The 144,179-nt window shown below is 36.4% G+C and overlaps 3 protein-coding genes across 8 annotated transcripts; 1 reads left to right on the forward strand and 2 right to left on the reverse strand.

Annotated features, from left to right (window-relative positions):
• Positions 1-1,188: 1,188 nt before the first annotated feature.
• Positions 1,189-45,199, reverse strand: LOC145672125 (eukaryotic translation initiation factor 3 subunit I-like). 3 transcript variants are annotated; one of them, XM_081741417.1, is made up of 10 exons: positions 44,881-45,199; positions 44,361-44,566; positions 35,724-35,805; positions 33,234-33,485; positions 28,073-28,278; positions 24,784-24,959; positions 16,899-17,118; positions 9,401-9,523; positions 7,632-7,797; positions 1,189-1,595 (listed from the first exon to the last, which is right to left on the reverse strand). In XM_081741417.1, the coding sequence occupies exons 3-10, from the start codon at positions 35,774-35,776 to the stop codon at positions 1,412-1,414; spliced, it is 1,380 nt and encodes a 459-aa protein (XP_081597543.1). In that variant the 5' UTR covers positions 35,777-35,805; positions 44,361-44,566; positions 44,881-45,199; the 3' UTR covers positions 1,189-1,411. The 3 variants fall into 3 exon arrangements, with proteins under 3 accessions (XP_081597543.1, XP_081597542.1, XP_081597541.1); XM_081741416.1 differs by having other exon boundaries at positions 44,361-44,600; XM_081741415.1 differs by lacking the exon at positions 44,361-44,566.
• Positions 45,200-45,343: 144 nt separating this feature from the next.
• Positions 45,344-79,552, forward strand: LOC145672124 (ATP-binding cassette sub-family F member 3). 2 transcript variants are annotated; one of them, XM_081741413.1, is made up of 13 exons: positions 45,344-45,626; positions 48,978-49,086; positions 49,695-49,866; positions 51,077-51,297; positions 54,568-54,672; positions 55,302-55,460; positions 56,199-56,399; positions 63,116-63,298; positions 65,327-65,500; positions 68,463-68,637; positions 69,563-69,743; positions 75,625-75,845; positions 79,164-79,552. In XM_081741413.1, the coding sequence occupies exons 1-13, from the start codon at positions 45,554-45,556 to the stop codon at positions 79,317-79,319; spliced, it is 2,130 nt and encodes a 709-aa protein (XP_081597539.1). In that variant the 5' UTR covers positions 45,344-45,553; the 3' UTR covers positions 79,320-79,552. The 2 variants fall into 2 exon arrangements, with proteins under 2 accessions (XP_081597539.1, XP_081597540.1); XM_081741414.1 differs by lacking the exon at positions 45,344-45,626 and adding an exon at positions 46,775-46,794.
• A 10,136-nt stretch (positions 79,553-89,688) lies between these two features.
• On the reverse strand, positions 89,689-113,541 carry LOC145672126 (lathosterol oxidase-like). 3 transcript variants are annotated; one of them, XM_081741418.1, is made up of 4 exons: positions 113,248-113,541; positions 106,299-106,512; positions 97,261-97,381; positions 89,689-91,436 (listed from the first exon to the last, which is right to left on the reverse strand). In XM_081741418.1, exons 2-4 carry the CDS (start codon positions 106,506-106,508, stop codon positions 90,955-90,957), a joined length of 813 nt encoding a protein of 270 aa, XP_081597544.1. In that variant the 5' UTR covers positions 106,509-106,512; positions 113,248-113,541; the 3' UTR covers positions 89,689-90,954. The 3 variants fall into 3 exon arrangements, with proteins under 3 accessions (XP_081597544.1, XP_081597545.1, XP_081597546.1); XM_081741419.1 differs by lacking the exon at positions 113,248-113,541 and adding an exon at positions 112,357-112,509; XM_081741420.1 differs by lacking the exon at positions 113,248-113,541 and adding an exon at positions 112,128-112,150.
• Positions 113,542-144,179: the final 30,638 nt, after the last annotated feature.

Here is a 144,179-nt window from a genome sequence, read left to right on the forward strand (position 1 = left end):
CTGTTACACAACGAAGAATATATAACAATGTTATTGCAGAGATGGACCCTAGTGATAGGCAGAATTGCCACACATATTGGTTGTGACATGTCAGTGGTCCATTGGTGGTGTATATAATGCGGAAAAGAGGGGTTTCCAGTAGACGGACGCACGAGGTAACGTTCGGGCAAAAGGATCATTCAAGCTCCACTAACTGATATGACGGACCGCGGTAGTCAGAATCAGCATGTGAACCAACGAACATTTAACAATTGAGTGTCAAAGCCAGGTGTACATTCTCATGTCTCACGACTTCCTGCTGAACGTCAAGATTGTCTTCGGTAGGTAGGAAGAAACTGACTGCGGTTGCAAGGTGATGGAGGGTGGCATTCACCACTTGCGCGTCTTCGTACTCCGAAAACAACCCAACCTGCTCCATTCTATATACTGGCCTATTAGGTCTCCGGAACTACTACTATTTAGCACATATGAGACATGATCCCTCTGCTAGCCAGGTAAAAGCAACAGCAATCGTCCTCCTACGCCAATATCTATAGCGATCGTGAAATAATCATATTCTAGACACACCTCATATCAGTACGAGCAGCTACCTGTTTGAATATAATGTATTCGGGATGTCTCATGCGCCTCATGTAAGGGAACACTACCAGACCCGCAAATTTTTACAGTGTTCTAAAATGCGTGTACACCAGTGCATTTGGAAAATACTACTTTGCAAAATAGGCCATAGATACCTTTGTCATAGTCAAAGAATATACTTATTTTTGTAACATTCCACACTTATGCTACGATGATCATAATTACCGAAATTGTGAAATACAGTAACTAGGAGTACTCGAACAAAACATGCACATTGTGTTTGTCCACCACAAAGCCCACTTGGCGCGGGTTGGAATTGAACGAAGGATCCCAAGCAGCAGAGGTGAGCGCCCTGGGGCTACCGCTGACTCATATATATTTTTATGCAAATTATATCTTGAAATAGCAAGAATGAAGAATATATATAAAAAAATATTGATTACATTCAATAGTATTTTGTGTTTAGAAAATTATGCAGAGAAATTTTAATACTTTTTGACTTTTGTAGCATCTGGAGTAGTATGGGACTGGTGAGTTTGTATCTTACTGGATTTTGCATCAAATATTAAAAATAGAATAAATTAGAAAATAATAAAAAGAAATGATCCGTAAATTTTAATTATGAAATCTTTAATCATTTAAGAAGAAAATTTACATCTAATGTCATACTTTATAAGTACATGTTACCACAAGTAACATAACAATATATGTACACAAATGCATTTTATACAAAAATACATAAAGGAATAGGTTATACCTAATTCACAAAAACAACACCTTTAACTAATATTAGTAACCCGTATATTGTTTTATAATTAAAAATATATATATATCAGCACAGAGAACACCATGTTTTGTCATTTGTGTCATTTTGACCATTGTCATGCTTGTAATACGCGTAGTTGTCATCATCAGAATCTGTATCACTATCACTGCCGCTTGCTGTATCACATGCATCCTCTGTGTAACATGTATTATACTCAGCATGAACAATGTTGGATCCTTTCTTCTGGAATCTGAAAGAAATAAGGCATTACATTGAACAGCTAATAAATTTGCAAGATGAATTGGTTTCCTACGGAAGAAATTTATTTTGCATTGACAACTCATGAGCAGGATGATAGCAGAATCCAGCTTTGTCCATATTATCACTTTTTGACACTGACAACTAGAATCCGGTTCTATCACTAGGTGAGCTTCGCAAGAGGCTGGTACGCTTCGTTTCTATACTATTAGGGAAGTGACACTATTAAAGAAACTTTTCCCGTACCACAGAAATTGAGCAGAATCAAGAAATTGCCACAGACCCTTATATCGTAGACATTTAGCTTGCCTTCACACTAGACCCTGTGAGCTGCAGCTGATAGCTTTATACTGTCTTAAATGTAAGTCTTCGCACACACGCTTCGGTGCAAGTGAACCGTGGCTCTGAGCTGCTGTAAAGATTACCTCGCCAGTAGCTGGCTCGAGTGGGCTGCTGGGGAGGGGGGGGGGAGAAAGAAAGTAACACGCAATCTTATGAGAAATCTTCACAAGTGAGCGTGAACTCAGTTGCAATGAAGAAAAGAGTACATATGTTTGACATTGAAAATTTTCTCATTTTGGTGTTACTCTGATGAAATGCATACTTTATACTATTATACAGTTCGTTAAACGAAGATATAGACACCCTGAAGTAATTGAAAAATTTTCTTTCGTCTTTTCTCAGTTTAGGAAACAGTCTGTTACAACGATAACCTGTATTTACGTTATTTCATTTAATATGTTGAGCAAAAGTGCTTTAACGTATGCATTTGCTACACAATAGAGAAAGAAGAAAAAAATGTCATGAATAATCTTATTTTGTAGGTGTTAGTTATATTTTCAGTCGACGGATGTCAATGTTTATTGATTTTGCTTCCTTCTCTCTTTAGTATAATTTAGGGGCGAGAAAACTAGTTATTTCCACTACTAATGAGAGTAAGCGATTTCCACACACTACATCTATAGTTGTTACGGACAATAGTACGATTACTATGATAACAGTTCCGTTGCCAGACTTGTTTATCTATGCTTATATAATGCAAGAGGACGCCATGTTGTTAAGCAGAAGTGTACTGAATCGCTGTGAAACAAATAAGTATTCTGAAATATAGTGTATTTAAATGATTGCAAATAGTGTGTAAATGTATACTTTTCGTAGTACATAAGTAGCAGTCATATATTTATATATGATTTATACTACAAAATAAAACCGAACTCAAGCCAAATAAAACATTCGTTATACTGTAAAATTAACATTCTTCCAGTCTTGATGGATTTATAGGATGAATCCACATTGTTCTATAATTTATGGCTAACATTAAGCTGCAGTTTCTTCTGACTAACATGGCTGCCATTTTAGTATCACGATCTTTTGAGCACTTCAGAAGTATTCAATGTCTTCACACTACAGGTTCAAATAAACGGCTCTCAAGATCTAGTGTGAAGGCGACCTTTAAGCTAGTTTTTTATTCAGGAGTGTTGACACTAGGGTTCGTCATTAATTTCATCATTAATTTCCCCAGGGAAGTTAAATGACCTGTGTAGTACGTCAGGTGGAGTAAAACAGCGTGTACTAAAGGTAGACGGTGGTGATCCAGTTTTTGATTACAGAAGATATTTACATTACTTCAAAGGACACGCTCTAACTTGGGAGTTGAACTGTCAATTGAAAATTATTTTACAAATTCATATCTGATGGCAACAAAAATGTAGAACTTGTTTCCAGAAGAAAACTCATCAACAAACTACATGAGCCAAAGTAAGTGTTCAAATGATTAGTCCTAAAATTCAATAAATTTGCGAAATGTTAAATCTGCCAGTGGAATTAATGCTTACAACACCCAAAAATAAATTGACGGACAACCACATAGAGCATAAATTGTAGACATCTTGTGGAATTCCCAAGAAATTATTATTATTTTGTAAAAACAGTGCACTGACGAGAAATACACGGACACTTACTAAGGGCAATCAGAAATCGAAATTAAGTCATTGAATACATTGCACTAATTGTTCTTTAAAGATAACAAAACTTACAATTGGAGATGTGGAAGTAAGGATCCGGTGATACAATAGTAAGAATGGTGCTGATGACGTTCCCAGAGAAAGAGGACATATGCAGTTACAGGAATAAACGCAGAAGCACTGAGCCACTTTTCTTATGAATATGTGCCCTATAGCTTCTGTAAGCAGATATCTACAAGGATTTTTTTTTTTTTTTTTTTACTACTACTACTACTACTCTTCATATACAATTCATCCATTTTTGAAGATATCGCATAAAAATATTTCATTAATGATGGTGTAATTTCAAATGAAAAAGTCCAAAAGGATTGTTTCCTTTTTGGGCTGTTTACTTTGAACGAAGTTTTCGGAGAACAATTTTATTTGTATTTGTTGAATAAATATTTCAGTAATAATTGCAGCATAACATGATTAAGAAAATGGAGCGAGAAAGTTTAATGCAGTGGTTCGTTCGTATCTTTATTTCTTTTCTTTCTTTTTTCTACTTTATTAAACCAATTACCAGCTCTACTGTTTGAAAATACCAGAACTGGAAACGTAATTTTTAACACCAGGCACAATTCTAACTATATACAGAACTACACGAACTCAGTTACTGACATAAAGTAACGGGTACTTCCGGTTGACGTGGAAAGTTGAAATTTCACATGATTGTAGCTTTTTGGGACTAACCCACAGGGGAAAATGCCAAAAGTGATTTTTTTTTTTTTTTTAGTTTTTAGGGAGTCTAAAGGGGGAACGAAGAAATTCCCTTTATTTAAATGAACCCTTTTTTTAGGGGGGTCTGTAATCTCATATTTCAGGTGCTTAGAATTGGAATAGAAACTTGAAATTAAGATATGCTTGTACGTTTTCGTTAGCGTTACCTAAGTCAATCACCAAAAGTAAAAATTTCCAACTTTAGAGTGTTTTTACGGGGAACTGAAAAATCTTTCCATTTATTTATATGGGACATATTTTACACCCCAAAAATGTTCAGGCACTTCCTGTAAGGCTACAATGATGAAATTTGGTATGATTGTATCCTTCCAGGAGTAACTCTCAGGAAAATTGCCAAAACTGAATATTTTTAGTTTTTAAGGGGTCTACAGGGGAAATGAAAAATCTCTGGGTGTTTTCTTGGAATACAAAATCTTATCTTATAGGTAGTTGAAATAGGAAAGGAAACTTGAAATTCGGTAGAATTGTGGATTTGAAACGCGGGGGCTCCGGGCAAAGCCACCAGCTGTCCAAATTCAGGAAATATTAAGAGGAAATGCACGAAATTCACTCTTGATGGAAAGACTGATACACAAGATATACGAGGACGTAGGCCGAGCAAACGCCGGGCTCTGGGGGCCGAGCCCCCAGGTAGTCAAAGGCTAGTTCAAATATAAAATGCAATAGCGTATTGTTAGTCTAGGGTATCTGGGTATATCTCCCTTTATTTCCAGACACTAGCGATATCTTCAAAATAAGACAAAAGGTTTATCTGCTAGTGAGAGGACTCAGTGGTAGAGCACCCATGTCTGATGGGAGGAATCCCTGGTTCGATTACAAGCTATGTGAGTTCGTAGTGAACAACATGTCTATATTTTTTTCTCTCCTGTTTTCTCTAACATTCTTACATATCCATCGCCTTTAGTCTATATGGCATAACTGCGGGACTTAAAACTAGAAATTTCATTTCATTCATTTTCAGGTCCACTGTTAGAACACTATATATTTGATACGAAGGTTGCACTGGAAGTTTCGGGAATCACGTACTGATAATGTAATCTATTAAATTTTGTTGTAGTTATAAACTGTCATCTTTGTTCACTCTAAATGCAAAACCATATGCAACTCGGAATCTTTGTCGTTGCAGAGCACCAGTTTTAAGTGAGAAGTCGTGATCAAAAATGGATTTGACAAAAGAGCCCTTCTGTGCCATGATTTATTTCCATTTTTGCCAAGGCTTAATTCACAACAAGCGTGTGTTCGTCGGATGGTTGCTACTTTTCCTGATAAGGCTCATCCCAGACGACAATTTACAGGTGGTTTTACGAATTCAGATGTGGTCGAGTCAGCCTGAGTGATGACGATTGTGCAGGTCGTGCATCGACAGCTATTGTGCCCAAAAACATTGAAATTGTTCGTGCATTAATTAACACTCTGCGACATGTGACTTATCGCGAAATTCAGGGGACCTTAGGCAATGGCGTGAGCCAAATACAAACGATATTGCATGATCATTTAGATGTGAAAAATCTTTGCGCTCGTTGGATCCTACACAATTTAACTCAAGCACAAAAAGACGCCCGTGTGAAGTGGTGTAAAGCTATGACGTAACGGTTCAAGTCTGGATCATCTAATTTGGTGTCTAACATTGTAACAGATGATGAAACGTGGATCTATGCATACAAACTGGAAACAAAGCGACAATCTACTGTGTGAGTGTTCCGTGATCAACCTAAACCAACCAAAGTTGTTCATGCACGCAGTGTCTTCAAACAAATGATTGCATCATATTTTGGTAAGTCTGGTCATATTGAAAGTGTCTCACTGGAGAATCGTAGAACAATCAATGTAGAATGGTACACAACTATATGTCTACCAGAAGTACTGATTGTGAGCAGACAGTCTAACTGCAACCGTCAAATCATTGTGCATCACGACAATGCCAGCACACAGCAACTGTCACAAGTGATTTTCTGGACCAGGAAAACGCTGGTCATGACACATCCGGCTTATTCCCCTGATTTAGCCTTCAATGATACCTTTTTGTTCCCAACAATCAAGAAAATGTTGCATGGGAAGCGCTTTTGTACTTCAGAGTGACGTAACTTTCAAGACGTGGTTCTATCGCATGAAACAATAAAACTTTGAAAAGCAATAAAAAATTGAAAATTGCTGTATCTTGATGTTCTTGCCTCCTATCATTTTCCCGAAGATTTCAGTGCAACCCTCGCATCGTTAAATCCAGATAATGTTTTAGGCTGAGAAAGTCAGTCGCATACCAACTTTTGACTCGTAAAATTTGGAGAAACTATTCAACTTATTATTGACCTAGTACAATAATATAGCATCAGTTACACAAATACATCACTGAATACAATTTTAAACAAGAAGGCATGATAAAAAGCTTTCTAAAACGGTATCAAAAATTATGAAAATGATATAATATTGCTGCTAGTTCAGTGACAAAAAATGAAGATGATTTTTCAGTAGTTAAAGATTTCTTCGATGCGACACAACCGGTTCGATTCTCAGTGAAAATACATGGATTTGGATCCGGCGTTACGACTGTCGGTCCAGGTTTCTAGAAAGCCCACGTTTTTAAAAGAAACCTTCCAACCAAGCATGATAATAATATATACAGTATAATATACATAGTAATATCTCGCACATAGTTCTGTTTACAAACAACCAAAACATGTTTACATTTATAAACAACACTATGTTTGTCCACTACTACGGTGGCAAACAGTAGGAACAGCAGCAATACCACTAAGCATGTGACGAAAAAGGACCGCTATCAAACCAAGACAATCAATCACAGCTGGTATCAGTTTTTAGCTGGTCAAATCCACTCTCTCAGCTTGCCTGAAGCCTTGAGAGAAACCTAACCCAAACCTTTCAGCTTGTAGCTCTAGGACTTCTATCCTGCCCAATTATTTTGCTCGAAACTCTGTGAGGCTTCTAAGCTCAGTCACCCAGCTTGCTTAGAGCTTTGTGGCTTTCTAACCCCTCTCTCTGCTTGCTCAAAGCATTAAAAATCCTAAATCCACTCCACTTAGTTTACTCACAACTCTGTAAAATTCTTCTCTAAGCTGCTCAAGCCTTAAAATACCATATTTTACCCAAATATTTAACATACATATACGAAAATTATGTTATATATATAACATATTTTTTGTAACATTATTTATTTAAAAATGTAATAAAACCTAATAACAGAAAAAATTCAAAATATAATTTGCTGTACCTTTGCTCTACCTAAGCAAAAATTTACAATATAATAAATTCCCAGTATCGATACTTACTCTTTCCTATTAAATGGACATCGCAAAACCATCCATATTTTTAGGTCCTCTCCGCCAGTAACAATTTTTATTGAGTTTTGAGCATTTGTTATACCCATGCACATAATTCGGCCAGTGTCTTCATCAGAAGCTGTACACAAATACTTCTCAGAAAGGAAATGACGAACTGAAAATACGTAGAAATATACAGTCAATTTATTTTAAATAAATCCAACAAAACTCATAAAATTCCCACTGATTCTTATACATTTTCCCATAGTATTTATCCGTTATTCTAGAACTGCAAATACCGAACACAAATGTCTAATTCTGGAAAAGTTAAAGTATATGCATCAAAATATCGTAAACACATTTTTAATATTGAACAGATGATAATACACGTTGTAGATGTGAAAGCTGCACGGCACAAAGCAGTAATCAAAACAGATAAACTCCACTCTCTGAGGGCATGCAGATAATTTTCAACAGTGACACCATTTTCTATCTCTCTGAGGGCATGCAGATAATTTTCAGCAGTGACACCATTTTCTATCTAAGTAAAATCTTTAAGAAAAACTCTCTAATGAAATCTACTAATAAAATAAATTACAACGTTCATATGCCCTTGAAGCTTCCAATCGATACAACTGTATTAACATATGTTTTGTTTACATTTAACTATTGTACAATTTTTCCAAAAAATCGTAGTCCCGAGATTCTTATAATTAAAAGAGTTAATGACCCATGTTAAACTGAAGCTCTTAATCTATTCCTGTGCTCCCTCTTACGGAAACAACTCTGTTCTCTTCTAATATTGCACTGTAATATTTGGTGCTGTCTCGCACAGGGAAGTAACAAGAATGCTCCATATGGTGCGAAGAATCGCTCGCTGGTTGGATCTAAAGTCACATGAGTTTGTGGTTAACTGAGTCCATGGATTCTATTCGAGGTTCTCCCATATCTTCATTCTACCAACTCGTCCATAATCAGGATTAGGAATTAGGTTTCTGCGCTTTCGGCATCTATGGCCATGTTAGTCCGTAACACATATAAGGGATGACACTACCTGGGGCATTGGAGAGGAAGAAATAAATGGAGAAGGGAGCAAGTAGCCTGAGACCATTATATTAGGTACCATGCCAGCATTTACCTGCTATGAATGAAAAAAAAAAAAAACAGGAAAAAACTAACTTTGGATGGCTGGCTTGAAAAGCTGTTATATCTTTCTGACCAAGTGTCCCCACCGGGAATCAAATCCGGGACAGCTCGCACCAAAGACTAGATTGTCAGCGACTACGCTACGTGGGTCCATTCCTCCATAGTGAACCGCGTGAAGCTCAACTAGAGATTTTCATTTCATTTTATGTCTTTTGGTGCGTCGGATGAGCGTTCTATTGATGGTATTTGACAATTTAAGACTTGCTTTTCTACATATTGCGTAGAACATTCAAATATTTTACAAAGTTTAGGTCACATTTACGTACAAATAATGGAGAAATTTGGGTCCATCATTTTGAATCATCCTGTATACATAAAAAAGTAACTATCTAATTCAATTATCAGAGCTAATAATTCTGTAGAAACTGGGTGTTTAAGCAACAGGTCTCCGCTGTAGTAAGTTTCAAGTAATCTAAATCATACGCACCATATACAAGAATCAAATGTTTAACTAGTATAAGGAAGGACTGGGTAGTGTAATGGCTAATTCACCACCACAGTAAGCCAGATACCTTAGTTCGACCACCAATCCATTCACTCTCTCAATATCAATGAGCATAAAACATACTTACTATTAATTGAGCCTAACCCTGTACGAACATCATAGCTTGATGTAAATAAGAGATCATTTAGTACACATATAGCGTCCGTCACTCCAACTTCTGTCAAGTGGTTTGGCAGCTTATGAAGAGCACCTTCAGACAGAGAATAAGAAATCAAAAAGTTGTTCATTCATATTACTTCAATTTATACATTGAAAGAACACATATTTCAGTATCTTTCAACACATTCATAGATTCATAGCCTTAACACATGAAACTAAAATTCACCGATATATTACAAGATGACACAGGTGACAAAATAGCAAGTAGCAGTGTCATAGTATACGCCACAAAACTTAAGTAGGAATTTTTGCATTTCCCTTCACCTTCCATTCTCCATTCAAAGATTTGTCAAGTTATTTAGTTTCATTTTAGCGTCGTATTCCTAATTCGTATTTTTGCATCCTGATCATTATACTAACCCGTTAATCTCAAAAGCACTGCAGGTAGTATATCAAGCAAGGATGATACCCATACTTACTCCCAAAGGAAAACATGGGAAACCGATTTTTGATTATCCATATCTTGTTATCAACTGTATGGATCGCCTTCATTCACGAACTCGTTTGCTACCTTTTAACTTTCTACCTCCTGGCCAAAACTGCTAGTATTCCCAGGGCCGGATTTAGCATTTTGGCGCCCCTAGGCCCAATAGTTTTTTCCGCCCCCTAGTCTGGTTAAAGTTACTTTCCTAAAAACCTTTATTAAAAAATTATATCAGGTCTACATGTTAATTTCTTAAACACCACTCCACAATGCAATTTTATCACTGCAAGTTTTTTTTTTTTTTTTTTTTTTTTAAAGGAATTTACTTGGTTCTGGGCTTAATAAAATACCGTTAATGTATTAACAAAAGATTGGTGAACTTTACCAACAATTATTTGTTCCAATGAACTTCAAAATCAGAATGCTTTATTAGCCAGATTTCTTTAATCAATTCAAAAAAATATGTTAAGTTATGGCTAATTATTTTTATTTCTAGATATTTTTTAAATTTTTTTTTTCGCTCGGCCGTGCGCCCCCTGGGAGCTTGCGCCCATAGGCCCGGGCCTACCGGGTCTATTGGGAAATCCGGCCGTAGGTATTCCCTCAAATAGTTCTTGAGATCTCGAATGGACATATGGTCAGAGTAAATATATAAAAAAGTTCTCGGTAAACCAAACTCTTTAAACTCCTTTGCAATTTTAGTGCCCATTTAAAAATTGGTATGTAACAGCGTAATAATGTAATATTGTCATCTGTCTCGTGTGAGTTCTAAACAACTATAAACAAAACCAGTATAACTAAAGCATGCTGATGTTATTAACGCAAAATAGTTCATCACTAGAAGTGTAGTTTTACTATAAAGCAATCAGGTAAAACTAATACACCTATGATGAAAGACAACACAGAAATTACATAATGCTTCAACCAAATACATTTAATGAAATACTAGAAGTAATGTACGTAAGCATGCGTGATGGTAGACTTTTTTGTGGCACAAGCCTAACTGACTAGGTGTTCGTTTTGCTATTTGTAAGTTGGGAAAATAGCTGACTGCTAGTTCTGCGATTACTGTGGTGAATTAAAAACAAGAAAGTCTTAATGTAATACTGAAAAGCACATGTGATAAGTGTTCATATACCTATAATTATGGTCAATCAAGGAAAGAATCAACGATATCATCCCGCTAGTAAAAAGTGCCCACGCCTGGATAAATTTTAAATTGCGCTTTTTATACTAATTTGTAATTGCGTTTTTTATATTAATTTCTAATTGCACTTTTTATATTAATTTCTAATTTCACTTTTTATACTAATTTCTAATTAAACTTTTTATACTAATTTCTAATTATACTTTTTATACTAATTTTTAATTGCGCTTTTCACACTAATTTCTAATTTCACTTTTTATACTAATTTCTAATTACTTTATTACTTATTTTTAATTTTTTTACAAAATATTTATATAATATTTATTCAAATTGCGTTTGCCCCTTATAAATCATGTTTAAATTTCATTGTTGTTATTGTTCTAAAATATTAATATAGATACTTAAATATATAAATTAATGAATGAGACTAATATAAACATATTGCCAAAATAGATATCTGACAACGACAATAATGAGTTTGTAAGAATATAAAATCATTAATTAACCGTTTTTACTTCTGTGCGTCTTTTAGTAGTAACACATGCAAATTTTAACAGCGAAAAACAGCAAAACAGTAAGCAAAACAGCAAAAAATAAGGAACCAGACATTAACAATTTTACGCACAGAATCCACTTTGCATTAAGTCCGTTGGCAAAACTACAAAAGATTACATTCCTTGAACAGTGCACAATTTACATTTTACAGAATATCAAAATATAATTATCCACTAATACACGTTATTGTGATAAGCCTCGCAACAGCATCCTCAAACCTTCGCCGAGATTACAGACAAAAGATCTCCTCCAGTTCCTTACCAGAGGGTAGCGTTCCCAAAACTGATGCAACGTTCCCTATTTGTACTGCCATACTGATGCGTTGCAGTAGAAAAGAGGTTGCTCTAGCGTCTCCTGACGATAAATAAATACGGTGACCAACTTCTTTTATAAAGTTAAGGCCTTCGGGACCCCATGAACCACCCGATTCGACAGCTATAGCGACAAAATGATATTTGTCGAGTAAATTGCTATACTTCCTGCGCTTTTCTGTTTCCCGGCGAGCAGCCACGTTGCCAGCTTGTGCTGAGGAAGAATGCAGATTTGAAGGGGCGAAGGAGTCGGAACAAGTAAAATCCCATAGAAGTGCTTTTCCTTTCTTCCACGGTATTAGGGTCATACCATCTGGCCTCTTGCCGTCTGCACGACTGCATCCCAACGGTTCACATATAGAAGGAACGCCTGCTGAAATTAGTGCCCTCATGATAATGTCGTTGACGCTGGAGTGACGTGAATGTCTGCCCGCACTACTGGCACAGGAGAGTCCATGAAGGCCCTTCTTGTCTACGACACTTCTACATGCAGGACATCTGTGTTGCTCGCAAACATCTGCTCCCAAACGCAGTGCACTGGCAATTCGAAAACTGTCATTGGAAAGATGTAATCCTAAAGAAGGTGACGGGATAGCATGGAGCCAAGCTACTGCTTCTGGAGATGATGTAGCTAGAAGTCTGGCCTTATCTTCTGGGTTATCGGATGACTGAAGTAGAGCTGAAAAGTGATGATTTATAAGAGGATCGTCCCAAGAGGATTGTAGTCCTCTCTTATCAAGGTCAGGGGGATCTGATCCCACTATAGATGACCACTTAGCAATGCTATCGTTGACATCCGAATCCGATACTAGGCTAAGATCTTGTTGGAGAATGGTCTCGATCAATGGCTTAGCACCATAGAATGAAGACAGAAAGGATGAAATAGCCAGATCCACGGCGCGACGAATGCCGAGACCTCCGTGGTTAACAGGAAGGGACGCCTGCAACCAAGAGTTATTATTGAGTGAACAATTCAGGATAGATTCTAGACCGGTTTTCAAGGAGTTGTCATAGCATTCCAGTAGATCAGCATCCCGCCAAGAAGGAGCACAGCGAAGAAAGTATAGCAGCCTTGGCATGGACAATGAGGCACGTAGTAGGTAAAAGGCAGAGTGAGCTGAAATCAAGGAAAAACGTGTAAAGAAGAATTCTAATTTAGAAATTTTGTCTTTTAATATTGTTCGTCTTGCCTCATTAGATAATGCTGCTCCTAATAAGCTGGCGTCATCTGTCGAAATTCTTTGAATCCCAGGCGCGGCTTCGTCAAACAGCTTGAAGAGGTTATTAGACTGCTCATTGGAGACTCCGAGAAAGCTGACCTCACATTTGGAGAAATTCATTTGCAATCCGATCTCCTTAGCCCGTCTACGGATCATTTCTAATGTCTCTAGTACTGTATCCTTGTTTCCAGCTATAGTCCCGTCATCCAAATACCATATGTTCAGCTCTGTGTTTATATTATTAACGATGGATTGTAAAGTTAGTGCGAACAAACCAGGGCCAAGAGGGTCGCCTTGCTGTACGCCACGCTGAGAGAGGATTATTTCGTCTCCTAAGTATAAGTTGCTCGGTTGCGAGTAACATTGATGGACGTATCGATAAATTGACGGAAAACTGTTTTTTACCTGTATGAGCATAGAGTCACGATTCAACTCGTTAAATGCGTTTCTGAAGTCTATTTTCAGAAAAACTTTCTCCTGCTGGTGTGGAAAAGAGTAGTACATACGAGCAGCGTGGACTGCTGCTTCTGCTCCATGTGAGACGCAAACTCCCAGTTGGTGTGGGGATAGAAAATGTGTTAGAGGTTCTCTAATTCTATGGCAAATTATTTTTGCTGATAATCTCATCCACATATTGCCTATTGCGATAGGACGAATGCCGCCACTTTTCTTCCTCAAAGCTATTAGTGATGCTCCAAAGAAAATAGGTCTAATTTCCGTGGGCACATCACCGGAAATAATCAGGTGGAGAAAATCACAGATGGCGTTAATCAGGTAGTCTTTTGTTTTGCAGTCTTGGGAGAGTAGGAGGTCCTTTAATATTGAAGGACGGAGACTGTCCATACCTCCAGATGACCCGGAAGGAAATGATTTAAGTGCCTTCGTAAACTCGTCAGCTGATACTCTAGGCACTACAATACTGTGCTCAATGAGATCGGGAGGTTCAAAAGGGTGGCTGTGAGCCGGATGTTTCTCTTTTAATGCTTCTAATACAGATCCATTCGGAGAAGCTATAGTATCTTCTGAAATGAGAAGCCGTACTGCGTTGCGGACATCACCATCTACTAATTTGTTCTCGACATTCTTAATGTTAAAAGTGGAATTTACTGGTCGTCGAGCTTTGAAGGATTTTTTACTGTGATTAGGAAGGGCTTCGCAACGAGAATCAGACTAACATCGCACTCTTTGTTTAACCCATGATGTTAAATTATTCACTTTGTCAGCTTTTGATGGCACGCACAGTGTAACGTAAGGAAGAAAGAAGAGATCCATCCAAGCTTCTGAGTCGTTTGTACGTACAATCTGTTGCAATACCTCGCACAGAGAGTCTGCCACTGTAGCTCTAACCCCTCGAGGTACCCTGCGCAACATTGGAATAGAAGACTTCAATCTTGCTAGATGCTTATTGCATTTGGAGATCAAATTTTTTCTTGGGTGATCGACATTATCAGTGGATGATTGCGACTTCCGTGAAAGCGAGCATGATTTGATTTTATTGATATCATAATGGCACCTACTATTGTGAATTGCTAGGTCTTTTAAACTAACACACAATTTGTTGCAAAGCTTACAGGTAGTCTCGTTAGGCCTGTTTGAAAAATCAATGCTCATGATTAATGCGGTATCATTTTGGGTTTGATTTCTTTGGTTAAATTTTGATTCTGATGCGTTGCTTACATGCGAGAAATCTGCATTAATGGCCCTGCAGTCTTTATTGATATCATCACTAATAGCAGTGAAAGGATTACTTTTAATTGTGCTTTCTATACTAATTTCTAATTTCACTTTTTATACTAATTTATAATTGAACATTTTATACTAATTTCCAATTGCGCTTTTTATACTAATTTCTAATTACGCTTTTTACACTAATTCGTAATTGCACTTTTTATACCGATTTCTAATTGCACTTTTTATACTAATTTGTAATTGGGAGCTTTTTACACTAATTTGTAATTGCGTTCTTTACATGTAATTGTGCTTTTTATACTAATTTGTAATTGCGCTTTTTATACTAATTTCTAATTGTGCTTTTTATACTAATTTGTAATTGCGCTTTTTATACTAATTTCTAATTGTGCTTTTTATACTAATTTGTAATTGCGCTTTTTATACTAATTTCTAATTGTGCTTTTTATACTAATTTCAGGATCCTGAATCCAACTGTTGTTTTCAGATATATTCGTCTATGGAGTCACGAGAAAAATTATCTCAAGGTTGGAATGTTTGTATCTGTGTATATTCCAAGTTTGAAAAAATGAAATGAAATGAAATATTTGGGTTTTACGTCCCACGTTTATGACGGTTAGGCTAAAGGAGACAGTGATAATGAGAAATGAATGAAATGGTGGAATTGCACAATTTATTCGTTCCATTGATTGAGAGGTTGCTGACAAAAGAACATGGACGAAGATTGTAGAAGCTATGGAAATTCACAGTTTCTGAAAATTAAATTGATTTCATTATCTATATTTATCCTGGGTAAATTTTCATGAACCCTTCTGTTCCCTTCAGTAGTAACGAAGCACGGAGAAATTTCTAACGCCAAAACAAAACTTATTAATGCACGGATGTTATAACTTCGTCATACAAACAGTCACTGTTTCGAAAACACTTATATAATTTATCAAAAACTGAAACACAGGAAATTATAAAATATAACTGAAAAAAGTGAATAATGATGAACATTTGCTGACAAGCAAGCAATTACAGAATATAAGTTAAATGCAATATATGTTATGCTTTGTATTTCTCAAAGTCAAGTTGCTCCTTGAGAGAGAATACCTTTGAGCATTTGCTTTCAGAATAGCAAGATATGATAACTTCACAGCAGGGTTGGCAAAAACCATGGTTTTTATTGAACAGTTTTTTTGGTTTAATTTTTTTTTTTTTTTTTTGGTTTAAACCAGGTTTTTTGGTTTAAATAATTTACTCTATGTATTTATATTAGATATGGACAGAAATTAGTTTGTTTCGCCTTGGTGTTATTATGCAACAACAAGGTTATGCTGAAAGGGGTCACATAAGCTTAAAGCGGAATCCAAACCGCTTCTCGGCATATGTGGAGACGTCACCATGAAGTTCACACGATTTAAAGCATTTTTCGTTCTTTTTTTGTTTGGTTTAAACCAGTTGGTGTTTTGTTTTGAAAAAACCAGCTGGTTTAAACCACCTTGGTTTAAACCAGCCAACCCTGCTTCAAAATAACTTAAATTTTGAGTAAAATTATTGATATTATTGAAGTCTTATCCAGTTTCCTTTCAGTTACATTTAGTTCAGGTTTTTCGTCCTAATGCAATAAGATACACGTTCTTCCTTTCTATTGAAGAAATTACTTGGTGGACAATCTTAACACCAACACTGTAGTTGCACATCCCTACATGCTCTGATAACCTAAATCATGTTCCTTAGAGTCTCTTGTATTTTTTTTTTAAATACTGGTACTATTTAGAATTAACTTTTTCATCTAACTGCCAAAGGGACCAGACAAGTCCTTGAAAATTTTCTCAGGATAAATCTACAGCGAAAATAAGGTCAGTTTTATTATTAACTTAACAATAATTTATCGAACCTTCTCCTTATAACAATTTGTAATATAACGTTCAGTGTTCTGTTCGGGCCCGACTTACCACAACCATTTGAAAATTTGTGATCACTCTGTACAGAGAAACAGAATATGTATATTTTCTGGCACCTTCCAAATACTCTATGATATAAAAATATATATGTAAAAGAAATAATTCTAGTACCTGAGTTCCAGCTGACTACTTTTAAATTGCTTCTCTGATCCCCTATTAGTATCTTCCCTCCATGAATTTCAACACATTTTACTTTGGATACTTTCACAGGCAAATGTCTCTCATTGATGAAACGAGTAAAACTTTTTAAACCTTGTAGTTTTCGATTTCGAATACACCAGATCTTCACTTGTCCTCGGCTACATGACGTCACTATGATGCCACCTGAAACCTACGTAACTACTTACAGCACTGAAACTATATAGAGTATTCACAAAAGAATTATGATGTTTCGTAAGTAAATAAATTAGCATAAGTGTAACATACGCTATTAAGGATAGCGATTGTTTAGTTGTAAAATACTTTCATTTACTTATTTTTGACTCTTATCTCCCAAAATTCAGATCTTTAGGTTAAAGGAGACACGTATGTATCTACAATGAAGAATGAGTGGTTAAAAAACGATGCGTAACATGCATGACCCAGGGTTTGCTCACGTGGGCCCAGCCCGAAAAAAAAAACACTGGGTTTTTTTTCGGGTTGGACCCACCTGAAAAAACCCATCTGGGTTTTTGAGATTTTTGTTAGTATATTATTGGTACAACTAAGGTGACCACATTGTAAGTGACTTTTATCAGATTTTGGACTTTCCTTGGGCGAATTAGATATTTTCACGTTAAAGTACACAACAACATTCAACATAAGATCTTTCTAAAGTTCTGACTGCACTGAATAAATAAATAAATAAATAAATAAATAAAGAGAGAAAAAAGAAAAAGAAAACTTATCTTAGCTTGAGATAATTATAGGACAAATTAATGTATGGATTATACTTATAGCCTATTTGAAGTAAAATATGCAATTTTATATTTTAGTAAATACATTCTGTGAAAAGTGTGCTCGCCAACTCGGCGACGTCGAGGGACGTTATCTTTCATACGTATGACGAGTTTAAGGATAAAGGTGTCGGTACTACCAGTAAATATGTGAATACATTAGTAAAACTATTAGTAGTACTTCTTATCTTTGATGGTAACACAAGTATTCTTCAGTAAAATTTGATTTCCGACAACAGTTTATTCAGTCATTTGTTGCTACCCTTCAAATAAGCATTCTGTGGAATCAACACGAGGAATAGTGTAAAAATTCTTATCAAGTTTAAGAAGCTTAATGCTGAGAGTTCCGAAGACTACGTAACACATACTATTGCAAGTGCTGAATTCAAACTTCCGTACTAGTGGAAGTTTCTATGTACAGTAAAGGAGGGAAAAACTCGTCGTGGAAGAAGTGCTAGGAAAATGCCAGCGATTGAATGTATAAACCATCGGAAGTTAATACTTCAGCAATCAAACTATTTATTTGCACTGGAATATAGTTAATTTCATTTAAGACATTTTGAAAGATTTACTTCATAAAATATGAATTATATCTTTGTTTCAAATTAATATATTTGGTATTTATATTTGGTATAGATCACTGAAGCTCGTGGGATGACTCGATCTACATTTGTTTTAGTATTCTGTTTTATTTTCTGATTATTATCCAGTCGCCATATGATTAGCACGTGTCGTCCTGGAATAAATTCTCAGTTGGAAGAATATAATTTTCAGCGTTTATCCAGTATTGTGAAGCAATTAGAAACTATTTCACTTGCAAAAAACGCGGAAAGCGGCCTGGGACCTATAAGTTAGGTACCACCCCTGCATTTGCCTGGTGTAAATGAGGAAAACTTCATTCAGGATGCCTTGCCTGAAAAAAAGCTTTTTACACTTTTTCGACCGAGTGCCCCCACCGAAAATCAAACCTAGGATCACTCGCCAGAAATAATAGCATTGGAAATGGATTCCGATGACGCCTGACCCTCCTATTAAGGCTTTCTAAGGATGTAGAGACAAGGTCATTGTTATTAAAATTGTAGATATTACAATTATCATATAAAAAGTCATGTAAACATCAAGCAAGGTTATGTTACTTTCATTCATGCATAGTAATCCAAGGAATCATATAAAATAGAATACAATCATACTTCAAATCTGGTATAATACAAAGTAGTTACTAAGGATCAAACATGTAATTTCGCCACTTATTTTAACATCAATTCGTCGAAAATGTCAGGCTTCTCTTCACTGCCTTTCAAATACTCTTCGTTTTATTTCACACCACAGTTGACGTGTCTGCGATACATTGAAAGGGAAGGATAAAGTCTTCCATAAAAATATATATACGGGCAGTTTCAAGTAAAGTTTGACACCGAAGAAGTGCAGCTAATTTTTTTGCTATTTCAATGCTTGCAAAAATAAAAACCTGGTTTCTAACTGAGAAGGGAAATACATAGGATTTTAGCTCGTATGATGAAGCGACAATATAAAACCGGAGAAAAGGCATGCCTGGTATGCCAAATGAATGTGTATATATGCACTTGGTATTAGTGACTTCTATGCACAATAAGAATGTCATACCATATCATAGTCCAGGGGCATATATAATCCCGTGGAATTTTGAATGAAGAAATATTAAGACTTATCGCGATGTATTTGAAATGAAGCATATAATCATGTGCTACCACGTGTTTTGCCTGATTACATTGCAGACAGGTTGTATGAGATCATAATTTCAAGATGGCCGCCAGAATAGATACGAAGATCTTTTTTCGTCTGTAACTCGTTTATGGTTAATTCTATACAAATTTGGTAAATAACATTTTTTGTTCGGAATGAAAAAAGGAAGAGAAAGGGTTATTATATTTTTTATATATTTTACCGTTTCAGAGATATAGTCATAGTTTTAAATTTTCTCAGTTGTTTTTTTATTCAAATTAAATTTCTGTTCTTTTGTTTTTTGGGAAGGAAATGCTGTTGAGTACAAAATTAGAGACTCTACCAATATCCAAAGACTGCCAATAAGATCTCTCTTGTCATTCACAAACTAAGGATGCTCTAACATCATTTCTCGCAAACAAAGACATATTCCATGCACGAAGGATTAAACGAAAACTGATAGTTAGTTGGATGAATGAGGCAAAGTCATCAGATGGAAATAATGTTAAGAGAACTTCAAAACACTCAAGAGGAAGCTGATACCAAAATTATTCTACATTCATTGCATCTCAAGTCATTATACTACCCTGCACATATACTGTATTCACCAGATACAAGCGTTTTCATCCTTTCACTGTGGTGGTCGCAACATTTTTCCGAAAGACTGTTTGTCACCGAATTTGGTGCAAATAAACGATTTATTGATAGTAATCTTGTTTATCCCAGTATAGGCCAACAAAAGTTCAGGCATTTTTAGCTCTTCATGCATTTTCGGGAAGTGATATTATCGAGTCCTTTAAGAATAAAGGCAAACAATCTTGTTGGAAAGCTTTCTAAACAGCAGACAAAGAAGTTCTTCAGGCTTTGGCATTACTTGGATCTCTAGAAGAATATAAACTAGAACATGAGTTTGCCAAGTTTACTTGCCAGGAATATATATATATGACATAGGTGAATTGCGCTTATGGATGTTCTCAAGGAAAGATGTGCAAAGTGAAAGTTTACCTTTAAAAATCCTCCTTGATACTAAATATTTTAAGAGCACATATCAAGTGTTGGAGTGGCGCATGCTGATAAGCAACACCAAACTTCCCAGAATCATTACAGTATGGATGGTAGAAATCTGGAAACAAGTATTTTCCTATGATGAGTTCGATGCTATGTGCACTAGAATGCATCTAGTACGTTGTGGTTGTAAGAAAGGGCGTTATATTGTAAATTGTAAGTGTAAAATACGGACTTTACCGTGCAGACAAATGTGAAAGTGAAGTGGCGATGAAGATATCTGCGATAACAGTGATTTTGCAGACAATAATGAAGAACCCTTGGGCTTGGAGAATGACCTATCAAGTTTCCTCTACATAATATTTTTACGTGTTAATTATAAAATAAAACAGAATATATGTTCATATGTTAAAAAAATATAGTTGAAACATGAAACAAGCAGAAATTTGCAACCTTCTTAGAATATTACATGTAAAGACAACCACCGGTACGTAATAAATAACCCAGCAAGTAATTTTCAGTGTTGTCATTGGTAAAGGGCTCTCCATCCGATGCATTGTTGACTTCCTACTTTCTTGACTAGTGAGTACCAGGGTTGATATGGATATGTAGAGAACCAATAGGCTTTGTAGGTCACAAATACGTTGGTTTCGATGTCGCAAAATGAAGTGTGTTCGAAGAGAAGTCAAAAAGCCGATTGGCGGTCCCGACAGTGTTGTAGTCACTTCTAGGATCACCATGCGTCACTGGAGAGGTTTCCGGTGGAGATCTTTGGGCCTATCCTCATCCCTTGACTCCGTTGCGTCATTCTACGGCCGCACACTACCCATGAAACCACAGAGATCCAAGCAGGATCTTCACAAGAAGTGACGGGAACCAGCCCAAAAGCACAGATTTTTTTATTTGTGAGGGGCGGTGACCGATGAGTCCCTCGAGCATTGTTGGTATGAGGACAACGGGAAGACACGCTAGTTTCCAAATATGCAAATCCCAGTGTCACATTTAAAGTCGTCTTAATGCCAGAGCTCGAAATGGCCAAACACTGCTAATCACTCTTGGTTATTTCAATCCATGCACCAGTTGGAACCTATTCTTGGGCTTAGTTGTGATATCCAGCAGGCCTGTAGCTAGGAGTGTGTTATGGAAGAGGCACAGTTCAGTTTCTTCCCTGACACACATACACACACACAAAACAAGCTCAGCTGACACATAGGTCGAAATAGCACAGAGCGATCAGCAGTGTCTGACTATGTAGAGCCCTGGCACTGGAACAACTTCTAATGCGACATTTGGGTTAGCATATTCGAAAACTAGCGTGTCTTCCCGTTGTCCCTATACCCACAATGCCTGAGGGGCTCGTCGGTCTCTGGAGATACGCACCCCCACAAGTAAACAATCTGTGATTTTGGGACGGTTCTCGTCACTTCTTGTGAGGATTTTGCTCATTCTCTATGGTTTCATGGGTAGTATGCGGCATAGAATAACGCAACAGAGTTAGGAGATGAGGATAGACCCAAAGATCCCCACCGGAAGTCTCTTCAGTGGCGCATGGTGAGAAGTAATTACAACATTACCGGGAACGTCGATCGATTTTTCGATTTCTGTTCGAACACACCTCACTTTGTGACATTGAGATCAACGTATTCGTGCCCTACAGAGCCAATCGGCAATCTACATACCCATATCAACCCTGGTACTCACCGGTCAAAAAAGTAGGGTGTTACTGAAGATGCATTTTGCATTGGTACTAGAATATTCACCGTCCAAAATATAGGTTAATGCACAGAACAATGATCCGGACGGGTTTTACGAGAGAAAGTGGACGGGGTATGTGACATGTCAAAATAATCGAAACCACCGTGTTGAATCCATAGATGTTGCTGTCACTGAGATGTATAATGACACTCCTGAAACTGTTAACTCCAAGCTTAGTTGGTAATTTTTTACCTAATATACTTTGAAATATTATAGAAATCGTGAATTTGCCATGTGAAGACCGGCTTGTTTATATATGTATATAACGCGTTACGGGGGGGGGGGGGGGGGGAGTTCCAAAGGGTCTTTCCTAATAAGATAGTGAAATCGGCCCTTGATTCAAATTGGGTCGCTATTGACCCAAAAGGTTACTCTTGACCTAAAACTACTTCAAAAAAATTTTTTACCCCCACCCCCTCCCCTTACGGAATTATCGTATCATACATGCTCAAAATTGAATATTTTTAAATTTTGGTGGGGGTGATCGAAAAATGTTGAAAGTTTCACAGATTGTAGATACTATTTAGATGTAAATGTGCATTTTTTTTCAAAACCATCGATGCGTATTTTCTTTATTTTTTTGCGTGTTGAAAATTTCAAAAAAAATGTATGAAAAAATTTGGGGGGGACACGTCGCTGATTTTTTGGTTAAAAATTTGTTATACCCTTAGGTACAACATATATTTTTTTCGGGACCTGAAAGTGATGGCAACATTGTCAAAAATAAATAAAACTGAAAACAAACGTGTTTTTTGCACAGTTTTTCCACCATTTTATTGCCCTGAAGGTGAGGGCCCCTTCAAACAATCCTTTGCCAAAGTTGACAATTTTCCTTTCTTTTGCGTCCCTTCTGCTTCTGTCGTTCTTCGGCTGCTTCGATTGGGTCCGTTTCAGAATAGAAACACCAAATATATCTCCGTAACAGTGCTTCCACTTCAACGACTCTTGCGCAACAAAGTTACACTCAGCTCGCGGTAGAGAGCGCCACTGTATGCGGTTGAGCCCGAAAAAACCACGTTTGTTTTCAGTTTTATTTATTTTTGACAATGTTGCCATCACTTTCAGGCCCCGAAAAAATATATGTTGTACCTAAGGGTATAATAAGTTTTTAACCAAAAAATCAGCGACGTGTCCCCCCTAAAAAAATTTCCTGCAATTTTTTGAAATTTTCAACACGCAAAAAATTAAAGAAAATACTGATCGATGATTTTGAAAAAAAAAAAAAAAAAAATTGCACATTTACACCTAAATAGTATCTACAATCTGTGAAACTTTCAACATTTTTCGATCACCCCCACCAAAATTTAAAAATATTCAATTTTGAGCATGTATGATACGATAATTCGGTAAAGGGAGGGGTGGGGGGGTCAAAAATTTTTTTGAGGTAGTTTTAGGTCAAGGGTAACCTTTTGGGTCAATAGCGACCCAATTTGGATCCAGGGCCGATTTCACTATCTTACTAGGAAAGACTCTTTAACAAAAATCGCTGTAACTGTTTTATTGTAGCAACTAGTGTAATTGGAGTTCTCCTTCGACTTGCCTCAAGTTCTGGGGACCACAACTAGATACTCATAGACAATCATTCTAAAAATTTGGTGTAAGTTGATTCAAATAGGGGCGGAGAAATAGCCCGGACAATAGATTGATAGCCGTTGAAAAAATACAAAAAAATTAAAGCGCACTGTATATTTCGCTCGATCAGTTTCAAAATTTGTAGGGCCTTCAAAGGCTACCCATCAATTTGGTGTAGCTCTGTTGAATATATCGCGAGTAGTCATAATATTTCGTCATTCAAAATCCCCTCTAGTGGAGCATATTGATATATGCTCTTGGTACTGAATAGAAAACAACTGAGAAAACTTAAAACTATATCTCGGAAACGGTAAGAGATATCAAAAATATTATAATAACCTTTTGTCTTTCTTTCTTTTTTTTTCATCCTGAACAAAAAGTGTTATTTACAAAATTTGCATAAAATTAACCATAAACGAATTACAGACGAAAAAAAAAAAATATTAGTATATATTCTGGTGGCCATCTTGAAATTATGACGTCATACAACCTGTCTGCAATGGAATCAGGCAAAATACCTGGTAGCACATGATTATATGCTTCATTACAACTACATCGCGATTGATCTCAATATTTCTTCATTCAAAATCCCACGGACTAGAAAATATTTTCTTATGTTGCTACAACGAACGAGGTGTTTTTATTATTATTATTATTATTATTATTATTATTATTATTATTATTATTATTTTAAGAGGAGAGAATTTAATAATTTTCTTTCACTGGTTTCTTTAATTTTCTAGCAGATCTTCCGTTTTGTATTTAAGTACCCTCAATGTCAATGTTTATGCTATAATTTCCAGCCTGCACTGTATACGTACTAAATAGCTTTAAAGCAAAGCAAAGTAAAGTAAAACAAAGAGTTAAGCTTCATTTCAGAGTTACATCCAATACAAAAATGTATGGCACTGATTAATAATAATTCATCTTGTAAAAGTACATGCGTTACTTTTTTAATGCTTTAGAACAAGACGTAAACAACGTCAATTATTTAACGCATATGACTATTACTTGTTCAAGCGACTCACCTTCATAGCCACGACCGAATGATCATAAGCTTTAACAGAATGTACAGGGGCGCTCCTCACAAGATCAAACAACTCCACTTTGCCACCATCTGTTCCAGTCACAGCAAGATTATAATCAGGCAAATATCCTACATGCGTAATGCCATTGAAGGTATACATTGATTTCACAAGCTGACCTAGAAATGAAAAATTGAAAAAACACTTTATTTTCACATTACAAAATATTTCATATGATTCAACACTTTTTGATAATTTACACATCTTAATTTTAGAATTATAATTAGAAACAGAACATCTTTTTAATTTTACTTTCACTTTGTCAAAAATGTACTGACATACTCTTGTCAGTCGGTCAGTACTAACAACACCGTAACTCTAATTCAACTGAATTTTTGAGGCTCTGTATTTGTTTTATTTAACCAAATTCCGCCACGATGAACATAACCAAAAAATACTAATATTCTATATAAGTGCCTATACCAAAAACAGCTCGTTAAACGCGGCATGTGAAACCTGGCTTCATGCACCTTTATTAATAAAAATACATGGAAACACTTCCACATTAAAATTCAGTACGTAGAAGAAAGAAAAAAGCAATTCTTCGATATGCCATGACTTCTCGTAAATGCTTACTTTAAAAAGTTGTAAGCCTTACCGAGGTCGTCCTCCGACTGTACTACTCTTTTTATAATAAGTAAGCACGTTTATAGTAGATGACAATCATGTTATGGCACTTATTTCTCACTGAAGAAGCTAATACTGTGGTCAGTTTGAAACCGGTCTAACATCCGAACAGCGAGACAACTTTTGCAGCGAAAAGTGGAAGGAATTATTCTTTCCCGCAATTTTACACAAATCAAAAACTTTTCTCCCTTATTTTCAACATAGAATAGAGAAATACAAGATATTTGTCGATGGACGCTGTAGTATACATATGGAATAAATAAACAATAACCTACCTCTAAATCCAGTAACGAATTTCCTTTTGTTTGTGAATGATTCGTTTTTGCTGAGACGTTTTTCAACACCAATACTTTTGCACTTGAATTTTTACAATATAGTTATTATGGAAGTTTCCGCCCTAGAAAACTATTAAAAAAAAAAAAAAAAAAAAAAAAAAAAAAAAAAAAAACCAACAAAAACACAGGATCATCTGAAATACAATTACTAGTATAATTATTTATTACTTCCGCAATATTTTACTTTGAAGTCTCCGTTATGGTTTCTTTTGCAAGTCCCCTATCGTAATGATGAAAGAATGTGGATGTCCTTTCTTAACAATTTTTGTGAGTTTTGTTCCTTGTCTGAAAAACTTCTGTAAATTTCCCACTCCAAATATTATATATATACAGGGCTTGAAAAATCTTTCTTGCAAGTACTAACCCGCCAAAAAATCTACTAGCCACACCATTTTGCAGTCACAGTGTTTATATCGGACTTTACTCGCTAAATGTAAAAAAAAAAGTATTCGCCACTGGCGAGCAGGTGAGTGGATTTTTCAAACATTTTATATATATATTTTACATTTTATAAATAACACCGACAACGTTTGGGAGGTGATTCCTGACACCAAGATAAGACAAATGTATAGATCCTGGGTGCAGAAATCGCGTCATTTCGGAGTTACAGGCTGCCGAAAGCATGAAAAAATGAACTTTAAAGGTCCATAGTTCCAATACTGTGGGAGACCTACCATAGTTGGGTCAAGACTTCACTTAGGAAACTGGAATGTGCCCTATCCAAATATCAATGTTTCAGAATCTTGTGGTACTTCCGCAACAATTTTTATAGAGGTAACTGGTGAGTACTTCAAATTATATGCCCGTAGCCAAACTCCCTCCTTAAAAATTGTTGTATGAGTACCGTGGGATTCTGAATCACGTATTTTTGGATAGCGCACATATTAGTTCCTCAGTGAAGTCTTGACCCTACTACGGTAGGCCCCATAGTATTGGAGCTATTGACATTTAAAGCTCATTTTTTCATGTTTTCGGCAGCCTGTACTCCGAAATGACGGATTTCTGCACTCAGTTGGTCTATACCTTTTGTCTTATCTTGGTGGTAGGAATCACCTCCCAAACGTTGTCAGTGTTATTTTGAAACAGCCTGTATATATATGTTGTTTGAAACAAACTGTACCGCGACAAACTATAAGAAGTGATTCCTCACATCAAAATACGAGAAACAATTCAAATGTACCTGTGAGAAAAAGTGTCTAGTTTCAGAGCTAAGGCTGTCCAAAATCGCGGAAAGGCAAAATTTCAACACGTGGTATTTCGAATTCGGGAAACAGTGAAGTGGCGGTTCATATCAGTGTAAAGCAAGTCATACATACGTAATCCAAAAGTACGTACATCAACATGCAGTGAGTATGCAGGTGATTTCCTACAGGGTATAATTTCCATATACGCTCTCAACAGAGTTTTCAGATATGCTCTGACTTTAAAGTGGGTTCAAACTAGTAAAAAGATGCGCCTTGACAGCAGAGAACACGGAATACCTCGGTGGAAATTCGGAAGTATTAGGTACTGCCCAGCACCACGGTCTCTCATGTTCAGAATAACGCATGTTGCGATGCTTTGTTTCACACTTACCGTGACAAAATACATCGTAGCGTTGTTCCGCACAGGAGGAACCGTGAATCTGGCCGTTTCTAACACTTACGACATTCCGCCGAAGCATTTCGTGTCCACTGTTGACCAGGCTGTTTACCTTTTGCCTACTTTGGCTTGAAATCAGAGCATATCTGAAGATCCTGTTGAGAGCATGTCTGGGAATTATACTCTGTAGTTACTTCCTTGCAGATCCACTGCTCATTGATGATGTATGCATTTTTGGATTGCGTATGTATGACTTCCTTTACGTTGATATGGACCGCTACTTCACTGTTTCTCGAATTCAAAATAGCATGTGTTGAAATTTAGCTTTTCCACGATTTTAGACAGCAGTAGCTCTGAAACTATGCATTTTTTCTCACAGTTCCATCGAAACTATTTCCTTTATTTTGATGTGAGGAATCACCTTTTACAGTTTATCGGTATAGATCATTAACACCATATATAAGGCTATATAAAAATTCAAGTGATACAAGCAGCGTATTGAAAGAGACCCCAGAGCAGACAGAAATTATTCACGAATAAAAGAAAATTTGTCCCTGGATAAATTGGATTATTGTTTATTTATGTATTATTATTATTATTATTATTATTATTATTATTATTATTATTATTATTATTATTATTATTATAATAATAATAATATCAGTAAAAAAACTTTAAACTGTACAAACCTTTCAATACTTTCCACATTTTTAGGAAACAGTCTGTAGAACCACTCAAAACTATCCGTTCCGATGGTACATTCATTAATGCACACAGTTCTGACGATGCAGTTACTGATAAAAGACTGACACAAGTCACAGGTCCTGTGTGTCCTCGTAAACTACAAACCTCTTCCAGTCGTTCAATATTCCATACTTTCAATGTAGTGTCACGACTGAAAGGAAGATATAATTAATATTATTTCTAGCAATGATTATATTACTCATTACTTTATCTTCAACGATGATTTCACACATAAGAACAGGAAAAGAGTAGTTGCCTATTTGGAATGTGTTTATTTTCAGCGATGTTATATTGTCACTGCACAACACACTATCATTACATGGCATACTAACAATATTGAAGCGCACACAAAATTTAAACAATAAAAATGAAAAATTGGGCCGATGATCGAAAACAGGTCTATCTATAACTTAGTGTTTATGTAAATTAATTACTATCTTACTCAGGTCTTTCCCTACTAGTCACGTACACTTATTCAAATGGTTTATGTTTAGTAACCTTTGATTACTTGGACTGTACTATAAAGTAGGATTAAAGAACGCATCCCATTTCACGGCAGTTTACTTACAAATAATTAGATACTTAAACAAATCAATTATTTCCTCAACTTCTTTTTTTAAGAAAATGTGTTCAGTAATATAACTGGTCTCGCAGAACACATAGCTAGCTGTAAATTTCAAATGATCTAAGTTGCCTGAACATTAACCTCAAAAGTATGAATGTGTGGCTGGTCTGGGAAAGAACTGTGCAGAATAGAGAAGCTTCATGATAATCCTGAGGCTCAGATTCGATTCTCGAACTAGCCGCACATTTTCATGGTCTGGATTATATTCTATCTTTACAATAAAGAATTAAATATTAAAAGAAATGGCAGTTTCTCGATTGTTCTGTATACATTTACATTATATTCAATGAGTAATTTGGGCCGCCGTGGCCCAGTGGTAGAGCGTTCACCTCTGGTGCTTGGGGTTCCGGGTTCGATCCCAGCCCCCGCCAAGTGGACTTTGTAGTCGACAAACACCGTGTGCGTGGGTTTTCTCGGGGTTATCCCGTTTCCTCCCACTTTCTTCATTCCGCCATTTCATTCATTATTCATCATCACCGTCTCCTTTAGCCTAACCGGCATAACCATGGGACGTAAAACTCAAAGATTTCATTTCATTTCAATGATTAAATCAATTTACGCAGTTTATCAGAAGAAAAAATGTCAGGACCAAAATTTTATCAATAGCTCTTTACAGCAATACCAATTAAGTCTTAGATTTTTTGATTTAGAAGACAAAAAAGAAAGGAAGTGCCTCAGCACACTGTTTTTAACATATAAAATACTAGTACATGGACAACAAGCTATTATTTTATTCAATATAGTAACTCGTCTTGGTAATTTACAGCGTCTTTATTTTGCGATATGAATAAAATGAACACAATAAATTTCTCAAAAGACGTATTATTATTATTATTTACTATACTGTACTAACAGACGGAAACTATATTCACGAAGAAATTAAATTTCTACTAAAAGCAGAGAATTGGTGTTATTATTCAGTTCAAAATCTGTTGCCGTCGCGAATTCTGCCGAGGAATTTAAGATTAAAATATATAATCATGGCTATTGTTCTGTCTAGTTGCGAAACATGGTCGCTTACTTTAAGGGAAGAACGTAGAATGAAAGTATTTTTGAGAACAAGATCTTGAGACGAATATTCGGACCCAAGAGGAACGGGAATTGGAAATGGGGGAAACTTCATAACGAGGAATTACATAATTTATACGGTTTACCAAACATTGTTGGGGTCATCAAATCTAGGAGGCTCAGGTGGGCAGGTCATGTAGCCAGGATGAAAGAAGGTAGGAACGCTTTCAAAGTCTTATTAGGAAGACCAATAGGAAAACGACCATTAGGAAGACCTAGGCGTAGATGGGAAGACAACATGAAGATGGATCTGACAGAAATAGGAATACAAAGTAGAAACTGGATCCAGTTGGCTAAGCATAGAAGTCAATGGAGAGCTTTAGTGTACGGCATCGAACTTCCGGGTTCCATAGGCCATAGTTGTTGTTGTTATAATAATAATAATAATAATAATAATAATAATAATAATAATAATAATAATAAAATAATAATAATAATAATAATAATAATATTATTATTATTATTATTATTATTATTATTATTATTATTATTAATATTATTAAAACATAAGCATTCAAGCCAATAGGTTTGTTTATGGAATTGAATCAACAGTAACAATTAGATGTTCTTCCTCTGAACTTGTTTACTTGGCCACATGCAGGTCATATTTATTATCTAATAACTCTGACATCATTAGAAACACATCCTGAATCATTTTGTGTTACAAACACATAAGTATATTATCTCACTGAAATAAAATACGAATCCGCTGGAACTGAACATTTTTTCTAATACATTATAAGGCCTTATTAGCAAGAGTAAAAGGAAAATGAAATCTGTGAGTTTTACGTCCCACGATTATGCCGGTTAGGCTAAAGGAGACGGTGATAATGAGTAATGAATGAAATGGTGGAATGAAGAAAGTGGGAGGAAACGGGAGAACCCCGAGGAAACCCACGCACACGGTGTTTGTCCACCACAAAGTTCATTTGGCGGGGGCTGGGATCGAACCCAGGACCGCAAGCACCAGAGGTGAACGCTCTACCAGTGAGCCACCGCGGCCCAAGAGTAAAAAGAGTCGTCAATGAAGTTAAAGATGTGAGCAAAAGTTATATAGTACTAATATTTGGTATCGTTTACGAAAGAGTGTATGAGAATACTTCCAATGAAATCATTTTTTTTTTTTTTTTTTTTTTTTTAATGTATAGAATCAACTGTCATTCTCAAATGCAAAGCACCGTCATCATAGGTCGCTCCAAAGACATTATAAATGTTGCGCAAATTAGGTTTCTTAAACATCTAATAAAACAAAAATATGCTTCACATTACAGATATACATGAATTACTGGCGCATTGCAGCAAAAATTGTTTTATCTTTGTCTGTTGTTCATCTACACGTCATAATCGTATAACTTTTCTAATTTGTTCGTCGCGTGATTCTTACCTGTCTCTTTAACTTAATTTCTCTAGCCCTTAATCCTAGATAATCAAAGCCCATATAAAATAAATAAATACTAATATTTTTTCCCACCAGCGTGCTGTATAGTACATCAAAACAAATTGTTTCGGGTCATCTCTGACCCTTTGTCAATTTACCTTCTGTTACGTTAACAAATAAATAAATAAATAAAAACATGATGACAGGTACTATCTATCTGTAAAAACCCAGATTAAGTAGAAAAACTATGAAGAGAAAAATTGTAAAATAAATAAATAAATAAAATAATTTAGTGTCTCAAAAGTCTCCTGATACAGGGTAACTCTGTTATTATCAGAAGTTTGAAGTTTTTGAGTTTTACGTCCAACGTTTATGCCGGTTAGGCTAAAGGAGACGGTGATGATGAGAGATGAATGAAATGATGGAATGAAGAAAGTGGGAGGAAACGGGAGAACCCCGAGAAAACCCACGCACACGGTGTTTGTCCACCACAAAGTTCACTTGGCGGGAGCAGGGTTTGAACCCGGGACCCCAAGCACCAGAGGTCAACGCTCTACCACTGAGCCACCGCGGCCCTTGTTATTATCAGAGTTACAACAAAATGTAAAGAGGGGAAACCGTCTCTGTATTCTCAATCTACAGTGAAGAAATTCTTAAAATCGGACGAGCCGTTTGGGCACCCAATGTTAAATAAAAATGCAATGTTGCCATTTACCTGGACCCACAACATAAGTGAATAAAGTTACTGTCTTTCATGCTAACGTGTCGATGGCCAGCCCCCATTTCAAACAGTAACTTTATTTACTTATGTTATGGCAACGTTGCATTTTCATTTTTTAACATTGGGCGCATAAAGAGTGTAGAACCCAAACGGCTCGTCCGATTTAAAAAATTCCTTCACTTTAGATTGAAAAATCGTATTTGGAGACGGTTTCCCCTCTTTACATTTTGCTGTAACTCTATAATAACAGAGTTACCCTGTGTCAGGGGATTTTTGAGACATCCTGTATGTTGACTGACGAATCTCTTAGGAAAGAATTCGAAGAACAAATGAAGTAGATAGATCCAATTCTCCTTCGCAACCTTTCGTGAAAGATGTGAACAAGTGTCAGAACAAATCAATACACAAATCTCATAAAAGTTGAAGATCAATACTGATTACATTATCTTCCATCGTTTGTGACATTTCACAATTAATTACACGTGATTAGGAAATATTTTATTAACATCAAGATACAAAACACTTTACTGCCGTGTAACGACTTTCCACATGACGCGGCTTTCACATCGTCAATGAACGTAGTTTGAAAGTGTGGATTGAACTTATTTATATACCTTTTTCTCTTCACTAAAGTTTTCTATTTAAGCACAGGTTTCTACGAAAGGACAGAAGCTATAATGCCGTTTAAGATGTGATACCTCATATATCCAATTTTTGCGATTTTAAGTTTTTGGCATAAACCTGATCAGGACAACATAACCCATGTTCCAGCAAAACTCGTACGTCACAAGAAATCGATTGATGAGAAACAATCGACACTATAGTGTTGGCTTTCATGTCGATTATTGGCAATTTCAGGTGATACCTCGTATGACAGCGAGTTCAATGTATTACAGCAATTTGTGTTGTAATGAGACCAGCTGCGTCAGCGTGCTTTTCAAGGTTTACGCACTTTTGAGAAGGTCTGAAATATTAATATTGTGAATACGTAAAGTGTGTTCTTTTTTTTTTTTTTTCTGAAAAAGTAAGAAATTGGACATATGTGGTATCACATCTTAAACGACGGTAACTACTTCTAGCTTGTAGCCTAGAAAAAAAAGATGCATTGACAGAGGAGGCAGAGATGCTCTGAAACTGTGTGTTTTGACATTCGCTTTCAGGATTCAAGGTAAGTAATAATATTTCTCTAAATACTAAACATGCATCCTATAGATTCCATAAGTGAAGAAATGTAAGTTGCTTATTTCATTTAAATATGTATTCTATTTGCACTTTTTCTTCTAATCATGTATTCGGATAACGTGAAATAATCACCTTGCAGATACAAGCAGATCTCCGTCAATTGCCACCGATGATACAACATCAGAGTGGCCCTTCAAAGAGTTCACAGCGAAATTTGTATTCTTCCATCCCTCGAAGAATGTTTTGGTTTCTTCATCTTCAGCACGGCTGCTCCCAGCGGCGCAATCGGTTTCCAATTGGGATAGAGACGGTGCAGAAGCTTCATGACTGAGCCGTGCTTTCTTTGGGCGTTCTTGTTGCTCGTTCAGAGAATTATCAAGAACTCTGCAAAACGAATTATTAATCTTATTTCTCTTCCAAAATAGAAAGGAATGTTTCACGAATAAGACAATTTAGTATATAGCAATGGAAAAGTTAACAGCAACTCCATGTAATTTTTGCGTTTACTAGGTATCTACATAAGTAAACATAAACATGCAATGAAACATACATCAATTTAAAAGAAATTTTTATGCAGAATGCAAATTAAGTTGCAGAAGTTACTTACATCTCCACCAATGAATAATACTTTACAAAATGTAACAACAGGAGCTAAATTTAGGTTTGTATAAAAATTACCTTGACTTGAGCAAATCCTTAGTTGGATATCTACGCGATTTGATAATTAGATTGCACCGTTTTGGCATGGAGTTCATTAAGTTTTGCAGTCTCTCTACTTGAATGCAATGTTACCAGACGTAATTTATTCCTTCAATTAACTGATTTCTTGTTTTAGGTGTCTTCACACGAACCATAACCTTCAAATTACGCCATAAATTTTCAGTAGGATTTACGTCCAGCGAATTACCTGGCTAAGAAAGTGATGTTACATGCTATAAGGACAGAACATAATATTTTGTAACTTTGGCACGGTGGCAAAGGGCAGAATCGTCTTGTAAAATGAAGGTTCACCGTTGAATAAATTTCTTCCCGAAAGTCTGAAGAATTATTTTGTGTTTGTACAATTAAGAACATCATAAATATGGATTCTACTGACACCACTGGAAGAAAAACATCCCCAAATTATGTATGACACATGTAGGGCACTTCGATGCGTTCGACGATACACAAATAAAACACGTTGATAACGTGGAATGAAACATGATACACAACACTATGATCAAATTTATAACTAAGGCCCGTATTATAGATTTTTCTCACATTATTGACTAGCTTGTTTCACTACATATTTGATTTTAGACTTTTGAGGAAGTGGGGGAATAGGTGTTAATCCACTGCTAGTAGAAGATGGTCCTAAATGAAAAATCCAATAAGTGACCCGTAGTTCTGGGACAATCCCAAAAGGCTATTGAATACTTCAGTGTTTGATACATGTAGCTGTTTTAGCTTCAACTTGCGACGAATTATGTATGTATACAGTTCAGTTACCTATCCAGTACGAATATCTTCTAATGCTTAATGATGTTCTAACGAATGCAAACAATTCAAGATATTTAGGTCAAACATTCCCTTGAATTTGACAGGAACTATGTCCATCATATTCAAAAACTATACATTTCAAACAATTATATTTTAGGCAACCGGATGGGTGAACTAGTCAATATCGAGTACAAGAAAAAAATAGTGAAATTGTTTGTAAAAAACGTGTTGCGCACTTCCGAATATACTACATTACATTATAATATATAGAGTGCAGCCAGCACATTGCTGCCACACGTAGGTATATTCGTGCGCACTTTTCGTTTGTGTGGCTTCTCACAGATAACTTGTTCTTTCACTTTCGAGAAAATCCCAGTTGTTGCCAACGGCTTAGTAAATTATCACTATGAATTACTGAAAATTCGCAAACTCATGTATAATAACAGAAATAATGCACTGAGTTCGTAGTGGTTTCTCATAATGTTTCCAACTCAAGTTCTTGAAAAGTATTAATAGATCACTAAATATTAGAACATGATTAACACAGAAATGGTTTTGTTCAAGTATCAGTAATTAGCAACACTGGTATCTGGATCCAAGATGGGTTTTGCTTACTTGTTGCAATCGATTTTGATTTCTCACGAGTCACTTTGTCTTAAATGCAGGTGTTCAATTTAGAAAAAGAAAGTTTTTTCTTCTTATTCTGTTTAAAGCGCAAAAGAGAAAATACATTGTCTATATAGTTTTACGTTTCTCTGTTTTATGTCAATAGTATACACCAGAAAATGAGTATTTGTTTGAATCGAATTGCACAATCTGGAACAAAGTAACTTGCGAAACTGTCCCAAGCGGTTACAAAGATTTTCTTTGAGAGATTTATATGTAATATCTGACCTAGACTACGGTTCTGTTCAGTTATATTAATGAGTTACCATAAGTCCTACTCGGCTTAGGATTGAAATTGTTACGAAGTTCGAGAATTCAATAAAATAAATCGTAGCTGGAAAACCAAAAGGGTTAAACTTTTATTATATTGTGTACTAGTAATTTTTGTGAAAAAATACATACATACATAAATATAAAAATATAAAAATCAACATGTTGATTTATTAGGTATGTAAATATATTAGGGTAAGTTCTTACTCATTTGATATACTCCGCTTCATGTCGTCATATGAATTCTCAGTTTGATCCATACATGCCAGAATAACATTGATCTCTAAGCCTACAAAAAGAAAAATGCAAATATGTAATACATATAGCATAAATTACAATGTAGTAAGGATAGGGAGGATGGTGCTCTACGGCATCCTACATAAACATTTATTAAGCACCATGAAATATTGAATTTTTAAATAAATTTCAGAATGGTTCAGATTAAGAAGCGTCTGTTCTCTAATGCATACACTTAGCGGTACAAGAATGAATTTATCAGAAGTCATTTGAGTAAAATGAACGAAACAGTAAGTTTTTTTTTTTTTTTTTTTTTATTTTCTACTAGTTGAATATACCCATGCTTCGCACGGGGCTGTATTTGGAAGTCAACGCCTGTGGAAGTATCCCCTTTGATATTAGCGACCGCGAAAACTATGGATTTGATACTAATATTGGTCATTTTGGGCTATTTTTTTTTACATGTCTCGGTATTTCTCCCCCCTTCCCCCGCTGACTCCCAGCCCGCATGCAATTGTAACTAAATTTGCAAGTCATTGCTAATGGAAGTGTCAAGTGTCACCATTGATTCCAGCGACCGCGAAAACTATGAATTCGACACTAATATCGGTCATTTTCTACTTTTACATGTCCCGGTAAACGCCCCCCGGAGACCCCCCTGGTTCGAATTTTCACAAAAACGTTTAACTCTGGTCTGGAGCCTGGACCAAGGTATTCGTGAATAAAATTTGGTAACTCTCGGTCAATTTGTCTGGTTCCCAAGCCAGTTCCGGTAAACGCCCCCCCTGAGACCCCCTGGTTCGAAATTTGAAAAAAGGGCTTCGTCTTGATCTGGGGCCTGGGCAAAGGTACCTCTGACCAAAGTTTGGTAACTCTCGATCCACTCGTCTGGTCCCCAGGTCGCAAAAAGAACAAACCAAGATAAATGACTATTCTTTTATTATAGAACATAAAAATATATAATTTTATTTATCTTTGCGTGTTTTATTTATTCTTATTCTTATACTTTGGCTACTCTTACTACTGTGGGCGAAATATAAGGATTAAAATAAACAAAACACTAAAGGTAGATTATATTATTTATTTTCTTTATTATCCATAATTTGTGTAAACAATATGAAAACTTTAACAGTTAATTAGAGATTTAAACTTCAGAATATATGATATATCATTTAGTTATTATAACGGGAAGATGTACTTAAATGCACATATTGTTTCACCTGTACTGTTCCGACTGATGGGTCCCTAATGAATCGTTTGTTTTGAACCGGTAAGCGCGTTGATCCTTATGACCAAATATTCTGAAAGCCTCAAGTCTAACGAAGGATTTTGTCTTAAGCAAATGACTTGGTAAATGTAAATAAAATAAATAAATAAATTAAAAATTAAAAAATACTATTACATTTTTTAAAATTGTGGTACTGATACAGGTAAGAGACCATTTATTATTACTACATTTAAATTTGCAATCGATAAGATACGAATTATCTAAACCTGAGCTAATCTTCCTTGTAATATTCTGTGTGTAAACGAACACTGGCTAAAAGGAAATGAAATTTACTTATATACGCCAACAGGGTACGCGTTAGTTCCTATTTTCTGTAGAGAAAGATCCATACGTGGTGCAGTAGGGAATTTTTTTTTTTTTTTTTTTTTTTTTTTTTTTTTTTTTTTTTTTTTTTTAAAGAAAGGGTATTTTGTAATACTTAGTGCTTAATTTAAGTTGCTTCTGTGTTAAACAGCATTTTGCAGTAGCCGGTTTTTCACTTAAACAAAGAGGATAATAGTTATTTTCTTATATCGGACACCGACTTCAGATACAAATATTTCCTTAATGCCTGGGAGAAATTAAATAGCTACTATAGTAAGTACAAAAATTACAAGACATCGTAAAACAGAACTCCAAACGAATCTTGATCCCCAGAAATTACGAATTATTGCAAATTGTAATTTCCTTTTTTCAGAAAAAATAATAATAGTAATAAGAAGAAGAATGGAAATTAAACGAAAAAAAATAAATATATATATATCTGAAAGTCAGGTATGCGTTCCTGAAACAATTTTAAATCTTTATTTCTATTCAACCGGCGGTTACTTTCCTTTCCTTAATTAATCCCGAAATAAAAATCCTTTGGTTAGTCATTCCCTAAAACGCGTAAAGTTTCCCTTCGCTCCTGGATACACAAATTCATTACGAATGGAGACTTAAAAAGACTGTATGACGGCGATATTCCTCAAATAGGAAACTTCCAAGGTGAAGCGTCACCACGCCATCAGAAATTGTGGTCGCCGTTTAAAACTGATTGATTGATGCGATAAAAGGTTAGCATCTTCACAACCAGAATATAGATGACGTCGCGGCAAAGAATACAATATATTAACAGAGCGCTAATTTTGTTTTGTGCACTTATTCGATTGATTTATAAACTTTTACAATCAATAATGTAAGTTTTGTCGAGTTGTAGAAATTTAAATTCACGATCTTCACAGGGTTCCTACTGATCTGGAGAAATCTTATTTCCCTGACTTCTCCCGGACTTTTCCTGACCTTTGCCAGGAAATTCCCTGACTTTCATGACAGATGTCGGATGACGTTGACATATAAATAAAGATTAAATAACGGTGAATATTTATATATGAGAACATTTATTCTACAGTATAGAGACAAATAGTAATCAACTGCACATACGTACAGCAATAAAAAACAAAAAGTATTATAATAGTTGGCTGAGGTGAAATTAGTGTATAATTAATGTTAGTAAAAACGTATTTTATAAAATTTCCCTCACTTTCCCTGATTTCCAGTCTTTTTCACTGAGCTTACCTGACCTGTACCATTTTTCCTGAGTTTTCCCTGACTTCCCTAACCAGTAGGAACCCTGCTTCAGCACCAGAAAGTTTAAGTTTAGATACAAAACATATGAATTCTGCGCCACCGAGAGGGGAAACTTCGAGTTAGGCGCTTTTCTCCTCCTGATAAACCCGAAGAAATTTCACAGAAACTAAATTTCATTTCGTTTGTCATGGGATAGCGAAATATTCATTGAGGCGTCGTTCATACGCGAGACGACCGAAGTTTGTCTTGTTCTTGCCTTGGCTTAACTGATCACTTAATGACTTAAATGTAATCATGGATTTGGTCTTCCAAAGAGAGAAATGTTACGCGTAAGAATTAGTCCTATTTTAACCAGAGCTACCATTTTTACCAGAGTTGTTGGAATCTTCCCCAACCCATTAAAACCCAATTCCAAATATATACTTCAAAACGTGGAGATGGAAATAATAATCTTCATGTGTTTATAATTACATTTTTTCATAGTGTCTCTTAGTACACATCTAGTTTCAGAATTGCCTTAAAATATGTATTCATCACCACAACAGAATACCACAGAAAAAAAATAACTAATTGATTCATATTAGTTTTTGCTATATTCAATAATTTACACTGAAATACAATTGCTGAGCAAAGCAACGTTTTATTATAAAATAATCAAATAATAAATGTGACAGTTAAAGCAATATCAAGATGATGTTAGATTCGAAAGAGAAGGGAATGCCATTTTTAATCATGTAAGGGACACGGGGCACAATATTAATTGGTGCGAGAGTGAAGTGTTAGCAAAGGAACAAAGGACGTTAATAAGAAAGTGGAAGGAGGCCAGGTTCATTGAAAAAGAAGAAAGCTGTATTATGAATTGGAATACAGGACTTAAAATCGATGAACCATCATATTTCTTCCAAAATAACATCGGACAGCCTGACAACATCTTTCGGATCTTTAACGATTTTGAGCAATAAAGTAAAATCTGTAGATAATGTTGCTACCACTCCCAAAGTTATCGGTATTAGCCATGACTTCCAAGAATTTATATTTATCCAAACTGGATTCAAAACATTCTTGATGAACATCGTCAAAGTGGTTGTCAGCCTCCTAGGATGTCTCTACTTCCGTCTTATTGTGGTTATTATAGAATCGATGACACATTCCCGCGCTGGATGGCGATGCTGATACGTTGGAAGAGGAATGCAGTAGCTCGGGGATCACCAGTTTTGATTGCTATTCGATGACCAACTTCATTAATGAAATTAGATCCTTCGTGACCCCAAGATCCACTGGTTTCTTTGTCCAATAGGTTTGAGTATTTTAGCCTTTTGTCTGATTCTCTGTGCGCGGCGACGAGACCTGCGTGAAATGAAGAATGGGGTAAGTTGGAAGGAGCAAACGTATCCTTCCACACAACAATTTTAAAATTGTCACAACAATGACTATATATATATGGGCAATTTCATTTATTTTCAATAGTGTCTGAAGAAGGATTTGTTAGATATCCGAAACTGTCACAATTATTATTTTATTATTTTATAATAAAACGTTGCTTTGCTCAGCAATTCTATTTCAGTGTAGAAAAAAATGTTTAGAAATTATACATAACGAAATTTATTTCCGCTCGATCAAATTTGCTGTAACAGTGTTCAACTGTAATCTACGAGGCGTGTTTTTTAAGTAAGGTCCGTTTTGTTGTAGACACTAGTAGTTCGCGCGCATACCGCAACGAGCGTGTGCGTCGTGTACCGGCATGCCTCGGGAACAACTGTGGTCAGTTCCAGCTCTGCAACTGACCTGTACGGTTGTGTTCTGTGCTTTCACAATGTTTAAGACTATCAACTCGCCCGCCGCGTGTGAGGTTCGCTCACTGATACGGTTTTTGTCAGCAAGAAACCTGCCTGCTGCAGAAATTCATCGACAGATTTGCGAAATGTACGGTGATACTGTTATGAGTGCAAGCAAAGTGCGTAAGTGGTTACGAGAATTCAAAAATGGCCGTGACAACGTCCATAATGAGGACCGCTCCGGTCGCTCTTCTTCGATTACAGGCGATTTGGCGGCTTCAGTTGAAGCGAGGGTTCGTGAGAACAGGCGTTTCACAATAACAGGTCTCTCAAACGAATTTCCTGACGTGTCGCGATCAGTGCTTTACAAAATTGTTTCTGAACACCTAAAGTTTAGGAAACTGTGCTCCCGTTGGGTCCCGAAACTCCTAACAGAGGACCACAAAAACCAAAGATTTGAGTGTGCGATGAAGTTCTTGACTCGTTATCGGCTTCTTAAGTCAGATCGTAACTGGAGACGTAACATGGGTTTCGCATATCACGCCCGAATCGAAGCAACAGAACATGGAATGGAGACACACACACTCGCCTGTAAAGGTGAAGGCCAAACAATGATGACGACGATGTGAAAACGGCAGTGAACTCTTGGTTATCGGAGCAGGCGGCAAGTTTTTATGAAGAGGGTATTTTGAAATTGGTTGAGAGGTATGATAAGTGTTTGAATAAACTTGGCAACTATGTCGAAAAATAGAGTAAAGTATGTACTTTCTGAAAATACATGCACTTTTTTGAAATAACCTTTCGTGGTGTACTTATGTTCAAACGGGCCTTACTTAAAAAACACGCCTCGTATTATATAAAAATGGAAAAGATTCAGTTTGTGATTAGATCACAGGGAAACGGCTAAACCGTTTGAAATGAATTTTGGAAGATATGACCTAAGTTGGGCTGGGTTTTTATTATCGCACTTGATTAAAAAGCACATCCTAATAGGAGTTGAGGGGGTTCAACATTTCTGCCAAAAATATAGTATTTCTTATGAGCCCGTAAAGTTAGGGAGATGAAACTCTACATATAAATCCTCATTTTAAAAAATCCTCTACCCGTTCTAGAAAATTTCCATTTAAGGCTGTGTCCAACACTCAGAATGCGTTGGGATTTCACTATATAATAACATGGCATATATCTTTCCAAAATATATTGAAAACTATTTATTTTATAAATTTCAAAATTCGTCTAAATGTTTGTTAGTATTTATATTACATGCTCACTTTTACTTTTCCTTGCTAGGGTAATATTAGAGCGCGTTAATTAAGAATTAATTTTCTTCCATTTAAAAGCTGTTTAATATATGGCCCTACATTTTGCAACAACGCAAAACAGCAGATAGCAGGCTAACCAGGTAGGTTTCTTTCATTCTCTGCATCCCGCTAGGTCACGTGCGTGAACTTCGTGTTGTCCCCGGAGACAAACAAAGCGATGGAATGCAGATTGACAGCAGATAAGAGCAAAGTGTGTTTTCTCTGTCTTCAAAGGTCGTAAGGATTTCATTGATTCTATGTAACCATCTCCGCGAACCTGTAGAGGCATATTGTAGCTAACGACGTACTAAAGTTTCAGAAAATCTACGTTCCTTTCAAGTGAGGGAAGTGTTCATCTTATAAAAGTAGTCTCGAACTGTATAGTGTAGAGTAAACGAGTGAACAGTTTGAAATGAAGTTGTGAACATAGTGCCTACCTAAAGCTGGGGTTTTTATCATGTAACTTTGCTTAAAGGGCGTATCCTAAGGAAGAAGGTGATTGAAAATTTATGCCAAAAATAGAATATCTTATGGAGCTTTTATGATTACACTTTCATTGATAAGCGTACCCTAAGCAGAAGAGGAGGCTCAAATATTTTTCATGAACCTAATTCTCCCCGTGCAAAGAAAGGACATTTCATTTAATCTCAAATAAAAAGCAATATAATTACTTTCTCTATGTTTTTGTAGTATATACTCGTGTATTAATACAAACAGATAATCAAATATCTTTCTCCATATATCAGTTAATTACAATTCGGAAAACAGATCACTTAAAAAAGGAAATTACTAAAGATATTATCTATCTTCTCAACACTAACGGCAATCAGATCGGGATACTTCCGAATTCTTCTTGCGTATCTGGTGAAGTATGTGATGTACAGTACAACTCTTGTACAAAGGCCCTTTAATCGTAAATTGGCAACTGAAAATGGGATTTTTTTAAAATCATTTTAAAAATTTCAGAAAACATACTTTTTATGTTTTTAAAAATAGGAAAGCAACATCTGTTTAATAAAACTTTTTTTAACATTTGGCTGCTAAAATTGAGGTCTATCCCAATATTTCTGACATGTTTTGAGGGAAACTAACGGAATCTTCAATCAGAACGGCTCGTTCAGGAATTTAAATCTTGAGGGTAATTGAGGATTGTATTCCTATTCTATACTTGGAGAACGATCCAATGAAATTTTACTGTATTTTCTATGAGCATATTGCTCTGTCTTGTCCACACCACCCTATCTGGATTCCGCACCCTTTACTGCATTGCCAGGTTCAATGATAGAGAACTGCTGAATTGAACCTAGGAAGTTACTTCGGAATAAAATCTAGAAGACAGTGAGACAAAGGATTATTCTTGATTGAACCTCTGTCCGACGTTTGGTAATTCTGAATAAAGTATCTTTTATAACAACTACCAGGAGAACAAATGGAGGGCCCGACATGGATGAAAGGAAGGTACGTACTGAAAATCTCTCTGAGTACGATATGAATTTCACCATTGGCCTATGATCGAGTCCATCGACATTTGTGGGTTTACCGCGAATGGGACGATTTGTTCCGATTTTGGATTGCTAACAGACGACTTATTTCTCTCTCTCTCTTATTTCCCTTGCTCCAAACTCTGGTTTAGTGGCTTCCAGCGCCCACAAAAGGTCATCATAAAGAAGCAGTCCTCATCCCCACCGACCGCTGGAAAGGTATCGGCGAAGAGAAGAGTGCTTGCCGCAAAGAATATTAGAATGGGCATGAATAAATTTGTTATTCATGGTGAATGAACCACCATGAATAAATTTGTTATTAATAACCGAATCGAAAAAGGTATGTGCATATATTAAAAATACTGTAGTAACTTTGCTAACTGTTAGTAATGAAGGCCAACACTAACGAAGACAGAAAACAACGTGCCCTGTGGGGCTCTAACCCGCCTTCACTCGCTAACGCTCGCTCGGCAATACTGTCTGAATTAAATGTTATTGATCTAACCTAACCGAATGCGAATAGAATATCGCAAAAAGTCGATTAAAAACCTGGCCTCCCAAAGCTAAACGATAGCAGTAATTTTTTCGTATGATTTCTCTATATGAACTATTTAAAAGTAGGTGTCGTGCCATTGCTTATTAAAATTTTACAATCAAATAATACTAGAAATTCTACTCTAAAAATATACCAATCACACTTGTTTTCTGTAAGTTGGCTACTTTTTAATGGAACCGATGGTGGCCAACATAGACAGGTTTCACTGTATTACAAACTCTTCCACTAACTACAAATAACCTCTGCAACATTTTCCACTCTTCCGTTGCACTCTGATTTTCCATTCTATTCACTTCACAGATTACTTTCACATCATTTACCGTCCCGCAACATGAACTCATTCCTCTTGTAAATATTATTTTTTTTTTTTACCTAGTCCCCTCCCCCCCAAAACCCAACGTAACCCGTTACCCATTAAGCAAAATATACAAAGTGAGGTAAAGTTTATCTAAAGACAGTGTGCCAACACATGATGTGCAATCAAAAAAAAGTGTCCGAGAGTTAAGATATTCATATATTTGTCAAATTTTCGTAAGTGACATGTTTATGTAACCAATGAGCAAGCAATGAAAGCATATCGGGATCTTATAACTAACGTCCGTAATAACGTATAAATACATAATCCAACATGTAAGATGTTTTTATGCCATATACGCACCATCGCTGACGCGCCTGATCCATAAAGCTGCACCTACACGCTAATGCGAAGGCCTCTTTGCTGTGCTGCTCTCTGCTATTAGATAGCATTCGTGTTTTAGTGTCAATCTGGCACAAATTCGGTAGCACTTTCCGCACAATAGTTCTTATGGCATACGTACACTGAAGCACCTGTCAGTAAATCTCCGAGGAACGCACAGTCACACCCTAAAACGATTGTTTAAGGTACAGAGTAGATTTACTGAAAGAGAAGTGTACATGCAATTAATTTATATATGCATCACTACAATAAATCTGCACCAAAAGAGATAGGCTATATACATGCATGAATTTATGTTTCCCTATTGTAAATCTGACCATGTATTTCCGGTCCGGTCCGCACGATCGTCAATTCACACATTCCACTTGTAAGATCTCTCATACAATACCAAAGATTACTTAACCGTACTTAGAACAATAAGAATACATTCAGCCACTGCAAAGAATTACATTATTACTCATTATTCGAACTTCTGACATACCTTTGGATCATAAACATTCGCTGCACACAGTTTGTAACTCTTGAACTTCAATGTGAGTGCATCTTATACTGCACATCCTTTGTCTGTGTTATACTGATTATGTTAGTAAATCACTGAATATAAGTTTACAACGTTTTGAACGTTGTAATTTCAACACACAATACTTCGTACATAATTCAGTAACATATCCATATTAAGAAATGTATTCGTTCAACAAGCATGTTATTTGTTATTACTGGAAAACTCGTTGCTTTTAAATCTTCGCCAAAATCACTCGTCTGCTCCTCGCATCAGTATAGTTCGTTCGTATTTCGTTCATATTTCTCGTCTAGTAGTTCCGGAACGAACGAATACACATTAGTCACTGAGCGTATTCTATTATTCTACATAAATAACCTGGTTACTTCAGTTCTGAGGAAACCAATCGTAATTCGCAATTCGCGATGGTTATAGTAGCATGATATTTATTTAGTAGTGTGAGCTGGTTGAAAGGTGTTGGGTAGTGGAAGTCGTCTGACGTGAAGTTTCTGTAGGAAGATTGTGGATTGTGAATAATCTTTTGAGATGATTGGCTAATTGTTCTGACTGTACGCAAAATAAACGTATATTTAATTTTTGCCTACTATTAGATACAGTTGAGTATTGTTTAATATATTTGGCAGAAAAGTTCAACATGGCAGATTGCGGTCATTTCATCAAAACAGAATTTCCATTAATTAATGATGACCTGTACCAATACGTTGAAGGTATGTATATAAATCAGTTGTGTCAACAAAACATAAACAAAACTATTAACAAGCAAATAATTAGGTAAATTTTATCATATATATGGGCGTAGGCCAAGGTTAGTACCGCATTGAGTTCTAAATATTTTCTGATGAAATGCTTTAAAAGTGCGGAATAGAATGCACGCGGCTTTAAAATTTGAAAGATAGAAGAAAATTGAAATTATAAGTAAATATATAAATACGCATTTTGAAACCAGACGACATCATGAGACTGATAAGACTAACAATTCCGTCTTGGTTTCATTTTTTTTTTTTTTTTTAAATTTAGAATAATGTGTACAAAACTTGCAGCAGATCAATCTATGCGTTAGCGTGGATAAATTAGATAATGATTCAATTGATGTTATTTCGGACCATTTATTTTTATTAGAAGAATTTGTGATGGTGTGAATGTTGAGACATTCACATGAGTAATCGTTTTTATGGGATATCAGTTAACAGGTATATAATTCATCTGTACCCCGTTAATTGGCAATGCGCCAATAATATCATACTATAGAGGGTATCAGGGTAATATTTAAAGCAAGGAAAATGATGTGAAATAATTGTGTAATTCCTACTACAGCATGTATAATTCAACAAACGATATACAATGCTTTGAAAACTAAAAACAAATTAACAGCTTAAAAACACGTGCAGATTTGTTTTGAAGAAGAGAATCTACACCACGTAGTTATTGCGGTCACTCAGCGAGTTTCGGATCATAAACGTCATTGTAGTAAAAGGGGGTGGAGGGTTTCCTTGGCAACAGACCTTAATATTCCAAGGTTGCCGCTGTGTTTTCAGAAGGAAGGTAGCTATTTTAGTCTCGTTTCTTTGTGCGTGGAAGTTATTAAAAAAAAACACACACAGCCCTTTCCCCTTCCCAACATGCACAAACTGGGACGACAAACATATCCTTCCGTCCATCCAAACAAACCAATAGTTAGAGATTTCCTTTTACGTTAAGACTCACAGGACAGTTCCAGCTGATGACTCAGCGAGATGCGCGCGAAGTTGCAACAGCGTACCACGTGCTTCTCCAAACGTCAATTTGTTTCTAGTTCGGAAAACACTTTAGTAAATTTATCAGGAAAAATTTTAGAGATCTCTGGCCGTTCATTTTGAAACTCTGACATCTATGCAGGTAACGAAATATTTATTTTATATTATCCTGAGAATGCCGCGAGCTCTACCCATGGAAATTCACATTCGACTTGAAATAGTAAGGTGGCCCCGCGTAGCGTAGTCGCTAACGCTCTCGATTCCCGGTGGCCCGGGTTCGATCCCAACCCCCGCCAAGTGAACTTTGTGGTGGACAAACATCGTGCTCGTGGGTTTTCTCGGGGTTCTCCCGTTTCCTCCCACTTTCTTCATTCCACCATTTCACTCATCTCTCATTATCACCGTCTCCTTTAGCCTAACCGGCATAACCGTGGGACGTAAAACTTAAAGATTTCATTTTTTTTTTCGATTCCCGGTGGGGGCACTCGGTCGAAAAATTGTGACAGCTTTTTCAGGTCAGCCACCTTGAATGAGGTTTTCCTCATTCACACCAGGCAAATGCCGGGGTGGTACCTAACTTATAGGTCCCAGGTCGTTTCCTTCCTTTCCCAATCCTTTCTTCCTTCCCTTTCCCCGGATAGTGTGCTCGCCGAGGGACTTCATCCCTCAAACGTGACGGGCTAAATGACCATAAGATGCCGAGAGCCCAGAAATCTAAATCCTAAATCCTTGAAATATTGGGGTGCATCTTTTCTGTATGTGGTAAGATTGTCAGCATCTTGCATATGCATCTTGAGTTGTCAAAACCATAGTTATAACGCCAAGGTGCCTTACCTTTTTGTAGTTAATCCAATTTATGAAAAAGTACTTTGCGATGGACGTAAGTAATGAAATCCTGGAAAATAGGTGGTTTAAATTAACAGATTCCAGTTTTCATCTAATAACAATAGGCAGGGCTTTAAAAATCTTCCTTGCAAGTACTAGCCAGCCAAAAAACTCTAGCCAGAGCATTTTGCTGTCACTGTGTTTATATTCGCCGCAGGCGAGTGTTTCCCTTCCAGTAGAAGAGGTCCTAGGTCTGTTCTTAAGCTGGCCCTTCTGGTTATATTGTTAGCGTACGCACCTTTAGCGGCGCGGAAGATTCGAGTTCGACAGTTAGATATCCGATGTAGCTCATGGTTTTTTATATATATATTTTACTTTAACGTCTCACAAATATGCTCTTTTGGCTAAAGTAGACGGAGAATTAAGGAAAGTGGATGATTGTGTAATTAGTTTTATTCTGTCTTACCAGGAATCGAATCCGGGGTCATATGTACCAAAGGCATTCGCTCTAGCCACTAGACCAGCGGGGAAGGCCTTTAATTTGTAACGAAGTGACACTATAACTATTTCTGAATGCTTTCATAGCAATAAACAATTTTAAAAGAAATTGAGGCATTAATCGAACAGACGTTTCTACCAAATTTTGACACATTTCTTACATTTTCAGGTTAGGTTCGAGCTTTGTACTTCTTGTAGCAGATTATGCACTAAATAAGGAGCTCCATTACTACTACCAAATTAAATTCAGGAGGGCTCAGTTGACACATAAGTGGGGACGTATGGCATAAAAGCTACAGTGCATAAAACAAGAAACCAACTTGTGCTAGGTAGCTACTAAATAGCATAAATGCTATCTAACCCAGTCAGGGCAGGAGGACAGCAGGGTAACCCTAGCGTTAGCGAGGGTGTGCATCCGTAGGGAGCAGGCGCGTCATCGACGGGGTATATACATAAACGAGGATAGTGGAAGACCACACTTATAAAATACTTTCACTGTCACTCGAAATTTATTTCAGTGTGCTGTGCACTGACAGTAACTACTTTTATTCACACTTTCATTCCTTTACCAAAAAAAAAAAAAAAAAATGTTTCATATCCTATTTTATCTATAAATTTTCTTTTTGGTAGAACCGTCTGCTCAAGTGAACCCGAAATGGATTCTAGTGCAAGGGAATTTATATATTCATGTTAATTAAAAATGTCAGAGTACATTCTGAGCTTGATTGTTAGTGAATTTCCCAATCTGCTGAGGAAGGAATCAAAGAACACCGAAACAGTATATTAAGCATTAAACGCAATAGAGTACGTATACAAATTATTATGACAAACAGTTTCAGTGTTTCACTGACGCCTTTTTCGATGTATCTCCTTCCTTCCATTACGCTACTAACTAAGACATGGTAAAAGGTCTTTTTTCTTCTGTGGTTACTCAATATCCATGCCATAGCTTTCGTAAGTAAATATTTGATATCTTTAACACATGTGGTTTCGAATTTTTAGGCATTTTAACGAGTGGAGCAGAAGATTTTGAGGATAGCGATGAAGTGTATGATGCAATTGGCGGTGTTTTGCATGAAGTAGCAGAAGAAAAATCAGAAATAGAGATAAGGTAATTTCTTTAAATTCACTAATAGTATATATGCATTAAATATTCCAAGACGAAAATGATATACCAACTTTTTTGTATTCCTAGAAGCTGAAATTGTTTGCGGTATTTCTGTTACATAGATGAGAATCCATTCTCAAAGACCATAGAGACTTAGAATATATTATGCAGTAACATCTGCTTACTTGCTTAATATATCAGTGGAGATTTTAAATTTCTATACGAAGTAACATACTTTTTGGATGTATTCTGTTAATATCTTTAACTTTGAAAATATCCAGACTCGTAGTTGAAAAGATGCAATATGGATTTTCAATATATATTAAATGTTCAATGAAGACTTGTATACGAGGCTGCATATCCCAGATCCAGCGATATAGTGTTAGGCGCACATGCGAGAGGTTTTAGACAGCATTACATTCATAATACTATGCTCTGTATATTATGAACTTCTTTTTATAACTGCGTTTTAAGCGAATTGATTTTAGAAAAAGCTGTATCTTGTGATTGTAGATATTAATGTTTGTATTCCCTTATATTTACTTTAAGCAATGATATATTTTCGCTCTTGTGTTACAAAATTTTAAAGTATAGTTTCAATTGTTTTAAAGGAATATCTGTGAGAAGCTACTGGATATCATGAGACCAAAATCGGAGATCTCTTCTTCGGGTCCTACAAAGGTGTTGAATGCACCTGTTCACCTCGCATCAATGGCTGCTAACCTAGAGAATAATGTAGAAGAAATCAAAAGCATATGGATGATGCAAAGGGACGAAAGTTTGGTAAGTTTCTTCCTATTGTGTACACATTTTATTTAGTATTTGCTTCTATTTCAGTTTGGTGCATGTCGTAGTAAATTGTTTCGCTTATTTTCCAGAATTCGATTTAAGTAAAGCAGAATTTCGCATGATTGGTTAAAGTTTAGCGTTCCCTGTTAACACCGATGCTATATAAGACGTGGACCTGTTGTTTACATTGGAATCCGAATTACCGTGATGAGTTCTGATTTCAATCAGTTTCCACCGCGAATCCAGCACGCGCACTCTAGCCATTCGATAACAATGAAGTTTTTGTTTATTCGTAATTAGCTAGTAGATCAACTAATTTCTGACAAAGTACTGTATATGTAAAATGAATCAACAGAAAATAATGAAAACATGATCGCATGCTAAACAAAAAACCAAAAGCAGCAAACAAAATAATAATAATAATAATAATAGATAAAAACTTATGAACTCTTTCGCTCTTAATATCGTCAGATAGGTAGGGGAAGTAGGGAGAAAGCAAACTAGAGAACCAATAGATATGTAATGGTGAAATTTCCAAATTGGTAATGGAAGCTGGAATCACCCACATAGAAAACATTGTTACTTTAGAGGTGTGTTAGACATGTACACGATCTATGTTTGAAGTATATCTTTGCACTTACCACTCATATTTGTCTGGGGTAGGGCACTCGGTCGAAAAAGTGTAACACTTTTTTTCAGATCAGCCGAATTGAGTGAGGTTTTTCCTGGGTTTCCCTCATTCACACCAGGCAAATGCCGGGTTGGTACCTAACATAATGATCCCAGTCTGCTTCCTTCCTTCCCCAATTCTTTCTTCTTTCCCTTTCATTGGATCGTGTGCTCGCCGAGGCACATCATCCCTCATGTACGTGACGGGCTAAATGACCAGAGATGCCGACAGCCCAGAAATCTAATTCAAAATCCTAATCATATATCTGGGGGGGAAAAATTCAAACCTATACGTTTTTGTTGAAAGAGTAAGGGAGAAATCTGGAAAGTGAAATTACTAAAATTTCTTCCTGAGGACATTATGCTCTGTCAAAGAAATGAAGATAGAAAAACGGTTAACCTGTAAATTTACTTAAGAAATGAATACTGAGGTTCAGGTCGTAATCTCCCCCAAAATAAGAAACAAGATAGAAAGAAAAAATACTAGGTTTCGCGAACTATCAATCCTTAAACAGTAAAATGTAATTATTTCCAGAAAGTGGATCCAAAAAAACTGGAAAAGGCGGAGGCGAAGCTTCAACAGAAGCAAGAGAAGCGTAGTCAGGAGGTGAGCCGAGCGCCGCCAGTTGCTCCCAAATTAGAAAGTGCCACCGCGTCTCAGGTGATGAATAAGAAGGAGACCAAGATGGAAGCCAAAGGGACTAATCGCTCCAAGGATATTAGGATAGAAAACTTTGACGTTGCCTATGGGGACAGGTAAGACTTTCTTTAACTGTTAAGACCCTGGTGTACTTACAGTTGAATACTTGCAACAACTTACGAGAGGTACGAGTATGGTAGACAATATTATCAATAAAAGTTTACTTGGAATATATCCAGTTTAATATTACTATTTAATTTAAACGAAAACTTTAGAGAAACATTCGTCAACACAGTAAATGGTTGTATCGTGTACGCAGGTAAGATGTAATAATTACTAATTACCACTCGAATATGGACTTGTACATTTCAAGTTGTTCTGGCTTAACGGATGCATAATTAGAAACGATGGCCTCTCCTAATATCTACATACTAACAATCCATGCAACCCACAAACAATAGGTAGGATCGTGTAAGGATGTTGAGTGACAGTTAGCAATATCACAAGTGAGATGGAGGGGGAATGCGTTTAAATTCCATTGGAATAGCAACAGCAGCAATAAGTCAAGTAAGATTGGGGGGTAATTCACACCCCAAATACCTTTTTAAAAAATGTTGATTGCTACGATCGTCGTATGGCGTCTTTCGAACAAGTAGAAAAAGTTAGAAGGAATTCAAAAATTGAATTTTTTAAAATGATTTTACTTCGAAAATCTGTTTAAATGCATATCACATTAAATTACGTAGATGCTTTTAAATAGACATAATGATCATAATGCCATTTATAGTTATTTGATATCTGAAACTATTCTTAAGATGTGAAACAAGAAATTGTAAAATTTGATACATTGCTTAAAATGGCATATTTGTGGGAACTTTCTAAGAATTTTTTTGATTTACTTTGCTTCTATAACATTACAGCAATACTTTGTAGTAGGTGTAATTACAATAAGTTTTCGGAATTACATAATTTCAAGCAATGTTTCATACTTCAAATATTTTTTTACCATATTTCCAGAACGTTTTCAGATATCAAATTACTGTAAACGGCATAGTGATCTTCACATCTACTGAAAAACACCTATTCAGTTGGATAAGGTATTTGTCTAAGCATTTTTTCGAAATAAAGGCTTTTGATAAAAGTCAAATTTTCAATCTCTTTAACTGTATTCGTCGAAATCTGTCACATCATGATCATAATATTAAACACTAAAGAACTTAGGATGTGCATTGCCCCGCTGTGTCTTATCTGCGTTATTACTGTTGTACAGGACACCAAATTTGGATGTTTATGATACCATAGCGTCCTTGGTTTGCAGTACTGTATGACGAGTGTGATATTGTATGTTTTAGCTTTACATATAGATTTGAAATATGTATTTGGTCTAGGAATTAATTCGTGAGGGTGGACAAGAGATGGCGCAACGAACGGAGCGTCCCACAGTTCCGTGTATCCACACATGTGTTGCAAACCCCTGTCATCGCGTATCGTTCGTAGTATAGGGCAGTGGATTAAAGCGTCAACAACACCAGTTTGTAGTTAAGTGAACATGGCGAAATTTGTGCCTGATAAAGTGTTTTTGCGGGGTGTCCTGCTGCATTACTTTAACATGCAGAAAAGTGCGACTGAAAGTCATCGTATTTTGGTGGAAGTGTATGGTGACCATGCTCTAGCTGAGCGAACGTGTCAGAAGTGGTTTGCACGGTTTAGAACACGGTTTAGAATCCGTACATTGCCTGACAGATGGGCGAAAGTGGTGGCTAGCGATGGACAATATTTTTCTTAAGGTATTTATGTATTTTGTGTTTGTACTACAGCTTTAATGTGTGCGTACCAACCGCACGAATTAATTCCTAGACCAAATAATAACCTGACGTACTGCCATTTGAAAAAAATACAACTTCATGTTGGCGTAGGAACACTGTTAACCTTGTGACATCAGAGTATGTCGGGCAATATCCTCCCTCCCTGCCGATATTTACAGTATTTTTCGTCCATTAGGCAAAATGTACGTCCTTTTCAATCCTCTTTCCATTTGTCAGCCCTCTTCTTCTTCACTCAGGGTGGGAAGCTCAATGTTCATAAGGTTGGACACTATCCCAGTAGAAGGAAATCACTCTATGTATACACAGAGAGAACAAATAAAAAGTACAGGGCTCATAGCGAGTCACTTTTTTAACTAAAAGTTACCTTTTTTGAAGTTGGTCACTTAAAGTTACTTTTTTCCAAATTTTTCACTAAAAGTTACTTTTTTGGGAGGTAAAGTGACTTTTCGTGTGATTTATGTTTTGCATTGGCAGTTTTCTAAGAAAAATATGAAAATAAATGGAAAAAGGCAGAAACTTGTTACTCATTACTCTTCTGAAAGCTTCAATACTTGCTGCCACATGTGAAACAGTCAGCTTTTATTCTTTCTAAAGCACAGTGGATAGTTGGTGGATGCTTAAGCTCTCAAGGTGGGGTTGAGAACCCTTCATGTCTATTCTCTATTCTGTCATAATAGTCTTTTAGTTTTCTCTCGTAATAGTTAACGCTCCGCTCAACGTTGTGTGTTTGTGCGGTTCATCATATTCGTCTTGTGTTATGCTTCTTGTATATTCTTCTTAAGAGTAGGTGATGAATTTGAATATTTCATGGCTTTGGGAACTCTCAATGCTAAGTTAAATATAATGTCTGGGATGAAGAAATTCGGAAATAGGCCAGAACTGGTTCCACTTACTCAGAAGCTTCTTACATCTGCTAAGTATGCTTACCGTAACTACAAAGCGTACTTAGAAAACCTTAAAAAAGGAGGAAGATCAAAAAGAAGAAAAGATGAAACAAAACAAAAAACAAAAAGAGAGGTGATAGAGAAATTGACAAAGGAAAAAAGGGACATGATGAGGTTTTGGTCACTTTTCAACTATTTACAAGAGACCAGACCACTTGAGCCCCGAAAGTACTAAAATACCACTAAAAAATCAGTATGTGGAAATATAATTATCGATATTGACGATAATAATTTCTGCACATATTGCTAACGATGTTTACACAAATGGAAGAGTTTATCACCGAAAATCTCTTCCAACGATTATTCAGTTCATACTGGAGATTTTTACAAACTTTGGAATTTGAACGTATTTTTCTATGTATCATCGTGGTATAAAAAATTGTACGTATGAATAGAGCGTTATTTAGCTCAATCTAATTCTTTTCTTTATTGCTATGTTGCTAAAAGTTAAATACTTTCGTTTGGAATACTGAATGTCTGAAGTAGCGCCAATAGTTGAGTCACTCTCAGATAACAAGATGTGAATATTTGCAGTTTTCTGGTGAACTAATTTCTTATATCAGATCTTAATTTGTCAATACAAAATTAATTGATATTTCATTTTTCTTATTCACAGAGTACTGCTTGCAGGTGCCGATCTGACCCTTGTGTTCGGTAGAAGATACGGATTAGTTGGTCGAAATGGAATGGGTAAAACTACTCTCTTGCGGATGATTTCTAGGTTCGTATCAAAATGCATTATTTTATTGACAATGTCAGCAGTTTAAAAGGGATTGTGTCTTTGTAACTTATTACATACCAGCTGTTTCAGATTCGATGTTTAAAGCTTGTGATACTTGAAAGTAACTTAAAACCAAGTCTTCAATAAATGAGTATTGAATTTAGATATGGATTGTTTATTGACTTTTGTTTGTTTATTTTTAAAGCGAATGAATAAATTAATATATTTCAGTTTCAGCACAAGGTATATATATATATATATATAGGGTGACCAAAAAGTAGGTATACACCACTGCATTGATCAAGTATGACATTCTAGTTTATGAGTTTATTTGCTTCGACTGTTCCGAGCTTAAGCTATAAGTAAAAAGACATTAAGAACAAATAATAAAGAAACTAGGTCTACCTGTTTGATAACAATAAGAAATGATATGAAATACAGTGAGCTAGTCAGTACGGGACTGTATACCTACTTTTGGGCCACCCTGTATATATATATATATATATATATATATATATATATATATATATATATATATATATATAATATGTATGTGTTTTTTTTTCAAAAATAAGTTTTTGAATATATGTTTATGATGCATTTTTTTTTTTTTTTGTAATGAATTTCAGTGCTCAGTTGAGGATTCCATCCCACATCTCTATTCTCCACGTTGAACAGGAGGTAGTAGGAGACGATACACCAGCTCTTCAAAGTGTGCTTGAATGTGATACGGTACGTGAAGAATTGCTTCAGAGGGAGAGAGACCTTAGTGCCAAAATCAATGCAGGGTAAGGAGAAGAAGTTTATTGTATTTTTTATATGTCTTTTGGCCGTGAATGAGTGTTGTATTCAATTTTTTTTTAACGTGATATTAACGTAACGTGTGGCCACATAGTTACAAACTCATAGCTTGCTTTTCATGTTCAATCGCCATATTACACCATGAACACAAACACTCCAATCGCAAACTGGAATAAGATAAATAATTTATTCCATTAACAACTAAAATCGTTCACTGTTCATTTCAGTAACTATTAATGAAAGAGGAACCTAAATATATGAGGAAACTTTTAGAAGTGAACAGTAAATGCTTTTAGCTTCGTGTAAAATAAAAGAGACGTACTACAGGTAATTACAAGCAATCAGCTGGTTACTTTGAATACAAAATACAACTACCCGATGAAATGGTAAAATTAGACGCTTCAGAGGAAAGTTATTGTATCATTTTCTAATAGTAATGATTGTTGACAAAACCATAGTATATTGATAATTTAACCTCATAAATATATAAACAATTTATTATATTAGTTCTACCGCAAAATAGTGCGGGAAAACAACTCTGGCCTTATATTTCAGTACCATCCTTACATGCGAAACACTGATACGTATGACAGTACATAATTTTTTGTGAAATATGTTATTTTTTTCCCTTAAGATATTCGTTTACAGAAGAGTATTTATTGACTGCAAAAGCACCTTAAGTTTTGTTCTGAAATATGAATATTCTGTATGTTATTTTATTGTAGGTGCAATGATCCAGAAATAAATACTGCATTGTCTGAAGTTTATGCAGAACTCCAAAACATAGAAGCAGATAAAGCACCTGCTCGAGCGAGTGTAATCCTGGCAGGTTTAGGTTTTCTTCCCGAAATGCAGCAACAACCAACTAAACAATTCTCAGGTGGCTGGAGAATGAGGCTTGCGTTAGCGAGGGCCCTGTTTTCACAGTAAGTAAATAAACTGGGTTACATTTGCTTTGAGTGATTTCTGTTTTCAGATGCACATCCTTTTATTCATAGTCGGAAGTAGAGAAAAATTCTAATAGATTAGATTGTACCCGAGGCGGAAATGGAAAATTAATTATTTACCAGGAAATAGTAAAGAATAGAAAAGAAGCAATGTATGTTTCTGAATCAAAAACTACCCACATATTTTTAAATAAGAGATTAAAAAAAAAATCTAGATCACCTACTGGGTATGTTGCAGGATTTACTACTAAAGTACACTAAATATCAAATCCCTTTGTTTTCGTTAGTGGAAGGGTCTATTGAATCTTCGAACATTCAAGGCTAGGACGGTAGGCGAGGAAAAGAGTTAATTAATGGAAGCTTGTGATTCCATTCAGTAAAGAAACTCTACATCATATGTCTCGAAAACAAGATTTATTTATTTTTTTTATTTATTTATTTATTTTATTTTATTTTATTTTATTTTATTTATTTTTTTTTTTAGCTCAAAATTGCAGGAAAAACCACGTCTTGGATTCAGAAATATACGGAATTAAAGAATTCTGAGTGAAGCGTCCAGCTGAGCGCGGCTGAAGCTTATCAATAGTTCTAGCAGTCAAGGATGACAAGATTGGTTACCGTAGTCATGCATGAATTTAGCAGTTTCATTCGGATTCTGATGAACATTTATTAATCTTTTAAAAATGGGCCAGATTGTACCTGTGCTAAAATATACACAATTTGTGCTTTATAATTTTTACAATAATTATTTATGCGTTAGTAAGTGTGAAATGTGTTCTGGCTCGGTAATAGACTCCTAATCTCTAATATAGGGGGACGCAGGTTTGATTTTAGCCTTGTTGGTTCTGATCGACAAACATAATCCGTGAGTGTTCCTTGTAACATTTTCTTTCCTGCTTTCTTCTATTACTCCACTACCTGAAATACTCGTTCTTCGCGAGGGGTAAGGGGTGAATAAAGTTTATACAATATATCATATTTAAAAGTATAGAAATGAGTGAAATAGATAAATAAGGAAGAGCAACCGCTTCGGCCTTATCCCTGTCAATTCCTGGGACAGCTGGCATGTTCCGTTTTGCCTAAACTTGGGCTTAAATGTCGTAAAGATTGTCACCAAACAGCTTGGCGATCCCAAAAGTTATGGATTCGATACTAATATTGGTCATTTTGGGTATGCTATTTTTACCCTCTTCTCCCGATGATGATGGAGCCTAAAATTGGACTTAAACGTCGTCGAGACTTTCAATATTTATCTCAGAGACAGAGAAAACTATGGATTTGACACTGATATCCGTCGGAAGCTCCCTCGTCACTAAATATTTGACTACGTGCCTTTGGGGGGGAGACACGGGTTAAGTTCCCAGCGAGAGCTCATGTGGTTCGGCCCCGCGGTTAAGGTATAGGTCAAGACGCTCAACTTCACCACTGGTAATATCCGTCGTCCTCCTTTTATACATACGGAGTGCGGTGGCTCAGTGGTAGAGCGTTCACCTCCGGTGCTTGGGGTCCCTGATTCGATCCCAGCTCGAGCCGATTGGACTTTGTTATGAACAAACACCGTGCTCGTGGGTTTTCTTAGGATTCTCCCGTTCCTCCCACTTTATTCATTCCACCATTTCATTTATTTCTCACCATCACCGTCTTCTTTAGCCTAACCGGCATAAACGTGGGACGCAAGGCTCAGAGATTTCATTTCATTTTCCTATTATACATACATTTTGACCCCCTCCAATCTCCCCCAAGCCAAAAATCTATCTGCGTATCAAATTTGGTGGCTGTAGGTCACTCCTTTCTATGCGAAAAATCTGACATACTCATTCATTGTTTTATATACTGTATAAATATAGATTAATTGGTTGAACGTGCACTTGTATTTACCCATGATGCATGCTCCCGGTGCGGTTGTCATTACAGATACTTGTCTGTGGTACAAGCAAAATTCGAAAACACGGTGGCTCCATGGTACAACGCATATCTCTGGTTCGACTTCCTGTCACGAGGGTTTGAGGTGAGCAACGTCCTATCGGTCACTTTTCTGTCGGTTCCCCTGTTTCTCCCACATTTTAATTCCATCAATAATTCCATGATCATTCAGTTTAATTAATCACTCGATTTCTGTAGCCTAACGAGCATAATCGTGGAATGTAAAACAAATTTCATATCAAACAAGGTTCGGATCCCATCTTACGCTGCAGATCCCGTCTCATATAGCGTGACGCTGATCCAGTGCGTAAAGCCAATGGGGTGTGAGATATACTGAGAAAGATAAGTAAGCGTCCGAGGCTTTTTGTTGAAACCTAGGCTTGGAATGATCAGAAACGAAACCAATAATACTTTTATGAGAAATGTTGAGAAGGTAAATTGGAAAAGGATGGATGAAGGATCTATGCGTAAACTAATATAAAGTAAAGGTAACTTTACTTTGTTCTGATGCGTGTTGTTTATTTATATGTCGATTATTTCAACTTTTTCATTAGTGAAGTTGTTGACATGTATCCAGAAGAAGATTCAGTTGTAGACAAGTTAAAATTATCGATATACTAGCTTCAATTACCCGTTTCGCTGGGTTAAATTAAGAAAAAATAGTAATATGTTCCGTTAGTCAGTCACTTTTTACTATTACTAAAGCGCTCCTTGATATTGCTTATTTTCGATTACTTCTATATATACCCCTCCCCACATGTTGCGGAGCACAGCATCGGAAGTGTAATTGTTCATCTGAGTGACCCCGTTAACTATGAATTGAACACTGATATTGGTCATTTCGATCATTTTTGTATATCTTCCCCTCCCCTTCCCCAAGTTGCTTGGCTGAATTTGAATTTAAACGGCATCAGAAGTGTCATTGTTCATCTCAGACCCCGAAAACTATTGATTCGACACTAATATCGGTCATTTTCGATCATTTTTAGATGTCTCTCCCCTCTCCACCTATAAATTAACCGTCAACGGTTGTAAATTTGATCGAGATCTGTCCGGTGGTTTAAGAGTTATAAAGTTTTATTTATTTTTATATATCTCCTCCTTATTATCCTCCCCTAAGTTCTACCGTCAAAGGGAAATGATAAAAAAAACATTCAGGCCCGAATCTCATTTATGTTAAAAATTTGATTGAAATTGCTCATTTAAGAGTTATTAAGTTTTATTTTTTTTTTTTTAACTCTCCCTCCCCTAAGTTCCATCATCAGAGTGAATAGATAAATACCGTTCCAGGTCCGAACCTCATTCTGTTAAAAATTTGATCGAGATCGGTCGGGTGGTTCATGAGTATTGATGTCGCAAAGACAATCACTTTATAATTATTATTATCTCTTTACATATATCTCCCCCTGCCCTACGTTGCACCGTCAAAGTTAAATGACGGAAATTATCCCGGGAACGAACGTCATCTATGTTGAAAATATGATCGAAATCGGTTGGGTGGTCCAATAGCTAAGTTTTATTTATTTTTATATATAAATATCCACTCCCCTAGGTTCCACCGTCAAAGTAAAAATGTTTTTAAAAATCCAGGCCCGAACCTCATCTATGTTGAAAATTTGATTGGTATCGATCGGGTGATTCAAGAGTTATTAACTCACGAATATAGCTACTTTTATTTTTATATAAATTGATTTTAGTATATCTCTTCCCTCCCCTCTGTTGCTCCGTCAAAGTGAAATGATTAAAAAAAAAAAAAAAAAGACACGAACCTCATCTATGTTGAAAATTTGATCGAGATTGGTCGTTTGGTTATTATTAAGTTTTATCAATCTTTTTAATCTTTTTATAACTCCCCTTCCCTTAAGTTGTGCCGTCAAAGTGAATAGTTAAAAACACTCCCAGGCCAGAACCGCATCTACGTCAAAAATTTGATTGAGATCGGTTGGACGGTTCAAGAGATTGAGTCACTTTTATTTTTATAATTCTTTATAATGTATTATTTTACTTAAAACGAGTGTGTAGTGATGACCTTAACAAAGAATTAAGGAGTTCGGAGAAGAGTGGGTAAAGTGATACCTGACTTGCATCTCTGTTAATAATCACTGCTGCTGTATGTACTACTTCGTTTAGTTTCCTTTGTCGAATAGTTTCGTAGTCTTGATTGTGAATAGTATTAGTCATCGTCCGTCCTTGTCTTCTTCATTGGTCGCTATCCGTCTATTGTCATCTGGCTAACGATCCAAGCTAAGATTTGGTGGAGATCAGAATGAGTCCAGGACAGAGGCATGAATAGTAACGTAAATGGAAATCTCTGACATTGGCAACGAGGTCATATAAATGAATGAGCTGCTGGCGTGTTTCTGGACGATGTATCAATAACATGGAACTTCCAGATAAGAGTAGTGTACAACTCAAGCTCAAACATGTAGGAAGGGATTTAAAATATTGAGGATAAAAGAGAAGGTGAAGTAGAAAGAAGGGAATCTCTGTGACTTTATTACCACAACAGCAGATTTTTATATATAATGTAAAAACAGCTTTCATATAGAATATTTCATAAAGAATCGTCCGATTTCATAATGCTTTATCTTACACATTCATGTACCTTAGGGTCGAATTTAAAATACGCATAGGAATATGAAGTTCTCATTTATGTTATTCAATATGTCCTCTACCAGACAGCACGGAATACTTCTAGACAACATACTTGTCCCATACGAGTATGTCTGGTATTACTGCAGGTACTGCTGTTGCTATGGTGTCGCTGTTCGTCCAGAGATATTAGGATGAAAGGCACATGGGTGAAGTCTTTCACAGACCGCCTTAAATAATCATAAACTACGATGAGACTACCGTGGAGGCTAGTAGTGTCATGTAAGAGTAGCGAGCCCCTTATGACCGATCCATCATTGAGTCAGCTTATCTTTTAGAAATGTTTTAACAAGCAGGTGCCAGTGCGGCGATGCTGCATCCTATTCGAAAACGAATTTTTGGAACATTCTGGCAATTGTCGAAATAGCTCTCCAACATATTCAGATATGGCATTCCTATTTTTCGCAAAAACAGTACTGATCATTAACATTTTTTCGGGAAATGGCGCAAAATACATTAGGCTTTGGGGAGTCTCTTTTATGCTCGACTGTGGCATGTGGCTGCTTCGTTCCCCATATTCTTACGTTGTAACGGTTCACTTTTTCATTTTAGTGAACCTAGCCGTATCACTGAACAAAAGTGAAATGAAATCGTTGAATTTTACGCCCCACGGTTATGCCGGCTACGCTAAAGGAGACGGTGATGATGAAAAATGAATGAAATGGTTGAATGAAGGGAGAAGAAACGGGAAAACTCCGAGGAAAACCCACGCACACGGTGTTTGTCCACCACAAAGTTAACTTGGCGCGAGCTGGGATCGAACCTGGGACTCTATGCACCAGAGACGAACGCTCTACCAAACAGTAAACGTGAAAAATCATCTTCCATGTTTACACCCAGATTAAATTCATAGAACTCTGCACGTCGCAGTTTATCACCATCATTAAGGGCTTGTAGCAGTTGAACCCTATATTATTCAAATCACAAACGTTGCCAAATTTCTCACCAGACAAATCAATGAAGAATGACTGGATCTCTTCTGGCACGGCAAGTAGGCTTCTGTAGAGTGCGTATAAAACTCTGCTGAATGCACTATAGCTCTTGGTTGGGCACATGGGCCGACTAAGGATTTTCCCGTACATAAACAACCATTGTCTTGAAACTGTTGATGCAAACATCGAATGCTCTGAGCTGTAGAAGATACTGTGCGGTATTGTCGACGAAAACCACGCTGCGTAGTTATACAATTGTTGACACGGAGAAAACAAAACTTTTTTTTTGTTCCTGTGTTGTCGCCATCTTGACTCGATACATACTGGTGCTGAACGACCGAACTAGCCGCAGCAGGAAGACTCTACTTGTAGCTTGCAAATAGCGGCAGGGGAAACTTCTGATTCCCAAGTGTACTTTAAAATTTACCCCAGTATTTTATATGCATGCATGTGAATCCGATGAGTTTATTTGAAACACCTCGTATTTCATTACTGAAGTTAACGTTTATGGCCAATGGATATTTCTCTGACAATGATGACGTGTAGTCCATTTTGTTCTCATAATGTGCCTCCATAGTGTTCTCATTGAATAAATTATGAATCGCCCTGTATTTCTGTATTTCTTAGGGGACACGGTGCCTCAGTGGTAGAGCGCTTACCTCTCGTGCGTGGAGTTTCTGGTTCGATCTCTGCCAAGTGATTTTGTGTTGGGCAGCATCGTGTCCATGAATTTCCTTAGATATCCGTCTCCTTTATCCTAAAGGGCATAATCGTGGGATGTTAAACTGAAAGATTTCGTTTTCCTGTATTGCTTAGAATACCTTTATTTTGAATGCCGTACTCCCCTTACTTGGAATAAACCATGTAATCTCTGTGGTCGAAAGAGACGTTAAACTTCAAACAATCAAGTCATTAACCAGGAGGGAGCTCAAATGTGTGTTTATTATCATGTTTTAGTCCTCGTACAGGACAAATATAGAACACAGCTAAAGGTTTATTTTCATTTGTAGATGTGCAGGTATATTTGATAACAAGATTATAGAATATATACAAATTGCTCTCTTGCTTCCATAGTTTTGTTTTCCTATGTGATACGGAAGCTTGACTGTACGTTTGAAGTAAGGCTTATAAAAGATACATTAGTTCTTATTGAGCAATATTGTTTACTATTTTTTCTTCTTTCTTTAGGCCCGACCTCCTGCTTCTTGATGAACCTACCAATATGTTGGATATAAAAGCAATAATATGGTTAGAGAATTATTTACAACATTGGCCGACGACGTTGCTGGTAGTATCTCACGACCGTAATTTCTTAGATACAGTTCCAACGGATATTTTACATCTACATAGCCAAAGAATAGATGCATATAGGTAAGCTGATGCTTTACTGATGTTTTAACCAGGAATTAACAATTGTCAAACATCTTGACTGTGAAACCTTATGTTAAATACAATATTTCTCGATTGGTGCTTTGTATCGAAAGTGAAAGACATTTGAGTTATGATACTAATCATTATTTGCATTGGTGATATAACAAAATTTTGAAAAAATCCTTTGATAAACCAAATATAAAGAGTAAAAAATCTGGATTACTGACGATTTCTCCGTAAATAGTAATTGTTAAATATATAGTGTATAAAATTTAGATTACTAATTTCCTTTGGATGTTTTCTTGCTTTTTATTTTTTTTATTCGTAATTTTTATATTTATATTTCAGTTACGTTCTATTCACAGCATATGTGGATTCTCACTGGGTGTTGAATAAACATATACTTAATAATATTTAAAGACTGTTCTGTGATCTACAAGGCGTTATCGCTATCTTGGATTTATACTAACAGAATTACATAACCTGATGATTTTATTTTTAATTACTTTTTATTTATTTACTTATGTGCTTTTAAAATTTTATGTCTTATCAGTAACTGCGAATACCAAAAATTGTGTTTAAATTTATCCATTGTTCAAGTAGGCAGAAGGTAATCCTTGACAACAGTAAGCACTGAATGCTTAATAATCTCTGTTAAGTCGGAAGTGCTAGGGGACTGTCAAGATCATGATTCCTTAAGTTCGGAAGAGCGCATGCTGCAATGTTTTGTTTCACGCTTATATACGTGAATATTCCGTGACAAAATACGTCACAGCACGCCTTATTCCGAACATGAGGAAACGTAAAGCTGGCGATCCCTAACGCTTCAGACAACTTGCCGAAACATCTCGTGTCCACTGTAGTCAAGGCTTATCTTCTGCCTACTTTGAATTCACCTTGAAATCAGAGCATATCAAAAAATTTCTGTTGAGAGCATGTCTAGGAATTATACCCTGTAGGGAAACCACTACACACTCACTATACATTAATGGAATGTGCATTTTTGAATGGCATATGTATGACTTCCTTTACGCTGATATAGGCCACCATTCCACAATTTTGGGCAGCCTTAGCTCTGAAACTATACTCTTTTCCCCACAAGTTCATTATAAACTTTTTCTTATTTTGATTATAAAAGAAGATAAATAATCTAGTGTTCTGAATTTATGGGATTCAAAAAGAAACAAACAACCACTCCAAACTTTTGCAAACATTTATTTGAACACGAATATAATATTACTTAAGTCTATATTTTGCACAAATTTGAATACACACATTCAAATTGCTCTGTATTCGTACAAGAAAAGTCCTTATACGAACAGAGGTAATTTAAGCAGGTCTTGGGATATTTAAACATAAAAACAAATTGTAATTACAGTAAAAAAGATTTTTATTTAAAAATAAATAAGATTACAAATTTCTCCAATCTTGTTTTCCAAAACTTATTTTCAAACAGGACTTCCTGGCAATATTATTGCCTCATGAAACAAAAGCAAGACAAGCATTATAATAATCATATTAAGTATATAATTAATTATTTAATTTTTTAGTATAATTGAAAAGGGGAACTCAGAGGTTATCCTTTATCTAGCATCACCTTACACACAAAACTACCCATTTTAGAACATTCCTAGTACACTCCGGTGATAGCTTCAGCGTTGTAGTGAGTTGAAGTACAAGTTAAAATACATGCTCGAGATATTAGGCAAGTTTTCATATTTCTTATGAAAATGTGTTCTGTGTTAAGCATCACAAAGTGACTTCAGGAATGAAATGTGTCGCTGTTTAGGGAATGGAGTGGGTAGCATAGTGGATAGTATACCGACACAGTAAGTCGGAGACCCGTCATCGATTCTCAATGCGGTCACATTTTTTTACTTCTTGAATTTTTATTGAATTCACATTTATGCAGGTTATGGTGAAAATATAACGTTGTTTCCACCATTTTTCATGTAATCCGCATAAGACACATGAATAAAATTAAAATGTCTGAATAGAACTAATATTTATTTTTTTCATCTTTTAAAGGGGTAATTATGATAATTTCGAGAAGACGAGGACAGAGAAACTCAAGAACCAGCAACGAGAATATGAAGCCCAACAACAACACAGAGCGCATGTACAGGAATTCATTGATAAGTTCCGTTACAATGCCAATCGTGCCTCTCTTGTACAGAGTAAAATCAAGATGCTAGAGAAATTGTAAGTAGTGAGTTTTGCTGCATGTACATTATCTATACTGATCATTCTGTTTGTTTATATTTACATGTCTTTTATACAGGGTATTTCTAAAAGAATGGCTCATTTTAAAAGTCCATATGTATTGATAAAAACATTACAAAAGTGAGATAAATTGCAAAATGTTCACAGAATCTTCAAGTTTTAGCTATGCTATTACAAATGCTCTGTGTGTCCACCAGCAGCAGAATTACTCTCAAACGTTTGCCGAATTCTTTCTACCATTTCACCGGAAGTGTGAGGCCGACCTGGACTCTTACCTTTGCACAAAAATCCTGTCTCTTCAAATTGGCGATACCAACGATGAATGTTTTTGGGAGCAGGCGGATCAATACCAAAACATCGACGAAAAGCACGCTGGATCGAAATCACTGACTCAGTATTTGGAATCTGCAGCACATAAAACGCCTTCTACTGAGCGGACGCCATCTTATTTCTGACTGACTGCAAACTGAGAAGACTCATTGACTGATATCTAACGGAGATTTTCTGAAACTCTAGGTCACGTCCATTCAAACTACACTCATGACCGTCCAAAATCAGGTCATTCTCTTTGAAACACGGTGTATTTTTCATTTTGTGCGAGTGGAGGTGAGTGTCACTATAGCTCAGTGACTGTAAAAAGGAAAAGTAATATTTACGTATGGAAGGTGAGCTAAGTAGTCACTTAGGGAAGGGAAGAAGGTAATGTGTACGTATAGAAAGTAAGGTAGCTATTTTAGGAAAGAGAAAAAGATGGTACTTACTGTGGAAGGTAAGTTAATATTTACTTAGGAAAGGGAAAAAGATAATATTTACTTATGGGAGATAAGTTAGGTGTTTACTTAAGAAAGGGAAGGTCATATTTGCTTACGGAAGGGTTAGCTATTTGCTTAGGAAAGGGAAGAAGGCAAGTTCATCGTGGAGTTTAGTTCCATTCTGAGCGAAACATTGACACTAGATTTGACGAACTTCAGTGGCCCATTATCAAAACTGTAATGATGACATAAATCATATTAGGTGTTTGTATTCTCTTCTCCTATTAAATAAACTATTATTATTTGTTACTTAAAAAAATATTTTCTTTTATATCCGTAACTTCAACAGATCAATAGCAAAAACGTAAGTTTCTCAATATCTCTCGTGATAAACTCTCATATTTCTTGTGTATGATTCAATTCACACAATTCTATCCATCCTTATTTGCCTAACATTGTTATTTGGTAACTAATAATTACATTTTCTTTTTAATTGTAATCAAAATAAACGTGGTACTTCCCATTTTTCTCTCATTATATATAAGTTTCTCTGAATAAATGATAAAAAGAGAGACTATATATTGCTCTAATAGTTTTTCAGTTTCATGGGATCGAACTAATAATGTGTTTACGTAAAGACAGAAGTCGACGCATTTTTAATCAAATTATTGGACAGATAAGTGAAGTATTTACTTCGTTGATTGCGTCTGTAAGAGATTTCCTGAACAGTTTCGACCATTTATTTTGTGGCTTTGTTCATCAGATTAAATCTCTCGCATGAAAATCGAATCACTTTAAGAACACATTGTGGTCTTCGTAGTAAAGGTTTAAAATCATAATATCTCTTGATATACTGGTTGTGTATTTAGAAAATTATTTTACAGTGATTGCTTTATGAAAGAATAAAGATTTAACAGTTCGTCTATATATACTAGCAATCTTTTACTCCGAGTTTTTCAAACCGTTCTTGAGAGACAGCATTCCATGTTTGTTTCTGCTTTCGGTAGCTGACTTTCATCGGTCTCATTCAAGTTTGGTAACTCATTGAAGTAGATCGTTAATGAGGTTTGTAGTAATGTCCAGATCTAGTGAGTCAGTCCTAAGAAGTGAAATTGCTCATCAGTTTCTGCTTTTGATCTCGGCAACACGAGTCAGAACCAAGTTTTGCCACCAGAGATCTTCATGCTGATGTTGGTTGAAATCGGTTGGACCATTCCTGGGAAATACAAGTTATACAAGATAACACATCATCAAAAGATAACAGTTAGTATAAATAAACAAATAATTTATTGTAATAAAGAGTGAAATTTCTTACCTTAATTGTGCAAGTTTAATTTATCATTGGCGATAATTTCGATTGAATGTTCTGCAACAGTCTACAGGGCAATTCCTCAAACACTAACACGAACGAATAGTCCTGTAGGTCGTTGTAGAACATTTAACCGAAATTATCGCCAACGTTAAATTTACGCAATCAAGGCAAGAAATGTCACTCTTGTTAATAAAATGTGCATAAAGATGCGAACCTTAACGTATTAATATAAATTATTCTTCTAAAAAAAGGACGACAAAAAATCATCTTCCATATGCAGATAAAAGAGTATTCCCTCAGAAATACATACTATTTATTGAACAGCGGTAGTTATTGTTGAAGCTGAAAAAAAGAAGGGGGAGGTCTCTCCCAAGAGAATCAATATTGGTTAATAATTTTACAGATGCTAATTTGTATTTATTACTGTTATTGGAACTTACAAATGCGATACAATAATTAGAAAATAGTGTCCATGTGTAACATAGAAAGCCTTCTGCTTTGTATTTAAAGTACTATTAGAGTTACATAAACGAGTGTTCAAAATGCCAAGGTCTTATATTTAGGTCTTACTAGAAATTAGATATAAGAATTCATAATTCTGTGATAAACTAAGATGGTAACTCTTAGTACTGAAAATTAATTTAAAACAGCTGATAGAGATACAAGACCAGACCTTTATCTTTTTATTTAACCACCCTTCTGAGCTCCGAAGACAAGATGTTCACTCTTGAAAGGTATGTTCCTGTATAGTTTCTTCAATGAATGATGTTACTTATAATTGTCGTTTATGTAAGTTCATTTCATTTTGATTTTGATATCTTCACTAGAATCTTTTGTGGAAATAATTTTGTGTCTGTTAATTACCTTTTGTTTGCAGACCAGAATTGAAGCCAGTAGAGAAAGATGTAGAAGTAGTTCTACGATTTCCGGAAGCTGAAAATCTCTCTCCTCCTATCCTGCAGCTAAATGAAGTATCTTTTGGATATTCCCCTAATAAAATAGTGTTTTCGAACGTCAATCTTGGCGCAACTCTGGATTCTAGGATATGCATCGTGAGTTTTTTTTTTTTCAGTTTCTCATATCTATCTATCTGTCTTTCTCTGGATATATATATCGGGTGTTCTAAAAATGACACCCACGGACCACAGAGCACTCTTCTGCAGGTCAAAATAAAGCGCAAATGTATGATGAAATACCCTCCGGGGCCTCCTTCAGCCGCTATGGGGAATCAAAGTTTCACAATGTGGCAACGTCGCAGATTAACTTGGAGCATTTAGCATTACTCTACGAATACAACAAGGCATCGATTGCTTCGCTAATAAATGATCCCAGTATCAATCAGTATCGACTTAAGTTGTCATCTGGAAAGAATCGATAGAACTATTGATAGATTGATACATCTAATCTATGGTTCTTTATTTGCGACGTTGCTACATAGTGCAATTTATGTCTCCAGACGACGACTCGAAAGGTACACAAATATATATATATATATATATATATATATATATATATATATATATATATATATATATTGCTTTATTTTGACGTAGAATAATGCTCTGTGGTCCGTGGGCGCCATTTTTAGAACCACTGTATATAGTAATAAAGAGCTACAATAAAAGTCTGGGAACTAATTGACTGTCCCTCGTATATATAATATCGTGTTGCCAATACTTAAAATATTTCTAAATCCAAATACGAGCAATTTGAATTTTTACCTTTATGAAAATTAATATCCACTTTAGTTAAAAGAAAATCTACTCATTTATCTTCATCGAGTCTATACGATGACAAAAACTGATTTGTGACGGCTTTTTCTGAGCTTATTCCTGTTACATCGATAAAGGGTGTCTTCTATTTTTTTAAGCAAGAAAGAAGTAGAAAAAAAAAAGGGTCAGCTTACAATTGGGTAAATACGGTATTAATAATGCTGACAAGTTTCTTTATTGAAATGAAGTGTATTTTGTAATTTAGGTTGGAGACAATGGTGCCGGGAAAACTACGCTGCTAAAAATAATGATGGGTATTTTGAGTCCTGTGAAAGGCCTTCGGAGTGCTCATCGTAATCTAAAGTTTGGGTACTTTAGTCAACATCATGTAGATCAACTAGATATGAATATGTCCGCTGTAGAGTTTCTTCAGAGCAAGTATCCAGGTAAGCATATCGATAATAAGTTGACGGTTATGTAATAAAATACACGCAGCTTTTATACAATTACTTCAACATTCTTGTTAACTCACTATGATTTGTCACAAAATAGGATCAATCGATTGTTTGCGAGTGAAAGAATAGGATTTAGCTAGGTCGGAAACTTACGAGGGGAGATCAAATATAAAAGACCCTTGTGTTGAAACAAAATATGTATTGTAGGAAACAGAGACATTGCCACAACCTATTTTCCTACATAGTCTCCGCATTTACAGATACATTTTTCCCAACGTTGCGGGAGGTTTTTGATGTCGTTCTCGTAAAATGAAGCTGGACGGGTTGCCAACCAGTTGTGCACGAAGGTTTCCACTTGATCGTTGGTCGCAAATCGCTCGCCCCCAAGTAGTAATTTGAGGGGTCCAAACAGGTGAAAATCGCGTGGTGATAAGTCTGGGCTGTACGGTGGATGCTGAAGCGTGTCCCAGTGCATTGCCACCAGTTTCTGTTGTGTAACATCTGCTATGTATGGTCTGGCGTTGTCGTGAAGGACCAACACCTGGCGGATTGAACAGCCTCGTCTTTTGCGTTGATAGGCGGACGTTCGTGTAAGAAATCCACCAGTAGAACTCCCTTCAGTCCCAAAATACCGTGGCCAACACCTTCCCCGCAAACAACCGAACTTTGGCTCTCATGGGGTTTCCTTCGACTTTCTTCCGCCACTCCATGCTGGCACACTTGGACGCTGGGGTGTAGTGATGCATCCATGTCTCGTCACAGGTAACGATGCGATGTAAAAATCTTCCCCTTCCACGTCGAAACGAGTATAAAGCATTCCAGCAATGCGAACTCGTTCAGCGTTTTGATCATCATTCAGCAGCTTGGGAACCCACCGAGATGTATTTTGCGGAAGCTCAATTGCTTTGTGATGGTTGATTGGATACTTCCATAGCTCACATCAAGTTCTGCCACAGTTTGACGCACAGTGACACGTCGATCCCGTTTGATAAGCTTACGAACACGTGCCATGTTGTCATTAGTCACACTGGTGTAACTTGCTTGAATTCGTTGCACCACACCTTCACTCTTGCTGACGAAAGGGTATCATTCCCGAATTGGGCCTGCAGTCTGCGGTAAATTTCGGCCGGTTTGACGTTTTCCTGGGTGAGGAGGTTGATAGTTATGCGTTGCGCAATAAACACTGACACACTCATCGTGAGAGCTACTAAACGAAGCATGCGACAAGCAGGCTGTTCTGTTTCTTGACTTGGCAGACCCACCTACCGACCGACCGCACCTGCCTAGTCACACCCAGCTACCCGTTCCGACGTTTAGCCAATCAAGGCTCGTTCATATCTGATTCACCTACGTATTTAGAGATCCCTTGAGTTTTACCTAAAGTGTATCGTCGATAAAATTGCTGAGATCAATAATGTATCTAAAATACGATAACTATTTGTTATTAATTTACAAGTTGTATGTTTGTCACTTAGACAATAATAAATATAATACGTTACTTAGTTTTTTACATGTGCAGTACCAATTTAATAAACAATCTGTCTCAGTAGAATAAAACTTATCAATTACCGTTGGCAACGAGCTATATTCTTGTAGTACCATAAAAATGTGTTTTTCACATTTTTTTCGACAAGTACGCATGATAATTCACCGTCAAGCATCTCATTTTGTTCAACTTCGTGTGATTTATCGACTTATTTTATATATATATATATATATATATATATATATATATATATATGGGCACCATTAAAATGGCGCCTATTTATAACAGAGCCCTATTCTACAGATCAAAATAAAGCGAGAATGCTGTATAACGGAATATCCTCCGGGGCCTCTTTAAGCCGCTATAGGAAATCAAAAATTCACTGTGTGGAAAAATCACAGATTAAGGGTCTTCACTACAGCGAAATTAAACTAAAACTAATTTTAGAGTTTTTCTGTAATATCTTGAAAACAAATAAAAATATTCGAAAATCAGAAATGTAGTGAGCTAGACAATACGATTTTGGATGTGATATCTTTAGTACAATTTACAAAGCTCACCGATTTGCTTTTAATATGACGCTATTTACAGAACCCGCAAAAAATGCTAAATCTAACTACAGTTGCAAATCGAAAGCAGATAGATGAGTTGCGATAACAGTATGACATGCAAAATCGTGTTGTCTAGTTCACTACGTTTGTGCTGTTCGAATATTTTTATTTGTTTTTAAGATATTACAGAAAAACTAAAATTAGCGGTAGTTTAATTTCGCTGTAGTGAAGACCCTTAAGTTGGAACTATTAGCATTGTTCTACGAATCCATCAAGCAGTTACATCGATTGTTACGCTAATAGGAGGTTCTAGTATCAACGTTTATCGACTTTAATTGCAGTCTGGAAAGAATCGATGTTGTTATTTGAAGAATTGGTAGATTTACTCTAGGGTCCTTCATCTACGACGTTGCCACGTAGTGCAATTCGTGTCTCTAGACGAGGTACCGAAAGGTGTACAATTACTTATATTTTTCATTTTATTTCGACTTGTAGAATGGTGCTCTGTAGTTCATGGGCGCAATCTTTTAGAAGACCTGATATATCATATATACATAATCGATAGACAATATTATAGGTAAACAAAAATCAACCTTTAGAACTTAATGATAATTTTAGGCTATATTTCACTAACCATACTAGGTACTGTCGTCTTGTTAGTGCATAATAAAAAGCTTGATGAGGGTATTCTTATCTTTCGTGTTAATATATGGTGTAATTATCGTACAGCATCAATTTTTAAGGAGTTTTTTTTACGAGCCAAAACTCCTTATATTTACCCTGTTTGTCCGTGTGCTCGTCCGTCCGGGAGATAAAACATCTCAAGAGCTACGTGATGAATCACAATCAGTTTTGACCAGGTTGTAGAGGGTCAGAAGTTAGGAATCGAGCTCTTGGTTGGAGATGGTATTGAAACCGGAAATAGTACAAATCAACCACCTCCGGTTTTAGCATTTATCAATGTAGAGCAAAAATGGTCACACATATATACAGGGTGGTAAGAAACTATTTGAACAAACTTCGGGAGCTGATTGCTGACACCGAAACAAGCAAAAAAAAAAAAAAAAAAAGGCATCTGGAACTTTGGTCAGTGAGGGATAGTTCGGCAATATAAGGTGCGAAAAGCGTGGGAAAAATGAACTTCAGAGGGTTGTAATTATAAAACAACGATACGTAGAGAATGCGATTTAGAACATGATACTCAGTCATACCGGCTCGATTGAAAAATGTATGCTTCAAACCTCCGCAAGATGTGTGTGAGGGATTTCGCAAAGGAACGTAGGGATTACCTGGTAAGTAATCTCTATGTACCATTGAAAAATCCCTCACACACATCTTGCGGAGGTTTGAAGCATACACTTTTCAATTGAGCAGGTATGACTCTGAGTGTCATGTTCTAAACCACACACTCTACGTATCGTTGTTTTAGAATTACAGCCCTCTGAAGTTCATTTTTCCCACGCTTTCGCCACCTTTTATCGCCGAAAGTATCCCTCACTGACCAAAGTTCCAGAGGACTTTATTGCTTGTTTCAGTGTCAGCAATCAGCTCTCGAAGTTTCTTCAAATAGTTTCTTACCACCCTGTATATACCGAGAAACAATTTACTATAATCCGTTAAGCATTCTAAAAATACATTTCATCAACTCCATCTTTAACTCTGCACTAAAACAGGAAGTGATAGAAATCCACCACCACGTATCCGATTTCAATTTTGATTTACATAAAGCAAAAGTGGTAAAAGGTAGCGAGAAGTGGTTTTTTGGAATCGATGTAGCGTTCTGAGAAAAGATACCACATTCTCTCTCAACCCTCTATTCAAACCGGAAATGGCAGAAGTCAACCACTTCCGGTTTTAACTTCTATTGCTGTAGAGTAAAACCAGTAATAGATAGCGAGAAGCCTTTGAGCCTCTGTAATTAATTAAGCATCCCGAGGATATATTACATCTCCATTCTAATCTCTCTACTAAAATCGGAAGTGCTTGAAATATACTATCACTTCCGATTTCAATATTGAGAAAATACCTCACCATAGAATATAACTCCTTGATGTGGTGTACACATGACACTGTTACTTGTTAGGTTTAAAAAATCACTTTTTTTAAACTACGCTTTTCTACCTTATCATGAGTGGTATTCCTTTGCGTGGCGTTCTTAAATGATACAGTGGTTTAAATATTAATAAAAAACATTCATTTCTCTCTTTGAGAAGCCCCCGATTCTTATCCATAGGTGAAATGGGAAGTAGTTCATATAAATGTAACATTTCTGTAACGAATTCAGATCTCTGAAGCGAAAATATTTTACACGATTAAGAACAAATAATCTTTTAAATAGAGATGAATGGCTGGTTTTCTGAACGTGACACCTCAGTAAGTCAAAGCTACCAGACCAGTTAGTTATATTTATTTACTGTTGTTCGACGGACGAAATTTCTTTAAATATTATCAGTATTCTTCTTCTTCAACACCTTTATTGGTGAAAATAATAATTCAATCAAACAAGCAACATCCATTTTTTTGCTACAGGTGTAAAATGTTATATATATAAATAGTTTTATGCATATAATTGTTCTGGAGCGTGGTGATATAACGGCAGTAATGATATTTTCTTAAATTGTCCAAAATCTAAAACTATTTTAATTTATTATTGTTATTAGTCGCATATTCTTTGTATGAAATACAATATAGTCTGCCGCCATTTGCACTAGACATTCCATATTCTGAATGTAATTCTTAAGAAGCACAGTAACACCATATTTCAGTAAATTGTACACTGAGAATGAAATCCGTGCTAAGTGTATAAGGACAAATGCTTATAAACATAATAAGACAAGTCAATACGTAGGGATAAATAGTAATCAGAAGAATTATTATACTAGCAGATTAACACGATCCTTTTCGAGGATAACTAGAATTTACCTTTTTATTTCCAAAAGAAGTCTCACCACATTACATTTCAATAATCGTTACTTCATACATATCAATTTATTATTTTTCACCTAGCAACCTCAAGACATTTCTTTTTATCTTCTTTTTCGCATAGCTGCTCAGCTATGACGCCTCTGATCCTTTTCATGAAACAGGTACAGATTGACAATAACGATAACCGTTGTAAGTGCCAAAAATGGAAAAGTTCCGTTTAATGTCAAAATGTGGGCTATGTGCCTAACACTGTTCAGTGAAAAACAGGCTATTTAGTATTCACTGTGGACGTAGTTCAAATAATCCCCAGAAGAATGCACGTGGGCCTATGTGCCATCAGTTCTGAAGTAACATCTGGACTTTTTACTCAGCATTTTCATTTTGGCATTTAGCACGGATATTACAGTCAGTCTACAGTTGTATTAAATATTAGTACGAACAAGGTTGCCTTGTACTATTAGTAAATGTGGGGAAAATAATAAATTGTTGTAGTATTAGATTATAAGTTAATTAGTATATTTAGACATTAATTATGGCGATTGTCTGTCACTTGTTCATGAAGAAATATTATTTCTGGTTATTATTAACATTTGTGTCACTATTCACTGTCATATTTTGTATAATTGTTTGTCCAAATGAATTTATTAAAGAATTATAAAATACTTGTAAAGGAATCCAAAAACCAAATACACTACACACGCCCTCCCGTTCACGTGTACGCCATCTTGCACTCCCTCCATTAACGGTATTAAAATATGAGTTGTCACATTTCCTAACATACTATTCATTATTTAGGAATTTCAGTAAAGAGAGAAGCTAATAGATTAATTTCTCAATAATGATCATCTCAGTGTATTTTTTTGATCTGTGAATTTTGTTTTGTTTTTTTCAATATATTTGTGTATTACAGGTAAACCGATAGAAGAATACCGAAGACACTTGGGAAGCTTTGGAATCTCTGGGGATTTGGCGTTGCAAACCGTTGCCAGTCTTTCTGGAGGACAGAAATCGCGGGTGGCGTTTGCCTTAATGTTCATGGGACGACCCAACTTCCTTATACTTGACGAACCTACCAATCACTTGGACATTGAATCAATAGAAGCATTAGGAAAGGCAATAAATAAATATAATGTAAGTTAATAGTTATACAAAAATTGTAATATTGTTTAATTGTAGTAAAGTTCTTACCCCGTTCGCATATCGACTTAAATAATAATAATAATAATAATAATTTAAAATTCTGTTATGAAAAGATCCCGCAAAAGAAAATGATTTTCTGTTGTGTGGTTGTGTAAGTTCAGCTTTTTTAAATGAAGATTATGATACTATTTAACAGCCGGTACGCTCACTCTAAAAAAAGGCCAGCTTCTAGATTTTTATTCAATTAAATGTCACTTAATAACTAAAAACCCACCTGAATAATGTTCCTTTCATATGTTTCTCAGCCTATATTTCAAACGCTCCCCGCGGACACATTTCTTCAGGGCTTAGGCATAAGATATTTTTCTGTGCAGGTCTACAGATAGTTCTAATAAGTTTGGTTTACCAAACTCCTTTATACATACATTTACCCTGCCGGTGTGTCCGTCCATACGTCCTTGAAACACACACACACACACACACACACAAAAAAAAAAAAAAAAAAAAAAAAAAAAACCTCAAGAACTGCTGATAGATCACCACCAAATTTATTTAAAATGTAAAGGGTGAAAGTCAGAAAGCAAGTTCATTTTTAGAGCCAATATTCAAACCAGAAGTGGTAGAGATCAACCACGTCAATTTTAACGGTGATTGCTGTGGAGTTAAAACAGTAATATATAGCGACAAGCGATTTTTTGTAATCAGTTAAGCTTGCCAATAATATATTCCATCTCCAGTCTAATCGTTCTATTAAAACCGGATGTGGTATAAATATTAATTTCTGTTTCGATATTAGTTGAGAAAGTGTCACGTCATGCAAACCAAATTCTTTCGCGTGGTGTACGTGTGACACTGCTACTTGTAACATCAGTGATGTGTGTGTATGTACAGTCACGAACATTAATAAATGGAGGTTGGAGCCATAAGAAATAATGGCTTCAGCCTCCATTTATTAATGTTCGTGACTGTACATACAAAAAATGTTCAATATAGTATAATTTGTTTAGTGCATTAACAACTAAATCGAACTGTTTCTTGTATTTTTTAAAAATCTTACCCTGTAACTTTCTACGTTGCATATTATGTCTTCGAACCGATGGATCTTCAAAATCATATGTACAATTTATCAAATTAAACACTGTTTACCAGTTTGAGTTCAGATTCAATCCTTAATCTGTATTTTGTGTGTGTGTGTGGGGGGGGGGGGGCTAAAAACAATATTAAAGTTTGTTTATACATACAGGGATGAATAATATGCAGCGCAGGAGATCACAGGATAAATTTCCTATAAAAAAGTTTTTTAAAAAAACTTGATTTGGCTGTTACGAGAGCCAAAACTGTTTTTATGAACTCGCAGGTGACTGCAATTGAGCTCATAGAAACTGGTGTGGCACTCAATAAATAACACGATGCATCCGGTGAGTATCCTTTTCCGTAATACATCATTATAATTCATAGAAACATGTTGTTAATGAAGTAAAGATATTTTTGGAATTTTTTTCATAGTAAAATTAATGTAACATCTATGATAGGTACTACACCTTATGTTTCTTACTTAAAAAAGAAAGAAATGCTTGTTTATGCAATTTTTGTATTTCATCTTTTCTCAGACATTACATGTGATTCTTGTAAACACAAAAGGCATTTGTAATGCTTAAAAGAGTATAATAAGATGAGTGAACATAACAGAATCATTGTTAAAAGATGTATATGAGATTTGGTTAAAGAAAAAAGTAAGAGACTGGTGCCAAAAGTACGGTTTATTGTCATAAATTTAAAAAATAACGGTGATCCTCTTTATTACACTGCCCTCCCTTCTCTATACATGTTTCCATACGAAGTTTCCATTTTTGGAAACAGTTGTGAAATCTTCATGTGTCACTGTCTTGAGTACCGCTACAATTTTGTGCATCTCTTCTTCAATACTTTAAAAATTAGTTCCTTTGAGGGCGGATTTCACTTTATGGAAAAAAATCGCAGCACGGTGCCAAGTTCGACGAATAAGGTCGGTGCTCCAATACTGAAGTCTGAGCTGCCAGAAATTGCTGCTTAACGGTGGAAGCAGTATGCGAAGTAGCATTATCGTGATGTACAATCCATTCATCGTTCTTCCACAAGAGGAACCTTTTCTTTCTCACGCGCTCTCGCAGCTTCACCAAAACCTGCCGATGATACTGCTGATCTACTATCTAACCTGTGATACCCATTCAGTCAGAAGCAGACCATCGATATCAAAGAACACAATGAACATGACATTCACTTTCGATTTGTTTTGCGTGCCTTTTTCATTCGTAGTGATGCTGGAGTTTTCCAGTGAATGGATTGCCTTTTCGTTTCAGAATCATACTGAAAGATCTACGTAGTTAACAAGTCCGATTCTGCTTCCAAGCGTCCCATTGTCACTGCACATGTGCTTCCGGAAGTTTTGATCTGTGTGAGGTTATTTTTAATGTTACTGCAAACTTTGCACATGTTCAAAAGGTCTTACAGAATTGTTCGGACCGACTCTTTATTGATACCCCCGTGTCTGCTACCATTCTAATGCCGAGTCTGCGATCTTTCTGGACAATGTCAGTCACTTTCATCATCATCAACGTTATCGTGTCCCTCGCTGAAGCGTTTCTGGCATTCAAACACTTGTATATGTGACATCGTATAATCACCATACACATACACATTTTCATTTGCCGACAATACGATTGCACACCTCTCTTTTATCGCTACTCACAGGATAAACCCGATTGCGAGCGGCAACTCATGTATATCATTCTATTCTCGAAGGATCAAGGTTGCTCTGCGCGCATGCATTCCCCACTGCTCCACGTATATTACTGATAGGGTTGCCAGTACCGTTATTTTTTCTAGCCAAGCCTCGTATCTGCCATTTAAATATAATAGAAAATATACTCTGTTCACAATTACCGATTCAATTATTAGGATCACACCCTCTAAAATTGTAATGTTAGTACGTCCGTTACTCCGCACGATAACTCAAACGAAAGCATTTTTTTTTCCACTAACAGCTAGAGCGATTATTTTGGTCGAGTTCGGTTATGGAGTCAATTCGTTTAAAATCTATAACATTTCCTATTTTCTATGCAACTTACACAGTAGAAAAAATCGCTTGATCGTCTTTACTGTCTATAGCAGAGTTTACTTCTCTTCTGAGATAACTGCTGATTCATACTTATATGACATGTCTTGTTTGAACGCTTCGAGTAGACTTGGCGGCATTTTTGTTTTATTGAGTATTTTGTCATTGTTATATATCATTACTGTGTTATACCATAGATTCTTTTCTGTTTTCAGGGTGGAGTTGTGTTAGTGTCCCATGACGAAAGGTTAATTCGCGTGGTGTGCAAAGAACTGTGGGTATGTGGAGGTGGTAAAGTGCAAAGTATTGAAGGTGGGTTTGATACATATCGGCGAGTAGTAGAACAAGAACTAGAGAGCCAAGCGAAATAATTTTTATTTCTGTGTTTAGAAGTAGAGTGCTGATGGTGCTGAGATTACTGTAAAGAAGATCGTTGGGGACAGTGTTAATAATATTTCTAGTATTTATTGAAAAGTGTTTAAATGTTACGAGAGCTATTTATAAGTCGATTATTACCTTATAATGTTTTTATACACTCAGCATTCATGCTGTACAGATTCATGTATATTGAAAATAAAAGTTGTTCTACTTTTTTTTATAATGATATTAGTTATTTATTTTCACAAACCAAAGTATGAAATGTATTAGTGGAGTAAGAGTAGATTAGATACCTTATTTCGAAGGAAATAACCTTTGTTATTGGATTGTTGTTTGTGTAAAGCACTAATCTCTAACATGGTAGAAAAATAATCTGGTTTAACAGGGTTCCTGCTAGTCAGGAAAGTCAAGGAAAACGGTGCAGGTCAGGAGAACTCAATGAAAAAGACTGGAAATCAGGGAAAGTCAGGGTAATTGTATAAAATATATTCTTTCTAACATTAATTGTACACCAATTTTAGCTTAGCCAACCGTTAATGATCACAGTAAGGAACGTTGCTCAGATTTTTATGAGTGGTAAGTGGAATGTATGTGTGAGCAATTGATTATTGTTTGTCTTTAGAATAAATGTTCTCATATATAAATATTCACCGTTATTTATTCCTTATTTATGTGTTGATGTCATCCGACACTGTCATGAAAGTCGGGGAATTTCTTGCCAAAGGTCAGGGAAATAATTTTTTCCAGATCAGTAGGAACCCTGTTTAAGTATTATTCTCTAAACATAATAGGAAGTAGTTCGTCCGTTTCAAGCATTACTGTCTAACATGAGAGGGAAGTAGTCTGTCCGTTTGAAACATTAATCTCTAATTCGTGGGGAAATCGATAACAGTAGCACTGTGCGTCAATAAATAATTAGGCGACCAATGATATTACGTGTATAAGCTGCTCTTCAATAACAAATAAGTAGGTGAACAATGAGATTACCTGTATATGTTGTTCTACGACAGCAAATAGGTAGGCAACCAATGAGATAACCTGTATATGCTGTGTATCGAGTATCCTTATTTCTGACACCTAGCGTCCGTCAAAAAATGTGTGTATATATATAGTGTATCGACAACAATACGCAGATATCATGTATTAAATTCTATATACATTTTTTGACGGATTCTGTATGCCAGAAATGAGCATGTGGCACGCAATATATTAGAAATATCGTTTCATGGTGATAATGAGAATGAATGAAATGATGGAATGAAGAAAGTGGGAGGAAACTGGAGTACCCTGAAATAACCCACATACACGGGGTTTGTCCTGACATCCATCCTGACACTGAAATGTAAGATAGTGGTTCACGCTTGATATTTGAAGAACGGAAGTGCGCTCTATAGTGGATTTCAAGTTCGAAGACATCGTTGTAAGTTCAGTATCAATGGAGGTGTGAGTCTGAATCTCCTACACACTTTTTTACAAATACGTGTCTTTGTGACAAATTGAAAAGGCGTGGTACCATTTGTGATGTGCAGATGGGAAGATCCAGAAGACCTCGTTCTTCTTTGGCTATGAAAAGTTTGCGACATCACTACAGACTTCTATTGTGTTTTATTGTAATATGTGTTTAACTTGAAATGTAAATTGTTCTACACTAATACACAATATAGAGTGTTCTTTCGTTAAAGTGTTCATACATTTGATGATGGACTCTATGTAGTGTGGGGTCCATGGTTCGTGGGCCAAATTTGCTCTATATTTCTGAGGAAAGGTGAGGTGATCTTTCAGTTTTATGTCCCACGATTACGTCGTATAGGTTGAATGAGAGAATGATGATTAAAATGAAAGAAATGACGGGATGAATAAAATAGGAGGAAACGGGAGTATCTCGAGAAAACTTAAGCACACGGTGTTTGTCACCACAAACCCCACTTGGCGCGATTTGGGATCGACTTAGCAACCCTACGCACCAGAAGTAAATGTTCTACCACTGAACCACCGCGGTCTCCGCGAAATGATGAGTTTTATGGTTTTCCTCACAAGTTGAGCCCGTAGTACGAGGGCATTTCGAAAAGTTCTTGTCCTGACACTGAAATATTGCATCACTGGTAATAAGCCGTTTGTGTCATACAGTGCCATCTATGAAAAAAAAATAGTGTATCAGTTTGTTGGAGACATTCATTTCAAAGCTGCAGCGAAAGGATGTGCCTTCGAAGAGATTTATCATCCACCCTACAACCCAGATTTAGTACTGCAGCCTTGGCAACAACAGCGATGTGGACTGGAGCACTATCATGCAGTATGCACACAGAGCGGCTGATTCAAATGACTGCCTCCAACGATCTCACACAGCTACACAGTTGAAACTGATACACTATTTCTTCCATATATAGCACTATAAAGTCCGTCTACTAAGTTTCGAGACTCATGGCATAAAAAAATATAAGACAATAACCATAACCACACGTTTTTATTCCACATACATCCTTCCTCTTTAGAAAGAAATAGTGCCACGAGTGTAGAGCTGTAAGATCCCCTTCTGGAAGATATGTTGTGTGACTGTTAAATTCACTGGTAACATCCTCCTGGATATTTGGAAGAGAGTCAAACTTCTGCCCCTTCAGTTTGGATTTAAGCTTAGGGAATAGAAAGAACTCTGCTGGGGAACTATCCTTGTAAATGTTTTATAATCACCAGCAAAAATTCAAGCCTTTGCTAGTTTACGCGTCTCTGCACGAGAGTCCCAGGTTCGATTCCCTGTGATATCATGTGGTTCGGACCCACATCTTATATAGTTTCAGTGCTAAAACGGACGCTAAACTAATCCAATTATCCGAAAATTCGTTCCACTCCTATATAGGTTCATTATTATCTTTGGCCTACGGAATTTGAGTGGTTTTTCTTAGAGAAAAATAATTCTCTAGTGTAAACGTGCTTAAATTGGTCCCCGACTAGGAAGTCTGATTTTCAATTCGGATTGATCAGTTGGATTTCATTGAGGTTTTCCCCACATCCAGTCACTCAAATATTAGTACTGATCCATCAGTTTTCATTGAACTGGAGCTGCTTGTATGTATAAATCAATTCAACTCACAGTTTAAATTTTTCTGAGGTTTTATACGTTGGACATGTTTAAATAACATTTGTTTAGCTGATATGAAGGAAACTCTGTATGATTCAGTAGTATTTAATACTACTATAAAATTGAATACCGTAAATGAAATTGAAATGAAGCTTAGATTAAAAAATTAACATAATTATTGTGATAATTTTATCTTTGACTTTTTATTAGCAACTTTCAGATATATTTGAAGCATCCCAGGTAATAAGCACGAAAAGTTATGTGCGATCTGAACGCTCGGAAATTACATTTGATATATTTGAGTAGTAATACCAAACTCTATAGAAGTCGTTTCTCTTTTCCTTAAAAATGACAGCTTTAAAATAATGTAATAATCTAAAATATTATTACAATTATACATATATTCTTTCTATATCCCTGTTAAATTTTAATTTTAAAAAAATTTCCCCTTTTTACATTCTTTTCCGCCACTGTTTCTGCAATGACCAAGTCATTTTACTCTCATCTCTTTAGTTTCGACATTAAAAATTCTATTTAAGTAAAATAAATGGCTATAAATAAATTATATAAATCACGAGAAAGAAAGGAAATAATTTGTAAAGATAAGGACCGTCTCATCCAATGAGAGGCGGTAGAACAGTTCCCTGTAGTTCTCTTCTACCACACCTATCTCTAACTCGATTGTTATAGGTCCTATTGGCCTTTTGTCTAAAACAATTGGATGATAGTCTAAAAAGACCGCTAAAACCTGTCATGTTAGCGTCTTAATCTTGAAGAACCTGTGTGAGCACGGAAGGGACAACTAATGTGAGGAAATAAATAAAATAAGAATACATATATATTCTTATTGCTCCATCTCAAGGACTATTACAGGCAGAGGTAGGAAACAATAATAATTAAGTGAAATAGGCCGACATCAAAAGTTTGGAGATTAACAGAAATTAAGAATCGAAAGTAACACAACAATAGTCATATGGACAGCCATGTTTGCAGTAAAGGAATCATCCATCCTTAAATCATAAATTCAGAATTCTCCAGCAGTGAAAAGAAATAGTGAAAAAGTTATTGCATATACCTTCACCTGATAAAATTAACGGTTTGTCAATTCTTTTTGCATAACGTAGTATTGTTGTTCTTTTAGTATGGCAGCCCCGTGGAAAGTTTGTGTCGTTGTAAATATTAACATAATGTTAAGTTAAGTAAGAGAGACCCACCAGGGTTAAAAAATGTAATTCTTTCGGCATCTGCCAGAGATCCCTGATTGGTCTCTGCAGATGTCCTAAAATTAGAACATGTAGTTTTATAATTATCGTTATCAATATTCCCCCTCCACTCGATGTAGAAATTGACCATTGTTTTGCAAACCGAGATATTTCAAAACATAAATTTTAACAATCCACAATAGGTAGATTTCCACCGCAGTTAAGTATCACACCGGAAAATGTATATGTGTTGATTTTAATTTAATGTATTGTGTGATTTAGTCGTAGTAAAGGTCAAGGTCAGGTCCATGATCTGTAATATTAGAGTATTTATTTATTTATTTATTTTGTTTAACCTCATTTCTTTCAATGTGTGCAACTTATAAATTGAAATATTTTATGCCGTGAGTGTTTTTTTTAATAATTCTGTAAATTCAATTTAGTGCGTGGCATCCATTTAGTGAAAATATGATGTACGTGTAAAATTGCAAAGTTTATTGTTGGGTACAAGATGTGAATAATCGTTGTCTACCGTTCCGACTGGGATGCCATCTGTTAGCTTTCGCTTGATGTTAAGTGTTTTGTCTTTAGTAGAAGACATATCTGCTCGGGATTGAATTTCGACCATCCCACTAGGGAGGATCGATGCTATACAGAATTTTCTTCATATACTGTATAATGCACGTAAATTTAGAAAATGGGTTTAATTTTGTTTCAACAATATGCCGTATCAATTACGTATGTCTTAATATCCGTATTTCGCCAGAATAAATTATTCGTGTGTCAATATTAAATTTCTGCAATGAACAGTACAAGTATAATATTTACAAATGATAGTGAAAGAAATGTCATTGAAAATTATGACAGATCTTCGTTACCGGTTGCTCAGGGAATATCATTGTAGAAAGTAGTTACATAGTCAGATTGTATTGTAACGTACAGAAGTAAATTTAGGTTGTGAAGACGATTTTAGTAGCTGATGAAATGCAGTTGTTGTACACTCGAGAAGAAAAAGTTGTTCGGATTATGTTGAACTACCAAGTTCCCCAATTTGATGTATTATGGTGGTGTTGATTTAATGTAGGGATTTAATCTCAACATGTCGGGAATGTTTTAGTAAAGGAAATTAAGTAGAAGTAGAAAGTATAAATTCATTATAAAATTTAAGAAAGGGACGCTAGCAAATCCAGTTATTTCGAGACTGCGGAAAAGTGTGTGCTTGTTTTAGTGTTGTAAATGCTAGCCATGTTAATTACCTGGCTAACATTTGCTCACTCACTTTTTTTTTAAATAAGAGTATAGTTTCGTGGCGGAAATGTTATGCAAGGGGTACATATGTGCAGAAGTGAGTAAAGTCAGATTCTATTTGACCGTGTTGTGGCCGTAACGTAATGTAATACTAATATAAGTAAATAAATATAAATCCAATGTTTTATCGACGAGTGAGAGATTCTAGACATTAAATGTCTTGGCCCAACACCAATGACTATATATAATTATATTGATAAATGGCCCCATGTTATTTTATTTGAGTATAGGCCACAGTTAAAATAAGTACATGCGTAATGATGAGTGCGTGTGATATTTCGGCGTCTTGCGATAACTGTATTTGCTGCTGACGAAATTGAACAATTCGGTACGTGTTGGGAACGGAAGGTTATTTGGTTGCATTAGGTTGGAAGTTGCAGTGAAGGAAAGTTAGACTTCAGATAGAAACCAACAGCATAATACTGAACTTTCGTAATGGAACAACTGGTTATTGTTCAGATATAGTCTCAAAGTAGTTTCTCATCAGTATACATACTTCATGAGTCTTCAAAATTACAGTATATGGATTTTTTTTACCCTACTACGTTGTTTATGCACAACCGAATGATAATATTCCACTAATGCGGATAGTATTTTCAACTAAAATTGTTTCATAAAAGTTATAATCTACACTTAAGTAGTTCTTACTGCCGAACGGCAAGGAAATATTTTACCCCTTTAAGCCCAAACATTATTTCAAGTGGGTGACTTGCATTTTGTGTGTCTGTCGTGCAGTAGACAACGTGCTGTATGTGAGTGTGTGTGTTGATTTGGTAGGATGCAATTTTCTGTTGTTTTCTGCGATTTCGGTTTCGTACTTTCTGAATCTGTTAAGTGCAAGGAGAAAATTGATAGAGACGATGTTCAAACTTTTCTTATTTATTTCCCATTACTATAAGATAATACGCCGCTCCCTTGATATATATTTTCTCTTATGTTCTAGAAACGCGGCGCATGTCTCTGGCGAGCATGTCTTTGTGAGCTCATTTTGGGATTTTGGCAGTTTTGCTTTCCGAAAATGTCGGAATTTTGAATTGTTTTGTTTTCTTCTTATTTTCTTGAATTGGAGTCAGTGCTTTAGTATTTTCCTGTCTTCTACGGACTTTAAAACTACCACAAATTTTATTTTTTTTTACAATATTTCAAAATTAAGCCGACAAACCACTCCTCCGATGTAGTCGGCCGTAACCGACATGGCAGATTACAGCGACTAGGGCGCGGGGAACCTAAGGGTGGCGCCTAGGGCGTTTTCTCTTGATTCTCCATGCTAGGACACAGCAATTCCAGCGGTCATGTCGGGACATTTCAATCCGCCCGATATTTGAGGGCGGTATTCTTTCGGAGTTTATGAGGTAGCTTGGATATTCAACGTGTGTTTAAACGCTTGTTTTTGTTAGCGTGGAAAACTAACAATGTCCATTTCTTACTTCTTCTTTAACTCTAAAACTTATGCACCTTTCGAGGATTAACGTGGGCACCTCGTTACGAGTTGGTAAATTGTCTAAATTTATGCTAGCAATATTTTTGGAATAGGGGGAAAATATATATTTGGCATTTAAAACAGTTGCAAAGATTTTTTAAAAAGAAAAGAACGACTCGCAGTTTTCGTTTACTCTCAAATAACTATCTTCGTCTGAATTTCATTTGACTCTTTACTCTTTCTTGTTCTACCTATCTCAGTACTTGTAATATCCCCCCACCCCTATTTTCCCCAAACATGTTAATATATCGACATAAAAGTTTGAACGACAATTCGTAGTGGTCGTTAACATCTTTCTAGCTGACTGTATGTTGATTTGTAGTGTAAACAGATTATTTCAAACAGTGTAAACATTTCAATACACGTGATTTTTTTTCTTTCCGGTTTCTTGCGACATAATCGACATATTTCCTCGTTGAGCTGAGTGCAAATACCCATTCTGTATAGGAACAATCACAATATACCTCCTGATTTTGTTATCTCTCGTCCTATTTGTTACAGTTGTTGATATATTTGAATGTATTTAGAGAAAATTATTGATCTTACAAATACTGTTGTTTTTTACTCAATTACCTATTAATGAAGTAACCTTGTTTTGTTCACCCGAATTCATGTTATAAGGTATATAATTCTATATTATATGTCTATGTAATGGGGACCTAATGTGTGAAAAGGGTTGAAAAGTAAAACTGAATTGTGATATGTTATATGATTACAGGGAATTATAATGTTACGATGAAACATATATAATTAATCATTACGAAATGTTTGAAATAAGTAAAGAAATGTAAAGTTAGCCCTGTATTTTCCGACTCTACATGATTTTCGTCGAGTCCCTACCTGCTAGTAGATTGTTCGAATTGCCATTCGGGGTGCTAGCCATATTTTGTTTGATTTTTTTTTATATATGTTTGCTGATTTTAATACAATTCATAGTACAATGTTTGTTTATACGTAACATTCAATACTGTTAAAATTTGTAAATTTGGGTGAAGGTACATAGTTATGCATCAACTTATCAGTGAAATAGTGATTTCAAAATCAGTGATGGCAAGTAATATAGTAAAATCTAAACCAAGCACTCAGGAATGCCTAATTATATCTTTTCAACTTAGTGAAATCAAAGTTAAGAAGTTGTCCAAATATATATATATATATAAATCTTCATCTAAGAAGTCTTTGCGATTGTTGTGTCAAGTGGAACTACTAAAAATGTTAGTTTATGAAGTTATAATTGACCAATACATATCTCCACAAGCATCATCAATTAAAAAAAAATCTCATCACCATGCAGTTTTCTAGAAATGTTTATCAATTCATAGACCACTAAATCGACTACTAGACTATAATCGACCACTTAAAGTTCCTCATAATGACTAAATGTGCTATTCCCGGATGAGACTTATGATTTCTGTGTGGAAATCTAATTTTCCTTAGTTATGATACGTACAAATAAGTAAACCGATACAGTTCCTTTAAGCAGATCAGTTGGAGCGCTGATCAGAAGCAGTGCACACTTTCATATATATATATGGTGTGCTATGTACTCTTAGTGGGATCTCAAACTAAAATCTACTCAAGATAGGACCCAATATAGATTTTTTTCTTATCGAACTATTTAAGATTTAATTGGATGTGAGCGAAGAGACTCAAAGTTCCAATTCCAATTTCTTCAAGGATTATTATTATTATTATTATTATTATTATTATTATTTTGTTACTTCACTAATTTAAAACTCCTTCAAGTATCTCATAGAACGTGGTTCACTATTGGACGCTTTATTATCAACCATTCTTCGTATAGTATCGATCGTAATGCCACACTACTAGTGAGGCTAAAAAAAACAAATTTTGTTTTCTAGACATGCTTATTAATATTTCACATACTTGAACGCTATGAAACTTCCTAAACTGTAATATATGTATGTATAATAATTTCACTTATGTTTTAATAATTTGGTTACCGATGTGTTAGATACTTTATTAATCTCAAATATAATACAATTTTCTTGAAACTCATTAGTTAAATCTGTTTTGCGAATGAGAAAAAAAATTAAATCGTACTTTGGAACTTTATTATATTCTGTTATACATTTTTATTATTATTATTTTTTTTATATATATATTTTCTTTCTTCCAACTTCTTTCTATATGTTCAAATGAACATTTCATTTACTAAAATGTTTAGTGGAATTGAGTTATTTGATTCAACATGTATTAGTAGTGGGTAATACCTGACCTTTGACTTTAGTGTTTAGTATAACTTCGGAATATGTAATAAAATAGTTTTGGTGTGATACTAGTAATATATTAATATTCACAGAATTACTTTAAACTTGGAAGTCCATAAAGATCATATTTAATGTGTGTAGCTGATATATATATTTACACTCTTGCGATCGTTATAACAATAAACCGTTATAAATATCAACATATAAAAGAGTTACTTCGGAAGCCTAATGAATAGAACATGAGATGGTGCATTATCATGACGGAAGGAAATAATGAATATGGTAATTTAAGTTAACAGAACCATTTTATTAGAAATTTACTGAAATATGATAGTACATTCATATCAATTCTCAGTTTCCCAAGAATGATCCTGAGACATATTCAATTATCTGGCATAATTGAGTATGAATCGGCCCAGTTCCAGATTACTGTTAACTTCGAAATTCTGGCACTACAAGCTAACAATAGCATAATGTTACCTTAGAAAAGGTGATTTCGTGTCATTCTTTTGATTGAAAACGACTCGTCCTCATTCCTCTATTTTGGACACGGTCATGTAACTAAAATAAAATTGAATGTAATTTCGGAAGTCCATTGCCTTTAAAACTTTTAATACTTTTCATAAATCCGTTAGGCTTATTACAATTGCCTTGGCGACCAACCAAACAAATTACAACAAGAATGTAGGAGTGGCGTGTTTCAATAATAGACAGTTATTTTGACCGTTCAGAGTGCATTTTCAGGGAGCAAGCCTTTGCTGAGTGTACCGTTACTACTTCGAACGCCTCATTTGTTCCGTGAAACTTTTCAGGCCGATTAAATGTTGGCTTGGACTTAACTCTATACTCGTTCCTTTTTACGTGCGCCAGTTGAGTGAGGTTACGCATTTTAACTGTTTCGTATTAGCTTTGCAAACTAGAAATATAAATCACTGAATAAAATAACTGTATAACAGTTAGTATTTTAAAATAAACGTTACTTTGTTCAGCATTTTGTATTTCTACTTTAAGTCGAATAATTTTGTCTTTTAAGGTATGGAGAAGGCTGAGAAAATAACTGCGTAATGAGAGTGTATTTATTTATTTATTTGCCAATAAGTTTTGTAACTTCTATTCAAAAGTTAAACATTCCACAATGCTTATCTTTTAATAGATCAATAGTTCCAGTATATACAGAAAAAATCCTTACATTTAACTATTGTTTGACCTTTGAACATGTTAAATGGATACAATAGTGAAAAACGTATACAGTCCTACCACAATATAGAACAAGGCATTCTTGTGTCTGATGGAGAAATTGCTTCAGATTAAGAGCGTTACGCTATATACTATTTTCTGTCTGTGTATATCAAGTTAATACATGATCCTTACATCATTATGAGTATATATAATAAAGATAGAAAATTTATCTTTAATATAGAGGATATTAGAGGAATATAGAGAACATAGTATTTCTAATTTTTACTTCACAGACGTTTCATTAATAGATACACATGATTGTACAGACCCACTTTTCTAAAATTACATTTTTTTTCCGTAAGACGTGAAATACAGTATTATGTAAAAACAAGAGAAAAATAATCAAACCGTATGTAAATGCTTAGGACAATTTCTAATTTGTCCTAATTATTTGTAAATTTTCATAACATATTATTGTAAAATGTTTGACTTTTATCATATCTATACTAGTATTACAAGAATAGTATCTTCCAAAAAACACAGTGCGTATGCAACAACATGTAAGCATCACCACTAATAGTATTTTTTTTTTTTCATGTTGGAAAAAAAAGTGAAGCATCACACACTAGCAAGTTTGTTGTTTTGTAGTATACCATACGTACCTCTATTCTGCCCTAATTTCGATATGAATGAGTCCAGTATGACTATTTCCCATTACTTCCGACATTATTTGTTTCCGATGGGTTCCAAAGACATGAGCTACATATGACATTTGCAATGGCTATATTTTTTTCGTATATTTTATAAATTTTATAGTGAAAGAGAGAACTGTAGTTTTTAAATTCTGGAAAGAAGTGACTCTAAAAAGCAAATGGATCAAGGTAAGAAAGGAAAGGAAATGTACTTACATGCAAATAACTTGAAATACACTTTTTTTTTACCTAGTAGACGTATTGTTTGAAACAAAAGTGTGAGTTTTGGGAATTAGATTGAGAACGGAAGTGACGAAATTACTTGACTCATCCATTCGTCTACTAGAAGATAAATGTTAGGTTTGTAATTGCAATATTGTGTAATGTTAACAATTGTTTTAGCTATAGGACAGATCTTTTAAAGTAGACACCATAATTATTGTGTTGTGCATTATGTACGTCAATCGTTTTTCTTTACATTGCCGTTAGCTGTTTGTTGATGCTGAAAAGCGCTAGGTTCACGGAACGATCCTCCGATTCTATCCCACAACGTAAAATATTGTCCGTAGTTGCAGTTGTAGAAGAGATGATGGTCAGTATGATGTGCTGCTCCGTTGATAATTGGGCGAAGCAGAAGAGGTACCCTGTAGTCACCATCATGTATCATAACAGTCCATACATTTACAAAAATGAAGAGGATTAGGTAAGTAATCTTATGTAAGGGAAAAAAGAACACGAACAGATGGTAGGGAAAGCTTTGAACAAATCCATCCACCGGGTGAAAAGCATGGCTGGCAAATGGAGTAGGTATCTTCCACCTGTGATGATCTTTGTGAAGGCTTTTGTAAAACCAACGATGGTGTAAACCTCTGTGGATCCAATAAATACAGAAGTCCGTAAACAGAATAAATCCTAGTATGCTGAAAGCCAAATAGAACCAGTCTGCGAAAAAAGACAAGAAATTGGTGTTACTATACAGGTGATAGACAAAAAAATCTGAAAACACTTCATACAGGGCACGTAAGTTTGGCCCTCCACTGTGCAACGCGTGTTGCGGTTGCCGATTTTTTTTTTTTTTTTTTTTTTAATTTTCAATGTGTCATGTGGACCTTCCTCCTCCGTCAGCAGTAACCAGTTCACCCGTGAGTGTCGTCGTGTGAAAGTTGTGTGGTAAAATGGGCGACCTGACGGACTTTCAAAGAGGCATGATCGTTGGTGCCCGTCTCAGTGGCAACAGTGGCGAACATTGTGGGGATATCGAAAGACATTGTGTTTAATGTCACGAGGGCATAAACAATTCATGGTCAAACGACGTCTGCAAATCACAACAGTGGTCGAAAGACAATCCTGGCAGATAGGGACCGGAGGGCATTAAAACAGATTGTAGCAGCTAAAAAGAAAACCACTGCAATGAAAATTACGTCTGAACTCAATTCCGGTCTACAGAACCCGGTTTCATTGAAAACAATGCGACGGGAACTTCATAAAATGAAAATTCATGGCAGGGCCGCTATCGCCAAACCCCTGGTCACAGCAGTAAATGCGAAGAGGCGTATCCAGTGGTGTGAAGACCACAAGGCGTGACTCACGAGCAGTCGAAACATGTAATGTGGTCCGATGAATCGACCTTCACCTTGTTTCCAACAGCCGGTCGTGTTTACGTATGGAGAACACCGTCGCAGGCCTATGATACAGGCTGTCTGCTCCCAACTGTAAAGCGTGGGGGTGGTTCTGTTACAATATGGGCAGTGATGTGGTTTTCTGCAGGTCCCATCATAGCCCTGCATGGAATGATGAATGCTAAGGCATATGAGGCATTTTGGGGGACCAGGTTCTACCCATGACCCAAATATTGTTCCCTGATGGTGATGGCATCTACCAAGATGATTTGGCACCCCGTCATGCTGCAAAAACGGTGAAATCTTGGTTTGAGGAGCATGACCAGGAGCTATCACACCTCCCATGGGTCCCACAATCACCAGATCTGAACATCAGTGAGCCATTGTGGTCTGAGTTAGAAAGGCGTGTTCAGTCTCATTATCCTCCACCAGCCCTTAGGAACTGGTGCATGTTTTGGAGGAACAATGGTACAAAATTCCACACACCACGATTCAGGAGCTGTATATGTCCATTCCACGTCGGATCCAAGCTGTTTTGGACGCAAAAGGAGGTCCCACAGCATACTAGGTATGATTTTCACACTTTTACAAAAGTTTTAGATGTTTTTGTCCAGCCCCTGTATATATATATATATATATATATATATATATATATATATATATATATATATATATATATATATATATATATATATATATATATATATAATTATTTAGTGGCGGATCCAGGATATGATCAAGGGAGGGGCTAAACCGTAGTTTGCGGCTTTATCCAGTGTAAAGCAGGATTGAAGCCCATTTTATCCAGTGTATACCTGAGCGTCAAGGGGGCTACAGCCCCCCTCGCCCCCTTGGATCCGCGCCTATATATACATATAATATTCAGATAGTTGATATAATGTTCCGTGTGAAATATTTACAGAAGATAGAAAGCACTATAGTTGTCAAAGTATACCCTGTAGTTGTAAGATCTTGAAGCAATGACGCCCCTTTACTATGTAAAAACGTAAGAAACAGTATGTATCTGAGACCTTGGGTTGGGAGAAGGAAGCCTATGGAATAGGCACCACGTTCAGGATCGTAGCGAGGCAAGATGGAACATCTGGCAACAACACTTTATTCCCTCGTAGCTCCTCTCATAGCCTACTCCTGCTTTTAATCCTTAAAAGATTATACAATAATATGATAAAATGATAAATAAACAGCGGGTAAGTCGCTTGATACTAGCAGTTATTGAGTTCTCAGTTAATGAGAGTATCTGTAGCTGATTCACGTGAACAATACGTTATGGTGTGGTTCGTCAATAATACGTTGTAAGAAATAGGAAGCATGTAGTGAGTAATGCCTTTTTAATGTGACTTCAGTATCCGAGGAACAGGTTCTGTCTTTGTTCTTATTTCTTTACTGCAACCAGAAATATAAGTTTGTTACTTTCGCATAGTTCAGAAGTCTACCACATTCCACTTTTTTTTTTCTCAAAATTACAGATCTAGAGCATTTAAAAGAGCGTATTACTTCTGAATTTGATAAATTATTATCCAACAACATTAGAGATGTAATATATTCTGTGCTTGAAAGACGTAAACTGTGCATCGCAAATAATGGACACTGAACACTTGATTTAACACATTCGAGTCGGAGCCCATTCCTGCGACGTTTTGCCCTTAAAAGGGTTTTGCGATATCTTCGATTTTTATAAAAAAAATAGTGTAAAAACCAGTAGCGTAGCAGCTGCCCCCGCAAGCCCCGCAGTGCGGGGGGGCCCGAGGTATGGGGGGCCCCGAAGTCTTGCGATGAATAAAGATTTAAAGAAGTAGAACTTCGACCTTCTGTCGGCTTTACAACTAGGGCCCCTTCTTTATACTTTGCGGGGGGCCCGCAAAATTGTGCTACGCCACTGGTAAAAACGTTAAAGCAATGAAATATTTATTTTCTTGAAATATGAACTTAATATTACAGAATACAACATTATCAACCTGCTTTTTTCTCATTTTTATGTATCTTTTTATATATTTTTATAAATGTATCTTTTTTCAATTATAAAAAAGTCCGACGAGCAATATGATTGATTATATGAGCTTTTTGGCGCATTACAGCTCTTAAAATGTTACAAACCATCAATACAAACATTAGATACTTTGAAATGGCAGAAAGGTATAAGGTAAAAATATAATGCAAGACCGATTATTTCTAGTTTTCGCCTGGAATCGCCCTTTTTACATTCGCTCTTCTGTCGTGCTATCATTGTCAGAAAATGTATACGAATATAAATAAATAAATACTATTGTTGTATCTAAGAAAATATAATAAAGTGAGACCCTCACTCACTCACATAAATGCTTATGTTAGTCATTCTTATTGGTCAGTCAAGCTAAAAGAAAAAAAAATGAACTTCCCCGCTATAGAAGCACCACCAACATAGTCTGGGTCAATATTTGAATCATGAATTTCAGATCCAGAATCAGCAGCAAACTCATCAAGCATATTCCATATTTCTTCGGATAAATCTTCCATTTTGAGCCAAAAATGCATGTAAAGACGCGAAAGTAATAGCTGCTAGCGAAGGAAGAGTGCTACTAAGGTAAACGTATGCCAATTGTTATAGCTCTAACTTGCTCTGCACTGGATGCACTGCCACCTGGACTTTTTTACAAGTACTAAAAGGATCAAAGTATATATGAAAATTCGAAAGTCGTCTACGGATAGCCATCCAATGTTCAAAGTAACGGAAATTTCATTACATCAGGGCAGTGTTGCCACACTTGGTACAATTGTACCAAATTCAGCCCTTTTTGTCATTCATCGGCCCGTTGGTACCACGCTGGCATTTTGAGCCCATTTTGTAAAAAAATTGGTACAATTCTACCCAATTCAGCACCATTTAACATATACTTGTCACATTTTCAGAAGTGTCAGTAAGATTTTTTCTACATCTCACGTTACTCATACTGTGTGTTGGACTCTTAAAAAATGCTGCTAAACGTTCATTCTGTGCCGTTGCACCACATAACGCTACGAACTTTGTGTGGAAAATTCGTAATTCGAACTATAACGGGAAACAAATGACGCTAGATGGGCACATCCACGCCGCTTATGAAGAAGACGAGATAGCAGCAGCGTGGTGGAAATTTTAGCTTGAAATCTTAAAATAAAGCACATACACGTTGAATCAAGTGTTAAATACTCTGTAGAAGACCATACGCTCAAGCAAGTCTATAATTTATGTGTCGTTGTAAAGATTCTACACCAAAACGATCATAGCACGAAAAACAACATTGACGTAGTTGCCGGCTTACCGGGCTGTTATTTACTAGTGACGCCAGTAAAAGAAAAGTTTCATCTACTTCCACGCTTGTTGCCTATTTGGATGTTTTTAAATAAGTAATAATTAAAACGAGCACTTTCTTGATTTGAACTCTTGGAATAGGGGGTGGGGGGAGTGTTCTAGAACTTTACCTCTTTTAGTTTCGTGTTATAAAGCTATGTATTACACTGGCATAAAATAATGAATTCAGCCCTTTTTGTTTCAGTTTGGTACTATTTTTCAGCCCACTTTAGAGGTAGGACTGTGACAACAGTGCGTCAGGGAGACATGATCCGTCCAGTGACAAAAAGAAAAACATCATGGCTACGTGACGTGTTGAGACTTGAATGTGTTAGTAACGTAACTTGACATTATGACACTGCTTCTAATAATATCATACTTTCCTATTTAATTTAATTATTTTCCATTTAAAATTATGAATGATAATGAACACTTGATTTAGGGAACCTAACTTTGTTATGATACAACCTGTTATAATTTCATAGTTGATAAATAATTAATCTCAAATGCATTTTGACCAACTTACACAGTAGGCCCACTCTATACAACAGATACAAAGAACACAAAATGTTATCAATATTTTTTTACATATGCAAAATATGATTTTCTTCTAGAATCCAGAACTTGTCCATGTATGTACACAGTTAGTTATTAAAATATTAGAAACCATCATGTACTGCAATACATAATCTTAGTAAGTTAGTAACATTGAACATTTGTACACTGAGACTATCTTGTGTTGGGGTTAAATTCAATGATAGTGAGTAGTACGCGAAGCAGAGTAGTACGGAGTCGTGCGCAACAGAATAGAACGTTAATAATGTTAAATTGGAGACCTCTCCTGTTTTCACAAAAGGAGAAAAATTGTAAGTGCATGGTATGTTGGATTACGTATATTCAAGACTGCTAGAGTGTTACGTATTGAGAGCAATAGTGTGCAAATTTACAACAGCGTATAGAACTCGTGTCAACACAATTGGAAAAGAAAAACAATGGAAGGAAACGAAGCCTAGGTTAGACATCGTGCTGGTCTAGGCTAGGCGAGCCTTTGATGCAGCGGGTTCCGGGTTCGATTCTCAGTGAGAAAGCCTTGAAATTCGGACTCATTTCGGTACTTCGGGTTTCACATTAAACTGTAGGTCTACGCCTCATGTAGCCTTTTGTAGAAATATGACGTTATACTCCTACCAACGAAGCCTAGTTAGAAGCATCACTGAGTATTGAAAAGGATTCTTACAAAGAATTTTAGAGCTAATCTGACACAACTGACTGAAGAATACTATCAGCATCTGGATCGATTGTTTCTACAATTGCAGTCCGAAGAGAGGTGCATAAGTTTATTTGCAAAGCCTCTTATCGCTACAAATGCGGCAGCGCGAAAACGATTATGCCAATAACATAAAGCATGAATGATTGTAAGAGAGTAATTTAGTTCGAGAAATCATCGTTTTCCTTGTTTCTAAGATTTGGTCACCAAACGACGCTTATGTTCTGACCTGCCTTCTTCCTAACGTTGGACACAGCGGTGGCTCTGCTCTGGGATGGAACACATTTTATAGCACTTCTATTATTACTCTCAAAGGAAGAATTACAGCCAAGGATATGTACGTATATTGAGAGCAACAAGGAGAGAAAATATACCCAAATGTGGAGGTGCGCTACGTAAATTTGGTAACTTCCGGACCAAATGGCCGATCGACCCAAGATCAGGGAATGTGCTGCCATCTGAAGAGTGTAGATCAGTGATTATTTCAGAAAATTTTCCCCAGCATACTACAATTACATATGATGTATAACTTACACAATTATTTTTGCAACTTACTTGGAGGTCCATCATAAAGATAACAATGTCCACGAACTTCCAGAAGAAACACAAATGATGAAATGATGGCCATTACCCAGAGTGATTGGCAAGATAGTATTATCTCTTTCTTCACTTGGTTCTGTAAGAAAACTAACACACCATTTCTGAGGAACATACATTAATTTATAAGTTATAAATACTAAATTTATATTTTAATGTGTGCACTGCGCTAATACCGGAAATTTGTACAGGAATGGTGAACTCTTCCAAATAAGCAAAAGAATTTTCTTTTTAAACACTGTCATGAGGAAGAGCACCTGTCCAAGTTGGAGATTTGTCAACACCTGCACATTAAAAAATAATTTAAAAAGGTAGGGCTTAAAGTTTTACAGTTAAATGTACTGAATTACAATAACAATGGAACAGGATACAAGTTGCATGTTCCAGCTTCACAAAGGCTAAGTTTCATCTTGTGGAGATCGCGTTGTCATGTATTTACATGTATATGTAGATTTATAGATTTGGTATGCAACACTGGAGAAGATAAGATATCTTAATGTGATCTACATGTCTTTTTATTAGTTAGCCCATCCATATTTTCTAACTTTAAAAGTCTGTAATGAAGTCGAAACTTGACTTTAAAAAAAAATCTAGTAGCTGGAAAACAAGAAAACATATCTTTTACATTTCAACGTTTTATTTATTTATTTATTTTTTTCCTAAAGAATCTAAATTCCTGATCCTATAGTCCATGTGGCACGTGGTCACGACTCCTAAAACCTATTATTTAAACCGTTTCGTTACTACAGTTCTCCTATAATACAAGAAGACTCATAAGTCTTGCAATATTTACTCAATTGAAACAGCAGGCACGTGTGTACGCTCTGGTCAACCCGAAGTAGAAGGTCAAAGTGACCCAAAACAGTGTGGTAAGCGGACTATTTAACTCGAAGGCAGCCGGTCCGTCAGTATTTTCAGTCACTTTTTAATGATACTATGGATGGGTGATCAACAATATCTGATACGTGAATTGTTACTGTATGCGTTCCAACTCAGGCATGACTCCGTGCGGCAGCAACTCAGAATCTTTGTTATGTGAAAGGGGAAGGTGCAGTGGACCACAGCACAATAACTCGTTGATTCCAGAAATTCCATGCAGGTTGTAATAATGTCGAAGATCAGCCAATATATTCGTCTTCGTCTGTGATAGCGTAATACATTCTGAGGTTATTAAACATGCTATTGAGGAAAATCCATCCACCAGCAGACGACGATTGTCAAACAAAGTTGGTACGTCTCAGTTCACTGTAACGCGTCACCTTCACAAACTCGGGAAAAGCACCAGGAGCTGACACATGAGTTGAGCCCAGCTCAAGCCCAGAGGAGAGCGGATGTGTGAATGAAGATAACTGCTTCAAAATCCGTGTGACGTGCGTTTCCTGAAACAGATCGTCTCATGCAATGAAAAGTGAATGTTTATCCGAAATCCGAATGTGCAAAAACAGTGGTGGAGCAAGGGCTAACTTTCAGAACCGATCATCAAACAAGACCGTTTCGAGCACAAAGTCATGCAGCTACGTGACAATAATTCACTTCAAGTTCATTCCTAGTGGTCATACCATCAATGTCGACTTTTATTCTGAACAGTGAGAACGGACATTGCCAAAAATATCCTACATTGATGAACTGAAAACGCTCCCTGCTGCAATAGGATAAGGCAAATCCAAACTCTGCCCAAACTCTGAACGAACAAAAGATGTAATGTAATGTAATGTTAACGACCAATTTAATTCCTTTTTATGTATATTTACTCATTATTTTAATATTGCTTTTCCTAAACAAAAATTTAAGATAAATAAATCGGTAAATGTCAGTTCGAAGTGGAAGACTTTTGGAATAAAGGTTTCTCTAGAAAAAATGCGCTATTTACATCAACTATCCCGACGGTGCCGTACTCCCGTGTTTAAACGATACCACAAAATGTACAGACGAGTTTTACATAAGGTCATAAAACAGGCAAAAATGTTAGAGAATGATACTTACATTGGGACAGCTTCCAATAAAATGAAAGCTACATGGCAAATTATTCGGAAAGAATCTGGGGAACGAAAACCCTCCTCTAAGATAACTAGCGTTTCTTGTCAAAATAAAATTATTAAAAATCCGACTGAAATTGCAAATGCTTTTAACGATTACTTCACGAATGAAGTGGAAAAGCTTATCACTAATAACGTGAACAATAAACTACCTAGCAAACAATACGTTAGTAGACACAACGATATTTTCGAAAAATCATTGTTCTTGCACCCAGTAACTAGTCAGGAAATCTTAAATACTACACTGAAAATGAAAAATAAGAGTTCTTCAGGATATGATGAAGTTCCTGATAAAATTCTAAAGCAATGCTCTTATGAAATTGCTGATATCTTATGCTTCATAGTAAATAACTCTTTTAGTAGTGGCGTTTTTCCTGAGGCATTGAAGCTAGCAGTTGTTAAGCCCTTATATAAAAGTGGCAAGAAAGATCTTACATCGAACTATAGACCAATATCATGTCTGTCTACCTTCTCTAAACTTTTTGAAAAACTTATGTATATAAGACTAGTTAGCTTTCTAAACAATTTTAACTTAATATCTCCTACTCAAAATGGCTTTACATCAAATAAGTCTACTGAAACTGCTCTTTACTCCTTTCTCTATTCTGCTTTAAATTCAATAAACGCTAAGAAATATACAACCGGCATATTTCTTGATCTTAGCAAAGCTTTCGATACAATTGATCATCAAATTTTACTTAAAAAATTGCAAGATTATGGTATTAGGGGAAATGCTTATGACTGGTTTAAATCGTATATTTCCAACAGAAGGCAAACTGTTGAAATTAACTGTCAAACTCAGGGAGTAAGCAAATGTTATTCAGATACAAAAGAGTTAAAATGTGGAGTTCCTCAAGGTTCCATCTTAGGCCCTATTCTATTTTTAATATATATAAATGATTTGCCACAATGTTTAGACTCTGCTAAAATTGTTCTGTATGCTGACGATACAAATATATTAGTAACTGGAGAAACTTACGTTGAGTTATGTAATGCAGTAGATTCCACCATGTCTGCCGTCAGTGACTGGATGGATAGAAATAAACTAATACTAAACACAACAAAGTCTTCGTGCATGTGCTTTCACGTAGTAAAAAGCGAGATAAGAAAACGCCCTTGTGTAACAATTAACGGCAAAATGTTGAATTACGTCTCGGATATAAAATTTCTTGGTCTTTGGGTGTCAGATACATTAGATTGGAAAATTCACATTCAAAAATTATCTAGTAAATTGGCTCAAACCTGTTACATGTTAAAGCTTTTACGAAATAGTGTCAGTCAGCATGTTCTGCTCACAACTTATTTTGGACTTTTTCATTCTAAATTGAAATATGGTATTATATTCTGGGGATCTACTGCACTGCTAAATTCCATATTCGTTTTACAAAAGAGAGCTTTAAGGTTTATGACCGGAAGTAAACCTCGAACTTCTTGTAAACCTCTTTTTAAATTTCTTGAAATCTTACCTCTTCCATGTTTATATATATATATGAACTTCTAAAATTTGTAATAAAAGATATACAGACAGATACAAGCAGCTTCCGGTTGAACTCAGATATTCATATGCATAATACAAGACAAGCGTCTGATCTTCATGTAGAGTCCTCACGTTTAAAAGTACATAAGAATAGCACATTTCCTATGGCAGTGAATATTTATAACAAGCTTCCTTCCACTTTAAAAAACAAAACATCTGGTTTCAATAAAGCAGTCAAGTCCTACCTACTCGAGTACTGTTTCTATTCTGTAGAAGAATATCTCGCCTGTAGTAAATAAGGTTTAAAGTATATATATTTTGTATATCTATAATGTAAGGTTTTATTAACTGTTATGTTGTTTTATATCGATGTATGTAAATTAGAATAATGAAAAATTGTACCTTTTTTTGTACATAAATTCACACTATTTTAATATTGCATGTAGATCTAAATGTATACATATGTACACATTCAGTGTTCTTATGACGTGTCCAACTCATACGTTCACGTTGTGAACAATTTGTATGAAAAAGGATGAAAATAAATACAATACAATACAATACAATACAATACGATTCAGGAACATGATGGCATCAAACTGATGTCACATGCTCCACATAGTTCTGACTTTTTCCTTTCAGTTTACTACCTGTTTCGGTTCATGGCGCACTTCTTGAAACCACGATGCTTCACCAACGAGTAAGAGCCAGCGGCGGATCTGTTTAAGGCTAGTTTTAGACGGAAGCATTTATCGTAGCATTTCTCGTAGCAAAAATCGTATCATCGATATCCTACCGTGTAAAGTAGCAAATGCTATAGCATTTCCCATGCTATGGCATATCCTATGGCATTTCTTGTCGATAGAACCTGCTCTATTTCGTAGCATTTCTGCTCCGATTGCAGCGCCGTGGTGTGTTAAAAGGAAGCGATGTGTGGGAAATTGAATTGTAGTAAAGAAAAAAGTTAGAGTAGGGATACTATTATTATGTTGATTAAAAAAATATGAGGAACATCCTTGTTTGTACAAACTTAAAGCGTGCAGTTTCACTATACGGATACATACAGAAATTCATTTAAAAAACTTTCTCGTTTCATTTATTGGTGTGCTCTTGCATTCTCCGGTGCAAGTTCACTTTAATAGGTGGTAACGAGTAGTTTTACTATACGGATCCATAGTATAAGTAGTAGTAGTAGTAGTAAGAGGAAGAGAAGGAGGAGTAAGTAGTAGTAGTAAGCAGTAGTAGTAGTAGTAGTAATAGTAGTAAGAATAATAGTAGTAGTAGTACTAGTAGTAGGAGGAGAAGTAAGTAGTGGGAATGGGTTAGAAGCCCTGATGGGGATGGTTGGGTTCTGTTTTCGATACAAAATGGGGAAGTTACAGATCTGACAAAATTTTATGGAAGCTTATTGAAAATTACGTGCATTTCAGGTTCGACTTTAATTTCTATATTTCCACATAAATACGCATCTCAGATGTAAGTGCACACCATATTTTCATTACTTATACACTACTCTATTAAAACATTAGAAATTTCTTCTGTAATTTTTAAAATCTATGGATATGTATAGTATAACTGCACCGTTAAAAGTCCTTTGTATCTTAATACCCATATGCGAAAACGGGCTTTAGAAGAAATAGTGACTGAAATATCTGTTTTTAGTTTTGGAGCCATAATTGCGCTCTTCTCCAGTGATTTGTTTGCTACGTCACGACAAAATGCTTATCAAAATGCTACCATGTAAAAGCACAATATACTTTTCATGCCATAGAATATTATACGAGATTTTTGGCAGCACATCTGCTACGAGAAATGCTACGATAAATGCTTTCGTCTAAAACTGGCCTAAGGGGCACCCGGTCACGTGCCCTGCCATTCATGATCTAAATAGAACTGCAATTAATAAATCAGTACTAATACATTAACAGAAACTTTTTCTTTCTTTTTCTTTTTTTCTTTTGTAATGTTTGGATTTGTTCCGCCACAGCCGTGTTTGCGAGTGAAGGAGGCTGTGGTTATGCGCTCTCGTAGGATAGACGAAACTTGGCAACACAGCGACGGTTGATTTTTGGCTGCGGACTTACAATCTCTATGCTTTGACAGTAGCCCTATCATAAGAGGTGGCAGGGGATCTTATGTCCATGTCCATTGAAAATGGGCACAGTAATGTTGAGACCTGTCGCATGAGGCGCTGTGTTCTGTCGTATGGAACATACAGCGGTAAGAAGGTCGCGACAAGGAAACTCAACTCTGTACAGAGTGGAACGTAAGAAGGGGAAAGGGGGAAGGAGGGTCAAGCCATTTTCAGAATTTGGGGATGGAAAAGGTTTATGCTTGGCCTTTCCGGGTATAGCGAATGACAAGGGTTGCCACCATGCTGCAGTTAATTTATAATACATTGACCTAAAATTTACACGCATAAGTTACCAATCGGCATCTGCAATCGTATTTTCAAACAGTGAGCTATACTTTACGTATATAATGTTTCCCAGAAAAGTAATTAAGAAACCACACATAATTGAAGGAAATGGACATATAATAGTTGAAACAAATTGTTGTTGAAAACAAATAAATAATTCGTTACCCAAAATATCAAATCAGGGACGTTTTTACACATGGGCCAACTGGGTCATGGCCTTGGACGGCGAGTTTTCTGAGATCATTTTTTTAATACCAGCTTAGGAAATTTCATGTATTTATTTATTATGCATAGTTATGGTGATATGACACGGGATTATTGCATTTGTAAAAAAAAAAAATCTGCTTGGCAAGAAGTAAGTAATTAACATTCTAGTTATTAATTTACATCAATTATTTCCCCTCTCGTATTGTTGACACCTTATTCTTTTATCGTAATTTTAAAGCATTTCCATTGTTGATAAACTTCCAGAATTACCTACAGTTTTCAAACATCAACCGAGCCGCCAACGCAAGAAATTTGAATGTTTCAATGATGTATTATTATTCTTGAACTTGGCTGATCTCATGAACTTGGTTTCATAATCAGCAACTGTCTCAGAATTTCTATACTGCAAGGGCGCCCATCAGGGGGGGTAGGGTGGGGCGCTCGCCCCCTAGAGGAAATTGTACTTCAGAATATCGAAAATCCAATAGAATTGTTACATTAGTTACAGCAAAATTTGACACTTTTTTTTCGCTTATACTTGCCCCCCCTTGGAAACCACAACATGGGCGCCCTTGCTATACTGGTATTTAATTTATTGTTATTGACGGGGCGGCATTTTTACAATGGCTCGAAGGTGGCAAAAATGTTAAGTACGTCCCTGAATATCACGCTACTGATCTTCAACAATGGCAGGATTAAAAAGAATGGTCACTCCTAATGTTATTCTAGTGTGTAGCAGTAGATTATTTCAGATTATGGTAGGGGGGCGGGAGGCAAGACTATCCACCGACATAATTAAAATTTTTAATTAGTATTTTACTATAGTAGATTATATATATATATAATATATGACGCCCTAGTATGTAGGTATTTTGGATGTGCCCCGCCACTTTTAAATTCCACGAGCCGCCACTGGTAAGAGCTCGAAACAGCAGTAACCGATTGCTTTGCCTCTGAGGATAAGACGTTGTATCGTCTAGGAATGTACCTGCGGCGAGGGACTATGCTTTGAATGTTAAGCTGCATTCGTTGTACTGTAATAAACATTTGTACCAGAATATTCCAAGACTTATGACTCTTCCTTGTACAAGTAGTTTCTTAATTGTCTCAATGGTGTTCAGGATCCCTTCATCGCCGCGAGAATAGTACCGCTCTGTACTGGTAAATAGTGAACGAAACTAAGTGCTTCTTTACTTCGTAGTTTTATAGCATGGAATTGTTGTCTACAGCCAAGATGAAGACATTCTCTTAGACGATACTTTTCCTATTCATAAAGAGAATTATTTCATAGATGATCTTTGTTACAGAGAAGATGCTAAAAATGTAGTTCTCAATAAAACAGAACTTCACTTAGACTATTTATTTGCGTAAAATAAATACAGTAGAACCTCTCTAATCCGTCGCCTTTGGGACTGGGGGTATGGTCGAAACGCGAAAAAACTCGGATTATCTGAAAATACAGAAATATACGAATTTACAGTAAAATAAACAATCTCTGAACTCAAACATGACTGTATTGGTCTCTGCAGTAAAAACAGACGAATAGTCAGCACTAAAACCTGCACAGTACAGTATAGGAAATAGGCCTACACACAACGAGAGAAGCAATACAATAGATAACGGGGCACTAAAGCGAATATGCGGTAACAGCAAGTAAACAACAATTCCGCTACGGCAGTAAACGACAATGGGTCTCGTGAGTCACCGACGAGTTGCGACAAGTTCGGCTCGAGCACAGTCGAATCAACCGGAGTGGCGAACCAGCCGAGGGCGGACGAGAAAGGTTCTACTGAAATGCAATACTTCTTTTGTGTATAATGTATGTAGGCATGTTTGTCAAGCCAGGAATGAGATTCCTGCCATTCCTACCATATTCACTTTCACGATACATAAATTGAGGTTTTACCTAACCACAAAGATCTTAGAGGGATATGGATATTAGCTATACCTATGTTTTTTCATGAGTCCTTAATTGATAAAAAATACGTCACAACATAGCTAGTGAACATGGTGACCACGAAAGAAGATGGCTGTCGTCACCCATAGCACTGCCAATCCAGCGTGATTGAAGAACACTATTGAGAAGCGTTTGCTCATTCTTGTAAAAGTGTGAAAGTCTGAACTATGGTAATGTAATATGGAAATTGGCTTTTGTTAACGATTCATGTTACACTTGAGTACGACAGGCTTGCTTCTAAAACATTTTGTTCGCGGAATCAAAACGTGAAGATGTTACACCAGGGGCGTCATTTCAGACTTCGCTTGGGAGGGGCAAGAGCATCACTAACATAAGAATCTCACGTCTTGTACTAGTATATTACTAGACAATCTATTAAAGCATATGTATTCCCCAAACTCTTGGGGGGACAATTGCCCCCTCCTTCCCTCCCTAAATGACGCCCCTGTGTTACACTAAAACAATATCTTGGAATGTCTGTAGATTTGTTCGGTAATACATTAGAGTGTTTTCACTGATTCATTAATATTATTCCATATTTCATCAACGGCGCCTATTTCTCTGTAAATTTGGGGGGCCCATTCACATGAAGAAAGCATATATGAGGATTTTAAAACAAATTGCATTCAAATTATGCCAAATATTGTAATTTTACAAATACAGTAAGGGGGTCCGGGCCCCCTCATCCCCCCGAGATCGGCGCCCTTACATCTCTTGGTTTTATTGACATAACTCGTCAACTGGATGCAAAATTAGAAGGTATATGTTACACAGTAGAGTACATCGATTATGTTTATGTTTACAACTTCCTCAAAAGTAGTAGTGCGTGCTGATTCCCGAAAATTTCCACTCCGCGGGAAGAGTAACAAATTTAAAGAACATAAAATTACCCTGACTTACCTCTAAGATAAGTGGATGTTTTAGGAGCTTGTGGTCAAATATCAACAAGTAATTCGCCGTTGCCAGCGTGAAATACATCAAATATCCAAACACAATCAATATTACGAATAAAGAAATGTATTGTCTTGGTATGTAATCTTCTTTCCAACTGCTTGGATAGACAAACGGCGTAAAAAAATATCTATCACAGATGTTTAGAACAATATCCATGTTGCTGAAAAAGAAATAGTTAAAATTATTATTAACGCATTGACATACTATTTTACAACACATATGTATGATACACCATTCGAAAGATACTTTCTTCAGCCTTCAAACGACATGAGACAGGTCATTCCATATTAGGGATGAGCGCAAGAGTCTTGGTCTTGCAGTTTTTGCAAGAGTCTTGCATGCAAGACCAAGACCAAGACCAAGACCAGGAATCCCGATGCAAGACCAAGACCAAGACCAAGACCATACCTGCAAGACCAAGACCAAGACCAAGACTCTTGCGCAAGAGTCTTGCACAAGTATGGTACTACTTGATTTTTTATAGAATGTAAAAAGGAAGGGGAAAAATCATTATATCTTTCACCTGAACTTCTTGGCTCCAGTAAAAATACCGCCGGAGTGAATGTGTTCCCAGTAGTTTATGCAATCCATGTGAGTCGATCTGCAGCTACAGTATGTCGTTTTTTGAATCGGTTGTTCACGAGACGACCGACAGCATAATTATATAGCTATAATAACTTCAGTGTCTGATTTACTTTGGTCATCATTTGATCATTCACAACGGCCCATGATTGGATTTTGGGAAATCATACGAAGAATAGTTGTGTCCATAAGAAGTGGATAAGAAAAAATAAACTAGAGCATGTTATGGACACGGTAGCTCAGTGGCAGAGCGTTCACCTCTGGTACATGGGGCCCTGGTTCGATCGCAGCTTGCGCTATGTGAGCTTCTTTGGTGAACAAACACCCTGTGCGTGGGTTTTCCCGTTTCCTTGTACTTTCTTCATTCCATCATTTCTCATCATCACTGTTTCCCTTAGCCTCAGTGTAATAATCGTGGGACGTTCCAAAACTAAAGAACATCGGCAATTCCGTACACCATAGGTGCCGACTACATGGGTATGGCCTTGGCTCTGAGGTTAAAGCATCCGTTGGAAATTTTTAATGTGTACATATAAAATTAATATTGAAATAACATTTTCATGACATTGACAAAAACTTAGCGCATGTGACCGCAAGTTTGATTTCATAGGTGGATGCTTATACGTTGAATAATTGTTTATCAATATAACTTATAGTCCCCTTAGGTATACGGCATATCTAGGATTCAACGATATAACATTAGACAACAATAAATAATCTATATTCACAACTGAGAGTGATTTCGTAATTATTTCAAATAACTTGAAGTTTGATGCTGTTATTTTGATGCTCTGGTGTTTGGGGTCCCGCGTTCGATCCCAGCCCCCGCCAAGTGAACTTTGTGGTGGACAAACACCGTATGCGAGGGTTTCCTCGGGGTTCTCCCGTTTCCTCCCACTTTCTTCTTTCCATCATTTTCATTCATTTTTCATCATCACAGTCTCCTTTAGCCTAGCCGGCATAATCTTGGGACGTAAAACTCACAAATATAATTTCATTTATATTCTAAAATATTAAGAGGTTTAATTATTATTATTTTAATTTTTTCTCTCTTTTTTGGTCAATATTGCAAAACATATCATCATCGTCATAATAATAGCTATTCTGCCATTATTGGCAGCTTCAACTACAATCTCCTTTGCCCCCTCTTTCTAGCACGTCCCTCATCATACAGTTCCTCCTCAGCTAATGTCCTCCTCTTAATTACATCTAAAATTCTTCTTTTCTCCCTTACTGCTACTATTTCTAAAACCTTTGCATTCGTTTTCCGTTCACCAAGCTGATTCTCTCCTTTTTTCTCCATGTCCACATTTTGAAAGTCTAACTTTCATCGTTTTTGCGTAATGACCTTGTTTCTGCCCCATGCAGTACATATTAGAATCAGTAAAACAAAATTTCGATATTTAATTGGGAGTTTGTTCAATACAAAGATGAGCTAATCTTGGTTGGAAAGAAAAAAATCTGAAGCCTTTAGAGTGTAAAAATAATTTTGCAATTTATGGTATTTCAGTAATCTGTGCCGTCTTGGTTTTCTTTCATGCGTCTCACTGTCAGGGGTAGCCTCCCCAGTTTAGGAACCAGTGGAGTATTGGATCTGTTAAAACATATAAAAATATTACGAAATGTTGGGATTTATCTTATAAGTAGTGAAGCGTGATCACCTATTGAAAAAAAAAGTAAAGGTCATCGCCTATGTTGTACAGCATCATCACACTTACACGAAGGTAAAATATATTACATTTAGAAACATACATTGCATTTCCCTCACTATTGACGCAATGTAGGATTTATTATCCCTTATATCCAGAGTAAAATTTACATATGAAAATCATAGATTTCTTAAAAGCAAAACTTGCAAGACTCTTGCAAGCAAGACCAAGACTGAGTGTGCAAGACCAAGACCAAGACCAAGACTAGGTGTGCAAGACCAAGACCAAGACCGAGAGTTCCAGTGCAAGACCAAGACCAAGACCGCATGCGCAAGACCAAGACCAAGACCAAGACCCAAGTCTTGGTCTTGCATTTGCTCATCACTATTCCATATATACAAAAAGAACTTTAAAAAAAAAAAGTAGCAGTCGGCCGTGCATTAATCGATCTGGTGAGTCCATCACAGATGGCTTTGTATATCAATGAGTTAAATTTGTTAACACTAGAAATAGCCATATAGTGCAAGACGTATATAGTACTTGTGAGTTAGTGTGACTGAGCATTCATCCACTGCAACTGTCTTATACCAAGAGTGCTTACTGAATTGCGACCACTATCTAATACTTTGTTGGTCTACGTTTAGCTCAGAAGACGGTATGGTCACGTCATAGCATGGATTTTGGTGATTGCTGATATGTTTCAATGGGAATCTGACATTATACATGCCTGACGGCATCCCACAATGTGCCCACAGATGTTGGTGCAGGAGTCATGGTGCGAAGGGCTCGTTCCGCAACATTCCATAAATGTTCTATAGGATTAAGATCTGGTGACTTAGGGGGCCAATTCATATGCTGCAGCTCCTGGAATGCTCCCTTAGCTAAGCAGGTAGAGTCCTGGCTTGGTGGCTCCGTGCATTATCGACCTGGAAAATGCCGTCTTCGTGTTGGTAGAAGTGTTGCATTGTAGAGTGTACGTGATCTCCAACACCTGCAGGTACACAATGGATGTTTTGCTGTGGTCCATACACAACAACGGCTCAGTTCATACCAACAGAAGCATCCCCAAACCGTACAGCCACCCACACCTGCCTGTACAGTACGCACCATGCACGAGGAATCCATAGCTTCGTGCTGTTGGCGCCAAACACATATGTCTGTCCGAGGGGAGTAGCACAAACCATGATTTATCGGACCAACATACCCTTTTTCCAATCATCCATGGTCCAATTAGCGTGTTCCTATGCCCGAACGCAACGAAGTCGGGGGTACAAGTCGTAAGGAGTGGGTGACGAGTGTGTTGTCTGTTGTGGAATTGCATGTGTGTCAGTGTACGCCGTACGTAATTCCATGACACTGATGGTTCGTTTGGCTGTCACGAGCTGTTTGGCGTGATGTTTGCCCCATGTTTTGCGCTTCTGTACGCCTTGCAGTTCCATGGAAACCGTTACGTCATTTTCTTCCCACTCCTTGTACACCTTCACTATACGGGAACGGGCACATCAGACAAATATTGCTTTCTGGATTACTGACGCACCTATTGTTCGGGTACCTACAATCATGCCCTATTAAAATGCGGATAAATACTGCCAGCCTCCCATTATAACAGTATGATGTCTGCCAACATATAGCCTCGAGTGTATTCTTTCTCTGCAGTGCTACCAGACTGGGTAGTCATGTAATCAGCTCGGCTGCTGGCCACACTTTCTTGTATAGAGGGGTGGTCTCAATTCAGTGAAGACTCAGTGTATTAGTGCACTCAGTGTGTTAGAGATAGTGAATGACACTCAAGACAGAATAGGGTAGACGTTGGTAGTATAAGACGGAATACCTATCCGATTTTCAAAAAGGGCAACAAGTATATCCGAGATTGCCAGTGTCTTAGGCGTATCGAGAGTAAAACGATATCGCCATAGAGAACTCTTGGTAAGACATTCTAAGAGAAGAAAAGTTAATGCCTCGTAAAATTTTCATTCGAACTACATATATCTTCCAGTTTTTCCTTATCGCCAATAATTTAATAAATACCTAAACTGAAGGTAGAACATTAGCTTCTTATAAAAGTGCATAACCATATACGCGAGGTGCACACGAAAAGTACGTGCCGTTTTGTTCTAAAGTCCACATTTTTTTATCATTTCAGGAAAGTAATTGTTGCATCTTCGTCTTTAAGCAGTTTCAGATTTTGTTTGTTAGGTGGCAGCAGTTCAGTCACAGCGTCTGAATAAGTAAGGCGTGTTTCTGATACTGCCCGAAGAGCATCGGGTAATTGTAAAATTCCTCACCGCAGCTTGACGTTCTGCATCCGATATTTATCATTAATTGGAGTGTGTGTGTGTGTGGTGATAATGCTCTTGCAGCAAACATCGTTAGGAAATGGGTGCGTGAGTTCAAAGCAGGGCGAACGAGTGTGAAAGATGAGTAGATGTCTGAAGTTCAAAAACAGCACCAACTGACGCTAACATTGGCTGTGCTAAAAATTTCATGATGGAAAATAGGCGTGTCACCGTGCAGGAAATTTGTGATGAATGGAGCTTACAAAAGGGACGAGAGAATGAATAATTACAAACGAACTGGGCCTAAGGAAAGTTTCTTATCGTTGGGTTCCACGAATGTTTAATTACGATCAAAAAAAGAAGCAAGGATTCGATCAAATGTTGCAAATTTGACACGTTACAGAAGAAAAGGAATTTCTTAGAAAGTGTTTGACAGTGGATGAATCATAGATTCTATTATTCAACCCAGAAAAAAAAAAAGTAGTTGAAACATACAGATTCACCACCCGTCAACAAATTTCATCAGATGGCATCCAATTAGAAGGTGCTGTACACTATCCTCTGTGATCCCCAGGCAGCGATATCATCCCACTCTGTTCCAAAAGGTCATACAATTACGGGCGAGAATTTTCGTATACTTTTGGATACAATTTTTTTTTTTTTGCCAAAATTGACTAAGAAATGACCACAAATAGCAAATAACACTTTCATCCTCCACATGGACAAAGCACCAGCACACCGGGTAATGTTGTGATCTCATTTCTTGGCTGACCACGATATTGAACTTCTGCCACAGCAGAGTTTAGACCACATGTTGCCTCTTACATGATACTCCGTCATGTATTAATCGCATGGCGTCCCGCGACAGTTTGCATGTTTCAATGAAAGATACCAATCTATCTTTTGTATAATTCTCAAATACAAACCCGAGTAGATTTGAGATCCAATTTAATCCGTAGATTCCTTTTCATGTAAATTCGGTGTCGTAGGGAGACAATGGACTATGAACCAAAATCTAATCTCGTACCAATAACATGTTGGCATCTGTTCTACATTATTGTACCCCCCTTCCATCCTTAAGTTTCTCGAATGAATCTGAGCCTCGTCTCTCAATGTGAGCCTCGATTTTAACCTTTTTCTTAATTTTCATTTGTATAATTTTCGGAAAACGAAAACAATAAGTTTTACTATTTCTATTGTCCCTATCAGTAGGAAGTAAATCATAACTATAAATTGATTAAAGAAAAAACTATACAAAGGTAAGTTACCGGCCCTGGTGTGACAGATTCTGAAAGACGAGAAAGCAAGTCCTTTAGTTTCTGCCTGGATTTATATGTGTTAGGGAGCTCCTTAATTTTTGACTTCCGAGTTTTTTGAGTCTCATCCCCTAAAATGGTTCCATATCAAACTAAAATAACACATGAGGAAGATTAGATCAATTGAATACAATAATATTAAATGGTGTCCCATAAGACCTCAAATTTTGAATGTACTTACAGTATTCAATATGAGGCAAAAGTACTTTGTAAGTTCTGAACGCCTACAGGAAGTTACACCATATCTTGGATAGAGTCGAAACTATTACTGTATAATACCATCATGGTGTACATCTTTAAGTTCGCCATCTTAGATTCAGAATCAAAATTTTATAGGAAGAGATCATATGACTAAAAAAAAAATCGTTCGCACAAACACATATCTGATGTTATTTTCAACTTACCTTTAATAATTTAAAAGTTATTACCTTCATAATATTTATTTATTTATTAACTTACAATGTCTTTTCGAAGTTACAATGTATCATTGCCTCATATTGTACACTGTATATCCATTAAAAGCTTTAGGTTGCTTGGATCGTCATCTAATTTTATTCAACTGAGATTTTTTTTTCTCATTGGTTACTTTGGTCTGACGTGGAACCATTTTAGGGAATGAAACGAAACTCGGTAGTCGAAAAACAAAGACTATCTAATATAGACTATATATTAGGTAGTCCTTGTTTTTCGACTACCGAGGTGTTTTTTTTTTTTTTTTTTCACCCTCTAAAATGGTATAGCCTATATAAGTTGCATAATAACAACTTCAATATTTATAAATGTAAAAGGGCCTACAGAAAAATTGTTAAATGATTTTGTTAGTCAAAAGTCTCTTAGTACATTGAGAGTATATATATCCCACAATGTGAAACAATAACGTTATTAACATGCTTACAGTATTTAGTTGAGTTTTAATCACAACCTTTAAATAAAAAGATCTTCAGAGGTCAAGGAAACCATGCTCCTAATCTCTACTTTGATTAGGTCTCTTACGCTCGTATCTGACTCGGCTGTTTTAGACTACTGTCTTGAGTTTTAAAAGAAGAAATAAAAGAAATTTGATCGATCTTACCTGAATTAGTGCTGCAGTATATAAACCTCTCAAAAAAATACCAAATCAGTCTGAATAACAATTATTTATCAGAGAGAATTAGTAATTACAGATTCCTTTTAACATGACTTTTGTGATCTCTGACTGAGGATTGCTGTTTTTGTGGTAAACTGATAACGTTTTATCTACAGTACTTAATAAAAATAGACATTTCTTTCTCTTTCTCTATCACTGTTGTCTAGCTGAATGATACTGTATAGCAAATACATAATTGAATCTTCATTAAAAGCAATTATTTTCTTAAAAAGAAATTCAAGCAAATTATGTTCATAAAGTTAACATCCAGGAGCGGACCAAGGGCCGGGCAACCCGGGCGAGTACCCGGGGCGACACAGTCAGAGTAAATTTTATAACGTGCTTTCTAGTGACTTTTCTTTTGTTTATATTCTTAAGTAGCGTCAATTATATATATATATATTTTTCCATTCCACCATGGAAGAAGACAGTTTCATAGTACTAGGAGGGATGTATTGACAAATGGAGACAAGGCTTGTAGAAGAAAGAATGGAAAGGGAGTTCGTATTGTTTATAGCGGGCCATGTTCTTTGTTATCGTTTCCCAATGAATGTTATTGGATTTTATATATGTTGCTCTTTTAAAGTGGTAGTGGAGGGGGAATAGTATATACAACACTTACTTTTAATTTCTTAGAAACAACACCACCTCGCCAAACTGTCGGCCTTTGTTAAAAGTAGTATCTAGATATTATTGTTTCGCTATGTACAGTTTTTGCCAAATCATTCATTTCGACAGTGTTTGTGAAATCGAAGTACCACACTGCAACAACATAGGAAGGGGTTAGAAGCGGCACTACGAAAAGAAAAAAGAAAGAAAAAAACATTCAGCGACTACCTTTGAATCTTTCCTCACGCCACGTAAAACACTTCAACATATGTGAAATATTTTTTATTGATATTTCATGTTACTAGAATAGATTGTTACATAGTCGGATATATGGTAGAATGACTCCTGATGTTATTATAATAACAAAACAATTTACAATATAATCATGTCACCATTAGTAGTAGTCAGTGCTGTTCGATATGTTGTTTATACATATCAGTAGCCAAGGACGCCGATTTCTCTGTAAATTTGGGGGGGGGGGCTATTCAGATGCAGAAGGTATATATATGCCAAATATTGTATATTTATAAATACAATAGGGGGTCACATGAGCTTTGGGGGGGCCTGGGCACCCTCGGCCTCCCAGGATCGGAGCCCTTGTCAGTAGCCTACATAAATAATAATTAAAAAAAAAAAAAAACAATGAAATTGATACCATACGTATATTTTTAAGTACTAAATATACCTGAGTATTAATTTTTCTTCTTGAATAATCGGTTTAAAATATTAAAATTACTGTAATAAAATGTAAACTATAGGATAGGATTAGGGGGCGCCGAAAAGTCACTTTGCCCGGGTGAACATTTTGCCTTGGTCCGCCCTGTTAACAAGTTTTCATACTTTCTTCACTTCTTTACCTCTATCTCATCAGTATCATAAATAGAGACATTGTAGCTCAGTGGTAGAGAGGTCACCTCTGATTCGATCCCAGCCACTGTGTCTTTGTACTAATGAATGTCATGTTGATAAATATTCTAGGTGTTCTCCCGCTTTCTTTCACTTCTTTACTCAATCAGTTTTTCCATGATAGGACTCACATTTTTCTTCCTTTTACTTCAGGTTACAGGAATAACCATAGGACATTAATCCAAAGATCTAATTTCATAACTTTTTAGTATTAAACCACGTGACGTAACAGCCCATTTGAGGACCTCCAACGCCATCTGTCAGCGACCGGTTGAACTACGTCCAGTGGTCAGCGACCTGTCACAGGATCTTTCTAGACCTAGTAGTCGTCACGTTTTTTTAATCACGTGATTCCCCGATTTGCCTCACGACGCTGGGTGGGCACCGAAGCTCCAGCAGGGAATCGAACCCAGGAACACGTGGAGGGGAGTCCAAACGCTTTAACCACTAGAGTACCCACTGCGGACTCTCTCTATCCCCAAAATACAAGTTATATTTAAGATCAGTGAATGACTGGACCAGTGGGAGATCTAGAAGGAAAAAAAAAACTAAGGACAGCCATAATCCAGACTACGTATAATAGGTAGATCAGGTGTTTACTATAAACTTTCAAAAATATGTAAATAATAGCTTAAGTTATATTTGTTATTCAAAAAACTGGGAGGCCTAGGCCCGAGATTGATCCACCACTGGATTGAACCCATATTTCTTAAGTGTGCAGAGAAGATTATGAAGACATTTTATGTTGCGCTTTCTGTGTGTGTGTTTTTTTTTTTTTTTTTTTTTTTTAATATGCTTGTTTGGAGTTCAGTTTTGACGCTATGTGATACATGAACTTACAGCCCAACATTAGATCCAAATCACGTGAACTGTCAATCGGAATTGACAGGGTGGTAGCAGGCACGTAGCCAGGATTTCGTGAAGGGGGGGGGGGGTCCGTGACATGAAATACTGTGGTCATCACACCAGGGGGTCGATCATTCTAAACTATTTTACTGGAATATATGTTGGTTCGTTTAGCCACGATTTTCTAACGGGGGGGTGGGGGGTGACATGAAATTCGGAAGGCCCACGTGCTCGATCAATCTAAACTACTTTACTATCAACATGTTTTGGTTTGTGAGGATATGTTGGTAACTATTTTAATAAACTATGAAGAATCTCGAGTAAAAAAAAAAAAAGTATTGAAAAAGATTATAGGGGAAGGCATTGTACCTTTGAAAGAATGTACCTTTGAACACCTGTGCTTTTCTCGAATTCAGAGCTATCTAGGTGAAGTGATTAAAATTAATTTGAAAGATTAAATGATAAAAAGCACTACAAACGCGTTTGGCTGTTCTTTACTGAGTGTTGTGTCGAGTAATGTTCCTTTTAATTTTTTCACCACCAAAACGAAGATTTTTTGTAGTTACCTTTTGAGTTTTGGGCTCTTCGGTTTTCGCAACTTCTGATATTTATTTGTCCAAACTTGAGGTGGAATCTGGTGAATACAGTAATATTTTTAGTTTTAACTTCTGTTCAATATTTAAGCTAGTGGAGAACTTTTTTTTTTCGTAATGGTGACCCTCTTGTACCTATGCACATTAATGCATCGTGTGCCTTTTGAACGATAAATAATAATGTTTCAAATTACACAATGTAAGTAGTTAAAACAATTGATATATTTTATATAGGTTAGGTTAGGATATAAAGTTATTAATTATAATTTTAAGTAGTTTCTATATATTCGCTTACGTATTATGTAACATAATGTTAAGAGTTGTATATACTCAACTTTATTGTTCACAAGTTTTTGTTAGAACTTCTCTTCAATTTTTAATTTAATTGATAAAATTATAATTCTGGGGAGCTTTTTATAGCTAAACCTTTTATAGCAATTTAACTGTTAATATTTGTGGCTTCTTTTTATATTATCGCCGCAGAAACATTGTAATTAACACTGTTCAAAGGTACAAGAGGGTCTGTTCAATGGTACACGACCATAATGTACCTGTGAACAAAACGGATTTGTTCTTATTTTATCTTATAAAAGCTATTGTAATTATGTAACACGTTCAAAAATCATCCTATCTGATAGCAAAGAGATGACACTTCAAATGTACGACAAAAATTGGGGGAAAAGTGTTGAATATTAGCCCCAAAATCTCGAAGACTGTAAAAGTGTTCACAGGTACAACGCCTTCCCCTACAATATTTACATCCTTCCACTGTTTATTCAAATATAACAATTTACCTTTCATTATGACTTCAACTATTATAAAAAGTACATATTCACTATTATAAAAAGTACATACTCAATAATGTCTTGTAAAATATTTTACAATATCTGCGTTCCTTCTCTGTTGAATCAAATGTTAACAGAAATTTCTTTCCACATATATTTTTGTTTTTAATATTCCGTCAACTACTGTCTGTTTCAAATGACAGGTTAAAGGAGCAGTTGAAAATTGTTTTTGAAATAACATGTTTGATATTGCAAGGATGCGATGACGAAAAATTATGACAAAAAATGTCCACGCTGCTACACAACGGCACTACGGTTTTGGAAGCTTGAAATCTCCCTGGCTAGTAGCAGAAATTCTGAGAATTCCGCAACTTTTCTAGAAATTTCAAATTCCCTGACTCTTCCAGGATATATCGCTCACCTCGCAACCATGTATTGCAAGTAATACAAATTTCCTCATAAGAAAGAGTAACCAAAAGCTTCCTGTAGCTTATTTTTAACGCTGATCTTTCTTTTTCTCATTTCATTTTGTTTTATCCTTCCTTATTTTTTCATTTCTGGTCTCGAAGGGAGGGGGTCCGGACCCCCCGGACCCCCTCCTTGGCTACGTGCCTGGTGGTAGGTAACTCCACCGAAAGACTTTGGGAGGTGATTCCTTATATGAAAAAAAAAAAAAGTTCTAATAAACATGGGCAGAAAAACGTCTCCTTTCAGAGTTATCATCCATTGAAAATTCAAAAAATCACTTTTCAAAACTCCCTAACTTAGAAAATATAGAACCTATCCCAAGCGGTTTAAGGAATTACACAGGAACTAGTATGTGCTTTATCTAAATATATATGTTTTCCCATCCTCTGTTATCGGTGAAAGGAACTGTAAAAAGGAAGTTGAAGTATAGGGATACTCCTTTAAGTACAAGTAGTGCATTCGTTTCGCTGGTACCGGTGAATTATAAGCATGTATATTTAGATAGAGCGTATACCAGTTTCTGTGTAATTCCTTAAACCGCTTGGGATAGGTCCTATAGTTTCTAAGCCAGGGCGTTTTGAAACGTGATATTTCGAATTTTCGTTAGTTCATAATTCTGAAAGAAGACGTTTTTCGACCCATGTGTATGTATAGTGGCGGATCCGAGGGGCTAAACCTTAGTTTGCAGCTTTATCCAGTGTAAAGCAGGATTGAAGCCCATTTTATTCAGTGTATACCTGAGCTTCAAGGGGCAGCTATAGCCCCTTAGCCCCCTTCTATCCGTGCCTGTATATATATTTCCGTGCCTCCCCCAAAATGTATTCTATGTGACCATAAATACGCATTAGTGAAATAACAGCTCTTTACGAGAACGTTAACCCGTACCGACTTGACGACGAAGTCATAAAATGGCGTTTCCACATTATAATATAATTTAGAATTTCCAACCGTGATGACGAATAAACTAAAAGAGACAGAGAAACGAAGCTTTGCACGAAGCAACTAGAGAAAGGGCGACATCTGCTCATGTATTGACAAACAGCACCGGATGAACAGTGTTGCCAACTCAAGACAAAGTTGTGTTTTTGTAAATGAAATGACCTAAATTGAATATCATCATTGGAAGAGCAATGAAAATAAAGACAAGAGAGATTGTAAAGGAAGATCAGTGTTGCTAACGTTTTGAGAAATAACGTGTAATATGTGTTGGCGCACACAGGGGTGAGATACTAACGTTTTGTGCACATTAAATCATATATTGACAAGAATTGTTTGCGTTGACTAAGTCTAGAAGCATCCGCTGAACAGTGCTGCCATCAACAGAAAAGAAAAATTGAGCTTGGAAGAGATATAATAACTCGGAAAAGGTCACTAGTGCTGTATGCTTTAAAATTTATAATACAAGGCGGTAAAGCATGAGGAGTAGAACCGTGGTTATGCGAGATCGATAACTGACCGAGATATACGATATCTTGTAAAAGCTGACAAGTAAGGCTTATGAAAGATGGCAATGCTGCACAGCGGGTTGGAATCCCAATAACCTGGTTAAAATATGAAAATAGAGTTCAATTGCATGGGTTTATGTACTCGTGGGCTTTTGAGGACGCCGATAACCATGATAAAATCAAGAGTAAAAAAGCCACTGCTGTGCAGCGTTGCCATCTTTTACAAACCTTAGTTCTCTGCTTTAACAAGATACCGAATATATCTGTCAGTACGTGATCTATCAATCTCACATAACCACGGCTACTCCTCATGCTCTTCTGCCTTGCATTATAGGTTTTAAAGCATACAGCACTAGTGACCTTTTCCGAGTTATTGTATCTCTTCCAAATTCAATTTTTCTCTTCGTTGATGGCAACACTGTTCAGCGGATGCTTCTAGATTTAGAGTCAACGCAAACAATTCCTATCAATATCTGATTTAAGGTGTACAAAACGTTAGTATCTCACTCCCTGTGTGCGCCAACACATATTACACGTTATTTCTCGAAAAGTTTGCAACACTGATCTGCCTTTACAATCTCTCTTGTCTTTGTTTTCATCGCTGCTTCCAATGATGATATTCAATTTAAGTAATTCCATTTACAAAAAGACAACTTTGTCTTGAATTGGCAACACTGTTCATCCGGTGCTGTTTGTCAATACATGAGCAGATGTCGCCCTTTCTCTAGTTGCTTCTTTAAGAATAAGAATAAGAAAATATGGCAGAGTTATTGTCAAGATGCAGGAATATTAGTTAGGTTTAGAAACTTCGAGATATTTTAAAGTAAAATATATTTAGCAAACGTATGTCCTGCATAACAAATAATTTAATTTGTCAACTGTATGTGAAAGATTTGTTGCATGCCGGGTAGCAGACATGGGTTAGAGCCCTGTCATGTCAATTAGTTTTCTTCGTCAAATTTTATTGTTTAGGTTATGGTTATTGTAATTCTAATTATTATTATTATTATTATTATTATTATTATTATTATTATTATTATTATTATTATTATTATTATTATTATTATTATTATTAAAGATCATTCCAACCCCCAAGATTTCATGGACTCAAACTGTTTTAGATTAGTTATTTTAACGTAAAATAAAATGTGACTTTGCGAAAACTACTAGAAAAAAGAATTAGTCCTTTCCTTAAAAAAAAACTAGGTAATAATAGATAATTATTAGTTTCTTACTAATAATAGATAATAATAGATAGATAATTATTTTACTATATATTTTATTAATAATTCATAGATAACTAATAATAGATAATTTTTAATAGATATAATTGAAGGTTGGGACAGTAACTGAAAGACGTTTGTATGTCTCATTTCCATACTTTAAGCTTTTCAACTATACACAATTTTTCAATTTTATTTTTTTACTTTTTTATTTTATTTTATTTTTTTATTATTTTTTCTCTCTTTTGGTTTATGTTAACTGTTGGGAATCACAAGGAGATGCAGAAAAATTGTGTCCCCTACTCAAGGAAAATATACAGGTAATATACAGATATACAGGTAATATATATGCACTATCAACATGAGCATATTTTACGTTTTATATAGTTAGATCATATATATATCTCCTAACTATATATAAAACTACATTACTGTAACTCACTGGCTTAAAATAACGGGCACTTTTGGTTTGGTTGAATTGGAAAGTTAAAAAATTGGGATGATTGTAGCTTTGTAGCTTTTCGGGACTAACTCATAGGAAAATTGCCAGAGGTGAATAATTTTAATTTTTAAAGATCTAAAGGGGAGTGAAAAATTCTTCCTGTTATTTAAATGGTCTTTTTTTTTTTTTTTTTTTTTTGGACATATAATCTTATTTTTTAGGTACTTGGAATTGGATTGAAAACTTGAAATTCGGTATGCTTGAACGAATGAACGGTATGTTTTCCATAGCATTATTTAACAAAATCACTAAAAATTAAAATTTCCAATTTTAGAGTGGTTTTATGAATAATTGAAAAATCTTCCCCATGTTATTTATATGAGGCATCTTCTACATCCCAAAATTATTGGACACTTCCTGTAGGGCTACAACGATGAAATTTGGCATGATTGTAGCTTTTTGGAACTAACCCACAGAAAAATTGCCAACAGTGAATATTTTTAATTTTAAGATCTAAAGGGGGATGAAGACACTTCCCATGTTATTTAAATGAACCTTTTTTTGGACTATAATCTCAAATTTTAGGTACTTCGAATTGGCATAAAAACTTGAAATTGATATGCTTGTACATTTTCGTTAGTGTTACCGAAGTAAGTTACGATTTTTTTTTGTTAAATCCAACTTTAGTGTGGTTTTATGGGGAACTGAAAAATTTTCCCCATCTTATTTATATGGGACATCTACACCCCAAAATTATTGGACACTTCACGTAGGGCATGATTAAATTTGGCATGAATGTAGCTTTTCGGGACTAACCCACAGGAAAATTGCTAATAGTAAATATTTTTAGTTTTTAAGGGATCTAAAGGGGGATGAATAAATTCCTATGTTATTTAAATGGGCATTATTCTTGGGATACAAAATCTTATCTTTTAGATAGTTCAAATAGGGAAGAAGCTTGAAATTCGGTAGAATTGTGGGTTTAAGAAATGTGAGGCCGTAAGCCTAGCAAACGTGGGGTCTGGGGAGCAAAGACCCCAGCTAACCAAATTCAGGAAATATTGGAAGCAAATGCACAAAATTCATTCTTGATGCAAAGGCTGATACTTAAGTTGAGTTGACGTGGGAGACCCGGGTTCGATTCCCGGCGGGAGCTGATATGGTTCGGATTCCACGTTAATCAGTAGGTCCATGTCTCATATAGCCTCGCTGCTGATACTTAAGAAATGCTAGGCTGTAGGCAGGGGTGGACTGGCTATGTAAAAAGTGCGCGGTCACATACACTGGGAGGGCGCCGTCCATCTGAGGCTTTCGCTTGTATAAAATACCCCCTCCTAATAAAAGAAAGTGCCGGGGGGCTTCCCCCGGAAAATTAGTACACAAAACACAACAAAAGATTAACTAGCTATTGCAGTTAATCACGATAGAATTATACAAATTCAATATTTTCATAAACAAACAAATACGAGGCGTGTTTTTTAAGTAAGGTCCGTTTTGTTGTATACACTAGTAGTTCGCGCGCATACCGCAACTAGCGTGTGCGTCGTGTACCGGCATGCCTCGGGAACAAATGTGCTCAGTTTCAACTCTGTAGCTGACCTGTACGGTTGTGTTCTGTGCTTTCACAATGTTTAAGACTATTAAGTCGCCCGCCGCGTGTGAGGTTCGCTCAGTGATACGGTTTTTGTCAGCAAGAAACCTGTCTGCTGCAGAAATTCATCGACAGATTTGCGAAGTGTACGGTGATACTGTTATGAGTGCAAACAAAGTGCATAAGTGGGTACGAGAATTCAAAAATGGCCGTGACAACGTCCATGATGAGAACCCCTCCGGTCGCCCTTCTTCGATTACAGACGATTTGGTGGCTTCAGTTGAAGCGAGAGTTCGTGAGAACAGGCGCTGCACAATAACAGGTCTCTCAAACGAATTTCCTGACGTGTCAAGATCAGTGCTTTACAAAATTGTTTCTGAACACTGAAAGTTTAGGAAACTGTGCTCCCGTTGGGTCCCGAAACTCCTAAAGAGGACCACAAAAACCAAAGATTTGAGTGTGCCATGAAGTTCTTGACTCATTATCACGAAGAAGGTGACAGCTTCTTGAGTCAGACCGTAACTGGAGACGAAACATGGGTTTCGCATATCACGCCCGAATCGAAGCAACAGAGCATGGAATGGAGACACACACACTCGCCTGTAAAGGTGAAGGCCAAACAGACTCTGTTCCAGCGCAAACTCTGTCATGGCGTAGGTGTTTTGGGATAGGCATGGTGTTTTGTTGGTCGACTTCATGCAACCAGAAACCACTAGCAATGCAGAAGCATACTGCCAAACCCTGTGAAAGCTACGCAGAGCGATTCAAAACAAACGACGCGGCATGCTGACAAAGGGCATTGTTCTTCTCCATGACAATGCAAGACCTCACACTCCAGGTCAGACCCGCGATTTGTTAGACAGTTTTGGCTGGGAAGTTTTAAACCACCCACCCTAGAGTCCTGATCTTGCGCCGAGCGATTACCATCTGTTTCTCCACCTCAAACAACACCTCAGTGGCAACCGTTACAATGATGACGACGATGTGAAAACGGTAGTGAAGTCTTGGTTATCGGAGCAGGCGGCAAGTTTTTATCAAGAGGGTACTTTGAAATTGGTTAAGAGGTACACTGAGAAAAAAAAATGTAGGTGGCATACTTAAAAACGTAGGTTACATTCGTAATTCCTGTAGTTTCTGGACTTAACGTACAACCGTATATAACATCCTGCAGCAAACGTATAGCTGAAAAAGTATGTATTATACGTACTGTCTGCACAAGTGCAATGACGTCATTCGTGTGACGTTATCTGCAGTAACAAGTATATACGGAGGTAATATCTAGCTTTGTGACGTCAGGGTCGTATGTAGCATGTGGGTTAATAATGACGACATACACTGACTATCAGGACGGAGCATGATTTCAAGAAGTATGCAATATACGTTCTGTACGTATGTTTCTTGCGTTCAACCCCGAGACAGCATCTATATTGTACTTGTGTCCCATACGTACGACTAGATACAGTATACGTATTGTACGTATGTATTATACAGATTTTCCTTATGTCGCACACAGCTTGTCCAGATACAGCATACAGAATATCCGTATGCACCATACAGAGTGCATATATGTAGCTTACAGACTGTCTGCATGCAGCATATAGATTATACGTATGTCGCGTACAGGTTGGCCATATGTAATGTATAGATTGGATGTATATAGCTAATAGGTTGTCCATATGAAATATACAGATTTTACCTGTATCGAATACGTATTGCCTTCTTGTAATGTATGGATCGGACATATGCAGGATCTAGAGTGTAGGCTACGTATAGTGCACCATTATTAAAGTGCTGCAACATACTGCAAAGTGCATGATACATTCTTACTGTAATGTTGTCAAATATTGTTTTACTCTGTATGAAAACAAAAATAGCTTAAAATATGGTTGATCTCCTTTGTGCCAATAATAATAAAATTAACAATACTACACTTTTCAAATCTTAGTTTGGAGCAGTGAAACTGTCCAAAGAAATGTATTTACCTGCAGGGTGTCCTATAAGTTTGGGCTTCCTGCTAATTCGTTGGAAAGCTACTGCAAAGTCAAGTGTTGAAAAGTGACACAAGCGTTAATTTTAAAATTATGGGCACAAAGCAGGGGCGGATCCAGGACGGACTTCTGGGGGGGGCGGTCGGCGGTAATACTGCTACTTTTAAGAGCTCCAAACTTGTTATGGATGGGTTTATTTATATATAAAATAAGAAAGTTTCCTCTTGTGGGGGGGGGCGATCGCCCCGATCGCCCCCCTCTGGATCCGCCCCTGGCACAAAGGAGGTTAACCATATATTAAACTATTTTCGTTTCCATACAGAGTAAATCAATATGTGATATATTACTGTAAGAATTTATCATATGGTTTGCAGTTAGTTAGTTGCAGCACCTCAATAATAATGCAAAATGCACAGCCTTATACAATCCTATATTCAAACTCAAACAAGATTTACGTACAATCATTTATTAAGCTGTTATCATCCATTGCTTGTACGATATAAAGATTATTTTACCTCATTCTTTTCCTTAATAGTATCTTCTACTAAAGTGCAGTTGTTACCACAAGAGGCCTGAATAGAATTTTCCAGAAATAACTTCTCTGTACATTTTAATTAACAGGTTTTTTTTTTTTTTTTTTTAAATGTCGCAATAATTAAAAGTGTGGTGTCAGCCGGAAACGCATTCGCTTACAATATTATTCCTACTCAGTACTCGCCATTAAAAATGAAACACCAAGAAGGAGACTGGGTAGATGCGCCAAAGTTCCCAGGCCGATACCTAATAGTAAGTGCAGAATACTCTTAAACGTTCGCTGTATTCGCTGTGTGACAACGTGGTGACAGCGGAGGCGTTGTGCAGCCATCGACTAAACATATTTATTCTTCCCTGCTATAGACATTCTGCAAATTTGGACTTTCCTGGATGCATCCTTCTTAGTGCAACATTTTAAGGAAAGAGCAATTTAACAGTCTCATACATTGCTTAAAGAAAGAGCAATGATTCTCAGAATTACTCGGAAGATATATATACACAATAATTTAAAACGGTTATTTCAAACTTTGCAATTCAAAGCACGAAAAGAACTATAGATAAAGGAACACTGATTTTAGCCAAATAGTAATTAGTAAACTCAATCACACTCAGTACCATTAGTTGCTTGGTGTTATCCGTAAGTCAGAGATCACGGTATCTCATTTCGTATAGATTTTTGCATTTGTTTAACGCTAAAAATGTATTTTATCGCTAATTGAACCCAGTACCATATATATACCGACAGGACGTACCTTAGTCATAAGGTGACATGAGTGAAACACTAAACTATTCGATTGACACCTGCGGCCTTGTCAACACTAGAGAAAGTTACAAAGTGATTAAGTAAATACGGAACATAGTTCATACAAAGTATAGCGATGTATGAAGTCTCCGTTTCATACGACTTGGATAAAGGATACATCTGAAATAGCAACAAAGAAATATATAATGATTTCTCTGGATAATTTGGATTAGTCCAGAATTCGAACACACACACGCTGGTAAGTCCAACATTTTTTTTTTTTTTTAACTTCTTTCTTCGGATTCCCAATAAAGTTGACTACTGAAAAGCTGAGTTATAGATTCTGTATTAAAACAACACCTTCGCTAGACATGTTCAGTATACACATTGTCTTACATACAGAACAATACATTAGTTATTAATGCATGTCTGAAATAATAGTGCTTCGTATAGAATTTTACTTCATCCAATCGCAATAGCACAAAGATAAAAAATATTGCTAGGGATAATGTTCTTATTACAGAGAAAAAGAATTAAAATGACTTAACATTAACAATCATTTTCTTTAAACAGAGATAATATTTTATTATAATTTATGGAAGAAAGAAATAATTTGTAGTACAGTATCTTTATTAGGGTTATATATTCGTACAAAATAATGTAAGTACAACTGAGTCTGTCTTCAGAAAGGGCGTACTTTTAGCCACAACCTACACTGCTTCTTTTGACTGTCTTTCAAGCAGAATCCTGGTTTGATGCACGAAATACCTGCAACAAAAATCAGAAAATATTTAAAATGTTATATTCAGTGTGCTTAATTTGGTTGTACTTAACAATACAAAGTATCTTAACATTTTTGAGATTAAATGGACAAAATCTGTTAGGTCAGGTATGGACTTTTGGGTTGCACGTAGAAAAACTATGAAGTGTTTATTGATGCTGAACAACAACTCAAAATGTATTACCATTCAAAAGTAAGTGGGTACCTCAATGGTGTTCGGGCTACCATGGGGTACCTAATGTCTGTATTTTTTAGATATATGAAAATATATGTCTCTAAAATGTAAGGAACTGACATCTGTTTACCGAAAACCTCAACTCGGTAAGCCTTATGGATATCGAGATATGGGAAAATAAAGAGCGACACTACAGAACTGTGGAGTTTGCGTACTAGATGGTGCAGTTTCGGAAACGTAATTACGAGGGCTTACAACAACCTCAAAAGTAGTTTCAATTAAATACACTACACACACGCCCTGATGGGGGTTTTCGGGTACCATGATATTCCCAGAACTCTCATTTCTAAATATTCTAAAATATGTCTTAATAACGTTTTAAAGAACGTTAGAGGTGTGTGTTTACCGAAACCGCAAGTCGGTACGCCTAACAGTTACCGAAATATGGTGAAATAAAAAGCGACACCATAGGTACGTGGAGCTTGCATATTAGACAGTACAATTTAGAAAATTAATTAAAATATGACTATCAAGATATTGTCAAATAAAGGGAGGATCCATATAGTTATGGGGTTTTCGTGTTAGGTGGTAAAATTTCCGAAACCGGTCATGTAAAGTTAATAAGCATCAGTAGCAATTTCATCTTAAAATAATTAGGTATTTCCATGGAGTTTAAGAACATCATGGGGTCTACCAAGATTAAATTTTAAAAGTTTTGTAAAATATATTTTGACATTTGTAAAGAGTATTAGAAATATGTATTTACCTAAAAGTTCCAGCTAGTACATCTAGCAGCTAGAGAGACACCATACAATAAAAGCGTATTAGATCTTGAAATTTCAGAAAACAATTATTGATCCTAACAAAAGTTAAATAAGATGGTACTTATATGGGTTAAGTGAGAACCTCAGACTCGTCAGTACAATTTCGATCAAAAGATTAATTCAGCTCTAAATTTTCTTTGGACAATTCCAAGCGTTCATCGGGCTCTGAAATAAAGTGAACATTTTTTGTCAATATCTAATATAGCAAGCGAGATATAAGGAATTATGTATTTTATGACGTCGTAAAAATAGAGACCCACATGGATTTGTACTTTTGAGTATTTGCTGTAAGAAGAAGAAATTTCAGAAAACAACCGTATATACCTTAATAGACAATTAAATGGGCGGGGGCACAGTGGCTTAGTGGTAGAGTGCTTACCTCTGGTGTATTGGGTTCTTGGTTCGATCCACGGCCAAGTCAGTTTGTAGTGGACATCGTATTCGTGGGTTTTCTCGGGGTACTCTCCTCCCACCTTTGCATTCCATCAATTCTGTCAACAACATTCACTTGCTTTAATCATAATCTCCCTGAGACTAAAATGCATAATCGTGGGTCGCTACACTGAAATATTTCCTTTTATTTAATTTTAAAATTAAATAGGGAGTTAAGTATGATCGTATTTCTATGGGTTAAGTGAATACTCCAATAGTTTCTGCAAAAAAAAAAAAAAAAAAAAAGATTAGTTAAATACCCTACCACTAAGCTACTGTGTCCCCGCCCACTGAATTGTCTATTAAGGTATATACAGTAGTTTTCTGAATTTTTTTCTTTTAGGAAAGACCCAAAAGTACAAATCCATAAAGATCTCTATTTTCACGTCATAAAATATATAATTCCTTATATCTTATTTACTATCTTAGATATTGACAGCGAATTTTCATTCTTTTGCACAGCTCGATGAACCCTTGGAATTGCCTGAAGAAAACCTAGGACTGAACTAATCTTTCGATCGAAATTGTACTGAGGTACTGATTTAACCCATAGAAGTACCATCTTATTTAATTTTGTTGCGACCAATAATTGTTTCCGAAATTTCAAGCTTTTATTTCACAGTGTTTCTCCAGATGTTAGATGTACTAGCTGGAAGTTTTGGGTAAATACATATTTCAAATACTGTTTACAAATGTCAGATTATATTTTCAAAAGCTTTTAAAATTTAATTTTGGTAGACTCCATGATGTTCTAACACCCCATAAAGATATCTAATTACTTTAAGATGAAATTGCTACTGGTGTTTATTAACTTTCCATGACCGATTTCGGAAATTTTAGCATCTAACACGAAAACCCCTTAACTGTGTTGGTCCTCCCTTTATTTGACAACATCTTGATAGCCGTTAGTCATATTTTAATTCAATTTCCGAATTGTAGCGTCAAGTATGCAAGCCCCACATACCTATAGTTTATTTTCCCATACCTCGGTATCCATAAGGCTTACCGAGTTGCAGTTTTCAGTAAAAAAAAAAAAAAAAAATCAGTTCTTTACATTTTAGAGACATGTATTTCCATATATCTAAAACGCAGAAATTAAGTACCGCATTGGAACTCCATTGGAGTACTCACTTACTTTTGCATAGCAGGGTAAAAACGCCAGTGGTTCTCACTTTAAGGTTGAAAACATACTATTTTGTCTCTTCTCTGAGCATCGTGAATCTGTCGGAGCTGTACCATAGTTGGAAAGACTCACTGATCCTTCCTATAATGACCATGTAGTTAGAATTAAAAAAGGAGTAGCCGTTGGAGGAAAAACAATATTTTAAAATCCTTGCACCAGTAGTCGTCACCTTAAAATCAAAATGTTCCAGTAGTAGTCAGGATTTTCTACCAGTGTTCGTCACTCAAATAACTTGACATAATTTATTCAAAAACGCACTGTGTATCAGTTTAGGGTTAAGAATACAATATAAAGTAGTAAGCTTAATAACTTTGCATCACTTTTAGCACTCAAGAAATAAAATAAAAACGTTTTTACATACTTTTTAAAGCAATTTCAGAGAGAAAAATGTTAACTGAATTCAAAAGTTAACTGTATATCACTTCCACGTTAAGAGTACAATATTAAATACTATGTTTAATAACTATACGTCACTTTAAACTCTCAAGAATGAAAATAAACGTTTGTACATACATTTTAAAAACAATCTGAGAAACAAAATAAGTTAACTGAATTCAAAATTTAATTATACATCACCTTAAGCTTGAGAATACACTATAAAATACAGAGATTAATAAAAAATGAAATCTTTAAGTTTAACGTCCCACGATTATGCCGGTTAGGCTACAGGAGACGGAGATAATGAGAAATGAGTGAAATGGTGGAATGAAGAAAGTGGGAGGAAACGGGAGAACCCCGAGAAAACCCACGAGCACGGTGTTTGTCCACTACAAAGTCCACACGGCGCGAGTTGGGATCGAACCAGGGACCCCAAACACCGGAGGTTAACACTCTACCACTGAGCCACCGCGCCCCCCTGAGATTAATAATAATGCATTACTGAAGAATGAAAACAAAAATGTTTTAGCTACCTATATTGTATTTACATGTTACCGGTATTTCTCATTAACTTTTTTTTTTTTTGATACCTCATGATCAAGTGTAGGGATGCGCAAGAGAAAAGATTTGAGATTGTCTCCTCTCGAAAAGGTGCCGCGAAAGTTATGTCTCGTCTCGAAAACTGGATCCGTTTCTATTGGAAGAGCTCTATCTCGTCTCGAATTTCGTAACAAAAATTCTGTCTCGTCTTGTCTCGTGCGCATCCCTAATCAGGTCCATAGCCAAAAACTTCATTTCGGAGGGGGTTCGATAGGGCTTTGGGATATCCGAATTTAGATATAGATAATCGATATTGACAAACTATCGAAACTTGTTCGAAATATCGAAAAATACAGCAATATCGAAATATAAACAATATCAAAAATCGAAAATATAGAAATATGAAAGAGATCAAAAATATGGATATATCGATCAAAAATGGATATATGATCTTGGAATACGATTTGGTGGAATAATGAGGGAGAAAAATAATCATTGATTAAATATTAAATTGAAAAGAAATAAGAGCCTGACGCTCAAATACTTATCTATCCGGCACCCATCTTGATCCCCATAAAATATCATGAAGTGCTTGATTGATTCTAAACCCAATAATAGTAATAGTAATTTAACAACAAACACAGAATATATAATTTACGCACCTTGAAATGTAGAAATTAATGATTGTAATCCCCAGCTTTCCAATAGACGTTTGATTTCTTCAAATGAAGATTCGGATATCTTGTTTCTTCTCAAGCAATAATGGGTTACAATAATCAGTTGCAGTCCAAAGCCAAGTCACTAAGTTAAGCATGAAAATAAAGAATTCATTAGTTAGATGCATACAAAATCCTACGCATATAAATCCGAATCTACTTGTATTAAATTGTAAATTTAAACAAACTAAATTATACTACTTTGGAAAGCGTCTCCAAATATAATGTTTTCATTCTAAAGTGAAGGAATTTTTAAAATCGGATGACCCGTTTGCGCTGTACACTCGCTATGCGTCCAATGTGAAATGAAAATGCAACATTGCCATTTACCTGGACCCACAACGTAAGTGAGTGAAGTTACTGTCTTTTACGCTAACATGTCGATGGCCAGCCCCCGTTTCAAACAGTAACTTCATTCACTTATGTTGTGGGTCCAGGTAAATGACAACGTTGCATTTTCATTTAAAATTGGGTGCATAAAGAGTATACAGCACAAACATCTCGTCCGATTTTTTTTAAAAAGTGTTCACTTTAGATTGAAAACGTCATATTTCGAGATGTTTTTCCTCTTACATTTTGTTGTAACTCTGATAATAACAGAGTTATCCTATGTCAGGGAACGTTTGAGACATCCTGTATACATCATAAGAAGTTCCTTTCTAAATTCTACACGGATGTGGTTTCATTGAATGTGAGGTGGGTGATACACATTAGGCCTTTTGGGAGTACGTCACACGGACGACCGTAATTTTGTGTTCAAAATTTTTATGAATTGATGGGATATGTGATACATATGGCCACGGACTAGAATTTTCTCAGTATGTCAAATATGCAATCAGATTTCATGCAGCTTAATTTGGTGAAAAGCTATTGCCAATTGAACGTTACATTTACCTCTTTCTTGCAGATGTTGAACCATGCCGTTAGCACGTGAGGAATGGATCGAAATAATCAAACTGTGGGGCGGGAGGAGTATATGTGCAGTGGTTGCCGATTGCAGTCATCCACAATGTGACTCTGTGTCACATGTTTCAGTGTCACAGTAATTAACTAAATTTGAGAAGACGGGGACATTCGTGAACATACATCGTAGCGGTTCAAACTCGCGGAACCTTTTTCCTTCCCCATTTTGAACCGGTACATGAAAATGCCATTTTCTCCATGTTTGCCTGCGCCGATTTTGAAAATTCCTTCACTAATCGATTTCTCTCGTCGAGTACTACAAGAAACAGTTAAAATCTCGCGGGCCCTTTTTTCTTCCCCATTTTGAACTGATACATGAAAATGCCATTTTCTTCATGCTTGCCTGCGCCGATTTTGACAATTCCTTCACTAGTCGATTTCTCTCGTCGAGTATTACAAGAATCAGTTAAAATCTTGCGGCCCTTTTTTCTTCCCCACTTTGAACCGGAAAATGAAAATGAGATTTTCTCTATGTTTGCCTGCGCCGATTTTGAAAATTCCTTCACTAATCGATTTCTCTCGACGAGTACTACAAGAATCAATTAAAATCTCGCGGTCGTCTTTTCTTCCCCATTTTGAACCGGTACATGAAAATGCGATTTTCTGCATGTTTACCTGCGCCGATTTTGAAAATTCTTTCAGTAATTTATTTCTGTTGTCGAGTACTATAAGAATCAGTTAAAATCTCGCGGGCCCTTTTTTCTTCCCCAAGCCAATATTTTTGTATATTTTGAATGTATTCAAGTATGGAACAAAAGTATTATATAATTCCCTTAGTAGGTTTCTCAACTTCATATTTTTCAACTTAAATTTTATTTATTTTAATTATTTATTTTCTTGTGACTCAATATTTAATTGCAATCGTTCATTGGGGAGAAGGGTGGCCATTCTCAAATATATAAATATAGTATTCTTAAAATTTATGTGTTCTCGTACTATTAGTTTCTTCCACTAGACCTGGAAATTGAAAAATTAATACCTGGAAAACCTGGAAAATTCAGGGAAATTGAGTTCCATATTTATATATGAACACTGCTATTTACAATTTTTTTTTCGAATAGGGAGAACTGTACAAAAGGGTGTTTTGGGAATGGTATAACAATAGGTTTCTGGGAGTGTTGTTCGAAATGAAATCTTTAAGTTTTACGTCCCACTATTATGCTGGCTAGGCTAAAGATAACGGGGTGTTGTTCGCAGTGTTGAATTCAGACATTTAAACCCGGGGGGGAATGTCAACTGCTCGGGGGAGGGTTATTTTTCTGTATTTTTTTCAAGAAAGCAGCATATTTAACAATTCCATTCACATACACATCTTACCTAATATTGAGACTAATTGCTGATAAATATTCAATGAGATTATAATTTTAAGAAAACAATCGTTTGATTTCATCTAAAACATTAAATAAAGACTGGCAAAAATAGTTTAGACTAAACTTTAACTGCTATTTACAGTAACTATTTTTATTATTTCCTATATTCAGTAATTACTGTTTGTTACTAATGTAAAAATTTTTAAAAAGATTTAAATTAACTGAAATATTTTTTCTACTAAAACAAACATACTTAGGAATATCTTAATAAAAAGTTATCATTCTTTCTCACACTTCTGATTCTAAATCAAACATATTAGCCTTGGTTTCTTCACTGCATATACATCAATAGTTTAGTTGACGAAATCTTCAGTAGGATTAGTGCCGTGTCGTGGAAAATCAGCGCTTGGCGCGAGAGTATACGACGGCATCCCCGTATATATGAGTGAGGTCGACAGACCAGCCGCCAAAGGTGGGAAAATTTTAAAAAGTAAACCCTGCTTTTCCTTGATTTTGAGCACTTTTCATTACTTTTTTCCTTTCATTTTATATATGTCCACATGTATTTCATTCCTCTGTTTTTCTTTCCTTCTTTTTTCTTTTTCCCTCCCGAATTTTTCACCCCTTACTTCGGCGCCCGGGGCCGTCGCCCCGCTTGCCCCTCCCCCATGGAACGGCACTGAGCAGGATCTTGGCCACCTTCAATAGCAATCTTTCACTTATATACTATTATCATATTGATAAATTCTATATAAGTCTCTAATCAAGGAGGGATAACTGTTCCTCCCTGATCCCTCTAAATGACGCCCACTGAATCTCACCCTTTAACTGAATTATTTTTAATTAAAGAAAGATGTGTTTACTTTAACAATCGTAAAACACATTTACGTCTGTTACTTCCGATGCGAGAAATGGGATTTAGGCGCCCTATTTCAAATAATGTAGGAACTGTATATTTTCAAGAACTGAAGTCTGCTGACATGAGAGATTATATGGAATGATCGAAAGATCTTCCCTATCTTTCCTTTCGTATCTCAACCTGTGCTAGTGCTACCTACTAATATATAATATAGGGCGAGAGTATAGTACCTACTAAAATACAAACCTTTCTTCAACAGTTAACAATTTCATGTTCTGCCAAACTCAGTCATAGCGTTAAGAAATACAAGTTTTATTCACTATTTGGTATTCTATCTTAGATGTTACATGTTAACATTTATATAGAATGGGTCTGCGTCATTTATATGTATATTGAGAGATCGGATTTCGTCTGCACGTACACGGACAGAAAAGCAAATAATTGGGTGAAGTAATTTCTACATTTTGTGACTGAAATTTTTTTAGTTTCTCCGGGGGGGAATGAATTTTCTTCGGGGGGGGAGATTCCCCCCGGGCTACCCCCTGAATTCAACCCTGGTTGTTCGGTGGGGGTCAATGTTGCCAATTTTGGGTAAAGTCGCTAAATAAGGGGAATTCGACCTCAACGATAGCGTAGGTTGACCATAAAATTTTCAGTTAAAAACGGGACAGGTTCTTGCAACCCTAGACTTTTAGATCTACCTTTGTTCTTATCAGTGCCTTGATATCAGATTTCCTCCTCTCTCTCTTTGTTACAGAACGGGTACTTATGAAAAAGGAAAGACACGTTGAAATTTGTTCAACACACAACCAACTGCTAAAACCTCTGCTGCCTTTCGAGCAGTACTGCGAACTATAGAGTATGTTTAATATAGGGAATTTCAGTTCAATTTTTGCCTCTTTGTTATTATTAATTATTAATACTTTTAAAAGGAGTAAAGATACTGGGTTTGTTATTTACTTCTTTCATTTACATAGAACGGGACGAATACTACTTTTTCCATCTACTGACGGGACGGCCGGGACACGCCACTAAAACGGGACTGTCCCGGTCAAAACGGGACGTATGGTCGCCCTACGATAGCGACAAAAAATATTTTTTTCCGATTGGAGACTTTTTTGGGTGATTTTTAAATGACGATTTACCTACTTACACATTTAGCTACTTTCTGCTCCAAACAAAATGTTCATCTGTAGAGAAGCATTATTAAGGCTGATTTTCATGCCCGCGTTAGAACGGAAGCATCACATGTAGCGTATTCACCGTAAATTATTTTCGTTTTCATACATCCGTGCGTGTATTGCGCCAAATTACTACTCCCTAGCTAATGCGCATGCGTAAAATAGAAAGTTTGCGACTTCCGCCATGTTAGTCAGTGAATACAATAGTGTACGCGCGCTACTTCCATCAGAATTGAACAAATTTCTACTCTGACGCGAGTGTAGCGCGCCATCTCCGATGCGTGATTTCATTGGCTGTTTAGCACAATCGCTCGCAACTCACGGAGGTAAAGGACACATGAAAATCCGCCTTTAGTTCAAAACAGTTTTTACGTTCTTTTTTTCTGTTTGTTTGTTTTAATCAGCGCAACTGATGAAGAGTTTGGAAATACAGCATACTCACTGCCCCACAATCCTGCATTGTTATGTTACCCTTGCCCTCTAACGAAGAACAACTACAAACTTGATGTCCTTTAGTTCGCAGAGTTTCCGTTGAGAAACACACGTAATACATCATTACCGATAGCAACAAGATTAGCTATAGATTGCGTGAATAAAGGCGAAGAAGATGTTTGTTATATTTGTCCTTTGGGGTCTTTTAATTATTCTGCACTTTTTCTTTTACAAAAAAATGATCCCTGAATTAAAGGATTGGTTGCGCCCTATTTACAAAGATGTGAGTAGAACCAGCGGCGCAAATCTGTCTTCAACATTGGGAGGGGGGGGGGTAAGACCGTTACCATACTTTTTTTTGACGATGTCCAAAATACTTATGAAGTTGAAAAACAATGTTGTGGAGGATCAGAGTTGTTTTCAGCGTTGGGAGGCTGCAGATTTGAGGCTTATTCTGGGGGACATCTATTTTATCTCACGTTCCTTTGTAGCAATCGGACAAAAATAATCAAATTTCTCCCAAAAAACACATTTCAAATCGGATTATTGGGGAGAAGTCCCCCTCAGTTCAGAGATTGGAGGGGACATGTATCCGTCATCCCCCCCCCCACGGATTTGCGCCAGTGAGTAGAACATATTGTTTAGTTTACATCTACAACTTTAAAACAATGCTTATAGACAATGAATTTCTCTATTATTTTTTATAGCGACTTTTCACCCAAAATTGGAGTCGTCATATCCCGTTTCGCAAACTTATTGCCAACATTTTGGAAACTGGTTGCGAAGAGAGCTACAATGGATGAGTCGAGTTATTTCGTCGCTTCCGCTGTGAACCTAAGTACAAGATTCCAAAGAGATTAAGAAAAAATGAAATGAAACCTTTGAGTTTTACGTCCCACAGTTATGCCGGTTAGGCTAAAGGAGACGCTGATGATAAGCAATGAATGAAAGGTGGAATGAAGAAAGTGGAAGGAAACGGGAGAACCCCGAGGAAACCCACGCACAAGGTGTTTGTCCATCACAAAGTTCATTTGACGGGGGCTGGGATCGAACCCGGGACCCCAAGTACCGGAGGTGAACGCTCTACCACTGAGCCACCGCAGCTCTTAAGAGATTAAGAGTCACAAACATAGTCACTTTCAATTTTGTAATATATATAGGTCTATATATTGCATCACTGACTAATAACTAAAATCCTTGGATTGTATATATAAAAGTCGACCCCTGCCCGTAAAAAGCTTCATTCGAACTCGGAATCGAACAATTGCATCTGTAAAACAGTGCTGATTTGATTTTAACGTTCTTTTCAGCAGCAAGGCTGTATGAGACGTGGACCTACAGATTAACGTGGAATCCGAACCACATAAGCTCCGGCCGGGAATCGAAAAAATGAAATGAAATCTTTGAGTTTTATGTCCTACGGTTATGATGGTTAGGCTAATGGAGACGGTGATGAGTAATGAATTAAATAGTGGAATGAAGAAAGTGGGAGGAAACGGGAGAACCCCGAGAAAACCCACGCACACGGTGTTTGTCCACCACAAGGTTCACTTGGCGGGGCTGGGATCGAACCCGGGACCCCAAGCACCAGAGGTGAACCTTCTACCACTGAGCCACCGCGGCCCCCGGCCGGGAATCGAACCCGGGTGTCCCACGCCAAAGGCGTGTTCACTAACCACTTAGCCACGAGGGAGCTCATCTATAAGGCAGTGTAAGCAAACAAAAAAACGCACACTGGATGTTTGCGCAACTGAGGATCAAAACATTCTCAATGGAGTATGAGAAATAGTTAACGCCAATCAAAGTGTGCTTTTGCTTATTTATTACTTCGTTAATACTTAATTCCTTCTAGAAATAGTGAAACTATACTATGAAGAAACACTAATAAACTAATAACAATTACGTTGTATTTCTTACCACACCACGACCATTTTTACCACCCATAGAATTTGAACCTAGTACTATACTGCATTAGTCACGCCGTAACGAAAGATGAACATCTGGCACTCGTAGCTGTTGAAGCTACCTGTATATCACGCGGCCTGCGTTGGTACTCCTCAACATAAATACCTCACAGCCCAAAGCCAGGAAACATCACAGACAGAAGACAGGGGCACAAGCAGTGCCTGACACTTCACGAACTCTAAACCCGCCAAGACTCAACTCAACATGACCTTCAATTACGTTCTAGAAACCAAACCAATGCTAAGGCACAAACTTACCAACTTCCTATATGAAAACACAAGAAAAAAAATCTAACTTTTTTGGTTCCAAAGTGATGACATAACAATAATACTAAAAAGGTTTTAATTTTCAGTAACCCAAACATTAATTAACTAGGGAACATAACAAAGCAAAAATAAATAAAAATAAAAATAAATTAAATTAAAAAATAAAAATCTGACAAGTAAACTCTCCCTGACTACTTTTTTTTTTTTTTTTTTTTTTAATTTCAGTGAGGCTGTAAAATATGTTAGTATCTTCGTAAAATATATATATTTCAATGTAAACAAGTTCTTTAAACAAAAGAAAGCTTTGTAGTAGAGCGCTTACCTCTGACGCGTTAGGTCCCTGGTTCGATTCCTGCTCCCGACAAATAGCCTTTTGGTGAACACTGTAGGTGTGGTTATTCTTAAGACTTTCCAGTTTCCTTACATTTTCTTGATTCCACCATTATCATGTATCTCATTGTCACCTTCTCTCTTACATTGATGTACAATCATGGGGCGTTAAACTAAAAGCAAAAAAAAAAAAAAAAAAAAATTTTGCAAATATCCTAGTAAAAATGAGTTTTCTAGACTACACAAGTGGCCCCGCGTAGGGTAGTCGCTAGCGCTCTCGCCTTCGGTGCGAACGGTTCCGGGTTCGATCCCGGGGAGAACTCGGTCGAAAAAGTATCAAAAGATTTTAAGTCCAGCCATCCTGAATGAGGTTTCCTTGGGTTTTCCTCATTCACAGCAGGCAAATGCCGGAGTGGTACCTAACATATAGGTCCCAGGCCGTTTTCTTCCTTCCCCAATCCTTTCTTCCCTTCCTTTCCCCGGATAGTGTACTCGCCGAGGAAAGTCATCCCTCATATGGGGTAACAAGGCCATTGATGCCGAAAGCCCAGAAATCTAAATCCTAAATCTTCACTACACAAGGAAATTTCCGCGCTGAAAACGGTTTATTAGCAATTATGTTAAGCAGTCCTGTAGTAAATCTGCACCAAGTAATAAATCGTCACATATAAAATGGAATGAATAAACACATAACATTCATTTTGCTACCTTGAAACATAATATGTTTCAAAACATTAATATTCAAAGTTTTTTCAAAATTCAGATTCACCCATTCCATTCTCCTCAATCATTTACGAGTTACAATAGTAAGAATTGTAGTCATAAACTACATTACTTACTTAGTACTATATTAAAGCAAGTTACACTAAAAGAATATATAATTAATGGGAATATTTAACTAAAGTAATAGTTAACTATTGTACTTACCCAGGCTTCCCAGGTTTCCTTCCTCTCTTCTGTTCCGTTTGTAAACAACCTCGTTTCGCAAGCAAAAGACGGTAGTTCAATGACGTCAGCCATGGCGAAAGAAAGAGTGTCTATAGGCGGTCTGGATCTTACACACAGATGGACGTATATAACGTATAGCTGAAGTATTTAACATACGTATACGTATGTAAAATACAGAAGATTGTTAGATATCAGACATCCTGCAGAGACATGATGTAATATCTAAGCGGGTAAAAGGCAGTACCTATGTAGTATATGGATAAAGTACGCTCCGTACAGATTTCCTTAGTAAACATAACGAATCCTTGTATTTGTACAATATACCGCTGTCCGGATAATGGATTTTTCTCAGTGTATGATAAGTGTTTGAACAAACTTGGCAACTATGTCGAAAAATAGAGTAAAGTATGTACTTTCTGAAAATACATTTACTGTTTTGAAATAACCTTTCGTTGTGTACTTATGTTCAAACGCCTCGTATATTAGGCCTATATAAATTTGCACACTTTAACTGAGACTACAAGAATCACACCAGTTGTTTAAATTCTTCGGCTACATTTGTTAACAGCCTAATTATAACTGAATATTTGAGTTAAGTTTGGGGCTTATGCTATTTTACATACTTCTGTCCTTTTAAAGCTACGTTCATCATAACATTAACTTATTTTTCATCTATTTTTAAAACCGTTAATAAAAAGTATACATGAAACATTTACTACAAATTAACAAAAGTAAATTGAGAATTATATACCTACCTAGCGAAAAAAGAAATTCAAAAACAAAACTGGAAAATGAAAGTAAAGTCACCGCTTTATGCTTGAAGGAGCCTTCGCATCTCCTTGCTTTTTCCACATATTTTGTCAATAATAAGATTGTTGTCTATTTTGGTCAGAATGTCTCTTTCTGACGTGAGTTCATCAAGAACAATGATTCCGGATGTTCGTCTGTAAGTCTTGAACGGAGTCTTGTTTTATGTAACGCCACTAGCATCTCTAACGGCGGGAGTGGGAGGGAGAGACATGTAAAATGATCCAAAATGACCGAGATTAGAGTGAAATCAATGTATTTCGAAATCGCTGAGATCATTAATGGTACCACCAAAGCCTAAAACAGAAAGGGCAAGGCCGTAGGCCGAGTAAATACGGGATCTGGGGGTGGGAGGGTTGATATATAAAAATCATCCAAAATGACCGATATTAGAGTCAAATCTATAAATTTCAGGGTCCCTAAGATCATTATAATGACATTCCCAAAGCCAAAAACAGAAGGAGCGAGGCCGCAGGCCGAGCAAATACTGGGATTTGGGCGGAGCGTGGGGTTGGTAAGGGTGATATGTAAAAATCGTCCAAAATGACTAATATTAGAGTCAAATCTATATATTTATGGGTAAATCTAATATCATTAATAGCATTCCCACGCCGAAAACAGAAAGAGCGGGACCGCAGGCCGAGCAAATACCGGAGTCTGGGGTGGAGCCCTAGCTGGCCAAAGGCTAGCGAATTTATAAAATAATTATGTACCTTTGTTTTGATTTTTTTAAAAATTGTATTCAGAGAGGAAACTGTGCGCCTTCCCGGGGCTCAGACGGGTCTTAGCCCCTCCCGAGGAGGGCGCAAAGGCACTGATGTGAGGAGGGCGCAGCGGCCATGGGCCGGTACTTGATTATGGCCAGTCCACCCCTGGCTGTAGGCCGAGCAAACGCGGGATGTACGTGCGAAGCTCCCAGTTAGTATCTATCTATCTATCTGTACAGGGTGTTTCAAAACAACACCTACAACGTTTGGGAGGTGATTCCTGAAACCAAGATAAGACAAAAAGTATAGACTAACCTGGGGGCTCAAATGCTTCCTTTGGGAGTTATTGGCTAGGGATGGCTACAAAGTTGCGGTTCCGGAGGTTCCGCGATGAACCGGTTCTTGGAGATCCTGTTTTCAGAACCGGTTCGGACATAGATCCAAAAACCCGGTTCCAGAACCGGATCTTAATAACCGGTTCCAGACTTGGATCCCAAAAGCCGGTTCTAAAACCAGACCTTAGGAACCGGTTTTAGACCTGGATCCAAAAGACCCTCAAAGACCCGTAAAGGAGGCTCAAAGTTCACCTTCAAAACACTGGAAAGAGGACCACGCGCTTGTGCCCTCCCTGCCCAGACCAATTGTGCCTCCCAGAAAAAAAAATGTGGTGCACCAATAGGTGTTTAGCCAAATTAGTTTGCCAATTTGCCTGTTTAGCCAATGAGTTTGCCAGTTGCCCAGTTTGTTTAGCCAAATGAGACAAGCGGCTGCCGCCTGGACACCCGCCTGTCGCTTCCACCATTTCATCTAACTCACTGTTCACAGCCTGCCAGCAGCTCGAGTTTAGCGTAGAAATTGCCACAAAGTTCCGGCGGAACCGGTTCTGCGAGTAACCGGTTCTTGAAGATCCGGTTTCAGAACGGTTCCAGACATGGATCTGAAAAACCCGGTTCCGGAACCGGATCCGTTCAGAGCCGAAAACCGGTTCCACCAGGAACCGGTTCCGGCCATCCCTATTACTGGCTGCCGAAAAATTGAAAAAATGAACTTTAAAGGCCTATCACTTCAAAACTACGGAACCTACCTTAATCGGGTCAAGACTTCATTTGGGAATTAGTATGTGCCCTATCCAAATATCCAAGTTTCACAATCCTGTAGTACTTCCGCAACAATTTTTAGAGATATTGGTGAGTACTTCAAATTATATGCCCGTAGGCCAACTCACTTTATAAAAATTGTTGCGTGAGTACCTTAGGATTCTGAAACATGTATTTTTGGACAGCACACATAGTAGTTCCTAAATGAAGTCTTGACCCGACTATGGTAGGTCCTATAGTATTGGAGCTATGAACCTTTAAAGTTCATTGTTTTATGTTTTCGACAGCCTGTAACTCCGAAAGGAAGCATTTGTGCATCCACGTTGGTCTATACTTTTCGTCTCATCTTGGTGTCAGGAATCATCACCCAAACGTTGTCGGTGTTGTTTTGAAACATAAATGCATGGCCAAAAGTGACGAGGTAATTGCGGTAATCCAAATAAGTAAAAATGTTCCTATTAACATGGGTCTGATGCCACTTCGTTTCTGAGATACTATTAATTGTCTAATGGGTGTTCAAATGTCGAGTCCCTTCAATGCAGGCCCTTAGGTAAGTGATATTCTGTGCTCGAGCACAGGGCGGCACAATTTAGGAGGCGTCAAAATTTTGGAATTCTTTGTAAGATTCACAATAAAGTAATATTTAAAACAAGCAACCCGGCAGAGTCCCGCACAAGCGTTAGAAAATATGTTAATGTGTTTAATTCACTCTAATTACAGTAGTTACTAATTAGCTAGCTTATCTGATTATTTTTAAAAAGTCATCCTCTCCCACTCCCACCCGTAGGAATGAGGATGAACTTGAACATCATGAAAACTGATACCGTTAAACTCATAGCGACCTCGAAAACCATTACTAGTATCTGTCGTTTTCGATTACTTTTAAAATCTCGCCCACTCACTGGGGAGTGAAGTATGACCTTGAAGTTGAATTGGATTAAAACTTCAGCGACCCCCAAAACTATGAATCCAACTGCAATATTGGTCGTTTTCGAGAGGGGGAGATTTTGTGAGGGGAACGGCAGATTATTTAGAGCAGAGGAGAGCACAATATATAAATACAGGCCTGCTCCAATGGCTCACTATGGGAAAATGAATGGAAGTGTTCAATATTACAGGAATAATACAATCATGTGGAATTGTCTGTGCAAGTACATTTACACTAACATAGAGAATGAAACTATTGATATGCCACATTGACTTGATCCCTAGTCTTCCGTTGCAAGCGCTGCTATCGGCTGAAGGAAATCCACTCGCTTTCCCTCGCTTAGCAACGGCTGAACCATTATTGGCTCAACGCGTGGGTGTGTGAGGGTGTGAGCGTTAGTTCGCATTTTTGCCACGGCTCAAGATATTTTGGCAGCACAATAATCAACATTTGAGGTTATTAGATTGTCAATGTTGCCAACCTGGTACAAAGTGTTACGTTTTTAAATGGCACTGGACGCCTTTATACGATGTTCAATATTCTTACCCAATAATATTACTTTGTGCTTTTTACACTTAATTACTTTGTGACTTCATACGTAAGTTATTCACATGTGCATTCATTTGTAACGAAACAATAAGACTTTCATGCAAGAGTTGTGATCTATGAACCGTTGTTTCCTATTGAGTGCCGTCAATTTACTTCACACTTGAACTCCTTGTCTTTCGCAAAGAAGCGGAATCTGCCCCTGTTTAGGAACGTTTTAATCTCAGCACTCATATGCTAACATGTGGACGTCTAGCGTTATTTGAAAACATAACACTGGGTACCTCTAGTACCAGGATGGCAACACTGACAACCCAATAACCTCAAATGCTGATTAGTTTCATTCTCTAGTGTAAATGTATTTGCACAGACACAATTCCACTTGATTGTATTATTTCTGTAATATTGAATACTTCCATTCACTTTCCCGTAGTGAACCATTGGAGGGACTCTATTTGGACTCTAGTCTAGTATAAAGTACTTTAGTCAGACAGGACTGAATTTACAGCGACTAATTGGAAATTTCACTTCTAGTAACGTATAAAAGTAGCTTTTGCACAAAACACATTTTATTTTATGTTGCAATAACTATGTAAAACATTTTGAATCCGTGAAATCATCGGGGTTATAATAATAATAATAATAATAATAATAATAATAATAATAAGTAGGACCGCCGCTCTTTTTCCCCTAGTACCGTTATGTTTTATATTTAATATAGAAAGTCATGTCCTTTCCTGGGCTGTGTTGGCAGCCGGTAGTGTTAGGTCATTAGGGTTTGTTGACCTGGTTACGTGTATTGGAAAGTTGTTATATTTTTGTTTTTAGTTGTGCTGACATGTAAAAGGTCGTGTCCTCTTTTTAGAGACTTTATACTGGCTATTTTTAAAAATAATAATAATAATGGAAATTTGAATTAAATCTGTTGATACGTCATTCTGAGAGAATAAAAGATTACACGAACAATATGTGAGAGAGAGAGAATAAAAGATTACACGAACAATATGTGAGAGAGAGAGAATAAAAAAGATTACACGAACAATATGTGAGAGAGAGAGAATAAAAGATTACACGAACAATATGTGAGAGAGAGAGAATAAAAGATTACACGAACAATATGTGAGAGAGAGAGAGAATAAAAGATTACACGAACAATATGTGAGAGAGAGAGAATAAAAGATTACACGAACAATATGTGAGAGAGAGAGAATAAAAGATTACACGAACAATATGTGAGAGAGAGAGAATAAAAGATTACACGAACAATATGTGAGAGAGAGAATAAAAGATTACACGAACAATATGTGAGAGAGAGAATAAAAGATTACACGAACAATA

Source organism: Thermobia domestica, chromosome 15 (assembly GCF_964235325.1).
Source record: "Thermobia domestica chromosome 15, izTheDome1.hap1.1, whole genome shotgun sequence".
In the NCBI taxonomy this organism is placed as follows: domain Eukaryota; kingdom Metazoa; phylum Arthropoda; class Insecta; order Zygentoma; family Lepismatidae; genus Thermobia; species Thermobia domestica.

Bases quoted from the DNA above. Each gene is read 5' to 3' on its own strand.
- LOC145672125 (XM_081741415.1), bottom strand. From the start codon at position 35,776: ATGGATCAAACTGAGAATTCATATGACGACATGAAGCGGAGTATATCA. The intron at 9,524-16,898 runs GTACTAGAATTA...CTCTGTCTGAAG, and splicing joins AGTAGTCAGCTGGAACTCAG to GTGCTCTTCATAAGCTGCCA. The intron at 1,596-7,631 runs GTAAGTATCGAT...TATTTCTTTCAG, and splicing joins TGTCCATTTAATAGGAAAGA to ATTCCAGAAGAAAGGATCCA.
- LOC145672124 (XM_081741413.1), top strand. From the start codon at position 45,554: ATGGCAGATTGCGGTCATTTCATCAAAACAGAATTTCCATTAATTAAT. The intron at 51,298-54,567 runs GTAAGACTTTCT...TCTTATTCACAG, and splicing joins GACGTTGCCTATGGGGACAG to AGTACTGCTTGCAGGTGCCG. The intron at 69,744-75,624 runs GTAAGCATATCG...TGTGTATTACAG, and splicing joins TCTTCAGAGCAAGTATCCAG to GTAAACCGATAGAAGAATAC.
- LOC145672126 (XM_081741418.1), bottom strand. From the start codon at position 106,508: ATGGATATTGTTCTAAACATCTGTGATAGATATTTTTTTACGCCGTTT. The intron at 97,382-106,298 runs GTAAGTCAGGGT...GTTTTCTTACAG, and splicing joins AACATCCACTTATCTTAGAG to AACCAAGTGAAGAAAGAGAT. The intron at 91,437-97,260 runs GTAAGTTGCAAA...CTTTTTTCGCAG, and splicing joins TCTTTATGATGGACCTCCAA to ACTGGTTCTATTTGGCTTTC.